The following is a 144,179-nucleotide window of genomic DNA, read 5'->3' as shown; positions in this document are numbered from 1 at the left end:
GTGAATTCCGAGCGTATATAGTCTTTAAAGACGGCCAACTAAGCTTGTTCATTTGTACAACATGAATGTTAGTGTCATAAGGATTAAGGGTTAACATAGAATTTAAATTTTTGTCTTTAAAGCATTTTAAAATATTTAACTTTTGTTTTTCAACACAGATTTTCTTTTGTAGTTTTTTTGCAATATCAATAAACACTCTTTCTTTTCCTATTGTATAGGTTCCAGAAATAACTAAAGTATCTGGATATTTTTGTAGGCACTCCATAACTTTTGAAGTTGTGAACTCAATAACCTTATCCTGGGGTGGAAAAGAATATTTAGAATCCAAATAAGTTGTATCTAAATATATAATGTTGAAGTAGTATCCTCCTCTAGTAAGATCATTGACCATTTTTTCATTAGCACGAAAGTCACCTGAATGAAGAATACTAGTTCCATTTTCGAACTCAAAGACAAAAATAACAGCTCCTGGGCAGTGATTAGCTTCTAACAGTGTAACTTTGAATTTGTCTATGGTAATTTGTTCGTTTAAAGGTAAAGCTACTACTAAATAAGAAATGTTTTTAAATCTCATTTTTACAAGCTCTGCAGTTATTTCACTACAATAAATTTTGTTTTTCCATTTATTTGTTAAGCCAATGAAATGATCATAGTGGAAATGAGATAAAAAGTAATATTCAATATCTGGAATAACACCATAATTGAAAGCATCAACAGCTATTTTAGAATACTCTATTTTTTTATAAAATGGACATTTTTTAATTCTTATTTCATTGGATTTTTTATATTTCTGACTTTTTAAGTTTGTTGAAGTAGAACTAAAACTTTTTTTCTCTTTGCTTGAATTTTTAACTTTTGATTCTATTTTAAAACCAAAAAATTTTGCAATGTTACCATTTTTCATACCGTTTTTAAAAGTACTACAACCTGGAAAATTTGTAGCAGTTTTAGAAAAATTGTTTGACGATGTTGAATTTATACTCTCTATCTTTATTTTTTTTACACTTGTGTCTAATGTATGGTCTTTTTTTCTTCTGCAGGTGTGATTAATACTAGGTTGTTCAACTGTTGAAGAATTATTTAAACTGCTTTTTTGAAACATACTAATAGTTTCATTATTTTCTATAGCATTAAAGTATTTATCAAATTTTTCTGTTTTAACGTTTGATAAGTTACATTCTTCATTTAAAATCAGGTTAATTGGTATTTTACCAGTCACAGTTTTGGTACTTGACACATCTAGCTTATTCAAAGGTTTTTTATTTAATTTTTTGTCTAAAGAAGGAGTTTCTTTTATCATCCCATAAGCTGAAGAACTTTTGTTAGATTTTACTGGTTTATCAGGTTTCAAACTTTGATTAGTAAGAATACATGCTGTATTACTATGGTCTTCTATACCAGGAATACTTGTTTTATTTGGATCACTTGTTGCTTTCAAATATTCTGATATTAGTTGTGATTTCTTAAAGATACTTCCAAAGTTTTCATTTGTACTCTTTGTTTCTTCATCAGTACAACAATCTTCACTACTAACAGATATAGGAGAATAGCTTTGTAGTTTTGTAGAACGCATTAGAGCTAGTTCTGTGTGTGAGTATTTTTGGAAATGACATAACATGTTAGAATTGCACTTGAGCCCTTTTGTACACTCTTCTTTTGGTTTTTTAGATCTAAAACAAGTCTCTAGGTGCATATTTTTGCTTCTTATATTTATTAACGACATTGGAGCTTGACAAAATGGACAAAACATGGTTTCATTTTTTATTTCTGTCATTTTTTGGCCTGTACAAATTTTAGAGTAATTAGTTTAATTCCTTTAATATCTTAAAAGCTGAAAAGTATTTTATGAAAGCTATGTAGTATTCAAAAGCAAGGCAATTTCTTGTGATAAAGAGTTTTAAATATTATTTAAAAGTTGTAAATAACCATAAAGCATGTACTTATTAACTCAAGAACATTGCTACTGGCCACATTTAAAACTTTGTTTCTATTATTTCATTTTTAAATATTTAAAATTTGTTTTTGCTTTTATTAAATTTTTTTAAACAGTTCAGGGTTGCCACAGGTTTTTAAGAAATTTCTTGCAGGTTTTCTGAATTTCTTCCAGGTTTTCAAAAGTACGCATTTTTGGGTCTTTTTTTAGTTTAAAGTTAAGTTTAAGATTAAAAATAGTTTTAAGTAGTATAATAAAATTGTAAAGGTACTTTAAACGAATTTTTGAATAAATAAAAATGTTGATGATGACAAAATTGTTTTATCTCTATAACAGATTTTTGTGTCAAATCAAAATTGTACTAATTAAAGGCATAGGAGGGTCCGCCTTGATTTTAAAAGTTTATATTACTTTATATAGTTTTATCTGTGGTATCAGAAATTTTTAACAACTCTAAAAATTCAAAGTATTTTCTTAGATATAAGCGATCAAAGTAAGTGACCTCAATAGGTTCCTAATTAAAGGCGCAAACCAAAAACGTGAAAAAAGGCTACTTCATTAAAAATTTATCTTCTCCTTCATTAATTAACCAATCTTCTCAAATTTTCACAGAAAGTATATTGTTAAATTTAAAAGTGGTTGAATGTAGGAATTTTTTGAATTAAAAAAAAAAAAAAAATTTAAACAACCTATTTTTGTTTTTTTTTACCTATAATTATTGTTTTTCAATATTTTTAAAATTGTATCATTCAAAGTCTTTTAAATTATAAAAGGAACATTTCCTAAAAGTTTGAGGTCTCTAGCTAAAGTAAAAAATAAAGGAGAAGATAGATTTTTGTGATTTTTTTAATTACCAAGAAAATCAACCCTAAAAAACTTGTGGTCTATACATTTGTATGGAAAATTTTTACAAAAATTACAATGTCTCAAATTTTAAGTAGGATTTTTAAATTCTATAAAAACTTGCTTGTAGTTTGTACTTAAAGCTTTCATATAAAATCCAATATTATTTTTAGTAAAAAAATGTACATATTTTAACATACAACTTATTTGATTTTTTTTCTGTATAATATAGATTCAATATAAAAAAAAATATTTTAATAGTATAATGCTACTAGAAGGCAGCTGTAAAGAATTTTGTTATAAACAAACAAATGATAATATACAAATGTTTTATTGTATATCTAAATGTAATCAATATTTAAACCTCATTATTGCATATTTATAAGTTTTAATTTTACAAACAAACAAAAAAAAACAAGTTTTTTTAAGTTTTTATTAATCTGTTTGTTCAAAATTCTAGGTTTTTTCAAAAAGTATCAAATTCAAAGTTTTTTTAGCCTAAATATTAAAATTCCACGTTTATCCTGGTTTCTAGAAAAAATATCTACACAGATAAGCTTATATGCAACTCTCTTGTTGTATTTTATTTGAGGCCATAAGGGGATCAAGGCATTTTTTATAAACTAAACTGACTCGTGTATGAATTGAAGTCTTACAAAAATGAACTAGAACATAAAAGTTTAAATTAAATTTTGAGATATTGTTGTTTTAGAAAACTTTTAGAAACTAAAATATGGACCACATTTTTTCATTGTTATTTGGCACATAAGTATATGGTAGTAAACAAAAAATGAACATTAAAACTAAATCAAAGATTCTAAATAAAAAACGAGCAGATTCTTGATGACCACTTTTTTATTGATGAAAATACATCAGTATATAAGAGTCAATACTATAAAAGCTTAATAACACTTTTTATTTAACTTGATTGGTCATATTAATAAACCTATCTATATACGAGTTTATTATGAGTTTGATTAAGAAAATTGAATAGTTAGCAATGTTACTTATCACATTTACTTTAAAAACTATGTTAACTGTTTTGAAGATTAGATAATTTCAAAATAGTCAAAATCTTTTTTATAAAACATTGTAAATCTAGAATTCTGAATACAGGGTTGGCCAATTAAAATCCAAAAATCTAGCCTGAATGACCAAAAACTAGCCCGAGTTACATCAAATTAGTCTCAGTCAGCTTAAATTCATGAAATAATTTTTAAAAAAGTATAAGGCAAAAGCTGAAAAATGTTAAACAAGTCTAATACCTAAAATTACCAGACATTAACAAAAGGAATTACTAACAAAACTTTCAAGAAAAAAAAGTCAAAAAAAAACCAGCCTAATTTCAGAATTGCCAATATTTTAAACAAAAAACTGACTTAATTGACTGTTTGTAGTCACCCTGTGATATTCTAAATCCTTTAAAAAAATTAACTTTTCAAAGTTAGTAATTACCAAGTTCTTTAACATAATTAGTTATAAAAGAACAAAATATTAAAACTAAATCAACTTAATCTAATTAAAATCCAGAAAAAATATGTCTTGACATTCTCCAAATATTAAGACTATTCTTAGTTTTTAAAAATAACCAAAATATCTTGAAAGTGAAGCAACCCTGTAATTAGTTTTTTAATGAATTTGCTTACAAGTTAAAAAAACTGTGAATGATTCTGAAGTTTATTTCAAAATAATTCACTAAAATATTGTTTCTTCATAGTTTTTGATAAATGAACATTTTAAAGTATACTTTTACATTCTTTTAGAAGTATACTTATTAGCGATTGAAAAAACACTTTATAAACACATTAAGAAGAGACATTAATAAGGTAAGCACCCATGTAAGGAACAGACAAACAAATCTTGAAAATGGTATAAAAAAAAACCAAGAAAAAATAAATGAGCTTAAAAAATTAATTAGATTTTATAACAGTATTAAATTAAAAATTAACTTAATTAAAGTAAAAGTTAATTAGATATTAAAAACTGTAGCTGAAGCTGAAAAAATATATAGTAATTCTAAAACAAACTGTATAGGTTGTATTTTTATTAAATTAAGTAGATTCAAGCTATTATTTGGTAAAATTTGTCTCAAAACTTTAAGGTACTAAAATCAAAAAAGGTATTACTTTTTCGAAAGTTCGATGTGCGTACCTTGTTGATGTCCCTGCTGCATCTAAATTTTGTTTAACCTTTATATAAAAATTTAAAAGTTTTAATCTTGTGATACAATCTCAAATATAGATTTGAAAGCATTCAAGTTGTAGTATCTTATTATAAAATTACCCATAACCAAAACAAGTTGATAACAATAGCTAACTTTTAAGTAAACTGAGTCAAAATATTTTATTTTATCGATTATTCTAATAACTTAAAATAAATTTTACAATGTTAAAAAAAAAAAAAGTTGTTTAAAGACTAAAAACTTATCAAAATAAAAAAAAATCATGTAAAAGAACAATAGCCTTATAATATAAATATTTTCATTTCAATTAAAAAAAATTGCTTATTTTTCAAAAATTTTTAATAAAGATTCGTCAAAAGATAACGTAAAGTTAAGCCAAAAAAATCAAAGTTCAGTATCTAACTATAAAAGTTATGTTAGTTATCATTATATATTAAATGAAAACCATATGAAATCATATATTGAATTAAAAGCATAACTAAAGTTAAATAGCTACATTAGATCTGTTAAAGCATAAAATTTTATAATTTATCTTACAAAACAGGGATAGCAACTATATAAAATTAAATTGCTTTAAAAAATTATTCGTTTTTCGAGTTTGTTAAAAGAAATTTTGGCAGACTGCTGTCGGGAAATAAAATAATACTTTAAAAAAATAAATTACAAGTACAGCTGTAGTAAAATAATAGCTTACAAATAAAACTACTTCACATTGAAGTACACGCAAACAACTGTCATTTAACAAGTTACGTAAATTGTAACTTTTTCTTTAAAGTAGAGAACTTTTTATGACGCTTCTTTAAATGTGGCAATTCTAAAAATTTATTTTTACAACCAAGACTAGCAGTATACTATACAAGTATGTGTAAAAATAAAAGTGTACAAACTACAAATCCTTTTCACAGTACTTAGCAAAAAGACAAATATACGTATTTAATTGTATTTCGCCACTGTTTAATACTGTTAGTTTAAGTACACGTTTGTAAAAATTGATAATAAATATTATTTTTGTCTTTTTTGCAAAAAAAAAAAAAGAAAAACGATTGGCTGTGGGTAGGTTTTTACTCAAGAGATCGGATCCGTCTATTAATTTTTATAAAAAGCAATACTAGTAAACTTAGAAAAATACTTCTAAATATAATTTTTGTATTATTTAAATTTATTAGACTTATTTATTAATTTTTTATTTGTTTAATCAAAACAACTTTAAATTCAAGAAACCCAGCAGAAAATAAAATAAATTTTGTTTGAAACTTCCGATTTTTTTAAACAAGTAATATCTTTCGGGAACATTTGTTTTAATACAATTACTTTTAAAACTAAACTGTATACTCAGTAACTTGGTACTTGAAAGTTTTTTGATTTTGAAAATGAAAGTTTAGATTTTTAGAAACTATTTACTAGCTGTATGAAGTTGAATTTTTTGGTCGAAATGTTCAAAAAACAGGGAAAATTTTAGAGAAAGTTTTTATAGTAATTTAAAATGAAAAAAATGTTTAACATCATTTAAACAACAAGGGATTTTTGATATGTACCTGCATTATATATATAAACAAAAACTTGATGAGCTGTTTTCAAATGAGTTTTATTAACCATACCTTCATGTAGAATTTACTGATATCCAACAAAGTTTTCATTTTATTGGTAGTTTTCATAGATATTTGTGCAAATAGTAAGTGTGGCCTGATGGCATAGGTGTGCATTAACAACAACACATATACAGAATAAAAACATATAAACATATATTATATTTATAAATTCTTATATTGAATAGTTAAAGTTTTGAAACTATTTTTATTTTTATTAAAATTTAATAAGTTATAAATAATTAATTTTTCAGTTTACTAACCACATGAAATATTGTCTACCCTGTTGAACTATTGTGTTCAATAAACACAAATTTGATCAAAAACTACTTTTCCAAATAAACTGCTTAGATAAAAAGTTAATACAGAGTTGTTTCCCATTTACTCAGTTGCCAAATAACCTTCCATCTTGGAATTTTAACCAATTTTTACATTTTAATTGTTTAAATTTTAATTTAAGACAAAACATCTATCATAAAAGATAGTTTTTTGTCATCATATTTTTTTATCTATTTAAAAACCTATTTAAAGTAGCTTTACAGTATCTTTTTAATGTTGTTATACTATTTAAGACAGTTAAACTAAAAATAGACCCAAAAATGAGAACTTTAAAAGCTTTGAAGAAATTACTAAAAAACATTTAGCAACCCTGCATTTAATTTTTAAAAGTTTATTCATACTTTGATAATAAAACTATGTTGCATACAATAATAGTTAAAGAATTTACTATAAAAACAAAGTTGCTATTTAATGTTTTTTTTTTGAATACTTGTTGACTGCTGGGTTTTGATTTTGTAATTTTTAACTCATATGGAGTTTTTCAAAGCCATCATTAGTACCCCTACACCATTAGTTCAGAATCTGATTAATGTTTTTAAATTAAAACACTCCTATTTTATTTAGTTTAGAAATTGACAGGTCAAAAAAGGAAAAATAATAATGTACTTATAAAATATTTTTTGAAAACAAAGTTATATTAAGTTTAGTTGAAACAAAGTTTTGAAACCCGCAGGCGGCAGTTTGTCTTTAGTTTAGTATTTGTTGTATTTTTCTATGCAACTCTGGACAAGTTAATGCAGTTATATATATTTATTATTAGTTTGTTAACTTTTTTTACCATTAAATTTATGTTTATATAATTTCTGTAATTTACCTCATCTTGGCTAACTCTGCTTCAATGTACATTTCTAAATTTTAAATTAAACAGTTCAGACTAAAAAGTTAAAGCTAGTTTTGTTATTTTATCATATTGTGTGCTATTATAAATATTTCCTTTTAGTTATTTATTTTCTCAAGTTTAACTATATAATCTTATAAATACTTACTTATATATTTCTTCAATCAATGATTATAGTTTTTAAATTAACATTTTAAAAGCTTAGTACTGTTTCATTAAGATAAAAAATTGAATATGCTAATCCCTATTTATGTAAAAAGACTTAAAATTTTCAACATTTTAAACTTGTGAACAGGAAATAAAATCATCTACTTTTTTTTTTGTTTTTCAACATTGTATTTAAATCTTCAATGAAACCCTTCTAATCAGTCTGGCTCAAAAAACAGTTTTACTAAATAATTCTAGCCAAAAAAATATTTTTTTAAGCAAATTTGTTGAAGACTTTACTATCCCCTGCTAGCACATAAACTGATTTTTGAAATCTTGTTTGGTTTATATTATAATTTAGATAAAAAAGAAAACCTGTAGTATATATATTTTAATTTCTTTCTGACACTCATTTAATTTCTCGCTCATTGTAACTTGCTTAACTTAATTCAATTAAAGATTTATTGCTGATACAAACTGAATGAAACTACAAGAAAATTAAAATATTTAAAACTTAGACTAACTTGGTCTGGTAAAAAATTTAAGAATTATGCTTAAAGTTTTAACTTTAATAAAGTAAACAGAAAAAAAAAAGTGTTAAGTGTAAATTCTTTTGAAAGAAAAATTAATTAGTCAAGCAATTTAGGGTTGTTGTACTGCACTTTCTAGCTAGCTTAATTTTTAGAAGTACTCGGGCCAACTCTATCTAGATGGTAATTTTTGAGGTTATATGAAACACTAAGGCTGCCTCAAGATTTTTTTTTTGCAAAAATCTGGCTGAATTTGATTCTTTCTTTAAACTCAGAGAAGTTCTTATGACTCGAAAAACAATTATTTTTCCAAATAGTTTATATTTTTTGTCTAAGTAATTGAGTTGTTTTGTTACTATTCTGATTTTCTTAAGTATTCTAGTTTTTTTGATGACTTTTTTAATTTTTTATATTTTTTATTTCTTTCAATTTTATTTTAAACTTAAGCTGAGTTAAAGCTAGTTATTTTTTGTTCACTGAGGCTTGCATTTTTGCTTTGAAATGTACAAAACTTGTCGAGACAAAAAAATTTAATATTACACAGTTCCAATAACACTTAATAAAGTTTTTAAAAAGTCATAAAACATACACTTAATTAGTTTTTTGGTTATTGGTCAAAAATTTTTGATGATATTACAATAAATAGTTTACATAATGGTAAAAAATTGTGCATTATGTGGTAAAATATACTTGAATTATCATTCTTGTTATACCATTTATGCAATATTGTTCGAGTTCTCAAATTATTAAGTTCGATAATCTTATGTACTAGAGTTATTTACTAGAAAAAAGGAGTTAATTTTATATAAATAAATTTTAAGTCTTTGGTAAAAGTGAAGTTGTCATAGGTGGACCAAATAAACAACTTCAAATAATGTAATGTTTAATATATAAGAATTTAGTTAATGTTAAAGTTTGGGTTTTAGTAATAATGATATTCGAATTAGTTTTTATTGCTCTGCACACCTATGGCTTATCTCTAGTTGATACTAATGTTTTTTTCTTATCATTTAATTTAAACTTACCTTTTTTTAATAGTGAACTGAACAGCTATTAAGGTTTATTGAAAGTGAATAATCTAACCATAATTTAAGATAGTGGTTCTAAATCTTTAAAAAGTTTTCACAAAAGATAACAAGTATTTTTTTTTGCCTTTTTTTCTTTTTTGCAATTATAGTTTACTCAGGGCAGCTAAAAATATTGTATGATTTTTTTAATATTTCACAAAGTTTTTTTATTTATAATTTTGACTTGAAGATTTATGTACTAAAATTAACCAATTGTAAAACATATAATCTGTAACTCGAAGTTGACACTCTTAAAAAAATTTAAAGTTAACAAAAGTTTTTTCAGACATCTAACTGAAACAAAAGTTGTTAAATATTAATCACAAATGTTATTTACCTCTATGTAGATATTAAACACTGTGTCTTAAACAAAAAGTAGTACAAAAATATCATTATGTTATATCAATTTATATCCATCTTTGCACAATAAACTTCAATAATAATAATTATTAAAAGTTTATTTTACTAACACAAACATAATTGCTACATACTCATAGTAATGATTTTTTTAATTTAAGCTAATTTAAGACAGTTGATTTGTTTTTGAAAAACTCAGGCTGGTTTTTATATTAAAAAATCTCAAGCTAGTTTTTTATTAATTTTAAATGATTTTGAATGGATTGAATTTAAAATATTTTTATAATTTATAGTTAACTTGTTTTTTTACTGCGTTGATTTAATTATTGTGTAAAATTTTTCATTGTTTGGCTAGCTGTACATGAATATAACAAAGACCTTTTTCATAGACTTATGTAAACATATAGTGTATAAGTGTTTGTTTACAATCCTGGTTTTAGTAATTTATAAATACATTAAAAGTGCAAAGTATCTAAATAACTGTGCATAATGAATATTGATTTTGCACAGTTGATAAATTTGTTTCAACTTTATAACAATGAAAAATATTTTTTAAAGTTTGTTTGTCCCTATTGTCACATGAAATTGTAAAACTTGTTATTATAGCTATGAAAAATAGGTGAAAAAAGGAGACTGATTACACATATATTTAAAGTAATCGTTCACTTCAGTTTCGTTTTTCTAGGGTACACTAATTAAAATATAAATGTCACAATTACAATGCTTTTTTTTACTCTTTTAGAGTTGTGATGTTGTAAATAAAGTATGCATATACAGAGCCTTAAATTTAACCAGAGGTGCAAATAAATCTGATATAGTTTTATGTAATCTCAGGCTGACTATCTGCTCGGGCCAGTTTTTAATCACTTAAGCTAGTTTTTCTTAAAGAGTAGCAACCCTTATTGTTGCACAAATACCAAAAAAAAATCCAATAAAAACAAGTTTTATTCATATTAAGTTTAAATTGTATTAATAAAAACAAAAACTGTATTTGAAAATAGTACCGTGTATGATTACTTCATTTACCATTAATTTTTTTACAAATCAGATATTTAGATAACAAGTGTTTTTACCATGACAAGATTTGACAAATACGAAAGCTGTTTGTACTGCAACAGACCAAAGGAAAACGAAAATACTTCAGTTATGTGGTATTGTAATGTTTGCAAAGGTTTTGTTCATCATCATTGCTTGAAAACAAAGTTAGCTGAGATGCCAACTAAAGTTCAACATGACAACTACTTTGATTTCAAATGTGTTCAATGTTCATTTTCAAATTCTGAAGAATTTGAAAGAAAAAATTTGGATATTTTGTTAATAGTTTATATAACTACTTACAATTTAGGATTATCAGCAGAACCAGAAAATGGTCATTATGTTCATCAAGATAGCATTTGTGAATATATATTTGAAAACTGGAAATATTTTAAAGTTAAACCTAAAAAAGTTATTGAGCCATGGCCAGATAAACATAAGCTGAGAGAAAAAATAAGAGAAACATTGGTCAAAGAAAAGTCATTTTTTATTAATGGGAGAGGTTTGTTAAATAAGCAAGGGTTTTGGGGGGTTGTAGATCAAACTAAATCTCCTTGTTATAATCCATTTCAAACACCTTTTATATTTTCTTCCCGAAGAAGAAAAGCTGATGAAGTAAATGACCCAAACAAAAAGAAAAAAATTAAAAATCAATATCAAAATGTTTGGTCCAAAGCAAAAAACTCAGAGTTTTCTAGTAAAAAAAGTATGAATTACAAAATACCAAAAACTGCAATGGAATCAGTTCATAAATCTAAAATAACAAATTATTTTAAACCAATTCTTCCAACCAGTTATCAAATTACAGCTAAAGAAAGTTTGGTAATAAATCAAACAAGCAGTAAAGCTGTGTCGGAAAGTTGTGACATAGAGAGCAAAAAACTAATTTGGATTTCTATAATATCCGAAAAAAACATGCCTGTTTGGTTAAAACTACATAAGGAAATAAAGCAGAAGAAAAATGGTTTAAAAAAGCATTTAGTAGAAACAAATTTTGACAAAAAGGATTTTATCAAGTTCATGAGAATTAGTTCAAAACATATAGAAAGTCTGAAGATATTATGTGATAGGTATTTTTGGTGTGGAATAAATATACCTGAAGACAATAAGTACAGTGTAGTTGCCATGTACAACAATATTATAGTTGGATTTGGTTTTTTAAACACTTCTGAAACTACTAGTTACCTTCCATTTCTTTTTGTAAGACCTTATTGGAGGCGGACTGGGATTGCTAAGCAAATGCTTTATCATTTAATAAAGTCCAACCCTTCAAACAAAATTGGTTTGCACGTTTCAATTTATAATAATCCAGCTTTAAGACTGTATGAATCATTTAATTTTGTAAAAATACGTTTGGATCTAAATTATTATTCTAAAGACTGTTCATTCAAAACAAATGATGCAGTTTATATGGAATTGAATATGTAGATTAAGTTTATTATATTTGCTGAGTTATCTTGTAAATATTAGCAAGTGCCAAACAATATTTTTAACTTGTGCTACTCTTTTCATTAAATAATGTGTTTTACTCTAGTATTTTAAACATTTTGATTAAAAGAGATTTCATTCCTTTTCTTCTTATTAGACAAAATTCTTTTCTATTTTTATAAAAAATGTTTTAAAAAGATGCTACCTCCTTAAAAAGTCTTGTTTATACTATTAAGTACACGTAAAACATACAGTTTAGTAATCAGTTTAGTTTCTGAAATAATGTAATTAATAAAATGATGTTATTTGTTTTTTATTTTATTATTGCATATTTTTAAATTAATAAGTTGTTGTATTGTTTTCTTTATTATGCACTTTTAAGTAGTAAGATTTTATGTTTTGTTTTAAATATTTGATCTACTTTATTTTTGAATCATAAATTTTTAAGCTAAGGGATTTGGCATGTAATTTTGCGTTTTGTGGTAAAACATCTTATATTATGGTTATTGTAATAAAGTGTAACTTTTATGTTTTGTAATGACTTAATTTTTTTTATTAAGTTCTTGAGGTTTAAACTTTATTTTAAAAGGATGTTTTGTTTTGGTTGTTTCATTTAAAATATTTTAGTTGAAAAGATAAAATAAGTTAAATTGCTGATCATAGTTTGTAAGTTGTAAAAATATTTAAGATTACCTTTATAAGATGTATATATAAGACATTCCTACAATAAAACCTTACTCCCTACTAAAACTTATGTTATTATATACAATGGAGACTTGAAAGTAACAAAGTAATTTTAGGTATGATGATTTATTGTTACAGTTGCGTAATCATTTTAAATATTTGATAGGTTGAAAATAAAATAATATTATAATTGTATTAAAAATTGTTTATTGACAAGACTAACTGAAGAACATTTTTTAGCGTGCTGTTATGTTTCTTCAATATAAAAAATGCGTTAAAAACAAATATAGAATTAGATACGTAGTAACGTTATTCTGATTTTTAAACTGTTTTTAAAAATATAGATTATAATTGCAATAACAAAATGATTGTGCATAAATTAGCACAAATTAATTATAGTATTTGATAAATATAATCACAAGTTTTATAATATAGCATATTTTGATAAAATATTATTCTTAAAATTTTCTAAATTAAACAAATACCGCTTTTTAGGTATGCCTGCAAAAGCTGATATTTCCTTTAAGAATTATTAAAGTTTAACTTATTTAGTGAAGACACTATTTAACTAAAATTTTAGCAGCTAATATTTACAAGAACATCTGAAAAGGTTTTAATTTCATTCCACCACCAATTCTTATCCGACTATTTACTCGTTAAATTTCTATCCAAGTCGAACTATTTTAAATTTAGAAATTGTTAGATCTAAAATGTCAATTTTTTTATTCACCTAAAACACTTTAAAATCAAATATTCACGAAAGCCTTCACATTTAAATAAAATAATAGTTGATACTTTCTTAAATAAAATCTCTTAAAAATTCTCCTGATAGTTACTCGATTACATTGACATTTGAATTTTATTGCCTTTTAAATGATCATAAAGTCTAATTTGAAACTCTCAAAGCAAAGTTTTACATATCATAGTTCACAGAAAATACTTTTTCAAATAAACTGTAATAATGTAAAATTTTGCCAGCATAAATCTGTCTAATAGAATGCTTCTCATTCATTTTAAAAAGAGTTATCAACTATATAAAAGTAACATAAAAAGTCCGTGGTTGGTTCCAAATAAAAGTTTAAATTCAGCTAATAGTTATTAGATGTCTACAGAGAAAGTCACATTTTTTTAAAGTCTGTAAAAATTAACGTTTCATATATATTCATCAAATAACTTTTTATTTCAGACAAAATTTGCTGATTTTCTAAGATAGATATCACTATAAGCTACTTAAATTTTTATAGTGCGCTACTTTTATCAATAAATTTACAAAACAGTTATCACAGAAACTTATTACAATCTTCACAACACTTTTAATATCGAAATATTAAAACTAAGATCTCCTGTAAATAGCTTGATTTTTATTTTTCGAGACGTATACTTTTGTTCGTTTTTAAGATAAGGTATTTAACCATACCAATGGATTTGTATATTAAGACGTTAAAATTACTTTTTAATTATTTTTTACTAAATAGGTAGTAAAATAAAACTTAATTATTATGTGAAAGCTTGTGTTTATTTCTACTACAAACAACCTAAAACCTTTAGAATCTGACCGGATTGTAATTTAAAAACTACCTATTGAGATCTGGATACTAACTTGAAAAATCTCTTAATTTTATGGATCCGGTAGATCACTAATTTAAAAAATCATAAGCTACTATCTAGGTAGAATGAAAAAAAAAAGTTAAAACTTTGAAAGTTTGCAGTTATAGACCTTATTGCTGGTAGAGTTTATAAATACGTAAATAAAATAGGTTTTAATGGTTAGGTAAAAAGTAGTGATCTACCAAATCCAAAATTCGGATCCGGCCGAATCCAAAATTTCAGATCCAGTACTTGTTTGCTCGTGATCTTATTTCTGTTCAAATAACATTTGGCTTTTCTCATTAAAACAAATATACTTGTTGGTGATTTAATTTATTTCATTTTAGTAAGGTTTTCCTCAGATCACCTCAGTTCAGTAGAATCTTATCTGCAAAGCTCAGGCCTTACCAGAACTTATTTTCCAAACATCTCTATTAAGATTTTTTCGAAAACTTATGACATTTATTTTATGGATAAATTTATAGAGTTTTTAGTAGGGATGTCTAGTTTACAAAGACCATGTAATTGTTTAAAGTATTTGTTTTGTATTTAAAAAATTTAAAGTGATTGATATGGTTTTCAGTCTCCATTTAGATGCTATTGATTATCTATTTAATGGTGTCATAAATGACTTGTGACAAGGATTGTAGGACTTGTATATTGTTTTTTTAGTTTTTTATTAATTTTTGAAAAGTTTATCATGTTATTGTGTCTTTTTTGGAGAGCCTGTAAGTCAAAATAAAAATCTCAGTTACAATAAGGTTGTTTTATTTTTGAGAATTTTCATATAAAGGTCAATTATCTATACAAAGAAAATAAATCAAACTTAAATATGTAACATTAAATCAGATGCTTGCATACTTTTAGCTATAAACTTTTAGGTTAATTTTTTTTTATATGTTTAACTAATAATTTTAATTTATGACATGTATGTTATAACTTCAAAGATTTTAATATTTTATTTTCATAACTATTTTCTAAAGAAAAAAAATCTGTTAATAATAAAATCTTAAACAATTTTTAATAATTTTCCATTTTATTAGATATTCTCTTTTTTTTTGAGTTTAAGATTGTTATGAAAACATAATTTTAAAATGATTGAAGTTATATCATTTTCCTAAGCAATAAGTGGAGACATTTAATTGTTATTTATCTCTTAATCATATATTTCTTTGACTGCGCATCGGTTGAATGAAAATTTTTAGTGCAAACATTGTGTTTTGAATTGCCGGGAAATGGAGGGTGAGCACACTGGCCAAAAACTTCTAATTATAATCAAGATGTGTTTAGTAATTAAAATATTACCTGGGGGGATCATGTTCACGTTTTTTTGCGAGACAATGCAAAAAACATTAAAAAGCACAAACAAAAAGCCTTGCTTCTTGTTCAAGATGTGGATACAAGGTGGAACTGAACATATCTAATGCTAAAGAGACTAAAAAAGCTAAAATCAGGTGTCCGGTTCAGATCAAGATTCGATTATTACAGCTAAAGAATAGCAACTGGTTGATCACATATTCTACTGCTCGGTTACATGACTATTCAAATTCTGACAATTCAAATTCCGACAATTCAAATTCCGACAATTCAAATTCCGATAACTCAAATTCCGACAATTCAAATTCCGACAACTCAAAATCCGACAATTCAAACTACGACAATTTAAACTCGGACAATTTAAATTCGTACATTTTAAATTCAAACAATTCAAATTCCGATAACTCAAGTTCGGACAATTCAAATTCCGATAACTCAAACTTGGACATTTCAAACTACGACAACTCAAACTCGGACAATTTAAACTACGACAATTCAAATTCGGACAACTTAAATTCCAACAATTTGAATTCTTACCATCCAAACTCTAACATTTCAAATTTTTAAACTCAATTGTGGCAATTTATATTTCGATAATTTAAATTCGGACAATTAAAATGCCGACAACTAAAGCTCCGATAAACAAAACCAACATTATAAAATAAAGTTTCAAGATTTATTTATTTTTATAGCAATTAACCTCGTGTAAGTTTTTGCTATAAAAGCTTTGACAGCATTGATTGTTTAATTTATTATTATTTTAAATAATAAATTTTAGTTTTAAAATAAATAAAAAGATAATCAAAGTAAAATTATATTTTGTAAAAAGTTTAACAATAAGAATTTATTTTTAGTTCAACTTTTGGTTTTATACCTCCATACTTGTCGTTTTTAAGCGATGTGTTTTGAAATTTGTTATTTTTGTTTTTTAGTCTTCAAGATGTTATGTTGGCTATTAATCTCCTTTTGTTATAGAGTAAGGTTTGGCAACGTATGGCCCGCGGGCCGGATCCGGCCCTCAGAGTAAAAATGACCGGGCCACTAAAGTCAACATTACAAAATTTTTGATAAACTTTGTATCGTAGTTTTACACAAAAGAAAAACTGTATAAATTTGACTTGAAAGAAACATATTTTGAAAATTAAATTTTATTTTATGTATAGTGATAAAAACACCATTTGTGTCGTAATATTTTGTTTAAATCAAAATCAGAGGTAATATCTTTCCTTATATTAAACCAATCTAAGAGACGTGCTTGGTTATGTATAAGCGGTCCTGGCGGTTACTGACTATAACGCGCTAATAAAATGATATCCTTAGGTAGTTCTACGATACTTTTTAGATTAATCTCGTTAATTAATAAAGTAGGTATATAAAATATTAATTGGACTAATACTATTAATCTAATAGGTTATAAGTGTTGATTAAACCTAAGCTTCTGTTTATTGCAATAGTTTTACAAAGCAGTTAGATAACTTAAACTACAATTTATTGAAGTAGGTTTATAAGATTGTTAGAAAGCTTAAACTACTTGTAAAATGAAATCGATTCTATAAGTTTAGACTGTATTTACAATGAATAAATGTGCGATAAACTACAACAAATTGTACTAACAAAATAGTTCGACAAGAAACACTTCGGCTTAACAGCCGAAGCGTAGAAAAAAAAGAAATATTATGGATTAATATAGTGTCGTAAGACATTTTAGAAATTTAAAATTTTTATGAAATAAAGTATTACACTAAAATCAATAATATTTCGTAGTATTTAAAAATGATAATGTTTTTATAATTTAAAATTACCTATTCTATTATTCAGAGATACTTACAACGACTAAATTTAATATCCCTTAATTTGTTTAATAAAAAAGTAATAAGTTATCAATTAAGTGTGGTTTTTTTAATACAAACAATAATTGTTCGACTTATACTGATTTAAATAATTGTTTTATAACGAAACAATACCTTTTAATTACATAACTAAATTAAATTGATATCACCATAAGCATAACCACTATAAAAAAATACTAAAAACGTACTCCTAAAAGTTTATAAACATTAAATTTTGAAATAAATAATTATGAAATATAATGCTTACTTTAAGAAAAGTTTGACTATAAAGTTGTATATCATTAAAGAATACAAACATTTTCAGTTTAGAATGTTGATGAAAATACTTATTTAAATTTTATTATCTAATTATGTTAGCATAAGAAAATAAGATAATAATGATATGGTAAAAAGTTTTATCAATTTCAGCTATAAGACATCAAAACACTGTATTGTAATACTCGTTTTAATTTTTGCAATCAGAACTCGGGTCTTGATCTTGTCACCGTGACTCGGTTCTCAACTTCTTATTATTGGCTACAATGGATAAGTCTAGTTAGATTATCGAATAATTATTTGTAATCAGTTTGTTTCTTATTTATATTTTATATTTATTTGAAAAGAGGTTAAGCAGTTTCTTGTTAAGTAATGTTTTAATGATGTTTAATATAATTTTAAAATTTTATCTTATTATAAAAAAGTGATAACCAATTATTTTTTTAATGATATCTAATCTTATAAATTAATTTATAGAATTACGCTTTACAAATAGTACATTTACTTTATATTACCACACAAAAACTTAATATTGTTTTTTAAATCTGTTTATGCTAATGTTGTTAGTATTATTGTTGTTAGTATTAATACTGTTTTTATTTGTTTATTACTTTTGCTTATCAAAAGCTAAAATTTTACAGTACTTTTCTTTATATTTTTATTTATAAAAGTTAAGTTCAGTTATGGTAGAATTTACTTCTTTAAAATTGTTATAGAACTATACAACAGTTTATTTATTTATTCAAATGTAAAGATTTTTTTACTGTTCAGGTAAAATTGTTAAATAAAATAAAAATTACACTTTTAGCACAAAATACTGAATAAATTAAACGTTGAAGTGTTTCAGCGTTTTACATTTTTACTTTTTACTATAAAGGTTGTTATTTATCATTCAAATAAGCACATGCTTGCTATTAGTATTGTTGGTCTCCTTTTATAAATTAATTTAAAGTTATATAAGCTTATTAGTTCTTATGTAACTAACTAAACAAGTCTTTAAGTACATTTTTAAACAAAAAATTCAGTTAATATTCTTTTAGCTTGCTTTTCTTTCATTTCGTTTAATTAATTGTTTTATTACTTAAGATTTAGATATTTAAATAATAAAAAAATTATGTGTAATAGGTTGTAAAAAACTCTATAAGTGTATAGTGTACAACTCGATAACCAAAAAATTCCTTTGTACCCCAGGTCTTTAGACCAAACTTTTTGAGCGCTTTTTTTATCGTTCAATAAACAATATTAACAATGATAATTTATTTACTTACAAAAAAAATGATACATATTTTTCAAAATAACTTAATTTTTATGTCTAAAATTATTCAAAAATTTTTAAGTAATATCTATATAGTCATTTATTTATATTACATAATATTATTTCTAATTGTTTGTTTATTATTTTTTTTAGAAAAACTTTAATATTTTTTTTAAGTGAAAAAATAATTCTATAAAAACTTTAAAATCTCAAATCTAAAAAGCAACGTTTGATAAAATAATTTTCATTACATAATTAATTGTAATATGTGTGTACATTTTAGTCGTCTTATTTAAATAGTTCAATTGTCGTAGTTTAAATTATCCGAATTTGAGTTGTCGTAGTTTAGATTGTCCAAACTTGAGTTGTCGGAATTTAAATTGTCTGAATTTGAATTATCCAAATTTGAGTTTTCGGAATTTGAATTGTCCGAATTTGAGTTGTCGGAATTCGAATTGTCTGAATTTGAGTTGTCGGAATTTGAATTGTCCAAATTTGAGTTGTCTGAATTTGAATTGTCTGAATTTGAGTTGTCGGAATTTGAGTTGTCGGAATTTGAGTTGTCGGAATTTGAAGTGCCAAGTTTGAGTTGTCGGAATTTGAATTGTCGGAATTTGAATTGTCCGAATTTGAGTTGTCAGAATTTGAATAGTCGTGCACCCCTACTGCTCGAACTTTTTTTTTATAACAAAGGAGTGTAGTAAAAAAATACAAAAAAAAAGTAAGACAAAGGAGTGTACATTGCTCTCAAGCGTGATCCCGCATGACGAAGTTTGTTAACACTAATAAAAATTCAGAAGAACTTTCAAATGTTTGTAAAACTATAGCGAAAAATATAGGAGAGGCTTGCAAAGGAATGATCTATACTAGGGGTGGACAACATTTTTAATCAAGCCTGATCCGGAAAATGTTTGTCTTTGACAGACCGGAGTATTTCAAATTAGTGATTTACCATATCTAGTATCCGGATAATGCCTTTTTAAATCCGGATCCGGCCGGATCCTAATTTGAAATTAGTATCCGGATCTGATTGGATACTAATTTCTAATCGTGATCCGGATCCGGTCGGATTCTAATCGAATAAAAGTTTCGGATTTGGCCGGAATCTAATTTTATATGTACGGTTGATCACTTTTCTGAATCCTTCTAATTCTTAAAAATTTCTCAAACGTGACACCTTAAGATGTAGATTGAGACATGCCAGATGTTTATGTAATGTCTACAAATAGAATTGACATGGTAATTGACAAAGGTTGGTGGTATGTAAAACATCAGATTTTAACAAACAATTTACTTTGGATAATTTGACAAAAAGATATTCCAACTATTATTATTATTATCAACAAAAGAACAACACAAAATATTAGGACAAAATGGTACTTTTTCAGTAGACATTGATTTGAAAAGCCATTTTTAAACAATTTTTATGTCAAAATCTTACAGTTTGGTATTGTAAATATATGATACAAAATTTTATAAAAATTTTGTAACTTTGCGGGCTAGTCATTTCATCTGCGGGCCGGATTCCATTGTAATTCTAAAGTTGATCGAGGGCCGGTCATTTTAACTCTGCGGGCTGTACATTTCCCACCCCTAACCCATACCAATAACAACAACTTAAGCATAAATGACAACAAATTACTACTATTCACAACAGCTGTTGATACACGATATCGACTTTTCGCTTTCCCTTCTTACCTCAAAAATAATGTTAAAGAACAGCTAGAATTTAATGCTAAAAAGCATATTTCTTTTGAGGCTGATCAAAAAGGTGATTCTTCTATACTGCCACCAGAGAAACCGAAACCACAAACCTCTGTAAATTTTGATCCAACGAAGTTTTCAAAATATTGTTCTTTTTATTATTCTTACGAGCAACAGGATTCTATAGATGAAGAAATTGAAGCAGAAATAAAGGGCTTTTTTGCTACAGAAAATTTGAATGCAGAAACTGAAGAGGATAAAGTCTTAAACTGATGGAACTTGAACAACAGAAAATATCCACATCTTGCCAGCTTTGCAAGGAAATGTCTTGCTGCACTATCATCTTCTGTGTATTCTGAAAGATTATTTTCTGAAGATAGTAATTTTTACGAGGAAAAGCGTAATTGATTGCTTCCAAAGACCGGCAATTTTTTTTATTTTTCCACCACAACTTGAAAAAACAAGAATAGTCTTTTGTTGTATAAAAAAGATATCTTTTGCAATTGTAGTTCGTTTTATGTTTTTAAACAGTTGCTAAGGTTAGTTTGTATCTCTTTTTTGTAATGGTAAAAGTGTAATCCTAAGTGGAATTTAAAAGCTTTTTATTACAATTGTAATTCTTTTCTTTTTTAGGCATTTACTATAGTTGGCATTATATTTCAGTTTATTACGGCTCCATGTTATTTTCAATTTCACTTTGTTTTATAGTTATAAACATTTACAAAAGTTTATATTCCAATTCGTTTATGGTGACAATAAAAACTAGCTCTTAAGTTAAACATAAAATGTTTAAACTTTGTGTGTGATTTGTTTTCTGCTTTAAGCATTTATTAAAGTCGATGATTTTTTTTTATTTTGCATAACAAAAATACAAGTTAAGTGTTGCTTTCATGTATATCAAAATATTGCAACTAAGTTTTTATGTATGTAGCTTGTTTTGTTTTTCAGCAAGACATTCTTTTTTTGTTCGCTTTTAAATTGAATTATTCTTAAATAAAAACGTACTTATTTATTAACACGTTGAAAATACTGTTCAAAATTAATTTACTAAATAAGTAAAGAAATAATAAGTATTTATCATTTATAAACTTGTATTGTATTTACATTAAAAGCAGCTTAAATATTTAGGATTCCAATTATTAAAATATTCGGATTCGGACTCGGATTCGGCCGAATCCTAATTTGATAATAAAACTCGGTTCGGATCCGGCCGAATCCAACATTTTTAGATTTGGTAGGTCACTAGTAAAAAGTATTCGATAAAAACGTTTTAATGTATACCTTATTTCATTATAGCATTAAATTTTTTTATGTTACATTGTAGTCGACATTGATAAAATTGATTACTAAATATTTAAATTGATAAAATTTTTTAAATACTACAGCATTGTCGGAGTTTAAATTTATTTCTACCGGCGCTACTAACTTAAGAAAATCAAATAAACAATATTTTTTTCTGATTTTGTGTTAAAAAAAACTTAAATATTATAAATGTTTGCAAATGACTTCAACCACAACAACTTTTTCTTCCTTAGTCAATCAACCATGAAATAAGCTTTTACATTTTAAGTAGGAAAAAAACTAAAAACCAACTTTAAGACTACGTACGTTTACATTACATCAATTCAAACCACCTTCGATTAGCAGCATGTTTAAATGTATTTATAAAATTAATGACGGTTATTTCTAAATATACCGTTTGTTTAGCAATTAAGACAGAATATATAATATCATTTACCAAAAGCATTGTTTTGTACATTGTCACTTAAGTTATTAACAACAGAAAGCTTTAAAATTATAAAAGGATACTACTTTAATGCTCTAAAAAACATTTATACATAATTAAATTAATTGATACAGAAAATATGTTAGGGTCTTTAAAACCTACACTTAATTGTAAAACACGAAAAAGTTATATAATTATTTAAAACCAAAAAAAAGCAGAAATATTAATAGCTTCTAACAGAAAAGTTATGATCAAAAGAAATGTTGAAAATAGAAAAAAGGTGATTAAGCAAATCTTAGGAAAATTTAGATACTACGATCAAAAGCTTAAAATCATGCAACAAAAGAAAAAAACTGGCAGAAGTAAAAACTTTAATGGTTTTGGTGATGATATTGATATGGCTTATACCAATGAAGATTTCACGCTTTTTGGTAAAGAACTTCTTCATCATGCAAAAAAGTTCAAAAAGACTTATAGTTGGAAATTTACTTGGACACGTGATGGAAAGATACATCTCAGGAAAAATAAGAAAAGTGAGGTTGCAGTTCACACCACTTATTATTGAAGTAAAAAAGTAAAGAAGAAATAGTCAGTGATAAAACCTAAAATAAACTGTTTTTCTTCTTAATTTTTATTTCCTATTTTATTGTTTATAAAAAATTTGAATTATGCTTCCTAATAATATAGTCTTAAATATATTAAATTTTTGTTTCTGTATCTAGTGTTATAAAGATACTTTACCATTTTTGATATTGATACACAAAATTTTCTATGGTAAAATATAGTGCTTTATATGATTATTCTAAAATTTATTTTAATAAAATAGTATTTCTTTTAGAATAGGTACATTTACAAAATTTCTGATACAATTGCTTGTAAATGTTTTAATAGTTCGCATTTTTACTTTTTGTTTGTTCTATTACACAAAAAAAAAAGATCTTTTCTTAGACAAGACATTAAAAGGTATCTAAGTGGTGTGCGATTCGATAACCAAAAAGTTTTCCGTGCACCAAATCCTAGAACCAAGTATTTTGAGCGTATTTTTTGTCGTTCAATAAACTATAACACTATTTCGGCTATCCTCTGTAAAGTTTAGGTGTTTTCGATATCATTCTATAAGCATTATAAAAGCAGGTATGTTTTTGCTATTGTTAGGTTTAATCGGCTTCAAAAGCATATAAAGTTTTTTGTAGTTATTAATTAAAACTAAAAAAAATTGGAATAAAACTAAATACTACATTAAAAATGAAACTAATTTTAATTGTTATACTTTTGTATCTTATCATATCTACTAAATTTTTGGAAAATGTAAAACACTAAGATTTTATTTTAATCTTACTTTTACTTAATTTCAAAGTCTTAATTGTAATTTTACTTTGTGTTAGTGTCTTCATTGGGTTTCGATCTTAAAACGTTCATCTTGGTAAGTATATATTAAAAGATCAACTAATTAAATAGAGTTTACATAAAATGAACACGAACTTTTTTATTTATTTGTAAACAGTAGATTAGTACTTATTTTTCATCCGAGTAGGTATTTATATTTTTGGGTTTCAATAGCATTAGTCCAGTCTAGTTTGTAGAAAGTTGTAATATTTTTTTGTTTGTAGTTTATTAGTGTATTATAAACAATTTAATTTAATAGTCTCCATTTTATCTGTATAAATAAAATTATTAATCTCTAAATATATTTTTGCCAGAAAACAATTAAAGTTTAATATCAAAATCATTAGCTAAAATCACTGATAAAACTTAAAACTAGTAACATTAACTTATTTTATAATTATTATTGTTTTTTATCTTTTTTTTTTTTCAAATAAAAAACTAATTTACTATTTTAAGTGTTTTTTTTTCTGTTTTTTTTACATTGTTATTTTGGTTTAGTCAAACTCCTGACTTAGAAATTTATTCAAGTTTGTAAAAACTGATAATTTTAATTAAAAGGATATATTTATCTTATACTTTTTATTCAGTTTTAGAATTTTTTTTGTTGGATGCAGCTTTATTTTAGTATTTTATTTGGATATTGCAGCTTTATTTTACATATATTTTTTTTTTGTTATAACTTTATTTTATTACTACTCATTTTTAAATAAGTTTAAATAAGTTGAAAGTATAATCTAAACTTTAAACATACTTTTTTAAAAAGTTTCAAATATATTTGTTAAATTTTTTTTTTTTAAATCATTTAAAAGGTTAAACTTAAAGTTCAATATATACTTTAGTGTGTATAATGTTAGACCCTATTAAATAAAAATTATTTTTGTTCTTTGGAAATTTTTTTTAGAAAAATATTTAATTTTGTTAAGTTTAATAGTCTTATTTTTCATAGAGTTTTTCGTTTTAGAACTAAATTTTTGACTTTTAATTTTTTTTTTCTTTCTTTTTAATTTTTAGCTAATTATAATTTTGATTAAGTTGGATATGCAGACTCGATGACTGAGAGGTCTCTTTATGTATCCAGGTCCTTGAATCAAAAAATATTGAGAATTTTTCTGTTTTTGTTCAATAAACCACTTACTATAAAGCCGTGATACAGACTTTTGTAAAGAGCTTGTTTTATTTAACGCTCAATCAATTGTTAGAATTACAAAAGAATACGATTTTTAACGAAGCTTTATTGATAGCGAATTGACCAAGTAAATCAAAATTTAATTATAAATGCATTAATATGTACATTTTAAATCATTTACAGCACTTACTATTAAAAGATTCTAACTAAGCGAAACACCTCAGTAGTAAAATTTTAAAAATAACAAAACATGTTATTACTTATTTATTTATGAACACTTGACATGTATTTTGAAAAATAAAAGTTTAACTAGACCTGATAATATAATTAATTATTTAAAATCTGTTTTACTTAGAAACTCACTATGCACAATTTTATTAAAAAATATTTTAATAATGGTAAACAAAAGCTATTTTGATTTAAAAATATCATTAATATCTTGTGATACTAACTCTAACATGAGACCAAAAGCCTTCGGTAGACTGAGACCAGCTGTTGGTTAGTAGAAAAGTTGCACAGCAAAAGACAATATTGATATCACTGACCAATACCAGCAAACGGCTGCTTCATGATAAAACATTATAAACTGTTGTTAGATTGCTATTTGCAAGTTACGGCTTACTTGGCGAGTTTCAATAAGAACAAAAATCGTGTTTAAATCCACCGAAGGCTTAAGGGTTTCATGACAACTCAAATTTTAAAAAAAATGTATAAAAGACTACATCTCAATAAGTAATATAAATTTGAAAAAAAAAAAAATGCATATGTAGATCTTATTAATATTTACAAGCCACTTTTTCTCTATTACAAAATTTTAAAATTACTAAAAATAATTATGTTTTTTACTTTAAATAAGCCATATCTCAAACAAAACTTAATTTTTTGTAAAAATTTCAAAAAAAGCTTGTAGATATTAACAGGACTTACATATGTATTTTTTATATTTGACAAATACACATTACTTTTTTAGTTAAGGCCTTTTCAACTTTTTTTCAAGAATTCGAATAGTCGAGCACCCGAAGGCTTGTTTGCTGATGATCAAACCAAATGTTAACGATGAGCTCATGAATGATGTCTCACGGCATATGAAAGTCAAGGCTTAGGCACTGTAGACCTTCGCTGATGATTTCTTTAATCATTTAACTTCATTTTTAACATTATTTTATTAAACAGAATAGGAAGACTGTTTGATAAAAGTAAAAATATTATTTTAATTAGTCTTCACGATTTAAGTTGTGAAGAAGTAATGAGTGTAAACTCAAATATAACAAAAATATTTATTACAACATTAATATTTTTATATCACTGAGCGTTCAATAATCTATTTTATTTTTGTTTCTGCAAGCTCAAGTACAATTAATAAAACTCTATTGACTAGCAACTTTAAATGGAACAATCAAAATATTCTTCAAAAAGATTTACTACCAAGACTTTAAAATAATTAAACAACTAGTTATTTGAAGGTTCAACTTGGTTAGATCATGAAAGAAATAAAAAAGCAGATATCATTGAGTTAAAGTTTTTTTTTATTAGTTAAAATATTAAAGTTTGTTGGTTTCTTTTATTAATACTTTTTTAATTAATTAGATCTGCTGAGTATTTAAAACTTCGTACATACTAAGAAAATTTCTATACAGGGTTGCTACTCGTTTTTTTCAAGGTTTTCAAAGTTTCTCTAGATTTTTAAAAGTACTTATTTTTGTGTCTACTTTAGTTAAAAGTAAAGGTAAAAAATTGTTAAATAGTTTAAAAACATTTAAAATATACTGTAAAGATCTTTCAAAAGTGTTTTTTAATAAAAAAATTTATGGTAATGACAAAATTTTTCTACTTAACATGTAAAAATAGTTTAAAATTCCAGGTTTTTTAGTGATATTTGTTCAAAATTACAGGTTTTTTGCCTGAATTGTCAAACTCTAGGTCTCCAAGTAAAGTGGCAATCCTGTTCTATAGCAAACAAGTTGCAAAAAATATTCATTATCATGCATTTTATAGAACTTGTACTTACAAGTGAATTTATTTGTTTTTTATCTAGAATTAAATAATAACATTTTTTTGATATTATATGGAGATGAATTATTTATAAATCGACTTTAGTTTAATTTGTACTAGTAAAAAACTTAACTTAAATTATGGATAAAAAAATTTATTTAACTAACACAGGTTTAAAATTAAGTTTTAGGAATATAATGTGAACATTAAAAACGATACAATTTTAATTTTTAAATAATAATTCTGTCATTCAATGTTATAACAAGGGTAAAAAATATCAACAAAACTAGCTGAAGATATCTAAGCATACCTTCCTTGGTAGTAATAAAAGCGTAAATTAAAATTTTCTTTTGTTTCATTCAAAACACATTATCTCTTATCACATTAATTCTAAAAATTGTTCTTTTAACATGTTTTAATATCAAAATAAGCTTTAACCAAAATAAAAATATTTGATTTTTTTCAAATAAAGGACTAATAAAATGTTTAAGTTATTACTAAAAATAATATAAACTTGAAATACATTTTATTAATTTTACTCTAGTAATTTAAATCACCAAACAACGTGGAAATTTGTGTTTATTTAAAAAATTAGTTTAAAAAGAATGACTTTAAAAAACACGATAATAACCTTTTTATTTAAATTTTAGTTCCATAACGAAATATAAAGAATATTTACTAGAACATTTCAATTTTAAACATTATAAAAACTCGTAGTTATATTTATAAAAAAACAAAGGAATTCTTGATAAATCATTTTAACGCGTACAAACATAACTATTACAAATATATTTTCAAAACAAAATAAAATTTATCCAGTGGACCTGAAATGATCATCATTAATCGTTGAATATATATGACCTTCGTTACTCAAAAACTCAATGGCTTTTCTGAAAATTTTTATTTCGCTTTATGTGATAACGCGTTAAAAGTTTCATTAATTCTTTATATACACAATATATTAAAAAATTAACTTAAAAGCTTGTTTAAAACACGACCTATAGCCATTATACCAGAAGAAATGAGTTACTTAAAGTTTAATATGAAAGAATTTTTTTTAACACTTCATAAAAATATAAAAAGTTTCAAAGCATACCTTTCCTCGAAATATTCAAAAGAATTTATCAACTGGAACATAATAATAAAGGATAAATTTTATATTAAACTATATCATATGCCAATTTGAAATAATATCGTATAGTTATATCTAAGTTAATTTAACCAGCTAGTATAGTATATTTCGTTTAGTTTGATCATGAATAAATAAAGAACAATTTTTCAACATATTATCAAACGTTTAAAGTCCTTATTGACAATCAGAAAGCATAAACTCACCTAATTTGAGCTTCACTGAGGCCACTGAGCGACTGTTTTATCGCTTGAACACTGATTCCCTCGGCTGCTTGCGTGTTGTGAACCAAACTCCAAACTTGAGACTGAATGTTGTCGAAACCGTTGGGGTTGTCATTGAAGTTGTTTCCTGGCTTCACATTGCCGTATGACTGGACGCTTCCGGTACTTTGCCCCTGTTAATTAGTATTTTTTTTGTATTAATTGTATATTTTGATTAATTTTTTGGGGATGTGTCAGAATATGAGTCAATGTCATCTTTGTTTTTTGTCAGACTGAGTAAAAGTTAGTTATTTTTACTTTACACTGTTGCAATAAGAACATGTTAATTTTCAACATGACTACATCAGTATTTTGAACGAAATTTAATCAGTAATTTTATAACTGTGATAATTAATACTTTATTTTAATTTTCTAAATTCATATAATTATTACTTCTTTTTTTTTGACATTATTTTGACCAAAACTGACAACTATAAATATCTTCCGATTGTGAATACGAAATTTTAGATTGTCAAATTTTGGGCTTGAAGTGCACTTTTTTAGTACTTTGTTGAGTACGTTTATTATATTAATCACCGGCATTAAAGCTAAACACTAGTTCTTTTAATAGAACAGTTAATCTAAAAATCTAACTTAATTTATTTTATAAAAATATAGTTATAACATTATCAAAACATACTTGATCCATTGCTTGACATTTTTTCTTGTACAACAGACACTCAAGCATGTGGGTTGTTATTTCATTCATATCTTCAATAGCTCGCATGTTTAACACGTTGAGGGTTACAGTTTTCTAGAATTACAATGATAAAAGATAATATTGAATAGTTCTAGCTAAATAAAACTTAAAGTAAAAAATAAAACTAAACAAACCATAATTAAAAACAATGCTTAGTTTTTTAACGTTAGGTACAAATAATTACGAATACCGTTATGAGCTTTAAATTTGTATGTATAATATCTTGCTTAAAAATAGGTTTGCAACTCTTTTTGTGAAAAAACTGCCCTGAGTGACCATATCATCCTGAGTTTTTTTCAAATCCTAAAAAAAAAATTGTCTCTGGCACAAACTACTTATACCTCAATGTTCATTTTTATTCTATTTAAAAGAAAGGTTGTATGTGTATGTTTCTGCATTAGATATTCTTTAAACTTATGATAATTACTGTTTTCGAAAATTCAACATTAACAGTTTAATTCAACTGAGGTTGAAAAAGTAGATTTTGTTGATAATTTTATGATACTATGCTTGTTAGTTGACTTTATTTATAACAGAAAAAGCTTTTTTTTTACATTTTAATTTACCAACTTTAATCCTTACTCTATCAAGTACTCACTTGCATGAACAAACTCAAATCATGATAAATACTAATTTCAGAATAAAAATAAAATACAATGTTGTTTCTAAAGTTAATGAAGAACTAGCCGTGAGGCTAAAACTAAAAAAAAAACATTTCAAAATCAATAAAAATCATGTTATGTTCTTTAACAAAATAGGTTGTATAAATTAAAAAAAAAAATGAAACTGGATTAACTAAATTTAATTCTAAATCTATAAAAAATCTGCCCTGCTGTTTTTTTTATAAATCTTAACTGCCTGGAGTCATCCTGATATTTAAAAAACAATAATCTTGAATTATCCTGAGTTTCAAAACAGCCTGAGTACTCTGAGTGTGTGGCAGCCCTGAAAATAGTTATAATTATTTTTTAGTACAGTAGTTAGTAGTATGATTTCTTTTAAACGCTGTTTTCCGTAGAAATGTTCGAAAAATGTGTCGGTTCGTGCTTCATGAACTTCTAACACCTACTTGAAAAAATTATCTAAAACTTAATATATAAATTTTAGGGATTATAATTACGGTAAAGTAAAGGGTTACCACTGGTTTTTGGGAAATTTCTTCCAGGTTTTTCAAAGTACACTTTTTGGGTCTATTTTTAGTTTTAAGTTAAGTTTAAAAACTGTGTTAAATAGTATAACAAAATTGAAAAGATATTGAAAAGCTACTTTAAATGTGTTTTTTAATAAAAAAAAATTTGATGATGACAAATTTTTTTCATCTTTATGATAGATTTTTCGTGTTAAATCAACAGTTTACTACTAAACATGTAAAAATCGTTTAAATTTCCAGATTTTGTGGCAACTCTGAATCTAAATAATTGACTGAAAACATGAAAATTTAAAAGTTATGCAAGAAACAAAAAGAAGAACATTAAAATTTAGAAAAGTAAAACTTATGAATATGATATTATAAATCTAGGATGCTGACTAATTACTCAAGTAATGACATTTAAAAATATTCATCATTAAAAACTCAGTTTTATGCTTAAACAAATCCCATTTGTTATACATAAACTAAACATTGAAAGTTAGATTTAGATTTAATTAAATATTTCATTTTATTTGTATTTGTAAGCATTTGTTACTTAAAATAAAGTTTAGCTTTCATTTTTATTTACTTTATTTATAATGTAAATATTTTAAGGTTTTATTGAAAAGTAATTTTTTCATTAGGTAATTTAAGGGCTACGGGGGATCCGACATTTTTTTTACTAAAAATAACATTGGATCTTATATGAAAGCTTGAAGTACAAACTAAAAGCCAGTTTTTATAGAATTAAAAAACCTCATTTAACTTTTGAAATATTGTAATTTTTATAAAAATTTTCCAATACAAACGTAAGGGCCGCAAATTTTACTGTACTCAGTTTAATGTTTAGAATGGTACAAAAAATTTGTGTAAATTAGCAATATGTACTTTATGATTGCATAAAACTGAACCTTCAAAAACTTGAAGAAAACTTCAGTAGCAGTATATATTGTCTTACGAGGTATTTATAACTATTAGTTAAATTTAAGTCTTAATTAGTTCATTTTGAATATAATATTCTAACTACTCGTTTAATATTTATATAATATAATCTTTTCTATTTACTAAGGACCGTTTTAATTTAAAAGAATAATTCCAAAATGCTATAAACTTAAATTGTTGTATGTTATTAGTTGTTGTTAACTAATTTTTATATAAGAATAAATTTTATTTTTTAACTGACTTTGTTTTGATTAAGTCTAATAAGCATAAATATTACAATACCTATAGACTAGGAAAAATTAATCTAAAACACTTCAAAAATGTAAAACACTTGTCTATTTGCAATTTTTTTATATCCTATTTGCATTTTTTTATTTCATTATATTACCATACAAACCAAAAATAGAACAAATTTAAATTACATAAAAGATTTTTAAAACCTTTATTCATCTTAAAAATTTTTTTATCCAGTCCATTTAAACTCAAAATACTTTTGTTTCAGTTATACTCCTTAATGAAATGATACTTATTGCTGTCAAATGTTTTTCAAACAACTTTCCTCATCTTCAGTCTTCAAAATAGAAATATCAAACCTGGAAACTTCTGAGCTGGGCAAAGACGCGCACGTAAGTTCCAACTTCGAACACTTGGTCCTCGTTCTGAGCGCTTTCGTCATTTTCGTCCCCGTCCCCTGTGATCCTGCAAATATTTTTTATTCGAAGTTTAAATCGTTTCAAGTATCATCTCAATGTAGTTTAAGATATACTTATTACAGTCAACAAATGGAAATCCAAAGAATTATTTGAATAATTTAGCTATTAGTATAACTTAAATTCTAATGAGTAGAGAAAATATTGTTAAAATTATAATTATGTTATTCATTCTGTCTTTAAATTCTGAACAAAACACACATTTGTTAAAGTACTTTCGTTTATTTACAAAACATTAGCAAGTAAAAATGGCTTTTCTTCAAATAGAATGAAATTAAATCATAATGAAATTACAATAAATAAAAAACACTATTTTAACTAATAAATAAAAAAACCTATACAACTCTACTATTTTTTTTCTAACATTTTTACAAACATCATAAATTACTATTTTTCAGGGTTTTGCGGTAGAATAATAAGTTCAGTTATAATTTTAGTTTTATGGTTGAATATTATGCAAATTCTATATTCAATTGTTAAAAGTTCACATAAAACAGTTATTATTTTATGATATTAAAATATACTCATGTAAAGGGTTGCAAAAATAGTTTTGAATATTTTTGCAGGTTTTATAAATTTCTTCCAAGTTTTTGTTTATTTTTACTATAGAATTAAGTTTAAGCTAAAAAACTGTCTTAAATAGTATAAAATATTTAGAAAATACTTTAACTCTATTTTAAATGTGTTTTATAATAAATAGAATTCTAAATGGTACAAAAGATATTGTGTATTAAATTATTATTGTAATAAATCAAAATCTTATAATTTTGCATTAAAAAATTGCTTAAAATTCCAAGTTCTTTAGTGATTTTTGTACGAAATACAGGTTTTTAAAGTTTCTCAAATTCCAGGTTTTTTTTTTTTTGCTTAAATTGACACATTTTAAATTATTTGGCACTCCTGTTCGTAGGTCTAATAATAAAGATTATTATAGTAAAAAAGGATTAAAATTTTTTTTTTTGATTATCTTTTTCTGGTTAAAAAAACAAGTTTTTTGGTTAATTTTTAGTATAAAATTAATTTTAAGGAAAAATTTTCTTTAGATAGTACAACAATATTGAAAAGATGCTGTAATGCTACTTTAAATGTGTTTGTCATAGAATAGTTGATGATACATTTTTTTATTTTTATGGTGGACTTTTAGTTGTATTATATTAAGAATTTGAATTGATCATACTCCTTATCATTAAATCAAGATCTATAAAGTAAAAATTAAACAATAGATTTTTTGTATCTAATCCAAATTTCTGTACTTTACATGCAATAATAGTTTGAAACTTTAGATTTTATAAAGATTTTTGTTCGAAATTCCAGGTTTTCCAGGATTTTGGCAAACCTGTTTTTTATAAAAAGAAAAAATCATAATTATTAAGATCCATATTTTTTAGTAATTTAAAATACTTATTTTAGCTATATCTCAAAAATGGTCTAAATTAAAAACAAATTAAAATTATAATGCAATGAAATGTTTTGAAGATAATTCACAAATACTCAAAATTATTAGAATTTGGATTGTCCTGCAGCCTTATCAGATGCATATGCTTTGCTTGGGTGCATACATATTAATGACCCTAAAATATATTGAGTAATAACTCTGGGTTAATTAAATGTGGCAGTTTTTTTTGATTAAAAAAAAAATACAATTAAGAAAAAAAATTAAACAGTTTCTCAAATTTTACATAACATCAAGAGTCACTATTCTTATTTAATAACAACTACAAATAATATATAACTATTTGAACTTTCTTCATAACAGTATTTTTCTAAAACTTAAGTAGGTTATTTTACTACTTGAATATATTTATGTACAAAAACTTTTCGCCGGTAACATTATGTTTTGTTAGTCTAACTTTACTTGTTTTGCACATACTATTTTTCATCTACTAAAGTTAGCAGGTAAGATTTTGTCAACCAACCTTAAGTTGCCTACTCCTATGATATATTCAATATAATACAACCAATTTAAAACTATAAATTTAACTTACCAGTTTTTGACAGAAACCACTCCATAAGTATCATCCAGTTGATAAGTGTTACACATTTGACTTTGTTCATGATGAACGATTGAGCCAACAATTGTTACTTGGTTTACATCTTTACCATTCAATTTAAATCCACTATCATCAGGGTTCATTTCTCTGATACTTTTAGTTGTTAATGGGACTATGTTTAGTACTCTTGGTTTCTGAAAGTAATACATAAATGAAAAAAATTTCTTAGTATATATTCTAAAACGATTTTTTCATACATTTATAATGTTAGTTGTTCAAACATTTGTTTTAGACAGAGTAACATTTTACTTTTGATTAGATGTAACAAGGTATATTAATATAGTTTTTTAATCGTAGTTTTCAATACAAACCAAATAACTTATTACTGAAATAGAGTAGAGAATAAAGAAAATTAAATGAATTATTAGTTTTAAAACTTGACAAAAACTAATACTGTCTGTATAAATTTAATTCATTAACATTTTTGTGCTAAAATTAACAAACTTTATCTAAAGAATGCATTAAAAATATATACATATATGTATATGATACATTCTATTGTAAATATAAATAAACAAAAAGGTTAGCAATGTTTTACATAGGTCTTTGATTAATTTAATTTTTTCAACTAAAAATAAAAAGTTTACTAAATCAATATCTTTTGTCAAGTTCAACTAGAAAATTTAAGTTACAACAAGATAGTATTAATTGTAAAACTTATCTGCTTTGAATAATATATATATAAATATACTTCTATAATTATGTAAATGCTGCAATAGAGAGGCTCTCTACAACTGTAAATTGTAGGTGCCAGTATTTATTGAAAAAACAGTAAAGTATCGGTAAAAACTTTGTGTTTAATCAACATATTTTTGTATAAACAGGGTTAGCTAAACCTGTTTGAAAAGTTTCTTCCAGGATTTCATAAGTACAAATTTTTTGATCTTTTTAAAGTATATATTAAGTTTAAGATTTAAAAATTGTCTTAAATACTACAACAACATTAAAAAAATTGTAAAGCTACTTTGATTTTTTTTAAATTCTAATCATAAAAAAAATTGTCTATGTTACATATTTTTGTATCAAAATAAAATTTTATTATTTTACATTTAAAATTGCTTAAAAATTCTGTTTTTTTTTTTTTGTAATTCACAAATTCCAATTACAAATATTTGAGTTAAAAAAGAAAAGTACGTATGTTTAATAAAAATAATAAAATTGTTTTTAATCCTTAGCTGTAGTTCAAATTGAATTGCACTTTGCTAAATTTAAATTGCACTGTTTAGTTTTATTTTTTAGAGCACTGGCAGTAGTATAATTGAAAATATACTTTTTTAATAGAATTAAAACATTTTATATACAAAATATAAAAACAAGCTACATTTTAAAGAACTTGTTTACAAAAGTTACAACAATAATACCATCAACAATTGATGATTGTTTACAGATAGGGTAGAACAGAGTTTTATAAAGTATTTCAGAACTTTTGTTTGCAAACATAAAAACCAGTAAGATTAGTTTATTAGCTGTCAAGACTTTTTTTTTTAACTAGTTTCAATTAAATTTTAAATTTTTATTCTTAAATATTTCAACAATATTCAAACCTAAAAAACATTTTAAAAGTTTAATTTTTTGTTAATTAGTTTTTAAAAATTAGTTTTTAATATATTTTTTTATTTAAAGAATGGTAAATAATGTTTCACTTACTCTTGGTCGATCACCAGCACCAGCATTTTGATTTCCAAACCCACCAAAACCAGCACCATTTCCAAAACCTGATTTTTATAACATCAACAAATATATACATTAAAATGTAACATTAAACAGAAAAATCAAATTAATTCCTCATATAAATTACAAAACTATAAGTTTAATTTATAGAAACTTTTTAGAGTGCTTATTAACACTTAAGGTTTCATATAATGGCCAATGTTAATTTTAGTAAAAATGTTGGACCCTTAATAGCCTTAAGCAGACTATTAAGGGTATAAGGCAGATTAAGGATATTTTTATATAATTTAACACTGGCTCCAATTATAATTTATAAGCCAGCTTTCTTAGAATATAAATACTTTTTACAGTTTTTGAGATATAATTTAGTAAAAAAAATCTAATATAAAACACAATTTATTTTTGTCAAATAAACAGAAATTAAAAAATATAACTTCTCTAAATATTTATCTTCTTCATTTTATGAAATACTCATCAAATTTTTAAGAAACGTTCCTATATATTTCAAAGTATTTTGAATGTTAGAATTAAAGTTTTAGATTAAAATATAATATTTTTTATATAAAAGCCAAAAAACAGTTTAGTAAAAAATAGATTACAAAAACTTACTAAAAAATTGAACAATCTAAGTTAAAAAACAGAGAAGTAGGTACATATATTAATGAAGAATTTTTTTATTTGCATTTTAGGTAAGTGCTTACTTATCTGAAAGAAATGACTGACTTTGATTATTTATATCTCAAAAAATATTTCAAGATTTGTTAAGCCAAAATAAGTTACCGGAGGATTCCACGTTTTGTGGCAACTATGATATAAAAATAATAACTTGAAACATTTAAAAACAAATAAAAACTTTCGTGATATAACATTGTGTGGAAAGTTTATTTTATTATTTGTTCTGATTGTGTAGGGGTCCTAGTATTGGCTTAGTAAACTTTCATATTTGAACGTTGCAAGAAAGAAACCCAGTGGTCGACACATCCAAAAAAAAAGTATTCAATAGTGCCTTTTTTTTTAAGTAACTTGATAAATTTTTCAAGTAGATTTACTTAGCTGAGTATTTGACCTGGCATTGCTTTTTTTTTGTATATTTGTCAGCCATTGGATTCAATCTTGAAACGATCAACTCTGAGAGTTTTCAAACCCCTCATTAGACTCCTACACCTTTAGGCTACACTTACAATTGACAAAAAAGTGGTCAAAATGTTTGGTCCTAGGACCTGGAGGAAAAAACCGTTCGGTTATTGATACACCTGAACAGTTAATCCCCTCACCATCATGTCCAGGACCAGGACTTGAAAAATACTTTACCATCCATACATTACAAAACAGAACCAGAGTTCAAATACTTGACCTAAGTAAAAAAATTAAAAACATTAATAACTTACCAGCTTGACCATTATTTCCAAACATTTTTATTGGTCTATATTTATTACAACCTGCAATGAGACAATAGTCAATTAAGTGAATAGAAAAAACAGAAATAACATTGGATACTTAAAGAATCTTAAAGTTATAAATTGAAAAAAATAAGATTTATATGTATGTTAAATAAAATTCTTATAAAAAAGGGTTCACAAATAACAATATAGTTAGTTTAGTTATCTTTATATTTTTTCATTTTAATTACTTGCGTCCCGCGAAATGAAACCACTTTTATGGTTTTTTTGAATTTGTTTTCAATCAAATGCAAATAAAATTGTACTTTATCTTTTATATGTACTACAACACATTTTGTTGAACCTTTTTTTATTTTTCTTTATTTACCCGAACCACATTTATAATTGTTTTCAGTATAAAAATATTTAATTAGCAAAATTAAAATACATTTTATAAAAATGTTTAGTAATGAACCTTTACTAGCTTAAATCATCGTTTTCAAATAATGCAAAGATAAATAAGTTTTAAATACTTAGTATTTTGTAAGTTAGTATTTTTTAATTTAAATTTTTAAATATACTTTGTGATAGATGACAGATATAGTTAAATATAAATCTAAAAGTTTAAAACATAATTACAAACCTATCTAAAAAATACATTTAATTATTTTCGGTACATAGTAAAATTAGGTGTGCACATATGCTTATTTTTCTACAAACAGTGTTGTAAAATGATTTTTATAATTTCAAACTATATAACTTATAAAAATGTAGGTAAGTTTACATTAGGAGAAATATTTGAGTGTTGTTTTTTCATCAAAAAAATTATTTAAAACGTCTTTTTACAGTTGTTTAATCGATATATTTAGAATAGTAGATATCTAAAAAAAAATTACATTTAAAATTTAAGGACTTTAAAACACTTAGTAAAGTTAGACGATTTGATTTTGAGCTTTAGAATATATAGTTTTTAAGAAATTTTACAAGTGTTTGTTAAAAACGTAAGACATGATATCTTTCTTAATTTATATACTTTAAAATAGTTACATTAGATCGTTTAATTTAGTAAATTAACTATTTTTATTTTTGTTTAGATGCTTAAAAAATTTTTTTTGGTAAAACTATGTTTAGATAATTGATTAATTAGTTTTATATGTATTTGCTAAATTAATATAAATCAATACTTAAAACTTTGTTACACATTTAAAAGTCTGTAAAATATTATTTTCAAGGTTTTTTGTAATAAACTCACAAACTAATATTATTTAATTGGTAAGTTACACTTATAAATGTTGTTGAATGACCTCTAAACACAGTGAAAATAAGTTTTTTTTTAATTAAATTAATATTTTTTACTAAGTCTACTTATCAATCGTTTTAACAACTAATTTACTATTTAATTTATTTATTAATAAACTTTGAGCCTTTAGATTAAAAAATTTAAAGCGTTTGTTCACTAAATAAATTATTATTATTTGTTCACTAAGTTATTATTTAAAATGTTTACAAACAGTTAGTCATTTTTAACATTTGTTTTAAAAAGATAAAATTTTAAAATCATCCTGATAATTACTAAAAATAATTTTATCATAAACTATTCTAAAATTTTTTACAAATTTTTATACAAAATAACTTATTGAATGCTTAAAAACAATTGATTTTATTAATATCATAAATTTCGGCTTTACTAAGGAAACTACTATAATTTACCTTGTATTTAACCTATTTTTTATCTGTTTATTTTATTAACATTTAGTAAAATTTGTTAAACTAAGTAGCATAAGAAGAACTTATAACAAAATATTTTTTAACAAATAACAACTGTAAAGTTTCTTACTGTTTGTTTGCTATTCAACTTTTATTTAAATTATAATTTGAATTCAATTTTTTACTAGATATTTATTGGCCATTCCAATCTATACAGTTTTAATTAGTTTAAGTTCAATTATATATAGCTTAAAAACAGATTCTCCAAAATATTAGCTCTTACGATTCAAAAAAAAATTGCAGCTTAAACATTTAAAAATGTTTTTATGAGTAGTTAAAAGGCTTATACAAAACCAGTTGACTTACTTAAAAAAAAACTATAGTATGATTTAATACTTTTTAGGTCACAGAAAAAACAACTTAACAATAATAAGTCAAAAAGTATATAAATTATACTATTTTGTAGTACTTATATCGAATTTTTGTGCATTATTTAAAAACTTCTGACTTAATTAAAAAAATTTTTTTTTTGATTTTAAACAAACTGCACCAACAAATAAAACTTTTGAAAATATCTAGTTAAAGCTACATTAAATAGAAATCGATCATAGTTATACTTTAATCAGGTAAAAATATACCACAAAACTTAAGAAACTTGTTTAATTTTTTTATAAACAAGTTTGACTTGGACTTTATTTTATTCGTTATTGTAAACTATTAAATACTAAAGCTTAATTAAACATTTCTTTTAATTTGTTTATCTCTATAAACTGCGGTTATATATGTAACAGATTTTTTTTTCTATTAGCAGCACATTGTATTTTTTTTATAAAATGCATTATAACTATTGATATTATTTTACTCTGTGCCATATCTAAACCTCATAATATATGAATTAGTAACAGTCTATTCAATGAGTTTTTATTATACATTAAAGTGTTCTATTACTTTTTACAATATTTGTAATAATAAATGTAAAGGTGATAAAGTTGTATTTTCACGTTATACTATAAAATTATTCATTTTAATAAGCTTTTAAAAGAGAACAATAGTTCTGTTTTATTATACTAAATAACTACAAGTAAATAGTTCAAATAATTATAAGAATACTTTATTCAATGATAACAACGGAACTAACTTGTCTGTTTATACGTGTATTATATATTGAATAATATAACTTTATTTATTTTATCAAAAGTTAATTTATGTTGTAATGATTCTTTTTGAAAAAAAAATTCTATTTTAAGCACTGACGAGTCTTTTCAGCAAATCTTAGTTTGCCAAAAAATACATTTTATACAATAAAAATTTATTAGTTGCCTCTTATAAAAAACACCTCTAATTGTCAATCATCATACTTTTAGTATATATTTAAACCAGGAAATTGCAGTTTGTTTAAGTTTTGATTTATCAAGTACTTTAATGCATAACAACAAAATAGTTTGATATTCTTTTAACTTACACTTTATGTGGAACATAAAAATTTTTAAATCTAAAACTAAAAAGTATCTAGAATAATAATGTTATTGGTAAAGTTACAATATACTCAAACATACAGTTTTTAAAAATATGAAAATAACCTTAAATTGTACAAAAGCATTCTTAAAAATTTAAAATATTTTGCCGGTTTTATATATTAGGTTTATTCAAAATTCAAAAAATACATAAAAGTTTTATTTAAACTTAATTAATTGACTTTAAATTACTATCATTAATAAATTTTCGTTTATTGCGAATAAAATACAGCGGCGTAGCGTAGTACTTTGGTCAGGGGTGAATTTTTTTTTTCCAAAAAATCCCCTAACTTGAGACTTTTGTAATTAGCTATAAAGAAAATGTTTTTTTAAGTAATATAATTAAAATAGTTTTATTAAATAAAGGAAAATTCGAAGTTATTGTTCAAAAAAATACATATATATTTTAAATTAAACCATTTAAAGAAAATTAAAACTTCATTAGAACTACTTATACTTGCACAAATATTTATATAACATTACTAAATGAAAAATGTTTTTTTACTAATTAGAGCAAACTTTATCTTTATAGTAACTAATATGTTTAATAAAACGAAAGCATCTGTTTTATTAACGAAAAAATATCAATCTTTTTAATATACAATACAAACGTGATAACAGCACCTCATTGCACATTATATATATTACTCAAACTGCCTGAAAAAAAGAAAGTGAAACTTTATTATTTGAGTAGATTGCTTGCTTATTTAATGTAGGTTAGGTATAGATGTTAGAAAATTAAATCTAAAATATAACAAAGTTGAAGCAAAATGAACTTAGCTTATTGCATATTTTTAAATTTTGATCAAATACAAAGCAAAAGTTGTCAAAAAACAATACCAAAGTTATTAATTAATACTTGAAAGTGATATTTTTTGTATTAAACTCATAATAAGTCATACTTTTAGATAACGCAGTTTTCAATATACTATCTTAATCTTTATTGTTAACTAAAAAAAAATAATAAAATCTTTATTATTAAAATTGAAAGTTTAAAATTGTTTTTTAAAGAAATCTGAAAAATTAGTTTTTTTTTTCTCTTAATTTATATGATTTTAGCTACATTAAATTATAAAACTGTAAAAATAAATCTTAACAAATGAAGAAAATCTTAAATATAAATAATGCTAAAAATAAAAATTTTATACCAATTGAACTGCAATCTTGAGTAATATTAGTATCTGGTGTTGATCTGTTATTTTTCAATTTGAGTTTTTCAACCTCAGATAATTTCCAATCTAACATTGAAGTTAATAACATTAAAGTTCAGAACAGATAATTCGATGACCGAGAGGTCTTTTGCTATCCAGGTCATTGAACCAAACATTTTTGAGCATTTTTTTTTTCTTCGTTTTTGTTCAATAAACTATAACTATAACATTTTTTTAGATTTCCAACGTTCCATACAATATTACTTTTGGTACTTTGTATATTTGTTTTTGTAACAATCTAAAAGTTAATCAAAACAAATTATTACTTTTTTTTCTTAATATTATAATACACATTTTATAAAATAAAAAAAATGATTAAGTTTGAAGATATCAGGATTTCCTTGCCACTCTTTGAGTCAAAAAGCTGTCCTGAATTAGTAAAAAAATATCCTGAGTCATTATGAGCTATTTAAAATCCTTTAAAGATTTTTTTTTTTTAACTATTAAAAACTGAGTTCTTTAACAAAATTGGTTATAAAAAATATACAATGCAACTAAATTAACTAGGTATCATTCATAATCTATAAAAGAAAAACTTTCCTGAAAGCTTTTGAAAACATTAAAACTACCCTGATTTTTTATATAAAAAACAAAGCTATCCCAAGTCAGCTTGAGTTAAAACTAAATTAAAATATTCTGAGTTATCCTGAGTCATACTAAAGTTTTCAAAAATTTCTTAAAATCCTGAGTGTTTGCAAAAAATTACCAAAAGTTTCTGATGCAAAACAATATGTTTAAAAGATAAGTTTTTAAAGGTCAAGTTTTTATAATTTACAAAATATATAAGTTTTTCTTTATCTTAAAATAAGTTAATCTAAGATCTTTAAAAGATGGAAATTTTTAAATTTTACAAGCAGTTTGTAAAAAATCAGATTAAAAAAAAAAAATTTTAATGTAATTTAAAATGAAGTATATTTGAAATTAATTAACTTCGTCTTTTAGATTAACAATTATTTTAAAAAGATCTATTTCTACAAGTTGCTTAAAATTTATTCATAATCTAACTGAACAAATTTTAAAATGATTTGCTACAAAAATAGATGAGTTTTTAAACTTTATGGTTGATAGATCTAAAATAGAAAGTTTTTGATTTGTTCATTATCTAAGAAAAAAAAAAACTACTTTTACTAAAAGTTTTAAGTTTACTGAAATTCAAATAAAACTTTTTGTAAAGTGAGGTTGATACTGTAATCACAGTATGAACTATGTATCTATTATTTGTTCTAATTTTATTTATTTTCTTAAATATTTTTTGTTTTTTATTATTAAATACTTTATATAATTATGTTATTTTTAATTTATTTTTACTTTACTAGTAATTATTAATTGCTATTTTATTGCAATCTGTTTATTCTTGAATCATTATCACCACAGTTTTAGTTTGATGGTTTGTTTACAAAATGTTAGCATTTTTCCTCGTAGAAACAACTATACTACTTCGGTGCACGCTTTCGGAATCTAAATAGAGTTTATAAATTAAAAAAAATTTCTTTATGGAGTTTTTCATCAAAGCCGGTACACAATCGTCTCTACGCACCGGAACCCGGCTATGCATATTTGGTATTCGAAAATTCGTTTGAATTTTCAAATACTACATAAACATAATTGAAAGAACACAAGTTAAGCAGAGAAATAAAATTATTAAAGGATAAAGTAAAATATTAGTTTTTTTTTTCTTTTAGATGGCACGCATGCGCCAGTGTCCCTCCTCACGCTACGCCCCTTGTGCCACTCTAGTGGTAATTGTCTCTTTTTTACTTTCTTTTTTTATCTCAAGCAATATAAAGTCGATAGTCTCGATTAATAGACAGTTCAGTACGGTGCAGTTTTTCTAGTAGCTACTTCATTGAATGGTCTGAACTCAGTGCAGCTTTTTGCTGCACTTAAGTTTTAATGGTTTCAATCTTGTTGAAGTGATTTCGATTTTAGAATGTTTTTAGTTTGGTTTAAACATGTAGTGTTTAGTTTCTGTTATTCTAGTGTAATGTTGTGCAGTTTTTCATCATCTTTTCGTCTCGCAGCTTCATTGTAAATAAAATCATTATCACAAATTCGAACCCAGTTAAATTAAGTAACTGATTTATTAAACATTTAGTAAATAGTAAGTAGTTCATATTAGTTTATTTAAGCAATTATAATTTAAGCGTTATCTTGGGGACTTCTACTTTGTATAAGTTAGAGCGCACGTTGCGTATTAAACCAGGCCAAAAAATAGTATATAAGTAGAATCTATCCCGAGATAGCGTCATGATGACCCGGACGTCCAGTTATTTATAGCTGGAATCGAACACAGATACCTTCATTAAAATTTTTACATTTGTTAGATGGTGACTTGAAAACAGAGTAAAATAAACTTTATTAATAATATTATAAATTCGATAAATTAAAGGGCATTTATTTAACCCAGTCATCTGGTCTGTAAAGTTTTAAAAATGAGTTTAAAATTTCTAGTTGGAAAAACAACTAAGTAGTTCGAGTTTGTGAGAGATTTGTGTTGTTTTTTGCAAAAAGTAATTAGCTTTATTATGTTGAATTTTATGTTAAAGTGGTTTGGGAAAAGCTAATAGACATGTGTTAGAACTAAAATGTATTTGTTGTGTAGATATTATTGCAATTTATGTTGAAGCGTTTTTTTCAAAATGAGTTTTAAACTAGTACGAGCAAGTTTAAACAAAAGTTTGTCTTGTTTTCAAGTTGTTCCGCGTTTTGTCAAATTAATTAAATATCGCTCAATCGTTTTAAACATTTTATTAAAAATTAAAATGTAACTAAAGGCTTCAAATAATAAAACTTTCTTATAACAAAAAGAGTTTTAAACGTCTATAAAAGTTAGCAACTGTAAAGTTTAATTGTTTTGTTTTTAAACAATCGGTTAATTTGAACTATAATGGATAATAAACTTTTTAAACTGCAAGTAAAAACATTGTTGTTTTTTCGTTCGTCCTTGTAAAAATATTTGTATGAGGTTATTAAAACTTGTTTTCGAGTGCATAATCGGTTATTGAAGTGAAATTTCTTAAGTTTATTAAACTTAATTTAGTTTTATATTTAGCAACAATGTTATGTTCAAACTTTAAACTATAATATTTAAAGTTTTTTTTTTACAATGACCTTGTTAAATGCTTGTAACAAACTTTATTGGCATGTTTTTTGTTGTTATACACTTCAGCTAACTTATAAAAACACAATTTTAATAAGGTCATTTGAGCTATTAATATCTTATTCAACATTTAAACGCTAACAACAACTTTGTTTTTAACTTTCTTAGAATGTTAAAGTTTTATAAATTAGTATAAAGTTCAAGAGCTATATATTTTTACGAAACAAATTTAAGCTTTTGAAATGAATATAATTGTTTGTTTTGTCAACTAACTCATGTTGAATGTGAAATGTTTTTTATTTTAAAGCTTGTAGAGAATTACTGTATACTGATTGGAGCAAAAAATGTTTTTTCAATTAACTTAAAACATACAAGACTTTTAAGATAAAAATAAATAGACTAATCGACTAATGAAATGTTATTGCTAACTAAAAACATGTAACTTGTTACTTTTTTTATGTTTTAACTTGTTTTTAAAATTGATATAAAGTAGTGTTACGTATTTCTATTTGGACTTTCGCACGAACGGCCCGAGAAACGAATCGGCGAGGAGCGGTACGAGGAGACCGAGCTTCATGTACGAGGAGAGGAACGAGGAGATGTACGGAGAGACGGATCAGAGGATTCCGTAGCGCCAAGAGACCGCTGGTTGAGGCAAGGAGACGGTTCCGTAGGGCCAAGAGACCGCGAGTTGAGGCAAGGAGACGGTTCCGTAGGGCCAAGAGACCGCGGGTTGAGGCAAGAGGACGGTTCCGTAGGGCCAAGAGACCGCGGGTTGAGGCAAAGAGACGGTTCCGTAGGGCCAAGAGACCGCTGGTTGAGGCAAGGAGACGGTTCCGTAGGGCCAAGAGACCGCTGGTTGAGGCAAGGAGACGGATTCCGTGGCGCCAAGAGACCGTTGGGTGAGGCGAGGGGACGTATCAGCATAAACCGGTCAAACGACGTGGAGATGTACAAGGGCGGAGCGAGTTTCAGCAGCAAAGAACTTTTAAAAAAAAAAACATTTGTCTGTCATTTAGAAAACTGTATTATACTTTTATTAACTTTGTGTATTTTAAATTAATGCTTTTTAAACTAAGGAGATATAAGTCGGCGGTCGTTTTTTCGTTAATTTTTCTATATAGGGTGTTTTAAGCATTCTTACAAGTGTTAATGAATAAAAACTAATGTTTCTTTTTCGGAAAACCAAGAAAAATTTTTTAAAGTACGAGGGTAAGAGGAGAAAATGTGCCACTCTAGTGGTAATTGTCTCTTTTTTACTTTCTTTTTTTATCTCAAGCAATATAAAGTCGATAGTCTCGATTAATAGACAGTTCAGTACGGTGCAGTTTTTCTAGTAGCTACTTCATTGAATGGTCTGAACTCAGTGCAGCTTTTTGCTGCACTTAAGTTTTAATGGTTTCAATCTTGTTGAAGTGATTTCGATTTTAGAATGTTTTTAGTTTGGTTTAAACATGTAGTGTTTAGTTTCTGTTATTCTAGTGTAATGTTGTGCAGTTTTTCATCATCTTTTCGTCTCGCAGCTTCATTGTAAATAAAATCATTATCACAAATTCGAACCCAGTTAAATTAAGTAACTGATTTATTAAACATTTAGTAAATAGTAAGTAGTTCATATTAGTTTATTTAAGCAATTATAATTTAAGCGTTATCTTGGGGACTTCTACTTTGTATAAGTTAGAGCGCACGTTGCGTATTAAACCAGGCCAAAAAATAGTATATAAGTAGAATCTTTCCCGAGATAGCGTCACCCTGTTACCAAGTGCCAATTTATGAAAACATCTTCAAAGGTTGATAAAATATTTAATTAGAAAGTACGAACTCAAGTCCATTATTTATATTTATCAAATTTAGCAAAATCACAAAATAGTTGTTATGTTAGAAATAACTACAAACTACAACTAAATATCCTAATTTACCTTAACAATATTAATAAAAGTATCCACTAATAACTGTTTAACTATAATATTGGTAGTTTTTAAAACAAAATCAAAGTCGACACATAACAGTTTATTAAATACGAAAAGTGATAGAAATATTGAATGTCAATTTACTTGAAAGTTCACAGAAGTTTAGTACATTAATTGAACGGTTTACAACATTAAACGTACAATTGTACCAAGATTACACAAAAACAACTGAAAATGAAAAAAACTGTTGAAGAAAGGATATCAAAACTGGTTTGTTTACTTTTGATTAAAATCGACAAAAACATAATTATACAAAACCTTATTTGAAACGAAGAAAAACTAGTAAAAATTCGTATATCCAGCGCAATTTCGAGTAAAATAAATTAATGATTGAACTAATTTTTAACAAAATCATGTATTTGATGTGTAGTAAAATAAAAAAGTAGAAAAGTGTTCGCGATAACTTCAGAAATATTTTTTACAGAAAAAAAAACAGTGTTACGATGTAAACTATCATCTACAAAAGACCGAAGACTGTATCTACAAGACTAAAATTGATTCACCATCACTGCAATACAATATTAACAAGCAGTGACCTTCCTCTGAGTTGCTCAACTTTTTTAATCTAAAAGTTCCATCTTGTGTGTTCAAACTTCAATGTAGCGGTGAGTGACGGCCGCATTGAACGGAGTGTTCCACATTTGCTTCAAATCCCCCTTCAATCGAAACAATTGGTTGAAAATGGGAAATTGTACACAGATGTTTAAAAAAAGATAAGAAAGTTGTAAAAAATAGTAAACGTATAAATAAATAACCTATAAATAAAAAACTTTGAGATTAATATGATGACATTTAAGCACCGTAATATACTTAGAATAACAATTAAAAAAAATGCTGTCAAAATCTTGGTATGGTATTAAAAGGAGGATTATAAAGCATTAAAACGCGTTTCATTCAAAGAGGAAACAATTATTAATCTTATAAATTTATGTCTTAACCGTTTAAATTTTTTTTAATATGTATTTGAACTTAATATAATAAGATTGATATTGTTATAAACACACTTACTGTCAAAAAAAAAAACTACTTCATAAAACTGTTACGTTCTAGCAAACTGAGAATAAAACAAACTTTAATGTACGCCATGGTAATGAGAGGTAACAAAGTGAATGGAACCAAATACAGGAGAGCAGGCTGGGCGTTTCTGTTGATTTCACTCGCAACAGTCGCAGTTACTAAACCTTTGAAAATAATTAAATAGAAATTAAATTTATTCTAAGTTCTAAACTAATTTTTTACTCATAAAAACTACTTAAAATATTGTACATATTAACTTTTCTTTAATTATTCAACTATCTTTACAATCGGTTGAACTTATCTAGTTACGTCGGAAAAACTATTTATTATCAGTAAACCAATTGAAACTTAACTATAAACAAATCTCTTATTTTAAATACAATGAAAACATCCGTCACAAACCGACGAAATAACCGATGAGGGTGCAGTGAAAGTAGCGCATCCTGTATATGAGGTTGCCCGGGTGCGAGGGCAGCGGGCTGTCCTTCTGCTGCGACTTGCGCTTCTTGTAATTGTCGTATCTGAGCACGAAGCAGAGCAGCAGGCCAGGCATGACGATGTCGCCCAGCCCAAGCATGCTGAACCTCTCCCCCGCCTCCCCTTTACCGTGCCCGTCGAAACTGTGGGAAATTTTAACCGTCGTTGCGGACTTTGACACGTGTTTAACTTTGATACAGCTTTTTTGGCAGATACTTGAATATTGCCGGAAATTATTCACGAACGTTGGGGAAGTATTTGAAAAGATCGTAAGTTAAAATATACATTACTGTAAATGTAATAATGAAAAATCAAAAATTTTGAAGAAGTTGATGGTTTTCTAATAGTAAAAGTACAACAGAGGAAATTAGCATTAAAAAATTATCGTAAATAGTCAATAACAGCTATTAAAACTAACAATTTCAAAAAATAATTAAAAAACATATAAGGAAAACAGACCTGGGAAACACAAGTTTTCCAGGTAATGACAACTGAGGGGCATCTTTTCCACTTGCCATGTTAATTTTCCTTGCAAGTAAACCAACCTGCACAAACAACATTTACAAATTTTTCTTTTTATGTTAAAATAGTACAATTTTTACGAGATTTAATGATTGATGCTAGACAACTAATAAAATGAAAAGTAAAACCTGTCAAATGTTTTTTTAATCAAACTTATACTATTCAATTACATGGTAAAAACAAAATTTATATGAGGTTACAAAAATGCAACTACCTATGCCAACTTAAAAATCAACTGATTGTTTTAGACTTTTTTTTTGGATTTCAGGATAAAAACAATTCAAGGATAGATCTTATAAGAAACATAATAGTTTCTAAACTTTATATGTAAAAAAAACATTTCAATCTAAACTTACAGGGTTGTCAGCTTGAGCAGTAGCAACTTGCACCATGACGTTTGCGTTGAACAAGTACGAAGAAAAAAACACCCAGAAAACGTCGTATATGAGAAGGCCGGAGAGAAGCAGACAGGAAACTTTGAGGCTGGGAAGCCGCAGCAATGCAATCATGGAAACGCACAATCCCATGCTCAGTGCTGCAACACAATACACTAGTTTACTAGAACCCGCTCGTTTTGTTTATACTACATTTTATCGAGCCTTGTATGAGTAATCAGTAGTTCTAAACGCGCGATTGAAATTACGCTTTATAGGTGGTTTTCTCTTATGTGATGCTACAAACATATCACGGTTAGTAAAACAACAAAATGCGCTTTACACGTATATTTGAGATTTGTAACACAACTTATCAGTTGTCTGAACGTAAAACTGGTTTTACTATGAACTTGAGCATAACGCGGTTACTAATCGATTAGAACAATTAATATAATCTAAACATTCAAAGTTTGTGTTTAATGCTTAAAAATATATTTCTATAAGTATTTTATTTAGATTGTTTAAATATTGTAATTCAAAAAACACTTTACATTGAATTGTAAAAAAAAAGGCTGTAAGAATATTTTGAATTGAACAAAAATTGTTTATTACAAGAAAATTGTCAAGTATAGTAGCTATTGATAAAACTTTAATACTTGCATGGATTAAAGCTAAATTCTAGCTAATCTTTTTAAGTTGTAAACAAACCACAATATACAATATTATTAATTATCAACGGTTTGCTCTTTTTTAACTGCTTTTGATCAACTTTGCTTGTATGTACTACCAGTTAAAAAATAATTTCGAAAACTTTCTAAATCCAGTACAAGCATTTAAATATAAAATCAATATCTTGAGAAAAGTTAAACTTTCTTGTTTAAATTTGTTTAATTTTAAAGGACTTAAACTAACTTAGTATTGAATTATTAAGCTTATTGAAAGATTTAGAAAACAGTTACTTATACACAGTTACAAATAAGGTTCACAAAAAATATTATTATTACTGGAACAAAGATAAACTATAAATTAAACATCAAATAATTTATGGTAATTACAAGCGTATCAAAATTAAAGATAACAACTTTTAATTTAGAATAATTTAGCATAGAATATTACAATCTTCTAACTTTTTAATATAGATATATAAAAACTTTTAAAACTTTGCGTCAGTTGAAGTTAAGTGCTATTAAGGTATATTAAGTTTTTAAACTTAACTAACTTTAAAACCACAAGTATAAGCAAGCTAACAAAATTGCTATGAAACTAACTATACCACACAACCACGGTTTATTTGAATAAATCAACACAAAAAACAAAACAAACCGTCCATGAGAAGCCAATGGCCCGTGCAAACCCAAACTGTGACGAACAAGGTGGATAGGAAGAGGGAGAGAAGCTCGGCGGGAGTGAATCTTCCGCAACAGCCGAACGACAACCTGTCGTGTTGAAGGCGATTAGCATTATTATGATGCAAAAAAAATATCGAAGCACATCCTTACATAATTAATAATAAAAAAACTATGTAGAAAAATTAAAAATAAATCCATCCGGTATTTTCATAAAAAAACACAGGAAATGTTTACTATAATAAAAAGTTTAAATTATGCAAATTCGTGATTAAGTTATAAGTTCGCTTCTTAGTTAAACGTTTTAGAAATAAGTTTTTACTTATTTGTTGCATAAATGTTGTTTTTAAATTCACTTCTTGTTTCGAAGTTTAGTTTAATTATTTTCAACAGCACATTTTAGGATTAATTAAACTTGTTGGAAACAACTAGCGTAAAAATTAACACTCATCAGATTTAAAATAAATAAAGTCCAACAATATGTTGTTAGTAATTACAATATATATACGTAAATTTAAAAAATTAATTTCAAAAAAAAATAAATATATTTAAAACTAAACTCAAAACTTCAACATTAATTTTTTAATTTACAAAAAATAAACAGTAACACATTTCTTGTAGAAAATGGTCATACGTAAAATAAAAAATATTAAATTAAAACAAAAAACAATTTATACTCAAAATTAAAGATATAAATAAAAGACAAAATTAGATGAAAACTACAATCCTTAAACATATTTTCAGTTCATTTAATTTTGTTTGAGAGATGAAACAAAAACCTTTAATAAAACCGTTATTTAAAAGGGTTGACACTTGATCACAAGAGCCGCTGTTATCCTAGGCAACAAAGTATTGTTAAATGTGAAACAACGCGACTATTGTACGATACTAAACGAAACTGCAAACAATACTTATTCGACTGAACAACTGAAAACAGGAGACCAACATTGTCAAAAAGATATATAAAAGATATACAACACTGATACTCCAAAACTCTATTAAAACTGATTAAAAAGAATACAAAACATCACTAAAAATACTGTTTACAAAACTTGTAAACAAGAAGTGAATTTAAAAACAACAGTTATAGTCATATAAAATTTTAACTACAAAAGCATACTACAAACACTGATAATATAATATATCACAGTTTATTATAAATCTGTGCAATGTCAGCAAAGCAAGAAAAATAGAACGATGTTTTGTGTAAAAAAGTCTTAAAACTTGTTGCATTTTAAATATTTATAAGCTTCGATGCATTTTCAGCATTACCGGAAAAATGTTATTGAATAAAGTTTACTTAAAACCCAACGCGATTTAAAAGTAATCAAAATATTTTTAGAAAATTTCAATAGACACCAACATTAATTATGAAATTATTAACTACATACGTTAATTTATATTTTACTAGTATAAATCATAATACTTAAATAATTACTAAGTAACTGTTAAGAAATTTCAAGAAAAACTTTTATGATACAAACAAAAAATATAGTTTTAGCATTAAAACTCAAAAAGTATTAAAATTGTATTTTAGTACAAGGTAATTAAATTCTTTAGTTAGAAATTTTCTAAAACTATTTCATATCAGTAAAAAAAAACATATTGTTTAAAATGAATTATTATCAGCTAAAAAAATGTGTATCATATATTCCTAAACACGTCTTATACTTTCTTCGATTTTAAAAAGATATATTTAAAGATCTTAATATACATAAGCTTTTGTGTAGAAATGTTTAATATTAAGTAAGATTTTAAAATTTACATGTTTACTTTGTATTTACAAGTATCAATACAATTTTATCGATTTCTATAGTCAATACGCATCAAAAATTCGTTTTTAGCTTTTATACTAGAAATGTAGTTAAGAAAACTCCACATGTTTTTAAAGAAAATTTAACAAAGGCTCATAAGTTAAATTTTTTTAAATAAATTTCTTCACGTTATACTAATTCTGAATAATTTTTCATTTCTTAATTTATTCTCAAACTATAATCGTTCATTGAACGATTGACTTTTGCTGTCTAATTTTTTTTTATTTAACATTGATAGTATATCCAAATGTATAGGTTTTGCAAAAGCAAAACAAAACTTTGTAATTAAAATTCCACAAAAATTTTAAGGAAAAAAGTTGCAGATAGAAATGTAAATAGAAAACATAAAAAATGTACATTAAAAACTTTTATTATTTTAGTTTTATATTAGCAATAAATATTTATCTGCACTTTTCAAACTACCATATGTAATCAAGTGAAAACTAATTTCTTCTTAACACCATAAGTAGTAAAATTTAATCTTCAAATATTACCAAAAATATAGTTAAAACATGATTAATAAAATATATCTAAGCTAGGAATGGTAGACTAGCTTAAACTTTAAGTCAATTTAGTTTAATTGTGGAAGCTGCAATCACCATTTGCAAATATAAATTCAAAAATATTTTTTTACAAGAAAAACTGTTTATCTCCATAAGTTGTTATAAAGATAAACTATTATTCAACAGTAGTATTAACTAATTTACATATAAATTATTTTTTATCTATTATATAAAGAAATAAAGAGATAATTTTCCAAGAAAACTACTATTAGTATGTGTAAATGCTTCGCTATTGTTGTTTTAACGTAGGTAAAAGTTTAACATGTTTTTTTATTTTCATAATACAATGTCTTTATAGATATGTTTATACTTAGATCTAAATTTAGTAACAGGCGATATACTTTTATTTACAAATATAATTTTCTATAAATATTACAATATAAAGAAATACTTTATGTATTATAATTTTGTTCATAATAAGTAAAAACTTTTCTACTACCACCTTTTACACAGAAAAAAAAACTTTGCAAAAGTAAATCTTTGTGATTATTCAGCTGATTATTATACTTTCCTCTTTAGACATTAACTCTTTTGTTGATTTATTACCTTGGTTTTTAAGTAATCATTGAGTTATATGTTTTAGTTTTGCACAACAGATTTTTTCAATAGGTTAAAAATGTAAAAACAGTTTTACTAAAGTATTTAAAGTTACAATACGAACTCCTAATTAATATATAGATATAAATCATTGGTATACAATGTAAAAACAAAATAGTATAACACATAAAGTAAAAATAAAACTTAAAATCTGTATATAAAATTGTTTTAAGATAGACAAAAAAAAAACTAAAGAGAATGTTTTATATAAAAAACTTTTACAGTCAAAACTTAATATTTACTTTAAAACGCAAGCTAAGTGAATTATTACTATAAGAATCATCAAATTGAAAATATAATAAACTGAATAAAAACCAATGCAGTAATTATTATTTTTAACATCGTACAAATTTTTAAATAGTGTAGATCAAAGCGAGTTTTCAATTGTTCATAAAATTATTGTTCTAAAATTTGTACAAGCAGGAAGCAAAACTAACTTGTTAGGGGTTGCACAAGGTCTCATTATATACTGACAAAGAGGAAGCATAAGAAATGCAAAGGCTGAGGCCGCCAAAACTGTAATCAATTGTTTTTTTTAACACTTTAAAAATCTAATGGTTTGCTTAACTTTGTTTGTATTAATATGTGTTACTAAACTCTAATGGAACTCATAAAAATGTTAAACACCATTTGAAAATATAATCCAAAACGAATTTGTTTATACCGTTTTTCTTTCAACTTATTGTGCATATATGGTATTAATAAAATTCATTGAAAGTACTAAAAACTTATTATGTTACATTTGTGTTAATAAATATTTGTAAACTTTAAAATTTAGTTATGTACTTGTATAAATTCTTAAAACTTACCAGCTGTGCAAACTGCAAATACAACTTGCATGGAATCGAAAAAGAAAAACATGAACAGTAAAGATAATGATGCACCAACTGGAAGACAGACTGCTTGTGATGTGTTGATGGTTTGAAATGTAGCTAAAATTTATTCACTTTTAAATTGGAAGGAAACAAGGTAGTATTTTTGGTAGCTCCTAATTTTATATTTAACATGTTTATGCTATTAAGCATATTTTTTATTGTACCATACAAACACGAAATTTTATTTGTCTTTTATTTAGATTATTTTTACTCCCTTGAACAAGAAATTAATTAAAGTAGATTTGAAAAAATTCAATTGCAAGACTTTATAAAGATTGATATAAAAATAAATATGTTAAAGATTATTTTTATTCAATATTTACTAGTGCTGTTTTTCTTTTGTTAACTTAATCCAAGTACCATAAGACAGTTAAATTAAAATTAACTACACTTAACTAAATTAAATGTTACTAGGAGTAGGTAAAAACTATCAGTTTATTTATAAAATAGGTATACATAATAACTAAGATTTCAGTTATTATCAATTGTTTTTAAAAAGTATTTGGTGTAAGTTAAGGGCATAGGGGGGGGGGGGGTAAACACCCTTTTTTGGTTTTTTTTCTTATTTTATATAATTTTTGCTAAGCTACCAAATGCTTTTTACAGATTTAAATAATTCAAAATAATTTTTGAGATATAGCTGGTCAAAGTAGGAGGCAACATTAGGTTCCTTATGGGAGGCGCAAACTAAAACGGCAAAAATAAACTATTTCACTAAAAATCTATCTTCTCCTACGTTTTTTGAGATAACTACTTCAAATTTTTAGAAAATGTTCCTTAATATATTTAGAAAATTCTGTCGGAAGGAATTTTAAAAAAATTAAAAAATAAAAATTTTATATAATAAATAAACAAAAAAAACAGTTTTTTTTTAGTTTTTTTGTTATAAAATTTTTATTTTTTAATTTTTTTAAATTCTGTTCCGACAGAATTTTTTAAATATTGCAAGGAACATTTCCTAAAAATTTGAGGTAGTTATCTCAAAAAACGTAGAAGGAGATAGATTTTTAGTGATTTCTAGTTATTTGCGGTTTTAGTTTGCGCCTCCCATTAGGTTCCTATTGTTGCCTCCAACTTCGACCGGCTATATCTCAAAAGTTATTTTGAATTTTTTAAATCTGTAAAAAGCATCTTGTAGCTTAGTAAAAACTATATAAAATAAGATAAAAAACCAAAAAAGGGTGTTTACCCCCCCCTATGCCCTTAACAATACATTATGCTTTATAACAATTTTATATAGTCTTATAACTCACTAAAAATACTATCTCCTTAATTAAGAGTTTCCATTAAAACTTCAAAATAATCCAGTGTTGAAAACAAGGCAAAGTGTAAATTTTTTGGAATAAATTTTATCTACTACAAAGCCCAGTTTTTTATGAAGTTTTTTTAGTTGGAATTATCTAAATTATTTTTCTTGTTAACTAAAAATGAATATTAAACTTGGTATACTAAATGTTATTAATAATATTTTTATAGGAATTCTATTTACTTGACAATCTGGTGTGCACAGGACGTTTTTTTAATTTACTGTGCACAAATTTTTGTGAAAATTTTTTTAGTTTACAGTATCTATGATAGAGTTAGGCAACCTACTGCTTGCCAAGCAGAAATCTTTAGCCTTTGAGGTATTTTTTAGCTTAAATACAACTTGTGAAACCCAAATAAAATTTACAAAAAAAAAAAAATGTGCTCTTAAATTTGCTTTAAATACACAGTTGCACTTCTTCAATGATCACTTTATTAAAATGTAGCTTTAAAACTTGTTATAGATTTTTAAGTGAAACTTTTTTATAACAAGCTTGGCCCTAATTTTTTTTTTCTAGTAAATCTTAGCCATCAGCTAGATAAATTTTATACAACTAAATTAAAAAAAAAACTAAGGAAAGGAATTTGCTAAGAACAGTGTTCAACAAAGTTCTTACTTTAAGCTTATTTTGAGTATAAATTTTTATAAAAGATGACTCTGTTTAGTGAAACTTGGTGGTTTATTGAAATCCAAAAAAAACAACCTTAAGTACTTTTTCTTAAAATTTATTCTAAATAAAAAATATAATTTTTTTGCTTTAAACTTTAAGGCTTAATGTTAGTATACTTTATTACACAACAACAAATTTTAAGGGCTTAGGGGGGAGTCCAACATTTTTTTTTACTAAAAATAACATTGTATCTTAAATAAAAGCTTTAAGTACAACTACAAGCCAGTTTTAATAGAATTAAAAAATATTATTTAACTTTTGAGATATTGTAATTTTCATAAAAAGTTTCCAATACAAACGTATGGACCGCAAATTTTTTGGGGTCAATTTTCTCAGAAGTTTAAAAAATCACTAAAAACCTATATCCTCTTTCATTTTTTGAGCTAGAGACCTCAAACTTTCAGGAAATGTTCCTTTTGTAATTTAGAAGATATTGAATGTTGGAATTTTGAAAATGTTAAAAATTTTACATAAAAAAACAAAAAATAGGTGGTTTTTTTTAAATAAAAATTTTATTTTTCAAATTTAAAAAATTCCTGCATTCAATCTCTTTAAAATTAAGTAATACACTTTCTATGAAAATTTGAAGAAGATTGCTTAAAAATGAAGGAGAAGATAGATTTTTAGTGAAATGGTCTTTTTTCGCATTTTTAGTTTGCGCCTTCCATTAGGAACCTATTGAGGTCACCAACTTTGATCACTCATATCTTAAAAAATAATTTGAATTTTTTTTAAGCGGTTAAAAATGGTTGATAGCTTATATAAAACTCTATAAATTAAAATCTACTTGTAAAAATCAAGGTGGACCCCCCCCTATACCCTAAATAATTTTATATATGAGTGTTTCTCCAACCTACTGTGCAAACTTTGAGAAAAAAAGGTATTAAATTGAAAGTTGGTCTAGCATCAGAGAAAAGAATTAATATCAAGTTTTTCAATGACGTTTTATTTTATACAGAGAACCCTAGTACTTTCTCTTTTGTAAAATAGCAATTATCTAGATAAATTTGGTGTATTGGGAGCCCCTAACAGTTTTTTACAATAGAACTTTTTTTAAAATATTTTAATAAAAAAAGTTATATTTTTTTTAATAGAGAATTAGTATATATGTTTTTTACAAATAAACATAGTTGCAACTTAGTACAGCTTCCCACGAAATTTTTTTTTTCAAGTTAAAACAAATTCATTGGGTCATTTCTGACTTTTTGTATTTAGTGACATAAATAGTTATATTACATAATTGCTATTTAGTTAGGAAAACTAATTTCTTAATGGTCAGAAAAACAACACTGACTAAATGGTTTCTCACTTAAATTTAAAATAAAAAGCCTATCTTGAAAAACAAAACAATGTGCAACTTTTGAGAAATAAATGTTTAATGTATCTACTAAAATGTTGATCAGTGTTGTGAAAGTTGAGACAGATTCTAACTTTAGTTAGATTTTAGATTGAGTTAGATTTTTTGCTATAGTCAACAACATTTTCTATATATTAAAAAAAGATAACTCATTACAATTAAAATAAGACCAAGATCTTTTATTTATTACCTTATTTGTAAAATTTAATTATACAGTATTTTTGATTTTACTATTTCAAATATAACTATTAAAATTTTTTTGGAAAACTCAGTAAGCTAAGATTAGATACAGAAGTCTGACCATGATAAAATCTAAAATATTAATAGTTTTGTTTGAAACTTTGCAAATTATTTGTTAAACAAAGGATTTAGGTTCTAATTTGTTATTTATAACTGTCTAATTTAAGTTTTTATTTGTTGGAAAAACAATGATGACTCAAATCTCTTACTAAGAGTTAGAATTTGTCTTGTATAAAATTATAAATTGGTAACTTTACATATTCCATCAGAGAAATAAATGGTCCAAAACCAGAACTATTTTGATTTTTTTAAAAGATAAACTTCAGAAAAAACTCCTTACCCTTTCTATAGCTTATTTTAATTCTTAAAAAAATAAATTTTAATAAGAAATTAAGTTAGATAATATTAAACCAAAGAGAAAAAGGAATAAAACTGATGAATAGGCAAAAATAATCCTGAGTGACCAAAAGCTAGTCTCAATAGGCCAAAATTTATAAGTAACTTGAAAAGCAGAACTAATATGAGCCAACTATTGATAATAATTACTTTTAAAACCAAGCTTAATTACCTAAAAATACCTATGATAAAATTAAAGAACTTAACAAAAAATAATTTTTAAGAAAAAATAAATGAGGTTATAAAAACTAGTCTGAAATTTAGGAAAAATATCCAATCTAGCTGATTTTTGCAAAGAAAATTCAAACCAAAGTCTGAGCGCTTTGCAACTCTTAAAACTATTTTGTTGGACTTAATAACTTAATAGACAAACTTAATTTATAGGTTATTAGACAAACATTACAGCTTAGGGTACTTATAAAGCTGTAAAATTACTCACAAGATTCTGTGTTTATTTCTTTCTGATTTTCATTATTAGAATTCTCATGATCCATATTCAGGGACCTACAAATGTTAAATATTTACACTAATTGAAAAACAACTAGTATTACACAAACTATCTTTAAATAAAGATAACTCACCTAAAGCTTCCATAAACAATTAACAATATTGCAATAGCAAATGTAGAAATTCTTGAAGAGTCCATAATAGAAAATGCCCTAAAAATATTTATGTTAAATGTACTAAACTCATCTAATTTCAGAATAAAAAAACAGTAATCTAAAATATGAGCTTATAATTAGTGATCTACTAGGTCCAGTTGCTTTTTACCAAGATTGAGGTTCAGCTGGATCCTAAAGTTAAAAACAGATCCCAATCCTACCTTATCTTGAATTAAAAAATAGATCTGGATTTAACGAACTAAAAGAGCAATATTTTATATAGAAACAAACCAATGTATTAAAAAATGATAGAATTAAACTTAATTTATATCAAAAATTCTTTGAACTAATACAATTGATGTATACTGAATACTGAAGTAAACAAATGTTTATAAATTGTGTAAATATAAGGCCCACTATACCACAAAATTTTGAAAATTATACTTGATTTTCTAGGGTTAACAATGTTCCGTAAAATAGGTCTTCAATATAATTGGCAGGAGTTTTGAAAAATTTGCTATATATACTAGGTTTGGGATTTGAAACTTACACTAGACATCATGGGGTTTGTAATGAAGAGTAAAAAAGAGCATGTTGTAACAAAACAAAAACAACTGAAATATTTTAATTTTTGAAATTTAGACAACTACCAAATTCCAGACAACATCTGTAATTAAAAAATAAAAACAGTTTAAACAAACTTGGATCTGAAACCAGCTAGATTTAAATTTGAAATACAGATCCATATCATGGTTACCTAATTTTTAACTATTTAAATCACTACTAAAAACCTGTAAAAGTGCATTCTTCTGTTTTAAATTGGTTAATTTAAATCTGGTTATAGTCAAAGCAAGGTTATAAGGATGTTAATATTTTTCTAATTAACATTGTACCATTGTTTACTACAAGATAACTTACACATAATTTTGTTTTTTGAAATTTAGTCAGTCTTGTAAAATTTTTTGGATATAGTAAGTAAAAAAGTAAGTAAAACAACAGATTATTGAACGAAAATAAAAGAATCCAAAAACATGTGGTCCTTAGAAATTATATATGTAAAAATGAAGGCAAAAAACTTTTGATGACACATAATATGAGAATTTAAAAGAATTGTGAAAATCTATATCATCCTGAATTTTTATACTAATTACCTTACATTTTTTAACAAGTTTATTTTATCAAAAAACAAAAAAATAAAAAAATATATAATTTGATATTTTAATGTAAGGACAATGTTAATTTAAAAAAAAAGATCTTAAATCCATTCTCTACTTAAAATTTTTATTTTGTGACCTACATAGGGAACCTCATCAGCTTTGATTAATTATATAAAAGTAAGTATCTGAGTTACAAATACAAATAATATAACTAATTGGTAAGTTATAATTTCAAAATAAAACGGATAAAAGTTTTAAAAATCAAGTGAAATACTTCCAAACCGCCTTAATTTAAACTTTACTTAATTTACATTTAATTATATTATTGTTTAAAAAGCTTTGTACTGTAATTATTCAATTAAATACAATTTGATAGTTAGTGGCTATAAGTTTATTAAAAGTGTATAATTTCATCAGTAACTAATTTAAGAAAACTGTGACTATATATAAACTATTAAACTGCTAACCATTGGTATGTTCCTTTGGGAAAAGTTACAGAAATTGGTATATTCTTCAGATCATTGTTTACCAACTCTTTATTTACTTGTAGTTTTACTACATTGTTATCATCTATTGCATACACTGAAGATATCTTGATCACTGTCACACATAAAAAGTAAGGCAAGATTTTTTTAGCAAAAGTTTGCATAATGTGATTTTTAAATCAACATATCATAGAAAAAAGTTCTACTTTTTTAGATGTCTGAAAAAACAGTAAAATATTGTAATACATATTGACAGTGCTACACTTATTTTTGAATAACCAATGTAAAATATTACTTTAACAATATATATAAAATGGAAACTAGAATATAAATAATCAACTTTTCATTTTAAACTTAGAGAATAATAAGTGAAATAAATACTAGTAAAACATTGGTTAGCAAAGATAGAGTATAAACAAAGCTGGTAAACTTTCTCCTAACTAAGAAAAATTTAAAAACATAAAAAACTCATGTAACAGTGGATTTAGAATAAACTTAATATGTAAATAACTACTTCAAATGCATATAACTTACTAAATTGTTAGTCAACATTTTTTTTATAGTTTAAGCAGGAGTTATTATTTGTTAATACTTAGTATGTATACTACCAGTTCTGAAATACTTCTAAAGTCTTTGGCAAAACTTCATAAACTTTAATATTTTTTTAGTGTTAATGTTTTTATACTATATAAAAAAAATGTATTTGTAATTATTCACAAATATTTTTTTTACTTAAAGCTTTTGTACTTAGTTTTACAAGTAGCGATTTATATGGATCAAAGCATACACATCCGTGTAGCATTTTTCTGCAGTGCAGCAAGAGTACTTACTTAAAAAAAAATGCAAATCAAACTCAGCAAGATACAGCTCTTTATAATACATTAAACACATATATAGTTTGTTTGTTATAATTTTAAATTGCGCAATTTTGATTTAAATTTATTAAAAAAAATGGCATTTTGTTGCTTATTAAATGTGCTAAAATTTTTATAATTTCAAATAATCAGAATTTTTCGAAAACAATTCTAAACTTATTTAAAAAACGATGCTTATTCAAAAAAAAAAATTACTCTGACAGACTTTTTTCAATTAATATCAAGATATAAGTAAACATCACTGTTTGTTGAACAAGTAAACTATAATATTATTTGTGCATATATACTTTTTTTATAAAACAAATAGTATACTTGAGATTTTAGAAATTTTTTTGTTTCTTTATTTGTATTTTATTTAATCTTATAAAGTTGCATTTAAACTCAATTTGTAGTTAGATGGTAAAAAGAAATGTCGCTATCACCAAGGGATTCTACTTATACACTTACGGGCCTGATTTAACGCAACGTGCGCTCTAACTTGTAAAGTAGATGCCCCCAAGATAACGCTTAAATTATAGTTGACTTAAATAACTAATATGACTCACTTTTACAATGAATTTGCGAAACGAAAAGATGATAAAATACTGCACAACATTACACTATTAAACCAAATTATCAATTCTTTTAAAAGACGACAATACTCGAATAAAAAAAACTAAAAACTAAATGTTTAAACCAAACTCAAAAAGTATTCTAAAATCGAAATCAACTCGACAACAAGATTTAAACCATTAAAACTTAAGTGCAGCGAAAAGCTGCACTGAGTTCAGTCCGCTGCAATGCAGTAGAAACTAAAAGAACTCTAAATTACTCGAGATTGTTGAATTTATACTCGCTTGAGAAAAAAGAAGAAAGTAAAAAAGAGACAATTACCGCGTAAGCGGCACATTTTCTCCTCTTACCTTCGTACTTTAAGAATTTATTCTTGGTTTTCCGAAAAAAAACATTAATTTTTATTCATTAACACTTGTAAGAATGCTTAAAACTCCCTATATAGAAAAATGAACAAAAAACGACCGCCGACTTTTATTTTCTTAGTTTAAAAGCATTACTTTACTTGAAAAGTTCTATATATTAATCTAAAATACACAAAATTAATAAAAGTAGGATACAGTTTTCAAAATGACAGACAAATGTAGAAAGTTTTAAAATTTTTTTCGCTGCTGGAACTCGCTCCGCCCTTGTACATCTCCACGTAGTTTGACCGGTTCATGCTGATCCGTCTCCTGGCCTCACCTAACGGTCTGTTGGCGCTACGGATTCCGTCTTCTCGCCTCACCTTAGCGGTCTGTTGGCGCTACGGATTCCGTCTCCTGGCCTCACCTAACGGTCTGTTGGCGCTACGGATTCCGTCTCCTCACCTCATCTTAGCGGTATGTTGGCGCTACGGATTCCGTCTCCTGGCCTCACCTAACGGTCTGTTGGCGCTACGGAATCCGTCTCCTGGCCTCACCTAACGGTCTGTTGGCGCTACGGAATCCGTCTCCTGGCCTCACCTTAGCGGTCTGTTGGCGCTACGGAATCCGTCTCCTGGCCTCACCTAACGGTCTATTGGCGCTACGGAATCCTCTGATCCGTCTCTCCATACATCTCCTCTTTCATCTCCTCGTTCCTCACCTCGTACATAAGTCTCCTCGTACCGCTCCTCGCCGATTCGTTTCTCGAGCTGTTCGTGCGAAAATGCAATTAGAATGTACGTCACTACTTGATATCAATTTTAAAAACAAGTTAAAACAATAAAAAATAAAATAATTCAATTTACAAACTTATATGCTACTAGTTAGCAACAACATTACATTAATCAATTAGTCTATTTATATTTTAACTTTAAAGTTTGTTAAGTTTCAAAGTAATTGAGAAACATTTTTGGCTCCAATCAATATACAGTAATTCTCTACAAGCTTTAAAATAAAAAACATTTCACATTTTACACGAATTAGTTGACAAAACAAGCGTTCACATGCGTCTCAAAAGTTTAAACTTCTTTTCGTAAAACTATAGCCAGTGAACTTGTACTGATTTTGAAAACTTTAATATTCTAACAAATTTTAAACAAAATTGTTTTTTATTTCCAGATTTTAAATACCGGGTAAGACATTTCATAGCTCGAATGACCTCATTAAAAATCATTTTTTGTAAGTACGGTTAGATTTAAAACAACAAAAAACATGCCAATAAAGTTTGTTACAAGCAATTAACAAGGTCATTGTAAAAAACTGTAAATATTATAATTTGAAATTTGAACATAACATTGTTGCTAAATATAAAACTAAATTAAGCTTAATAAATTTAAGACATTTCACTTTAATAACCGATTATGCACTCGAAAACAAGTTTTAATAACCTCATGCAAATATATTTACAAGGACGAACGAAAAACAACAATGTTTTTACATACAGTTTAAAAAGTTTTTTATCCGTTATAATTCAAAATAAAACGATTGTTTGAAAACAAAACAATTAAACTTTACAGTTGCTAACTTTTCTAGACGTTTAAAACTCTTTTTGTTATAAGAAAGTTTTATTATTAGAAGCCTTTAATTTCATTTTAATTTTTAGTGAATATTTCTTTTTTGATAAAATGTTTATAACGATTGAACAATATTTAATTAATTTGACGAAACGGCGGAACAACTTGAAAACAAGACTAACTTTTGTTTAAACTTGCTCGTACAAGATTTAAAATACACTTTAAAAAACGCTTCAACAATGAATTGCGATAATATCATACACAACAAATACATTTTAGTTCTAACACATGTCGATTAGCTTTTCCAAAACCACTTTAACATAAAAATCAACACAATAAAGCTAATTAATTTTTGCAAAAAACAACACAAATCTCTCACAAACTCGAACTACTTAGTTGTTTTTCCAACTAGAAATTTTAAACTCATTTTTATAAATTTTACAGACCTGATGACTAGGTTAAATAAATGCCATAAAGTTTATCGAATTTATACTATTATTAAATCAGGTTTATTTTACTCTGTTTTTAAGTCACCATCTACAAAACGTATATATTTTTAATGAAGGTATCTGTGTTCAATTCCAGCTATAACTAACTGGCCGTCCGGGTCATCATGTCGCTATCACCAAGGGATTCTACTTATACACTTATGGGCCTGATTTAACGCAACGTGCGCTCTAACTTGTAAAGTAGATGCCCCCAAGATAACGCTTTAATTATAGTTGACTTAAATAACTAATATGACTTACTTACTATTTACTAAAGGTTTAATAAATCAGTTACTTATACTAATTTACTAAATATTATTATTGTTTATTGTAACTTACTTAATTGTAACTTACTTTTATTGTAGATTCTACACAAAGTGGTACTTATATTATATGAATCAATTAAGGCAAAAATACTATGAAAAATTCTGTTAAAAAATTTGAAATTTGAAACTTTTTTTCAATGAGGTTGCACATTTTTTTTTTTAATAATAGAGTATTTTGTGTAGTAGCTTTCTATAAAAATCTTTAGAAAATTAAATAACTGTCTAAAGTTTTTAGGTACGTAAATTATTGTTTATTAAATGTCAAAAAAAAAGCTTACAATAATTGGTCCTTAGACCTGGTGTAAGAAAAAACCTTTCGGTTGGCTAGTTGAACACCATTCGGATACATTTTGGAACACCACTCGGATAAAAATGTTAAACTTTAAACAAATTGAAAAAGTTACTAATGCAAAATATTAATAAGTATCTAGTTCGTTAGTTTTTTAAAAACAATTAAATATAAACCTAAATCCTGTTACTATTAACAATGTGAAAGTTTTGCCTAAATTGTGAAGTTAACATCGAAAACAAAACATTTTATATATAAGAAACTAAAAAAGAAGTACTAGTCAAAATTTTTAATTAAAGTGTCTAAACATTAGAAAAACATATTCAATGGTATGTAAACAAATCACCTAGTCAAACAGTTCCAGTTAAAACAATTTTGCTAAGAATTTATTTTAAATTAAAAACAAAATATTCCAAAAAAAAATTATAGTAGACGTGAATTATTATGTTACAATTCGATAAAAAAGATAGATTGTGAAACAACGTTTTTATATCTTTGCGAAAAATAAACAACATTTGATTTGGTCAAAAGTTTCCGAAGTAAAAAATAGAACCCTTTACCCTACTACGAGTTGTAAAATCACTCAAAAATTGTTTTTTAAAACAGTTTTGATTAGCTAATTTTGAATGAAAAGTTTTATTTTTTAAGTGTGCAAATTTCATAATATACAATTTTTGTAGTTTATATTTTTTTTTTACAAAAAAACCTACAAAACAACATCATTTTTGACGAAAATTTTAAATAACTATGTAAAAAACTATATATGATATCAAACATTTAACATATAGACATGAGTTTTAAATAAAATATTTTAAATGAAATTATATTCAATGAATTTTTTATTATGTTTGTTTTTTTTTTCAGATGTTGAAAAGGAAAAAGGAAACGCTCCTGGACCCAAGTCAGTATTAAATTTATTAAGTTGTAGTTATAAAGGCACAATATTTTTCAATAAGTGCTATAAATACTCAAACATAGGTCGTATGGATATTTTCTAAAAACAAAAATTGTAAAAAATGGTGTAAAAATATTGAACATGATCAATTTTAATAAGTGTAAGTTTTAAACTTACTTAAAATAGTTTCTTACTTTTTATTGTTCTTAAAAATATCTTTGAAACACTAAATTAAGTGTCTAAACATTTTTCTTCTTGTAAACTTAGTACTAATATAGATATCTAAAAAATCACAACTAAATGTTTTTAGTAACGTAAAGCTACAGATAGATATGTGCATAAATATTAAGTTATATTACGTGTTTAAAAAAAAAAACTTTAAGATTTAAAACAAATATATAAGAAAAAATTTGAAAACTTCTGAAAAACAAGTAGAAAAACAGTCAAAAGCTAAAACATAAAGCAAAGTACTGCTTAACAAATTTTTGTTTTTATTTTAGAAACTATTAAAAAAATAAAAACTGGTTGGGTGTCACTTTTGCACAAAGCATCCCTTTTGCACAAAGATGCTTTTGCACGGCGTCTGTTATGCACGAGTCGTCATTTTATCTCAGTGTCACTTTTGCACGAATTCATTTTAATCCTGAACTTAATCCCAACTCTCAATCTAACTATAATTCTAACCCTAACCTTGACCCTAAACCTGATTCTAACCTTAGCCTAACATTGACCTTAACTTCGTGCAAAAAGAATGCTTGTGCAAAAGTGATGACTCGCGCAAAAGTGACGCTCTGTGCGAAAATTACGACTCGTGCAAAATAGACGCCGTGCAAAAGTCATTTTTTTTCAAAAGTGACTTTGTGCAAAGTAGAGCCGTCTCTATAAATACTATAACATGCACTATCTCTTTTTGTACTATTGTACAGTTTTTTTCACAAAAAATTGAGAAAACTAAATTTTATCTGCAAAAAAAATTTAAATGGTATGGCACAATATTTTTTAAACTTTAAAACAAAATTTGTTTTTGATACATTTTATATATTAACTTAAAATAATTTTGATCATAAAAAGACTAAACATATTAGTCTAAAAATTGTTTTTCATTCAAAGCAGTCAGCTATATATTAACTTAGTTTATTTAAATTCAAAAAACTGTACACTTAAAAATACTTCAACTAATTTTATAAACTTTTAGAAACAATTATTTATTTTAATTTACTTTATATTTCTAAACACTGAGTTATAAATATAATAAACACTAAATAGTACACAATGTATACACTAAATTAAAAAAAAATTTTTATTAAAATTCTTATTCACTTTTATTAACATGTTTATAACAAGTCAAAAAAATAAGTTTTTGTTCGAAAAAAAAAACTTGTTGTTGATTATAAATATTTTTTAATTTATCTAATATGTGTTTTTTCTTGATAAAAGAATGAAAAAAAACTTTATAAAAGACTATGATGTAATAAAAAATCTAAATGAGAATAGTTACAACATTAATTTGGATTTTCCGCAATTTTTTGGATACCATACAACCACAAACATCTAAGTTTGAAGCTAAAGTGTGTTAAGTTTTAAATAGTGTAAAACTTTTTGTATTTAATATAATAATAAAGCTATATGCTATAAGTTCCCATAGACGAAACCTAGTGCTTAGTCAATGGTTATTTTTTACTTAGTGCTTAGTTAAACTAAGATAACTTTAGAAACCTAGTGCTTATCTATATTAAGATATAAATAACAACGTATAATTTATAAATCTCACATACCTATATTAAAATAAAGTTATCCGTTTATGTTTAACATTGTTTCACTATGCGTTTTACAAGTTGTCTTATTTCAGTTTAAATTATCAGTTGTCTTTGAATAAATACTATAGAAAATTAAGTTCTTTTACTAGTTGTATAAACTTTCAAAAATTATCACATAACTCACACCTAAAGTAAAATTTTAAGCTCAAATTAATAAATTTAAAAGCTTGATATAAATTCAAAGAGTTTAGTAAGTTATCTAAGTTTGAAGGTACCCAAAACGTAAAAAGAATGATTGAAAAGAAAACTATGCAGAGTTAAGTTTATTAATTTTTAAAGGTAAATAAGAATCCATAAATATTTATATTCAAAAAATTACTTTAAAAAAAATTTAATGACTACTTTTAAATATCTGAATTTCTTAAAATTTCCGTGAGAATTGAACAAATGTTATTTAAACAATGGTCAGTGTGTTTTTATCAAGTCATATTTGTATTACAAAAATGACCAGTAAAACCTTGGGAAAATCCTAATATGCTTTTGTTAATGTATATAAGTGCTAAAAAAAGTTTTAAAATAGTTTGATAATAGCTATGTATATATGTTTTTAAGACAGTAATTTCTCTGAGATCAAACTGTTATAAATTAAATTAACTTAAGAAAACAATTTTATTTTTTTGAGATGCTTTATTGTAAGTATATTTTAATTAATTTTTGAAATAGTCAGTTTTAAATCACTTAAAATCTGATACATAAGTTATTTTGCTGTTTAAAAAAACAAAAGTTTATTGAAACAAAAAACTTTATGTGAATACTGTAGTTTTTTAATGATTTTATATTTGCTAAATTAAACTACTTTGTAGTATAATTTACTTTAAACAGCTGTATAATTAAAAAAATATATATAGCAGCTATTTGAAACTTAAAACTTAGAAAAAACATATGAAGATATTAAAAGTAAAAAAAAAAAAGATTACCGATTTACAAAAATATTGATCGGGTTAAACTTAGCAAATATAACTAGTTATTTTTTTAAAGACTATGCTAATTAGTTTTAAAATGCATTAAAGTTTAAATAGTTAAAATTATAATAAAATTAAAAACTATAGTAATAAAAAATAATAACTACTCTACTAAGTAAACATATTGAGGGCATATTCAGTTATTTAGAATTTTTTTGTACATAATCTTGTATTGCTCACATATAGTGTTTTATAATATAAACTAAAAAATTAAAGTTTTTATCAAAAACCGTTATAAAACTAAACGACAATTGATTTCATTTCAAAATACTAATAAATTAATAATTTTTTGGAAAAAAAAAAAATTAACGATGCTCGTGTGTACGTGTATTTCCTTATCCAATATTTATACTTTTTGTTTTTAGTTCAATATAATTTTTTGATAAAAAGTATATTAAAAATATTTGTATATATAATATTGGATTTCTTATACTACTTTTTTGTTCAGAAAGGATGGATTTTACATGTGGTAGCTTTTTCATGAATATTTTTTAAAGTACTGGAAGTCCAAACTGTAGACGTTTGGCTGTTAATTCTTATTCTAAGTTGTCATAAACTTGAGAATGGAAATATTTTTGTGTTTATGAATAGTATCTGTTAAATTTATCTAACTTTTTGTTTTCAATGTTCGCTTTTATTCACTTAAATTTACCTTTTAGTATTTCTAATAAATTCGAATAAAATGAAAGCTGCATCCTATATCTTAATACTTTTTTGTTTTTACACGACGGCGTTCTGTTCACTTCATTCAAGACCTCCTCCAAAAGAAAAGGCGGTCATGGCGAGATACCTAGTTCATACAAGCGACTGGTGTGTCATAGGAACTATATCCACGATGAAGGGACAAGAAGGAGCTCCGTTCACCAACATTGTCTCAATGAGCGACGGTCCTGTTGACAATTCCACAGGCGTGCCTTACTTTTACGTTACCGACCTCGATCAGAGCTCTGTTGACATAAAAAGCAACAACACGGTTTCAATTTCGATGAGCGATTCCGAAACAGGGTATTGCGAAAAGCTTCACCTCGATCCGGAAAGTCCGGTTTGCACGAGACTTACGATGACTGGAAAGTTTGTTAAAGTCACGGATGCCGAAGAAATCAAGTTTGCCGAGCACGCACTGTTTTCAAGACACCCTGTGATGAAGTCGTGGAGCACCGCGCATTCGTTCTATCCCGCCAAACTTCAGCTGGATTTGATATGGTTGATAGACTTTTATGGCGGAGCCGCTATTATTGATCCGAAAGAATATTATAAAATAAAACTTTAGAAATTATTTGTACATATGTATATGTCTATAAATAAGCTACAAATGATTTTTTTTACATTTTATCAAATAATAATGTTTTAATATAAAAGAATAAACTTCTAATAACTATTCGATTATTTCTATAAAATTATTTTAGGTTTATTTAAAAACTTAAATCATTAGTAAAAGTTCTAATTGAAGTTTGTTTATATTTTAGAAATTTTTTGTTCGATAGGTAAGTTATAGACGAGTAATACCATTTAAAATTTAGAGTAAAGTTTTAGCATATTAAAGCAACATATTAACGATTGTTTTTAAACTAAAATTTCAACAAACCTAACTTAAGTTTAAATTCTAAGTACAAAACAAAATATAAGCTGCTTTACTTGGTTCACTTTATTTTTACAAGCACAAATTCTTATTCCGGAAGGAATTCTTATACACTAGATGCTAATGGATGGAATATTAAAAGCAAAGATATGGTTATAAAAATTAGATAAGATAAAAACTATACATCCATAAAAAACTACTAATACTACAAAAAGAATAAAAATAAAACAATAGAAATTGTACAACTTCATCATCTAACCAGCTTTACTTATAAGTTTAAAATTACCAGTAACATATACAAAACTTCAACAACTATAAATGCAAATAAATTTGTAACTGTTAGTTAAAAAAGTAAAACATAATTTTGACATAAAAAGAATAAAAAAATAGTTTTGAAACATTAAGTAATAACTTGTATTCATTTTAAGTATGTGTATATAATAAAAAACGTACTGAAAGGTAAAAAATAGTATAGTTAACTTCTCGATAACTTTATGAAACTTTTTTAGTTTTTGAAACTACTTAATAAAATGAAACGAAAATAAAAAATAAAGTTAAGACTTTAGGTATATTTTATTAAGAGTATAAAGTTAAAATCAGTGTACTTATACTCTTGTAATATGTTTTAAATCAATCAAGGATCTGTAGTTGACAACGAACAAAATTTTATAAAATTAAGTATTGAATTAAACTTAAAAAAAACTTTAAAACTAAAAACTTGCATATAGGATAGTTTTTTAGTTACAGATTAATCTTTTAAATTTTTTTACTTTAATACAGCTAATTTTATAGCTGTTTAAATTATTAAATTAACTATGTAATAAGATCAAACTTTATTGTAATTGATATTTATTACACAGCAAGATATGATTGCACAGCAAGACTTTAAGGTATAGAAAAGTTAAAACATAAATAACGAACACTTGCTGTTAAAGTTTTAAGTTTTAAGAGTTTACTTAATTTACTATTTTGTTATTAGTGTAGCATAGTTTGCGATACTGTACAGTGTAATTGCCATATTTTAAGCAGTTAAAAACCTAACGTATTTAACACTCATGCTTTACACTTTTACAGTTTATGTATAACATGCTTGAAATAAACATATAAAGAAAACAAAGTAAAACACGCTTGAATAAATAGCTAAGATTAGTGAAGTTCTGTTTCTCACAAATATGGTACGTATGTTGTACTGCACGGTAAATACTACAACAAAAACAAAGATATCAGAGTTTAAAGACTGAAACTTTTAACAGTCAGAGAAAAACACCTCTACAACTAGTTTCAGTTAATTTAATGCTACTTAACCTCAGACACGTAGAAAAACAAAGCAGCGATTAAAGTATTGAAACTAAGCCGATATTAAATAAGTTAGGCTGTGTTATTACTTTTTATTGAACTAAAAAAAAAACGTTCAAAATAATTGTTTCTAGGACCTGGTGTACGAAAATACTTTCGGTTCGGTTATCGAATCGTACACAACTTGAAAACCTTTTAATGTCTTGTCCAAGACTGTAACATTTTTAAATGTAGTTTTAGGTCTTTTTTAAAATAAGATTTAAAAAAATAAAAAAAGATTTTTGTGAATGTGATTTTAAATTTTGCATATTTTAATAGTAATATTTTAAGAGACGTAAATTTTTAAAGTTTCACAAAAATATTCAAATATGTGTGAATTTTAATGTTTGACACAATGTTTTATTAGGGGGTGTCCCTGTTAGGCTGTTCATTGAAACTAGAATACATCATATTTATTATGTTTCATAATTATCACATTTTAAATTCATGTAAAAATAGCAAAAAAAATTTTTTTTTAAAGTAAGGAAAACATCAGAAGAAACTCACTCTCCCCTCTGCAACAATAAAAGTTATTAAACGATATTATTTATAGATTTAACTAATATTGAGATAATGTAGTTATTTTTTAACAAAGAAAATTTAAAATCTTTTGTAACTATAAATCTGTCTTTAAAAGTTGTTTATTGAACAAAAAAAAGTGCTCAAAAAGTTTGGTCTGTACTCCAGATGTACAAAAAAAAAACCTTGTGGTTATCAAGTTTAACACCATAAATAAACTTTAATACTTTGTCCAAAACTATCTCCTAAATTCTAAAACTTATAAGCAGTATTCTAAAAACTATTTTATAATTTACTTATACAATTTCTTATTAATATCTGGTTTGCCACACACTCAGGATTATCAGGACACTCATGATTTTTAAATCTTAGGATGACTCAGGAAGTATTAGGACACTATAACTAATTAAATATGTTTAATCTAAAAAGATACTTTGTTTTAAATAAACTACATAGTAAGAAATAAATTTATTTATGATAAAATATAATATTTAGTCAACTTTATTTTACAATATCGTAATCAATATAAATTGTTGTATTGATATAATCGACTTATATTTACAAATAAAAGCGATTAAATTTTTAAGTTTTATTAGTTTATGATAAATAAGTTTAATTTTATTTATGTGTTTATAAAAAACAATCTTTTAGTCAAAAAATTTAGTTAAAAATGACATCAAATATAATATATTTTCAGTTTGATATTGGTGCGACATCATCCTAGTTAATTACTAAATATAGAGTTATTTTATAACTTTTTTTTGTTGAGAACCTAATTTTTATTTGTTTTAAAAAATAAAAAATACTTTTCAAAAACTTGAAATAAACTTAGAATGACTTAGGACAGTTTAAGGTTACTAAGGATAGTTAGTTATACTCAAAGAGCGGACATAGATGTAATACCCTATGTTAACTGATGACAAAAATGTATTTCTCCACACTAGTTTATAACCATAGTTGTGAGCATTTAATGTTTCCTTTCTTTACATTTTGTTCTTAAATAACTATTTTTTAACTTACTAGCAAAGTTTTGTTCAGCAAAAAAAATAACACTTTAAACCATAATTAAAAAAAATACCACAACAATGAAGCTTACAATTAGAAACTATTAATAAAGGTTTAATGAAAGGGCAGTTAAAGAATAGTTAAAATGGTTTTTTGATAAAAATAATATTTTTGGCAAAGTTACTGAACAAATAATAATAAATTGTGTAGGTATGATTGAACACTCTTCCTAGTTTTAAATACAGTAGTCAAAAATCTCAAGTCCATACAGTAGTCAAAAGATCATAAGTTCTTTATTGGTGGACAGTTTATGGAATTACTTAATCAGAAAATCAATTGATTAATAAACTTACATTTAGCAAAATTATTGCAAATATAGTAATTGAAAACTTGTATAAATACTATTTAAGATCATGATATCATACTGATTAAGCTTCAAGTCAATTTAAAAACTGATCCAGATCTGGAATTGGTCTTATATAAAACCTTTACAATCTGTAAAATATTTTTTGAAAAATTCAATAGTCATTTTTTCTTAGTAAAAGTTTATGTTTAAGAAACAATCATACTAATTTTATAACAAAATATTCCCTGAAAAATCACAAGTAAGCTAAAAAGCATAAACAAGTTTACAGTATCACTATTTTTATAAATTGTAATTGATATTTGTTCAAATGTATTGTATAGGTATACAAATACTTTGAAGTCTTCTCTCCTTATTTAAAAAAAATCTGTAGAAAATATCAGCAAAGGTAATTTTTTTACTTGCTATTTATTGGCATATGTTCATTTAATTATGTTAATGTTGATTGATTCACAGTGATTTTGCTTCCTTGTTTTTATGTCAAACTAATACTTCTAAAAAAATTTAAATTCCTAATTGAATCAGTCTTAGCACATTATTTAATATAATTATTTACTTCTTTAGTTGGTTGGCCAGATAAAGCAGAGTTTTGTACATAACAGGCTGAATTTCTTCAACATAAGTTTTTAGGAGATGCCTTACTTTTGGTAATCAATGTACTTTTATTAAATAGTACTTTTGCTTTTTTTTATAGCTCAAAAAAAACTACCGTTGTGCTTTTATATAGTAGACGTGTTAAAGCTCTTTAAATGTGCTTTCATTTTTATTTTCATGGATTTGAAAACTTTTATTTTAATACTTACATTTTTGTGTTCAATTAAAAACTTTAAAACAACTTAGCGATTTTGCAAACTTACGCAGATATATTTTCCAATGTGTTGTTAAGCCTTGCCTATTGACTAAAAAATTTATCACTCCCATTTTAGGTAATAAACAGATGAAAAAATAACTGCTAAGTTTAGTTTGACATAAAAGATTTGAAAATTTTCAGTTAATTTACCATTTATAAGGTAGAATCTTAATTGCTCCATAAAAATTTATTTTTTTAAATCTGAGTTTTTGGAATTTTGAGTTTTTGATATTTTGCTCAAAATGAAACTAAAACTTAGCAAGATGTTTTAAAAAGGTTTTCAATAGTACATAATTAAGTTTAAATAATTATTTTTGTGTTTACGTTGCCAATAGTAAGGTTCTTGTTTTGATCCTGAACTTTATTCTCAAAAAATTCTGTAAACTGAAAATCTGAAATAGTTTCTACATACTAAAGCTTGATAAGCAAAGTAAAAAATATTCCTAAAATAAAAAGTATATTAAGAGCATATGGGGGTCCTAGTTATTTTGATAAGTTGATCTTATTTTGTCAAGTTTTATGTAGACTATCAGAAATTTATAACTGCTTAATAAAATTCAAAATAACTTTTAAGATATAAGTGATTAAATTTGGTGTGCTCAATAGGTTCCTAATAAAGGGCACGAATCAAAAACTTGAAAAAAGACAGTATATATTCTCCTTCATTTTTAACCAATCTTCAAATTTTCATAGTAAGTCCATTACTAGTATTTAAGTTTTATTCTATGCATTTTTTTTCTTGTATCAAAGTCTTTTAAACTATATAAGAAATGTTTCCTGAAATTTAATTAAGGTCTATAGCCCAAAGAATGAAGCAATGTTAATTATGTATTCAAAAAAATATCCTACCTATGCCCTTCAACTAAAATAGTTATTTCTGATTATAACCTTCTGAACATATGAACTAGACTATTTAGAAACATATGCTTTATCTTTGAGTAAAAATTGCTTTTGTATTACTTGAAATAATAACAAAGTATAAAAATTCTGTAAGTATTAAAAAATAAAATTATTACTGGTGTTGTCAAAATAAAACTCAACACCACACTATAATGATACTTTATCAATTTTATCCTTAAACTTTTAAAAATAAATGTTAATTGTGTTTTTTACTTACTGTTTAGATCAGTAGTCGTCAAGCTAATCAAATTCTGTGTACACCAAGCTGCAAAAAATAAAATTGGTGCACCCAAAATCTAATTTTAATAAGGGCCGCTAGTGGTTGGACTACGTAAACACTTTTATTAGTGCATATCTCCTTAAAAGTCATAACTCATGTTATATTTACATGTAAGCCATTTAAACAACTAAAGCTGAAACGTTTTATTTGATCCTCTTTTTAATTGACCTCTTTATTTGTTTTACCTTACTTTCACAATGATGGCTTTGTCTTACATACTTATTAATTGAACACTTCTCCGCAATTACTACAATCAAAATCCCCAGTTCAGTGTTAGTTAAATACTTTATTAAATATTAACTACATACTTAATCTAACTTTATGTATTTTTTTGTAATCTCAAAATTTCGTACAACCTTAAATGAGTTTTGTGTACCCTAAACATTTTGTGCACCCCAAAAAAATTTTTGTGTGCACCAGTGTACACCTTGACAAGCACTGGTTTAGATGATAGTTTTAAATGTAGTTCTAGAGCTGGATAAAAATATATAAAAGTCGTTTGCTAAGTTAATATATATTTTTGTACGAACTAAATTAAATCCTAAACTTTAAGTTAAACACAATTTACAGGTATCCTTTATTTATGATGTAGTGAAATTTTTAATTTTAAATTCTTAATACAAATCTTTTTTTGAAATTGTATAGGTCGAATTATAACTAAATAACTAAGCAATAGATTTATTTTATTTAAAAGTTTAAATAATATTTAAATTAATTTTAAATAGCTTTAAAATAGATTTTAAGTATTATAAGCTTTATTTTTTTCAATATGTTATGAACAACAATAGATCAGTTGTACTAAAAATTAATTTCAAACTATATATAACTTGAGCTAAAAAAATCAGAAACAAACTATTAAAACTTAGAATTTCGATTAGTACTACTATTTTTTACTTTTATGCATAAAAAAAAAGAAGTTTAAAATTATTTCTTTTTATATTGCTTTTCGAGATCAACTTTTTATGCTAACATCAGGGCTGCCAAACATACTCAAATAATTCATGCAACTCAGGCTTGTTTGAATTTTTACAAAAATATTAAGCTTATTTGAAGTTTTTTTTTAAAAACCAAGGATAGTTTTTATGACTTTGTTTTCTTTAGATTTCTAGTCCCTATGTTATTTTTACGATATTTTATGTATTCAAGTTTGAAATAAAGTTATCTTTTCAGTTTTTTTTTCTTACTGATTTTTTAGATATGTAATTAATTCTCTCTAGTGTGATGTAACTTTGCAGGTCTTTTTGCTTAAAAACATGACAACTCTGATATGAGTTTTAAATCTCAAGTTGCTTAGTTACTAGGTTATTTTTGTTTTGAAGTTAAACTTCAATTTTAGCCTTGAATTTAGTTATTTTTTAAAAGCTTCAAACTAGAAATTGTGTATAGGCATAATAGTTATTTTTTGATAATTTTATAACATGCTGTACTATTCTACAAGTAAACTATACAATAGTTTATGTGTATAAATTTTTGATTTTTGAAAGTTACAGATTAAAATGATTTAAACAAACTAATAAACACTGTTATTTGTTTTTTATAATTTTTCTAGCTTTCCAAACCAATATATTTTATTAGGCATTACACTAACACTATCCCACTAATATTCAACTATTATTTTGCAGTTAATATACAGTTTTAACTAACTTATTTTGAAAATGAATTAAATAATGAACATACTAAAACTAGAATCATATCTTTCACCAATCCTACTTAGTTACCTTTCAAAATATATTGAAGATATTGAAGCAAAAAATTTAAACTTATCAGTCTGGGGAGGAGATGCTGTCTTGAATAATTTAAAATTTAAGCTTGATGTTTTAGATAACGAGTTAGGAAGCATACCTTTTAGTTTTGTTAGTTGCCAAGCTCAAGAACTCACAATTCACGTACCATGGAATAAGCTTACCTCGGAATCTGTTGTTGTCACACTAAATACTGTTGAATGCGTTCTTAAACTTAATTGTGAAAAGACTGTTGTAAAAACGGTTAAAAGTGAACAAAAAGTGTCAGAAACAGCCCAACAACGCTCTTACATTGAAAATTTAATTAGAAAAATCAAACGTAATGTGATATTCAATGTAAATAACTTAATAATAAAGTATGTAGAGGATGATATTGTGTATTCAATTAACATTAACACATTAACTTATAAACCCTGTAATAAAAGTTGGTCTAACGATTTTATTGATTTAACTGAAAATGAACCATTTTTGCATTACCTTTGTAAAATAGAAGATCTTACAATTTGTTTAGACAGGCTTGGAAAAACTGGAAATATTGATAATTTTGAAGAACCTATGCTATTTAGATGTTGCATAAATATAAGACAGCATTTTAAATTTGATTCTTTTATGTCTAAAAAGCCAAGTGTTAATAAGATTGATTTTAAGATAGATCAATGCCATTTAAATATAAGTAAAAAGCAGCTTCCTACCGTATTACATTTGCTAAAGCTCTGTATATACTTGTATTATAAGAAATTGAAGACTAATCATTCAATAATTATTAAAGAAGATGATACAAAGGATGAAGAGGATAAAGCAGATGGGTGGGCATCCTGGGCATGGTCAATGGTTCCTCCAATTATGAGTTATGAAGAATCTATAGATAATGTTAACCCTTTAGCTTTATCAATTAATTTATATATTAAAAATTTTTCATTGACACTTAAAGACTCTGGTAGTATAAAAAACAAACATTTTTTTCATAAAAACAAGTTCAGACCAGGTTGTTTATGTCAAATTCAAATGGAAGGTATATCAGTAGAATTGTTTGCTAGGGGTGTTGAACTTTTTACTTGCAACTTTTGTGTATCATTAGCTAAGCTTGTTTGTGGAACAACAACTACTGATTTAAATACAGATAGAAATAATAGTTCAACTGAAAGCTTTGTTATTGCTTCTGCTGGTAGTTCTACCTACAAGTTTGCTGATACTTCTTTATTTGATCCTAGATCACCTGAAAACAACAAAGAGTCTACAATATATAAAACAAGTAAGGAAGAGTTTATGAGTTTTTCTTCTAGCGAAATAAGTAGTGCTTTTGCTTCAAAATATTTTTATTGTACAAATGATGGAAGAAGTGAAGAAGACAAAGAGGAAACTAAATTCAACAACTATCTTGGAAATTTATGTCTGACTGATTTCAAACAGTGGCATTGCTCTCAAGAACGTTCTTACAAGCATTTAAATTTGGGAGGAGAAAATTTTAAGTTTTATTTAAGCTCCCATACAATCAACTTTTTTAACAGGCTTATTTCATGGAGTAAAAGTGAACTTATCAAGGAGTACAACTTGAAACCATTGGAAAATGTTGAAGTTGTTAAAGATGCACTTCAAATTAAACCAAAGTTTATTCCAACTCGTTCAACTTTAATTGATTTAGGCAGGCTTGAATTATTAATATTTTCATCACATTTAATTTCTTTAAACACACCTAAGTCATTTTTAAAAGTTTCTAATGGTATTTCACATTCATCAACTCATGAAAATATGAATGAGGCAGTTATACCTTGTTTTGTTGTTGTTTTCAACTCTATGAGGTTTAAAATTTCCCAGCCAATGTATGGAACACACCTTTCAGCTTTAATCTCTGGGTTTTTAGCTCCATCTAAGGAAAGTATAAAAACTTGTTATACCACCTATGATTTAGATATTGCAAGTGTAAACTGCTATTTAAGTTCTTCTAAACTTGAAAGATCTTGTAATTTTTCTTTTGAAAATTCAGAATGTTTTTTGAATATTTCTGGAATATCAGTTCAGCATGACAAACTAGAAGGTGAATTACTGTGGAACAAAAATATATCTATGATATCAAACCAAAGTAAATTATTTGTAAAGCAGATTAGTACAAAAACATGTTTATTAGATCTTGAATTTTTTTTACACCTTGTAGATTCTTGGTTATTCCTTTTTAAACCTGAAATTGAGGCTAGTAAACTAATAGATATGAATTGTTTATTACAACAATATAACAAAAGTAGTGATATTATTCTTTTCAGTGAGTTTGAAAATATTGTTGTGGAGTCAGCCACAACATTTTCCTACAAAATTCTCGGTGGGGCATTACAGTCTTTAAAATTATTTTGGGACTTAAATAACATTAAGTATCCTTTTTTACAAAGTAGCTGTCTGATGAAACAGAAAACTACTTTAAATGATTTTAAATTTTACAAGCCAAATAATACTAACATATCTTTTTCAACCAATTATAATGAAGATTTATGGAGTAACAAAACACACTGTATGTCTTTTGTTTATAAGGTATCAAATGAAGAAAACTTAAAAACATTTTTTTTATTGAATACACACTGTATAACAATTTATTTTGATTTAACAGTTTTGTCTTCTTTGTTGACATGTTATCATATGTACCCATCATACATAATGCCTGCAGTTTTTGATTATTTAGAAAGAACAGATGAAGCTAAAATTTTACCAAAGAACAATAACAACTCAATCAAACTACCAATAGATCTTTCAAAAACAGTTTTTCAAATTGAAACTGAAGGAATACAAATTTTTGTTTTGAAGACTAACTTGAAGTTCAGTCCTCAATACAAGCCTAAAGTATCATTTAGTTTTTTATTAGCTGAAGAACTTATTTACAAAGACTGTAAAGACTTTAAAATTTGGTCTGTCAACTCTCCTGCTGTTGTTGCTTTAACTGCCGGATATAAAAAGGTAGATTTAGAATCTAGTTTGATTAAAACAGGTTTGAAAAATAACTTAAGTAATGACATTCAAACTTTAAACATAGGTTTTGAAACATGTGAAGCTTTTTCAATTTGTTGTGATAATTCTCATAAGGACTCAGATGTGTTTTATGATCAAGTATTAGAACCTTTTCAGGCAACTTGCACAATTGCTTGTACTAAACAGGTTAATGAAGCAGTAAATACATGTCTACAAATTCACTTAGATGTTGATCCTGTTGTAGTTAGTGTTAATTGTAAAAATCTTCTGTTACAAGCAAGTCTTATAAAATACGCATTAAATTTTTTCAAAGAAGTTTATCATAAGTACAGTAAAAAGGCTAATGTAGGGTTCCAAGATCTAGAAAAAACCGTTAGTATGACAACAACTACTGCTTCAGAAGGTAGAGTGAAGTCTAAATTAAAAACTAATATAGTTGATGATAAAAGTACAAAACCTAGTTGTCTTAAATCATTATGGCTTCAATGTACAATATCACGTATAGATTTCAACTTGCTTGATGATGCTTCTAATTTTTATAAAACTACTTGTTCTCTAGAGGACATTAGTTTTTCATTAGATAAAAAGCCAGTATTTTTAAAACTAATTTGTTCGTTTAATTCATGCAAGTTGAACCAGTATGCTAAATTTAAGGAAAAAGAGTCTTCCTGTCTAGATGGAATAAGCTTACAACCTATATATTCAGAAATACCTAGTTTTGTTAAAGCAGATGGCTTTGATTCAAGTTTTTTTAGGTTAAAGTCTCTTGTAAATTCTAATCAAAATAAACTAAATGATGAAAAAAGACATGGAAAGTTTGTTGAGTTTACTTATACAAAGTGCGATGTCAATGACTGGCACAAAAAAATGTATGCTGAAAAATCAAAAGAAAACACATTAACAATTACAGAAGACTTAAATAAACATGGTTTTCATTTCGAAAATTGTTTACATGAAGTTATTTTTAATGTACAGCCCTTTGATTTTATTGGTAATCCAAGTGCTGTTGAAGATTTGATTTCAAGAATGTTTACTGAAGTTTTTGATTTGTTTAAAAGTAATAACAGTGAAGGCTATGATAAATCTATTAACACAAAATCTTTTAAGTTGCCACGCATTCATGCAAATATTAATGGGTTTCGTCTGTTTGTGCCACTTGTTAAAAAGAACATCGATTGTAAAGATTTTATTGATAACAATGTTCTTATTTTATGTGTGAGTAGTATAAAAGTAGACCCAAATCCAGAAAATCCTTTGACAAGACTTGTTGTTTCTAGCAAAGTGTTTGAAACAGCTCACTCACTTGATCTGTTTAATTTAGCTGGATGCTGTGTAGAAAATTTACAATTTCAATGTTTGATGGAGGACATATGTGTAGGTTTTTCAAAGTCATCAGCTATTGTTAAATCCATTGAGTTATCAAAACCTTGTGATAACCCTGCATTACATTGGAATAAAATAGGTAATGTTGAGTTAGGAGCTTTATACTATCCTCTGCTTGACCATTTTGATCTGATTGCTATTTACGCACCACCAATTAAGTTTTTAAAACATAGTTCAAATAAACAAGTTTATGTTTGTGCCAAATCTTTAGAAATAAATGTTTTGACTGATTTAGTGCTTTATTGTTCTAAAATTCAACTATTGTTTCTTGAAAACGCTAGTTCTGTATTAAACAAGTTTAGTTTAAAAAAAAGAGAATCAAATATCAAGTTTGAAAACCTAAACGATACAAATACAAGCAATTTTGAAGACTCCAGTTCAAAAGCAAATAGCTGTTTGCATGTTAAACCTGCAAAGAAAAGTTTAATGGGAGAATATTTTGTAAGTGGAAAGAATGTAATTTTAAATTTTTACAATACTTTAGAAGAATCATTACAGTATAAATTTAAACCTTTGTTTCTAATAAGCTTAATTGAACCTAGTTTTTGTTTAAAAATATCAAAACAAGAAGAACAAATTTTGTTTCATTTACACGACTGTTTTGTTAGTACAAATAAATCTTCAGAAGGTGTGAGTAGTAATTTAGAGACTATATTTGAGTCTACTGCAACAGGTTTTAAGTCCCGTAATGGTGTACCACCTTCATTTTTCGAAGCACTTATTACTAATTGTTTAACAAAAAAAGCAGAAGTTAAACTAAAGATAAAAAAAGATCTGAAACTATTGATAAGTAATTTACTAATTAAGAATACTATAACTTTTCTTGACAATATCATAACTGTATTAAACACTGCAAAAAATAGTTTTGTACCAACTCCTGAAAAACAAAGGCAATCAAGTTCTTTAAACTTTCAAAGATTTTGTTTTGAGGCACAAAATTTTTCTCTTACGTTGGTCAATCAATCTGCAAGCTTTAAGGTATACCTTTGTAAACCTTACATCAATCAAACTTACTGTGATAGTAAAATAATAAAAGAACTTGTAATAAAGTCATTAAATTTTAGTTTAACAGATTTAAAACCTTATAAAACAGTTCAAATGATTTCTCCATTTAAAGTTTGCATGGAGTATTCTGAAGAGCTGTTTTGTTTAGTATCTGATAGAGTTAGAAATTTAAAGCTTAAGTTACTACCTCTAAACATAGATGTTAGTCCTAATACTTTTAAGCTTGTTAAAGGCTTAGTACATACTTGTAAGGATTGGAAAAAAGATATTCTTAAAACTTTTATAAAACTAAATAGTCTTAATGAAACAGTTATAAGTTCTTCTACTTCATTTGAATCCCTAGATGAACTACGTTTAGGTTCATATGAGTATGTTTGTGCAGAAAATGAAAATGAGATGCCTTTGTCTAATCAAATTATGTTTTTTCAAAGTTCTGATTGTGGAGTCATGTCTTGGTCTTTCAAACAACCAGCAAAAATAACAAACATTAAAATTGTCCCATTAATGTTCAATGATGTTTCAAACAACCAAAATACCTCTGTAAGCTGTGAACTTCAAAGGTACAACGAATTTTTAGAAACATTCGAAATTATACAAAGCTTTTGTCTTTATGAGTCACGAAAAGTTAATTTGATGTTGTCAAACAATAATGAAGGAACAAGCTGGCGTATTGTTGTCAACAAAACGGTTCTTCCCATAAAAATGCTTGCTGCTAACACAGTTGTAGATTGTACATTTGATAGTAAAGATATGCCATCACTTTTAATACACTTACAGGCACCTAACTTATGCATTAAGTTATCAGAGAACTCAAACAACTATGAGTGCTCGGAAATGAAGATAAATAACTTTGATGTCAGTTTGAGAAATAGTAAAAATAGTTTAACAGCTGTTGTAAAACCTACCTTAGATATCTCTATATTTTTGATGGATTATGAATATTTGACTTGGATGCCTTTATTAAAACCATTTAAACTTGGATGTAACATTTCTTACAACCTTAAATCATTTACAATATTTGCAAATATCCTTGAAACTGTTGAGGTTAGAACCAGTCAAAAATTGTTAAAGTCTGCTAAAACCCTAGCAAATGTATGGAAATGCAGTGAAAATAACTTTGAAAATATTTCAATAAAGCTACAAAATACAACTGATCAATTGTTTTATTTTGGCCAACATATGAGAAATGAATGTATTGAACTAAAGCCTTTTGAAGAAATTTTTTATACATGGAAGAGCAAGATCTTCGATCCTAAGTTACATTTGTTGTATAACAATATATGGTCTGAACCATTTTCTGTAACTAATGATAAAAGTGAAATTGTACGTTACTTTACTGAAAATGAGTTTGTTCTCATAACTATATCAACAACAAAAACATTGCAAAAAATTATTAGTGTTTCTAGTTGCTTATCTTTTACTAACAAACTTCCCTTTGATTTAAGTTTGAAAGTTACTAGTGTTAAGTCTACTTTTAAATCACGTTTAAAAAGTGAACAAACTAAAGAGTGTTTAATTTTTGCTGATTTAGTCCAGAAATGTTGCATCAATGAAAAACAAGTAGCAAACTATAATCACTTTAATAAAAGAACACGTAATTTTATTGAAATTTTTAATAATGAGTCTAAATGTTTTGTACAAATGGTTTTTGAGAAAGAGGCTGTAACAGGTAAAGTTAAAGTACTTTTTATACCAGTGTTTCTTCTAAGATCCCATTTACCTTCAAAGTGCACAGTACATATAGAAAATAGAGTAAGTTCAATAAAACATAAAGTTGAGATGAAAGGTTGTGGAAGTAAAAGTTTTCTTACTAATTTAGACACTGCATTAACTTATCATTTGAGTGTACAACTTTCTGACGAAAACCCTTTTGATGCTGCTATTCCAATTAATGGAAGTTTATTGGAAACTTTATCAAGCATTGACTATGCCAGTTCCTTTGACTATGAGAAAAATTATCCCTATAGTGATAGCATTGATTATAAAATAACAGATGAGAGCTGGGAATGTAAAGAAGGCTCAATAAAAGTTAGGCTCTCGCTTTCTGATCATTCTTTATTAGTTGAAATTACTCCTTGGCTTTTAATTAACAACAAGACAGACTTAGATTTAAAGTTATGTTATAAATTAAGTGAAGGCATAAATGAGACTACTTTGTACTCTCATCAAACTGTTGTGCCTCAACATTTTACTAGTTCCTTTGCTATACAAGCTTTTAAAAGTATGAAAAGTAAGTGGTTTGATATTAGCAAAGACATTTCTCATCCTTCTAGATCAGACTCTAAGCAACATATTACGAAAGTTTGGCATGAATCTACTAACGTAATACATTTAAGAAAAGAAAGTTGTGTTATTGACTTATTAATGTCATGTTCTATAAGATTTGGTATTTTTATAGTAGACATTACACCCTTGTGGTTTGTTTTGAATACCTCTACTAAGCTTTCAAGCATAATGTTATATCCATTGATTGGCGAATTTTTTGAAACTGATAACTGTAACCTTGAAATTTCAAATGAAAATTTAACACCCATTTTGCATTGGAACATAATTCAAGGAAGAGTTATTAACAGTGAAAGTATTGAAAATCTTAAAAAAGTTGATCCAAGTATAACTAGCTTAGATAAAAAATCAAAAACTGTTCTATACTATGATGAAACTTCAGATAGGTGTTCTAGAGTGTATAGTTTGGAAGATAGAACTTTAGCTTTTTTTTTCAAAGAAAGTAGCTTTATTTCTGAACTGAAAAATGAATTTGTAAGAAACGTTTATCATTTTGAAACTGCTGACAACGACTTTGTTCAAGTTTTACTTACAAGAGAACTATATAATAACAAAATATATTTAGTTTTTTCTGATGTTATAAAACACAATCTTACTTTTTCAAACTATACAAATTTCGAAATTTGCATAAAAGAAGATGAAAGTATTCAATACACTACTCCAGAGCTTATTTTACCTGCTAAAGCCACACAAGTTAAATATGAGAGTGTCAAGATATCGCAAATATTTCCTTATTTAAAAGCAAAAGCTCCTGTATTAAATTTTACTATAAGATTACAGAATGAGAAAGTGTCTACTGTATTTTCGCTAAGCCTTAATCCTGGTAAATATGAAGTTGTTTTTGATGATGGCTTAGTTTTATGGTGTTTAGTACATGAGTTTAGTCCAGTTTTGATAGAATTTTATGAAGATGAAAGTTGTTCTAGTAAACACATCCCAATCAATGCTATTACTAAACAGTCGATATGTATTAAAATGAAAATGAATAATTTTAGAATAGCTTGTTTTGACGATATCAGTTATCCTTTGTACAGCTTAGATGTTTTACAAATTAGTATACAAAATATTCTGCTAGAGCTAAATAATAATCAAACTAAGAGGTCTTCCAGCTTATGCTTTATTTTCGATGATATTCAGTTTGATACCCATGTTAGTACTCGATATCCTGTTCTACTAACTTCTAAAGTATTAAATTCTGATTTTAAAGAAAAATCATTTGCATTTATTTTGAATTTTAAAAACCTAACAGAATTAACCTCTATTGACATTAAGGTGAAGCCAATTGAAGTAATGGGTGAACAGAACTTTTTTAAAATAATTGCAAACTTGTTTGATAGCTATTCTAAAGTTTTTTTACATGAATTTTCATTGGATAATGAAATAAAATTTGTAGATTTTATCAAAAGAAGTTCTAAAACCGTGTGTCAATCTTTGCAACTTACCAGGGTTTCAATCAATGCCTTTGAAATTTTGCTAACTATAAATGCTTCTTTTAAACTAAATGTAACTCTGCACAAAGGATCAATTTCATTTACTAAGTTTAAGTGTGTAAAGTTAAACTGCAGATGGTCAGATCTAGTAGAAGAAGGCGTTAAACATTATATTGCTGATGCAGTTTTAGGTGCAGGTTGGGTTTTTGGTTCTGCAGATATAATTGGTAACCCGTTGACTACTGTTAAAAATGTTCATAAAGGTATAAAGGATTTTGTGCTAATGCCATATAAGAACATTGGTAGAGGACCCTCAGCATTTGTTTTAGGTTTGTCAAGTGGAATTTCTTCTCTTTTAAAAAATATTTCGTATGGTTTACTTCAGTCAGTAACAGGTGTTGCAACTGCTGTTTCTAGGAACATTGAAGTATTAAATGATACAGATGATGAAAAAAATATTTTCTTTGCTGAAGTTCCAGGTATAGAAGACAAAATTTATTTACCTCACAAATACCATGAAAGCCAAAGAAAAAGTGTTAGTTACATGCGAAAAATAACCAAGTCAGTTACCAAAGTTGTGACTAAGCCTCTTGGTAGTGCATCATCAATAGTTTCTAAAGTTGGAGGTAAAATAATTACAGGCTCTGGGTTAAGTTTAGAAAGCAAAAATTTGCATTTTAACTTGTCTCACAAAGTTAGTTCTTATGAAACCTCAAAAAAAAAGTTTCAGGAAAGAGCTGCTCAATTTTTAGAAGTTTCTGAATGCTCCCTGACATGCTTGTATGTACTTAAGTGTTATTTAAAAAACACAAGTTCAACAGAAAGAGATCAAAGTACCCGGTTTTGGCTTGTCAGCAACAAGGGTTTGTTTATATTTCAACCAGATGATACTGTAGAATTTTTAGAAAACATTGATCATTTGGTAGTAGTTCCGAATAGAAAAGGTAATATAAGCTTCATCAAATACACTGAAGACTTCATAGAGGAAGACAGTTCTGTTAATGACAAGGTTGTTAGTTATTTAGAAGAGCAACATAGTACATCCAGTGAGCTGAGTTCTGTAGAAGTAGTGAATATTGAAGACACAGTAGTATCAGAGTACTGTGTTGTACCATTTGAAACCAGCCAAGCAGAAATATTTCAAGCAATATTGAATTCTTTCATAAACAAGAAGTGAATTTGAAAAACAGTTGCAAGTCAAAAACAGCTTGATAGTATACTTTTAAGTTTTTAACAAAAAGTTACAAACGTTTTAAAAATATTTATACTACTAATAGTTAAGTTTAAGTTAAGCTTTTATCGTTTTTTTTTATAACTAAGTAAAAACGCATTTTTAAACAATTTTTGTTTAAATTTGAGCATATAATTTCTAATTAATTTATTCGTTTAAAGTTTTAAACATTTTTTATATAATTTTTTAATTACATTTTTGTTTGTTACATAAAAAGTATTTAACAAAACATTTTAATTTATATCATCATTGCCATAAGTTTTAGCTATCTTAATCAGTATATTTATAAAGTGTTCTTTAATTCCTTACAAATTACTAGTTTACAATCCATGAATAACACCTTAAATTTTTTTTAACTATTTTGCTACATTGTTTTTTCTAATGTTCTTTAATAAATTTTTATTTTATTAATTTTCTATATTTAGTGTACTAATATTTTTTAATGCTATCGAAAAGCTTGACTTTTATATGGTTAAAAAAAAATAATATTTTCCAATAAGTTTTCAAATTTTCTTTAGATGTAACTATGTAAAAGCCTTTTTCTTAAGTCAAAAAGTATTTTATTAACACATAAACTCACAAAATTTTTGTAGCACAGTTTTTACGTTTACACATTTTATTTTGTTCTAATTGCAGTTAGCTTTTTGTTCTTATATACTGCTTTTTATTACATATGCATTCTGTACTTTTAACTTGTTTTATAGATTTTAAATTAAAGTAAAATGTTTGAAAGTTTTGATATTGTTACTGGCGCTTATGCAGCAACCATTGGCGTTGGAGGTATAACAACATTTATTAAGTCAGGTATGAGTGTGTTATTTTAATAAAGTAATCAGTTTAATTTCTGAACTTTATATACATTAGAGTAAAATAAATTCATTCGTTGTTTTGTGTTTTATTGCACTTTAAATAAAAAAGTAAAAAACTTTTCTTAAGTTACTTTATTATAATGTAACTTGTTTTAAATCAAACAATTTAAAGTTCTCGACTTAAATGTCTTTAAGGAGATTTATATCCAATATTTATTTCAACAGTTTATTACAAACAAAACAATGTTTCACTCCTATACTTGCATATAGGAGATCCTCAGTTGTTGTAAATAGGTCTGAAATTTCAGACCTATTTACAGAAGGAGTGAAACATTGTTTTGTTTGTAATAAACTGTTGAAATAAATATTGGTTACTTTATTATGGTAAACTGTTACTGTCAAATTTATATAAACTTAAAAGCGTGCTAACAATTAAAATATTTTTTTTTTGTGTCTAAAGTTTCTTTTTTAATGAATGAGTTCATTGATGAAAAAATTATAAATTGAAAATAGTTGTTTTTTTATTAAGTACGATTTTTTACTGTTTTGAATTTTACTTGTATTAAATCATTGAGGAGATTACTTGCATAGTTGCACTAATTACAAAAAAATAGGGACTAGGATTACTAAGATCAGCTGGCAACTTTTGCTGTCAAACACTTAAAACTGTTAAAACATTTATCAAAAGTATTTGCTAAGGTTTTTGCTTAGAAAAAAAAATCTTTACAAACAGTTTTACAAACGAATTATTATTTCAATATATTAGGTTGTCCAGTTGCTTTAACATTAGGAGTTCTCAGTGGAGGATTGGCTACTTACAGCGCTACGCAACCTAGTAATGACCCAAAGAATACTAAATTAATTCAAGGTAAACTGTTAAGATAGTTTGATTTGAATTAGATTAAAAACTATTAGTAAATAAACTTTTTAAACTTAGCAAATAGTTTATACAAAAAATTAAAATAAATAGCTTAAATTGTTTTATTCTAAAAATTTTTCAAACATAAAATGTTGTTTAATGTTAGAATACTTAGTTAATCAAAAATACAAAATAGAAATGGTATCTTAAAAACTTTTAAAAGCCTTATTTTTTGTGCTATAATGACCTTTAAAATTTTCAAGTTCGAAAACATAATAACTCCTTTTTTTGCAATTTTTACACCTCCTTCAATTAATTCTAGTTAATTAACAAACTACTTTTATTTTGTCTAATAAATATAACTCGACTTACATCAATCATTTAACATACTTAGGTCATATTTAAAGTATGAGCTTAGACAACCTTAGAGTGTTGTGGAAAAAAAAATTACTGATTAAATCAATTTAAATATTTAAAATCAAAAGTAATTTTTACCTCAAGTTTTGTACGTTTAATTTTATTTTTTAAACCTTTTTCAGAAAGTTGAATAAATATTTAATTTTTGTTATCTAAATTTTGCTAATGAAAGTATGCATGTGTTTGTGAATTAGTCAAACTATGCGGTGCTTTCATTTTGTAAATTGAATCTGAATCTCTAAATAAACTGATTATAAAACTAAAATAAAAAAGTTGTAAGTAAAGTCATTTAAAAAAAGTTATAAAACTTCTTAAAGTAGTAAAATTTGTACACTCAATTTTAGAACCAAGACAGTATTGAAGTACCTATATAAAAGAGCCACAGAGTTAATAAGTTAAATATTGTCTTACTTACAATATAAATAAATTTAGGAGCCAATCCATGGTTAAAAAGCAAAAATATATTCAACATTCTTTACTTCATAAGAAACACAATGATTGAATAATATTATTTCTAATCCGAATAAAATTCCATTAACCAAGTTTTTTATTTTGCTAGCAATCATTTTAAATCAGGATCATTTTTTATCCAATCGATTTTAATCCACAATAGTTTATAATCAAAACAAATCTCATCCAAATTATTCTCTATTTAATCAGTTCCCATCCAAGTTATTTTCATCTGGTCAATTCCCATCTGAATTATTTCCAATCCAAAAAATTACATTTCAAATGTAAAATGATATTAAATCTAATATATAACCTATAATGTTTTTAGACATAAGAATAGTTTTTCGTTTTGTGTATCATAGTTTCAAGGCGAGAACGATTAAGAAGGTGCATAAGTTAAAAAAATTCTATCGGGTTCAGGGTCGAACTTTCTTTAATTTCTAGTAGTTGGATTTTTAACAAGTCTTAGTTTATTTAAAAATAGCCAGAACAAAATTTTTGGACTTTTAGAAGTTACTTCTCAGTATTTATTTACCTTTTACTGGTACGAAACAAACTACAAAAAATCAAATACCTGCATTTTAAGTACATACTTTAAACTGAATGATTTAGTTTAAATTTTATAATCATTCATATAATGACATTTTGGGGGAATAGGGTCCAACATTTTCTTTATACTAAAAATAACATAGGCTCTTATACAAAAGCTTAAAGTACAAACTTCTACCAAGTTTTTTATAGAATTAGAAAATATTATTTAACTTTTGAGATATTGTACTTTTTGTAGAAAGTTTCCAATACAAACGTATTGACGGCAAATTTTTTGGGATCAATTTTCTTGGAAGTTTAAAAAATCACTAATTCTAACTTATCCTTCATTTTTTGAGCTATAGACCTCTAACTTTTAGGAACTGTTCCTTTTATAGTTTAAAAGACTTGGAATGTTGCAATTTAAAAAATATTTAAAAAAAATCTTTATATAAAAAATACAAAAATAATGTGTTTTTTTTTACAAAAATTTTATTTTTAATTTAAAAGAAAATCCTGCATTCAATCTATTTAGTAGTGAACTTTCTGTAAAAATTTGAAGAAGATTGGTTAAAAAATGAAGGAGAAGATAGGTTTTTATAGAAATAGTCTTTTTTCGCGTTTTTGGTTCGCGCCTTCCATTAGGAACCTATTGAGGTCACCGACTTTAATCGCTTATATCTCAAAATTTACTTTGAATTTTTTAAAGCGCTTAAAAATGTCTGATAGCTCAGATAAAATTCTATAAAATAAGATCAACTTTTAAAAATCAAGATGGACCCCCCTATTCTCTTAATTTAGATTAGTGTTTTATAAGTTAAATTTTAATTTTTAATTTACTGTATCGTTAAACACGTTTTTAAGGTGTATAAATTAAGTTTAAAATTGGTTTTACTCACAACGCTTTAACTTTAATGGTTTTTTTTCAACTTAGTAGCATTTTAAGTTACTTTGTTTTATGTCATAATAACTTTTAAAAGTGAACAAAACAAAACTTTATATAGTTAACAAGTTTATTTGTAACATTTTTATTTGGTTACATTTCACCGTTCTAAAATTAAAATAAATGTTCTTGAAGTTATAAAAATCTATCTTCCTAACGCTCATCAAATAAAGGTGTAGTTCTAATAACTACTTTTGCTTTTAAAAAATGTTTTCAAACACAAAATCTTCAGCATAGTTAATGTCAAAATATAAATTAAGAATTACACTCAAACTATATATTTTTTTAAAGTTGGTTAGTTTTTTAAAACATTTATATAAGTTTAGGTAGTTTCAATTGTGAGGTAAATATAAGTCTTACAAATATAAGTGACTAGCATATTAATAAAAATAAATAGCCGTATTTTCAAAAAAAGAAGAAGCTATTTTTAAGTACAGATTTAGTTTCCAAAAAAAGCTGTTATATGTTTCTAAATGTAATTTATCCACAAGTTTTTTTGTTTTTTTCTCCTCAAAACATTCAAAATTGAATTTATGTCTAAAAAAAATAGAAGTAGTTTGATGGCATATTTTGAAGTTTACAAACTAAGTACAACTTTAAACATTATTTTGCCAATAACTCAAAAAAATGCTACTTATTTGTTTCAACAAAGTTTTTTTTACAGCTGTCTCCTTAATACATGGTTCAATATACTTACAAAGGTACTACAAAACTAGAGTGGTCTGGCCAGCAGGAGTTTTTGCTTTATTAAGGTTTATAAATACTTTTTTTTATGCTAATTAAAAACATCTAACATATAATTTTTTGTAGCTCATGTATTTTGATTCGTTCAACATATAGAAGCTTCAAAGACTATGATGGACAGTTGAAAAAAGAATGACAGCACACTTTCCGGAAATAAATTATGACTAATGAACATTTTTGATTTTTTTTTGTGAAATTAGTATTTGTTGTATTATTGAATATATTTAGATAAATTTTTTGAACTGAATGTTATTATCCGATAGTTTTTATGTTTAAATAAGCATGTTTACAAAATATAAAATTTAAGGTTTTGTACAATTTCTCAAAGTTATTCATTGACCGACAACTGGATATTTCAAACATTGTTTTATTTGTTTTTGAAATCGTTTTCAGACAACAAGTTTTTATTAATTAAAAATGGGAAATCCTGATTGGCTAGCTTATGGGTACAGCGCGGCTGTCACGTCTGGTGGCTTGATGGGATACATGAAAGCTGGTGAGACTTTTCAATTTTGTGTTAACAAATTTTAAACAATTAATAATTTAGTTAAAAAAAACTTAATTTTTACTATGATGAACGTTATAGTTTAAAAATTTATTATTTTATTGTTGTTGATATATGTTTGTCATTGCTGTTTTAATAAAACTATTGCTTTTAAGACTCATACTATTTTATATTTCACCTAAGTGACATTAAGTCAATCTTTTTTAAAAATTTTGTTGCGTATTTTCAAAAGTTAAAAAAAGACTAATTAGCTTTTGTTCGTTTAAAAAAAGTTGAGCAAATTTATCATTTAAATAATCAATACAGCGTTTATCAGTTTTAAGTTGTATGAAACATTTGTAACCATGTTTGGTATTTTTATTTCTATAAAAGCTAGAAAACAAATATAATAAAATAATATTTTTGTGTCCCATATAAATATTTTCACAGGTAGCACAATTTCTTTAGCAGCGGGCCTGTTGTTTGGCGGTATTGCTGGATTTGGAGCTTATCGAATGAGTAATGACCCCAAAGATGTCTGGGTATCACTAGGTAGTAAATACTCTTTCCATGTATATTTTCGACATATAAACTGTACAATGTTTTATAAATTTATTTATTTGTTTATTTTTAACATATTGTTAAAGTCATTCGATAGACCTAGGGATGCTTAAAATTTGGCGATGCTACTGTTTTTAGAAATCAAGATTTTCTCCAGTCCATACTTATTAAAGTACACTTTTCATTGTAATTTAACTTTGTACTACAATTTATATAAAATCTAACCAAATAATTATTTAAAACGAATTTATTGCAAAAAAATAAACACAAGTTTGCTTTAAGTAATTAAAACAAGAAGATTGAACAGTAATTTTAGCCCTAATACTCAAATTGAATGAACGATTTAATCACATAGTTTACGCTTTTATACAAAGGGCTTTGAAAATTAAAAAAAAAACTCTCCTAGTATAAGTCAGAACTGAGTACTAAGTAATTAAATTGAGAAATTTAATTGTTTCATTGAATACTTAAAGTATACAATTATATATTATTAAATGTTTGTGTTCCAGTTATTATTTTTGTAGTTAAGACTTTTAATAATTTGTGTCTTAAATTATAAATTAAGTTTGAATATATTTTAAAAGTTTTTTTTTAGATCCAAGACTTATCAAAATTAAGAAACTTTTTGTGGTGATCTTGAGCTTATAGTCGTAGGGTCACTGTAACTGAACTTAAATTATTAATGATTATTGTGCCTTTTTCATAGAAATTTTCTCGGAAAAAAATTAACAAATGTTAATTTATTAATATTAGTTTTTCTATTTACAGTCACACAGGTTTTGATCATTTCTGTAAAATTCATTCACTAAAGAGCTTAAAATGATTTACATTTTAACATTATACTTTTACTCAAATGTAATTGTTTTTTTACTACAGTCATTGTTATGACAAAAAAATTCTTTCTTCTTAGTTACTACAGCTAAGTTAAGGAACTTACGTAAATGTACTATCCAAAATTCATTAGGTCTATCTTACGTTATTCCAAATGAGAAATCACAAAATTTATTTTTCAAAGAGTTAAAACTTATTTTTATTAATTTTGTTTTCTGATGGTGTATAATTAGTATATACCTAAAAAATAAATTTCTTATTTTGTACATATATTATTCTGTTTTAAGTTGAAGATAGATTTACGAGGTTTATCTAACTGTATAAAATTTCGAGTTCAAAGATATTTAACTATACTGTAAAAACTGTTATAAAAGCTAAAATTTTTAAATAACCGTACTGCATGTTCTTAAAATAATTTTTCAGATAAACGCAATTTAAACTATAATACAATTTAAATCTATATGCCTCTTGAGTTTTAAATCGTAAACATGTTTCTTATAATTTGCTATAAACAAATTTCAAAAATGTTTTAAACTGCATAATTCGAACAAAAGATATTTTCAAAATTTCAAAATATACTTATATTTTATGTTTAGGTGTTTCTTCGATGCTTGGTGTAATGATGGGACAAAGATTTGTCAAAAGTGGAAAGTTTATGCCTGCAGGATTAACATGTGTACTCAGGTAAGTTTTTTTGCTATTATATCGAGTAAAGTTTAAAATTTTTACAAAGCGTTACATACCAAACTAGTAAAACAAGAAATTTGACTTTACTGTTTTTTTTATAATGTTTAATTTGAGTTCCGCTAAGTAGACATTAGTACAATTTTTACATTATTTTTATAGAATGTAATTAGTTTAACAAAAGTATTTTTACGATATATTTTTGGGTTATATAATCTAAAAAGCCTTTTTTCTTACAACCTTAAATTTGTGATATCTTAAAAAACTTTTTATTTCAAAATTGTTAGTAGTATCAATTTTTACTTTTAGAGATAAATTATAAGTTTTAATTATATACTTTTAATATATAGTTTTTAATTATTTTGTGATAGCTGTGGAATGGCTGCCAAGTGCCTGTATGATATGAAGAAAGCTCCAGAAATAAAAAATGATTGAAAAAAATATTTATTTCATCTTGTTAAAACTTACACTGAGACATAAAAACATTTTAGTAAAATTTTCAAGTCTATATACTTTTTGTTTAGAGATGCATATATTTTATGTCATTGTACATACATTAAAAAATATTTCATAACTGTAAACTTAAGAAATATGAAAAAGTTATTATTGTTAATTTCAATAAAACAAGTTTTCTTTTAGCAGTAAAAATACTTAAATAAGCACAAAAAATTGTGATTCGCTCTTTAAATAAATTAATTAAAACTAAGCATCAAAAAGTGTTTTGTTTTTATATTTAGATGTCTAAAATAACTATTAAATTTTCCATCAAAAAATTAAATAGATTTTCTAAACAGTTGTTATTGTATAATTTTAAACTTATAATTGACACATATTTTATGCTTAACTTTTAAAAATAACTAGTCTTAAAATAAGGTACAAGTAAGGCCAGCGGGCTGAATTCGGCCCATCATCAAAAATATCTGGTCCTCAATTTACTTATAGCTTAAAAACAACTTTAGCAAGTTAAATAAAAATTAGATTTTTAATAACTAATGTTTTAAGTTCTGCTCTTAATTTGGTTTTTAAACACGATAGTGCTTATTCGATGTTTAATTTATTGTAGTTTTAAAGTTTATATTATACAATTTTTCTAAATTACGCGGCCCGACAACAAATTTTTAACAAAAATAAAAGATCAAGTAACCAAAATTAAATTTTAAAAATGATTTATGGTATATAAATTTTTGAAATTATTCAAGATAAAACGTGTAAATTTTTGTTTAAAAAAGTATTACTTTCATTAATAAAGTTAATTTTAAGCTAATATCTTGTACTCAGTTAGCTCGTCTTAAATAAGAGTAGCAAGAAACTAAAGAGTTCATTTTAACTTATTAGTTTAGTTCAGGGACGTAGCTAGCTCAAAAAAGTTACGAATCTGAAAAAATTAAAACATCTGAAATAACTCGTGATAACGTCCTAGCGGGAACACATCAGTTTAAACTACCCTTAATGTTATTGAATTTAATCTGAAAAAATGCAGTTATGTTAATACATCAAAAATGGAATGTTGAGGTACGAGTGATAACTGCATACAAGGTTATTTAATTAGCTCCACACCCCCTATGACTCTTTATGTCTTGCCACTTGTGTAAACCAAGAAAACATTCATTAAACGGTAGGAATTTTTATAGGTAGTTTTAAATATTGAGTACTTTCAATTACAGCTAATTTGCAAAAATAAAAGTACCAAATATTTTGATGACGTCAAGAACTTTACTTTGGGTAGTTTTAAAGCTTAAACTTGTAAAAAAAAACAAAATTGCTGTCTAAGACTATGACAAATTCACTTTTATAATTTTCTAAAATATGAAAATAATCATATCTGAAATAAAACAGTAGAATAATACTAAACATTTCCCTATGTTAACACAATTATAGAAATATTTTTTGTTGATATAAAGTTACAATTTTAAATTCAACCACAACTTTAAAAAATTGATTTTGAAAGTTTTTCTTATATAGTTTATAGATGAATTTAGTTCATAAAAAATATTGAACTAATTATACATGAGTTATGTACTTCAATAAAAGCTACCTTTTTATAGTTTGAAATAAAGTTAACAGGGTGGCCATCAAACCTAAATGCTTATGGGAATCTTGGAATGTTATATAAATCCTAGAATGACTTGAAATTCTGATCACTTATTTTGTCTAGAAAAGTAAATAAGAATTGAATTTAAAAAAATATATTTCATTTTGAAAAATTGAAAGAAGTTTCAAAAAAACTTTAGGAGCCACCTTGGGTACAGGGAGGGTGTAGATCACTTTTATTACAAGTTGATGTCACTTTATGAAATTTAATCTAAACTAAAAGTATCTTTATACAGATTTTTTATACCAAAACAAATTTTTGATATAAAACATTAAAATAGGAGAGTACAGTAGGTTTTAATTGTCATCTTTTATTATTTTTTAAATATTGAAAGGAATACTTCCTTAAAATTTGAGCAGGGTTGCCAAAACACCTGGAATCCAGGAACTTGATAGTTTAAACAAAAACTGGAAAAACCTTGAACTTTTGAAAGTAAAAAAATTGAAAAAATATAGTGTTTAAAAAAAAATCATCAAAAAATCTGTAATTTTTAAACTACTTCTACATGTAAAATAATGAAATTTTTATAAAATATGATAACTTAAAGTCATCAATAATCTATAAAAGAAAAATTTTCAAAGTCAATAGCTTAATTTGTGGTTGAATTTAAAATTGTAACTTACACAAAAAATATCAAGGTTGAAAATTATATTTCCTTAATTTTGTTAACATAATGAAATGTAAAGTATTGTTTTATTTCAGATACAATTATTTTTATATTTAGAAAAATAAACAAAGTGGATATATCATAGGCCTAGACAGCAAATTAATTTTTTTTACAAAGTTTAACCTTAATAACTACCAAAAGTAAAGTTAATGACATCATCAAAATATTGGGTACTTTTTTTTTTGCAAAATTGAGGCAATTGAAAGTATCCAATACTTAAAACTACTCATAAAAAGTTAAAAAGTCCTACTCTTCATTAAAATAAGTATAAAAAATCACAATATAACTCAAAAACACTTATACTGTTTTGAAAATCAAACATTTAACGTAGTCAATAGTAACAACAAGTTATGCAAACTTTTGTAACATAAAATTGTATGATTTTGACTTTTGAAGCTACAGCTTCCTTTAGAATCCATTTTGCATTGCAGCTTTTTGACAAAATAAAGCTTTAACGCCCTAAATGTTACAATTTGGATTTACTTAATTCGTTCAATTTTTTTACGACACTCAAAATGCTAAAGAGTACATATATGTTAAAATTATCTCTCAGGAGTGCAAAATTAAGCATAAATGAATACTAAATGCTAAGACAGCAGATTCTTTTCAAGCTGAAATAAAAGCAAGTTTTTTCGCACATAAGTATACGTTTCTGTAGATTTGCAGAAACCTACCAAGCTACGTCCCTGGTTTAGTTTGTTACAGACTTAATCAATACTCATTAAAATCTTTAAGTTGTTAAGAAAAAAAAATATAAACATCTAACTACATACAATAAAATATATCTTTATATAAAATAGACTTTTATTGTCTTAAAAATTCTACTAAAAACTACTTGCATAAATTTAACTTCAATGAATCAACCATTGGACAAATTATAGTGTCCCTTATATACTATTATAACAGTTTTTAAAATAAAAAACTTTATGTAAGACAGATCTACCAAATGTTTTTTTATTTCAATATATAGTTTTGGTAATATTAAAAATAGTTATTCGAAAAAATTATAGAGGCAACACTAAAAAGTAGATCATTAAGTTGCTGCGTTTATTTCTAAATAAAAATGTCAGTTTCTTGTCAATTTAAATGTTTACAAATTCAAAATATCTTCTTTTTTATGAATAAACTAAAACATTTTGTAAATTTCTTTTTTAACACCCATTTGTTTTTAGTAGGCATAAAGTTGCCAAAAAACCTGGAATTTGACAATTTAGGCTAAAAAAAAACTGGAATTTTTAACAATTTTCACATGCAAAGTAGTTAAATTTCGATTTGACACAAAAATCTATCGTATACATATTTTTTTTTTCATCATCAAAAACTTTTTATTAAAAAACACATTTAAAGAAGCTGTAAGATCTCTTTTTAATGGATTTATATTTTTTAAGACAGTTTTTTATCTTGAACTTAGCTTTAAACTAAAAATACAACCTAAAACGTGTAATTTTTACAACCTCGAAGAAATTTGAAAAACCTGGAGAATATTTGCTAAAAACATTTGGCAACCCTGTAGGCAGTATGTCAAGTATAAATGTTTGAAAAATTCTGAACTTCTTAAAGATGTTTGAGAAACTTTTGCTTTTAGTATATATTATTAACTTTACTCGTATTGTACATTTTAATTAATGACTTCAATAACTATTTGCAAAGAGGTAAGTATATTTATAATGAGAAAGGAGTATCATAAAGTGAGTGTATCAGTGTTAATACAGTTAAAAAAACAAGTGAACTACAACACTGAAAATAAAAAGTTAAATATGTCTGTAGCAGTTGCATAACAATAAAATTCAATCAACTATTTTTTTTTTGGTATTTTCCAAGGGCCTATCTAAATAAGTGGTTTGAAAATTTAAAAAATACAAAACATACTTAAAAAATTCTTTTTTTAGTAGGACACGCAGTTACAACTTATATAGTAGGTTACGTTTTTTTTATCTGGTTATCAGCTGAACTGGGCACCGACCAACAGAGGTAAAAAAAAATGTCAGTCCAAAACTGCAAAAATTAGTGTACGAACCCTAAACTTAACTGCAAATAAACCACTTTTTTCATATATTACATTTATTGAGCAGTGGTTTCAAAATTAAAAAAACTAGTAAACATTGGCCCAAAAATTAAGAGTAAACTACAAAATAACTGTCAACAAGTTACGAATAAAAAAGTACTAGTTAGAACTATAGTCTGTTATTTAGAAATATAAAGTGTAAACCATGGTCCTTCATCAGAACCAAATCGGCATTTAAGATATATTTTTAATCACTATTGCTTCATTTTCTAATAAGATATTTGCAATTTGTACACAATTTTATCACTTTAAAACAATTTAAAATGTTAACACAACTTTTACAAAAATTATGTCTTTTAGTTTGAGAAAATGTTGTACTACATGCTAGCATAATATAATCTAATGTAATAATATATCTTAAAACTTATCGTAATATACTAATATAATGATCTAACATAATACTATATTTTATCGTAATATACATCTTATACTTTACCAAACAACTGTCGCTCTATTTTTTAAAAATATATTGGATATCCAAATAACTTAGTCAAACAGGTTTATATACAATGCAACTGTTGAAGTGTTTGATAATATAATTCTTTAATGAGAATTACTTTCGAACTCTTTGAAAACGATTTTTTTATTATTTTTTTTTTAAGTACACAACTTATCGAATTTTTATAAAATTTTATCTTATTTGTTACACTATTTCTTTATTTGCTAACAACTAGTGATGTAACGGACCCACAATTTTGGGTCTGGCCGGACCCGGATCCGTACTTTTTTTCCAAATTAGGATCCGGCTAGACCCGGATTCGGATTTTTTTTTCAAATTAGAATCCGGCCGGAAGCGGATCCGGAATTTTTTTTTCAAATTAAGATCCGGCCAGAACCGGACCCGGATATTTTTTCAAATTAAAATCCGGCTGGATCCGGAACCGGATTCTTAATACTCTAAGTTATTTGTAATGTAAGTAGAATGAAAACTACTATGTACGATAATGCAATTTTATATAACGAACTACTAACTAAGTATAATTATGTGAAGTTTATCTTTTATGTGTTATATCTAACTACATACTTTTGAATTTTGGAAAATTAAAGTCTAAAAAAAATTTAGATTAAAAAATATTAATGTGCTGCTAAAATAATTAAATAATAAGAAAGTTTATGATATGTTATTAAGGTCTAGTTAACATTAACAGTTAAAAAAAGTAGCTGGTATGTTTGCTAATTTTTTGAACAATATTTACATTTAAATTTTATTAAAATTTAAAGAACGAAAGAAAAACTTGAAATAGAAAGAGCAGTAAAAAAAAACTTTAAATTAACGACAAAAAGCACTGAAATATCTATTTTGCTAAACTTATTAACTTTCGATGATTTTTGGCTACCAGAATATCACCTAAATTTAGCTAATATCAGGGTTGCCACTCTTTGATTCAAAAAAACTAACCTGAGTGATTATAAACTTTCCTGAGTCAGAATGAGGTTTTGGAAAACCAAAAAAAAAAAATTACTTTGACCTAATAATCAGTAGAACAGCTAGCCACAAGGCTGAACATTTTAAGTAGTGTTTACAATTAAGGTTATAGGGGGGATAAACACTTTTTTTACAAGTTGATCTTATTTAATAGAATACTATCTTAGCTACCAGATGCTTTTTATAGCTTAACAAAATTCAAAGCAGTTTTTGAGATATAAGCAATCAAAGCCGGAGAGTTCCATAGGGACCTAATTGAAGGCGCAAGCTAAAAGCGCGGAAATATCTATTTCACTAAAAATCTATTTCCTCCTAGGTTTTTTAAGCGAGGTACCTCAAATTTTCAAAAAAATATTCTTTACGCAGTTTAAAAGCTTTTGAGTGTTGGAATTTCAAATATTTAAAATATACAAATATAAGGTCAAAAATTCAAAAAAAAACATCTTTTTTTTTTTAAAAAGGGGACTTTTTCTCAAAATAAAAAAATTTCACACACTCAAATGATTTAAAATTTAGAAAGATTAAACTGTAAAAACTTGAATAAGATTGCTTAAAAACTGTAGGAGGAGATCGATTTTTAATGAAATTGTTTTTTTTGCCTTTTTAGTTTGCACCTTCTATAAGGAAGCCATTGAGCTGGCCGGCTTTGACCCCTTGTATCTCGAAAACTACTTTGAATTTTGTTAAGCTGTAAAAAGTATCTGGTAGCTAAGATTAAAATCTATCAAATAAGATCAACTTGTAAAAATCAAGGTGGACCTCCCTATAGCCTTACCAATCTAAAATCAATCAAAATCAAGCTCTTGAACAAAACTAAGTAGAAAATCACAAAATATTGAAAACTGGATCATCTCCAACTCATTCAAAATCTAAAAGAAAACTAGCCTGAGTTTTTCAAAAAATCTTAAAACTAGTTTGAGTTTTTATACAAAACTAAACTAGCCTGAGGCAGCCTTAGATTTTTAAAAATTCCCAAAAATTTTCAAACTAGCAGGGTTGCCACTGTTTAAGTCAAATAAAAAACTAGCTAGAATGAGTTTAAACTAGCCTGAGTCTAAAATTACTTTAATCTAATAATCAGTAGAACAGCTAGCCATAAGGTTGAAAATTTTGTCGTAAAGATTTTAATTTTACAACATAGGTAACGAGTTGCATTTCTGAAATGTTTGTTTCATAGTTTAAACGTAAACAAATGTAAATTAGTCACGTGTACAAAATGAGCCAATCACGGTAGGTGTTTAATTTTCGAACGTATTTTCTGACGAAAATGACTCTTTTTAATTTACACAAGGGTTATTTTCGAAAAAATACTTTTCTGTATGCTCTTTTTTACTAACTAGATGCGAATCGGCCGGATCTCTGTTAGGATCCGGCCGGACCCGGATCCGGACTTTTTTTTTCAAATTAGGATCCGGCCGGACCCGGATCCGGACTTTTGTTTCAAATTAGAATCCGGTCGGACCCGGATCTGGATTTTTTTTTCATATCAAGATCCGGCCGGATTCGGATATCAGACAAAAATGGCAATATCCGGCCGGATCCGGACCCGGATAGTGAGTCCGGTACATCACTACTAACAACTTAGTTCTTTTTGTAAAAATAGATCCCAAATTAAAAATTTTATACGACAGATTATGGTTTTCAGAATTGTTAAAGTAAAAAAAAATCAGAAAAACAAACTAACAATTTTTAAGAAATAAAATTATAAGCTTGGTATGGAATTATAAAAAAAAAGACAATGCAATGTTGAATATTAATCTGTTAAAAAAAGCTTACTTGGAAGAAATTAAAAGCAAAAACTATAATTAGAAGTTTTTGAAGAAATATTTAGTTTAAAATATCTGCTCGCTAATTAAAAAAAAAACTAAAAAAAAGTGGAAAAAATAAAAATCTGACTCAGAAAGTTTAAAAATGTTCTTTTAAAGAGTTGATAAAAGTTAATTGATAACTTTAATTCAAAAAACTAGATAAACTCCTATGTTGTGCTTGAATTCACTAACTTTTGTTTTAAGAGAGAACAAAAGTTCAGAAAAGATTAAATGGTACAGGAAAAAAGAATTTATTAGAATAGCATTCAGTTTTTTGCAGTCTAAAACTTATCTCGATAATAAATGATAACTGCAAACACAAATTAACTTATTACTTAGCAAAAAGTATAAAATAGTTTTTTGTCATAAAAGGTTGTCTTAAATTGATCGTCACAGAAAAAAAAAGTTAACTAAATTTTAATTTTCCAGCAACAAATTAATTAAAAAATATTTTAATTAAATCTATAGAAAAATCTAAACGTTTACTCGATAACCAAAAGGTTTTTTTTCGTGCACCAGGTCCTTGGACCAAACTTTTTGAGTGTTTTTTGGCGTTCAATAAACATGATATACTTAAAAGAAAAGCAAATAAATAGGTTTTTAAGTAAAATAAAATGTAAAAAACGTTGAGTACAAAATAAAAACTAATTAAAACTGGGTAAGTGTCAAGTGTGCATGAAAGAAATATTTGTACGAAGACACTTTCGCGGGACGTCAACTTTGACCCAAGGGTCACTTTTGCACGAAGAAACTTTTGCATTGGTTGATTTTATTTATTTTTCTTACTTTTATTTATTATTGTTTTTTAATTATCACTGTTATTCCTAAACCTAACTCTCGGTCGGTATTTTTTTCCTTATTTATTTAAAATTTTGTATTTCATGCTTAGTTTTTTTTTTCTTTTTTTTTACTATCACTGTTACACCTAACCCTTATTTCTTTGGTTGGTAAATTATCTTACCCATTTTTTTTCAATTTTTTAGTTTTAACCGTCTCCTTTTTTTAAATCTCATGCAAAAATGACCATTCGTGCAAAATTATTTTAATGCAAAAGTTTCTTCGTGCAAACGTGCCTTCGTGCATATTTTACCCGTCCCCATTAAAACTATAGTTTTGTTAATAAAATTGTTTAGAAATTATGAAAGCCTTGTTTTGTACAAGTATATGTGATAGTAGTTACGTACAACTTGTTTATCTGCTAAAAAATAAAACAAAAAAGTATAAGTGTTTTTCACTCTAAATTGATTCACGTTAGAAATGCACGGCGTTACTTTTGCATAGGTGTTACTTATGTATATGTTTTTAGTTTTAGCTCGTAAAAATTTTCATCAGCTCCTCACTTTTGTACGAGTTGTCATTTTTGTACGGTTAAACTTTTTGTTTAGATATAACGAGTGCACGGATTTTAGGCTTTTGGTTTTTGAATAGTTATAGTGTATATCAAGGTTAAAAGAAATTAATTTTGATTATTTGTTTTGATGTTAAATTAAAATATTTATTTATAGATACAAACATTTTATTAAAGCAAGAGTGACAACCGTAGAAAAGCAGAATATATTCAAATATGTCACAGACCCCTAAGAACTTTATTTATTTAAAGTAAAGAGTTCAGATATACTTATTAACCCTTTTATACTGGGTTGCCACCCACTCAGGCTACTCAAAACAACTCTAGCTAGTCTTAAACTTATGAAAAACTCTGGTTGACTCAGACTTGTGTGATTTATTTTCAAAATTCAGGAAAATTTCTTAAAGTTTAGGCTAAATTTTATGGCTTTAATATTTTTATTAAAAATTCTGCTTTTATTAATTACTTTTGTTATTTTCAGGTATTTAAGCTTGATTATTAGTATTTTGTCAGTTCTCTTGTAAACTAAGGCTAAATCAATCTAGCTTAATGTGTTTGCTCTTAGACTAATTTTATTCACTCAGATTGGCCTTTATGTCTTAAACTGACGATCATCTACTAGAATTTGTGTCAACGATAAATAAAATGATTAAAATAAGACATCTGTAAACGAGACTAAGTGCTTAATGATATGTTACGATTTTTTCTTTGTCTAAATGTGCACAGCATAGTTGCTAGAATGAGTGAGAGTAATGTCAAACAACTACTCGATCATTTTTAGCTTTTGCACTTGTTTTGGTTTTTATCTATGTGAGAATACTTAAACTTTGGCCACCCTGGTTCATAGTATTTGAAAAATGCAAGAACACTTGCTGTAGCTAACGTTTATTGTTTTTCACTGATAACTGAAAAAAAAATATGTCTAAACTTTATATACTGTTAGTAAACTAATATTTCTTTTTTGTATGTTCAGCTGTTATTGGCAATACTAATTTAGCTGAAAATTGTTTATAAAAATACTACTCTTAACATTTCAAACGTAAATAGAAATTATTTTAAATTGATATTTTGATTAATAGGTTTTATAATGCTACAGTACAATAAACAAGTGAAAACATTTATGTAATTATTAGGTAGTAAACGAAATCTATATATAAAAGAATCAAAGCACATAAATAACAAAACATTAAAATATCTAAGCACTTTTTTTATTTAGTACACAAATGTATTTACTTATTAAAAGACTTCAATTTTGAGCTATTTTTATCTTTATTTAGAATTGTCTAATTATAAGTCAACTATTCAGTTTTTAAGGTGTAGAAATAACACCAAATTAATAGAATAAAGTTTACACAAAACTATTAATCTTGATAATTAAACATTAATGTAAAGAAGGTAGTATTCCTTGTAACTAAAAAAAGTTTTTTTTACAAGAAAAACGTGATGTTAAAATTGTAAGTTGTTATTTAGCTTTAAAGACCTGATCAAATTATAAACTAGTTTTCTACGAAGTAAAAAAAAATAAGTTCGTTTACTCCTTTTACGACAAAAAGTTTACGAATTTTTGAAAATCGTGTTATAAAGTTTGCAGTCTGAATGTGGAATAAGTTACATAACAAGTAGTATTTAAATACAAAAACTAATAGTTGTGTACTATACTGTTTTTAAAGTTTTTCTTTCATTTGTTCATAAAGTTTTGAAATACAGATAGAAATTTAATGATTGTTTTAACTTGTCCAGTGATATCCGTAGCAAAAGAAGAATAGTTCATTATTACGAAACTGTATTACTTTGCTGCCAAACTTTATTATTTTTTTATGAACATTAAGTATGACTGTCATCGACAGAGACTGCAAAAATTACGAAAAAATAGAAGAATGTGATAACATTACGCACATTGAGTCTTGTTTATAAATTGATTCATGACGTGGTCAGTCAATTAACTTTTATTTTCAAACACGACTAAGCTTGATAAAACTGAACTACTATTCTTAAAATATTTGAGTTGTAATAGATTTAAAGTTTATTTTAATTTTTATAATTCTTGTATCTAAGTCAATAAAAGACTTGAAAACATACTTGATTAAATACAAATAAATAAATACTAAAAAAAACTTATATCGTATGCTTGAAGATGTTGTCTTTTTAAACTTTACATTTAAACTATGATGTTTTTTTTAAACAAAAATCTAATGAGGTATAGAATAAAATAAATTTTATACAGAGTGTATTTATAAATTATTTATAACAGTACTTTTAAGTAGTTTAAAGAAAACTTTATGAAATTAAATAACTTTAGTAAATACTAAGACATCTGATCTTTATAGAATATACATTGTTACTTATACTGTAAAGTTAAATTTTGTAACTTCTAGAACTTTACTAAAGATAATGTTTAACTACTAACGTCATAACTTTTGTATTTTTACAAACTTTTAATAATGAAAAAATTGTTACTTTGTTTTAAAATTTAATTCATAAGCTTTTATTTGAATAACCTAAACTGCCAGGGGCAATAGAACATGCTTATTGTTGATAATTCAAATCGTCAAGAAAATAAAACAAGTATACAATTTCTTTATAATAAAATAAACTGTATATATAAAATTCTTAAAGATTAATTTTATTTTTGCAGTATATTATCAATAAAGCTTAAGTTTAATATTTAAAGCAATAATAAGTTTATGATTTTGATCAAACTTTTTTTGAATACAAGATTTTACCAATTTGTCAAAGTTGTTATTTCAATTTAACTTCGATGACTCTATATTTATCATTTTAAGTTTAATTTTAAATTTAGTTATGACTTAAGTGGTTTTCGTACGAAGTAAGTTATAAAAGTTTGTTAAAATAAAAACTTAAAACTTGTTTTTTTTTGTAACAAAGTTATCTGTTATTTTAAATGGTTTGGTTATCTTGTTTAAATGTGCTGCTAAAAGTATATTTCGGACTTTTCTTGAAACAAAAGGAATGTCTGTTAAATTTTCAGAAATTTAAATGTCATGTAAAAGTAATGAAATTTAACGGCCTATAACAGATTTGTCTGATAAAATTGTAATTGATCATGGAGAAGTGTTTTTTCTTCAAAAAAATTTCTCTCGATTTGTTTATAAATTAGACGAAAGCTCGTTTAAAGCTGTAATTCATTAAGTTAAGTTGACCGAAACAGATGTTAGAAATAATGAATAAATCAAGGTTTCAGCAAGCAAAAATTTTGTCTCCGATGATCACAACTTCGCCATCAATTAGAAGAAGCTGTGACAGCCTAATAAACTCCCAATTCAACGTCAAACTATCTTCGAAAAACGATCGGTTTGTCTAAATTATGGGTGTTTGTTTAAACTAAAGGTTTTTTTTTAACTTTTAAACATGAGTCAATATAGGTGTTAAGTATTTTACACAATAGAATGCTATTTCTCGACTGAGTCATTTAAAAACTTGGTAAATTTAAAACTTTAGTACTTAACAAACCTAAAGTTTTAGCTATGAGTTCTAAATACAAATTTTATTCCTCAAAAATAGTTAATTATCTACTATTTACTGTAACTTTATTATTTAAATAATTTAATAAACTTTATAATCAAAATAAATAATTTATAATCAAAACAAACGTGCGCTTGTTTGAATAGATCAAGTCATTTTATTAAAGTAACATATTTTTTGTGCAAGTTTTATAGTGCTCTTAATTATAGAAGTAAAAAACTATTTGTTATCTTAAATATATCCTGTATCACAAACGGTTCAGTACAATACCTTAATATAAGACAATAACTCTCATGGTTGCAACATTATGAGTTTATAAAGCTATTTCTAATCAAAAAAGAAGTACAATGCATAAGTTTGTAATACATTTAAAGGTTGTTTTTAAGTTTAATGTTTGAACTGATTTCTTTGATAGATTAAATTACTGTTTGAGTAGTTTGACTGTTAAAAAAGTATAAATTTTGTTTATCAAGTTTTAAAACACAGTTTTTATCAAAATGTATATTTTTTACATAAAACGTTAACCAATATCAACAGCAAAATATTTAAAGTAAACAATGTTTTATATCGCTAATTTTTTAGTGATAAAGCAAATTTTTCTATATTATGTTTCGACTACAAGTAAACTTTTTTTTTTTTTTTTGCACTTTCTAAAGTTCTAAAATGTACTTACCAAACAAAAGAGTTGTTATTTTTGGATTTAGATAAGAGTCCAAAAAAAAAATAACTATGATTTTAATTGTTTTTTATACAAGTATCGATTACTTATTTTAAAATATCTGATTCTTTTAAGATAATTTTTTATGTTAAAATTAAAACAACAAAAAAACTTAAGTTCTAAGAAATGCTTATGTAATTTTCAAGTTGTAAATCAGTATATAGTTGAAAATGTAAGTGTTCAACTAGTTAAAATTTGTGAAAAGAATAAAAAACAAAATTGAAATAAAAAAATATATATAACTGTACTTATTTAAAAAGTCTACAAAGATGCTACTTGTGCCTTATAACTTTTTATAGGAACATAGACTTAATATACAATTACTTTAAAACTTTAATAACTAAGTGTTCTATAATATTTTAATTATCTATAAGCGAAAAGATATATTTGTGTTATTTTGTTAAAGTTCCGTGAGTAGAAGTATTTATGTAAAAAACAACAAAAAACACAAGTTTTTAAAATATAAATGATTTCTCCAAACAGTTTTTGTCCCTTTAATGGTCATAACATTTGTAAAATATTTAATCTTTTGTTAAATCTTAAACAAAAAAGCACAGACTAAAAAACATTATGAAAAGCTTTCTAGATAAAAAAAAGTTTTTTAAAAAATACTTAATATAAAAGTTTTCTTATTTATGGAAAAAAAAGAGCAATCTTTTTTCCTGAGTAACATTACCATAAAGCTTTTTTTATCTTTTTATCAAAGCTTGTAGTAAATTTATAAGCTCAAGTATTAAAAAATCTACAAATTTGTTTTCTAAAATAAAATTTTAAACTTATACGACCAACTATAATAATAAATTAAGTATTCAAATTTAAATATTAACAAAAAAATTACTAAAATAATATTTGATAACGATCATAGTTTGTTGCAATACAAAGAGTCATAAAACTAAAAGATTACATAAGAACTAACAAAATTATTAGAAACGTTTAACGCTGTAATAACAACTTAAATGTTTTAAAAATAAACAAGCGAATAAGTTTTGGTTGTAAATTTACTTAATTCACAAATATTTTGACAGTTTTGCTAGACGTCACTCTGAAACACTATCAAGAGGACTTATGATTAACAACAAAAGAACCAAATTTTTCAATTTACTTGTACTAGGCGACCGTGGAGTAGGAAAATCTGGTAAGTTTTGTACTAAAAATAAGCATACAAACTTAAACCGTTTACATTTAACATTTTTAAAGCTAAAGTAGTTACGTTTTATTGCCTCTTGTAGCTAATCTTGAAACTGCAGTAAACAAGAATTAGTAAAGCTTTTAGTTTACTGCAATTTACTAGCTGTTATATTTAAAGAAACTTTTTTTTGTTTTAGTGATTTTTGATAAAATACTTGGACTTAATGAAGCTATAAGATAAAATGTTTACATAAACTATTGTTTACAGTTATATTGACTCTAAAAAGAAGTTGTAAAGAGTTTTGTGGTATTAAAATTTCATACAATTTTTTTAATACTATGTATATATGTTATGCATGAATTTTTTATCTAATAAAGTAAACTAACTCTGAAAAAAAAAAAAAATTTAATAAAATGTATTTGCACATTTATTCAAAATTCTTATTGTTAGTACCTACCATTTTATATAATTAGTTACGAAAAAAGTATTTTAAGAGTTTATTGTTATAAATAAGATTTTTTTTTTAGATTTGAACAGATGTTAGTTGCTATAAAAAAGATAAAAACATTATTTTAAACTATATGTCAAAAAAATAAAACGTGCTTTACAGCTTTACATTTTTAAACAGCATACAAATATGGTAAAAATATTTAGATAATTTTCATTAAACCTACACAATTTCTAAAGACTTCCAAATGCAATTTTTTAAAGCTAACATATTAATAAAAATTTCAAAAGTTATCTAAAATACTTTTTTCTATACAAAAGTTTGTTTTTGAAGTTATTTATATCGTGTTAAAATCTAGTTCTTAAATAAATATAATTTTTAAAACTATAACATAATTAAATAAAGGTTAAAATAAACGTTATTATGTTGTATAAGTACAAATAGTACGCTTTGTATAGATAAACGTTAACATGCCATACTGTTGACTACATACACGATAAATTTAAATTAATTTTTTTTTGTTTGGCTGATTTTCTTTTTAAGTTTTTTTATGGGCATAATTACTTTGTATGACTATTTTTAACACTCTAAATACTTTAGGTTATAATAATTGCTTAAAAAAATGTTTCAAGAAAAAGTACTGTTAAACATCCTTTCTTTTGGTATATGCCAATATAAAAAAAATGTTTTTCATAATCATACAAACAGTAAACATTTTGTTGTAAAAATAGCATAGATAAGTAGCTAAAGGCTGTTTTGTTTTTTATTTTATTTGAAAAGCAGATACTATAAAATATACTTCTAAACAAGAATACATGACAACTCTTAGTATAAAATAATACAAACATTTCAAATATAAATTCAATAAAAAAAAATAAAATAAAAATACCAATATATTAAGTACTAACAATATGTGTAATTTTCAAATAACTTGAAACCTTACTTTATTTTTAAGATTGTTTAGCGTAGTAAACATAACAACCAATTTCCCTTTGAGTTTATTTAAAAGTTAAAAATAAATAATACTTTAAAATGAGGAAAAGAATTATGTTTGGAAAAAACGAATTTTAAATATACAACTTATGTTTTTATGAACCCACTTTTTAGGTTATATAGAAATAAATTTTTAACGATTGAGTTACCTTTTATTAAATCAAAACTTACTAAGTTAATTTAACTTCTTTTTATAAATAAAAATGGTTGTTTATGCAACAATTCGGTTCATACAACTCGCTATGTTTATAATTTTTTGATTAATTAAAGTGTTATTTTTAAACTAGTTTGAAAGTGATAATTAAAACTTTTTTTGTTATCAACTTATATATTGTCTAAAAATATTAAGTTCAAAAATATAGTAATCCTACTCGTTATTTATAACGCATTTTACAGACCAAACAGTTGTAATTTGAAATTTTGATAAAAAAAAAAAAGTTTTCGTTTTTATAACTTATAAATCAGTTTTACTATTTCGAAAATATTTAAAATGTCTCTTCTGATTAGATGCGTGCGTATTTGAGTAATTTATTTTTTTATAGTATGACGTTGTAAAATCGACCTCAAGTTTGGTGTTTGTCGTAATGTAACATGCATTCAATCTTAAACTGCATAATCAGTCACATAGTTTTACAAAAAAACTAAAACTGTTTGTGAACAGATATTTAATATAATTTTCATAATTTAAACAGTGCGATAAAAAAATAAAACACAGTACTTTAATTCCGAGAAAATATATAATTGATAATTTATAAATCTTAATTTCGTGATAAAAGTATGTAAATTAGAAACCTTGAAAAAAATATTTTTATACAATTATGGAAATATAATTCTTTTAAAAATAATGAACTTTCAGCACTGACGGTAAGATACCTTACAAATCGGTACATAAGAGATTACATGTCAGGCGAAAACCAGTTTTACAAGCTGGAAGTTGGCGACCCGAGGTTTCCGCCTGGAGTATCATTCAGAATTTTAGATACCAGCTCTTCGGAGGTTAACTAATACTTTGAAGTACTATAAAGCAAAAAGTAAAAAAAATATCTTAAATTGTGTTTCATTTACCTTTAAAACTGTTACAAAGTGCTATTAATTGTTTAATAGTTTACATTAAAATAAAACCTTAATGCATAACAACTTTTTTTATATGAAACTATTAGTACTGCTTTTTGCAACTATATTTATCTTAATTGTACTAATGTATTAACTAAAATAGCATAATAGCAAATAAAATGCCACAAAATATCATTAGATGACTTTACTTAATAAATTTTTATAAAAATTATATAAATGATAAGACGAAAGTAGTTTTCTATTTAAAGAAAGTTTTATAAATAGTCGTGCGCAAACAACGTGCAGTAATGACATTTTTATTTGCTCTAAATAAAAACTAAACTTTATTAAAAATTTAAAATTCTCCAAATCATCATTTGTGTATTTACTGTAGCTGAAATCTTAATAAAATTAGCTACGAAGTAAGTGTATAATCTAGACGATGAATCATTTTAAATGTTCCTCGTTCAAAAAATGTTTCACGCTATTTTGAAATTACTTTTTTTTTATCAAACACAACTGTCAAATAAAAAAAGCAAGATAGAGATAAACAAAAAAACTGTTGTCTGAGTAGACAGAGTTTTAATTTCTAAATAAATAAAAGTTTAGGATATAATACAAACCTGTGTTATTATAATAAAACTTTAGTTATTTTTTTCACAAAAAAGTTTTAAGACAACTCGTTTTATTCCAAAAAAAACTCAAAAACCTAAATTAAGTTAGAAAATGTTTTAACTTTTATTCATTTAAGAGATGAAAAACATAGAAAAATATTTTATTATCAAAAATCGACTTTGTTTGATATCAAAAGTATTTTTATTTGTTGCTGTTATACTTTTTGTAAAGTTTTAAGCAAATATATGCTTGTTTTAGAAAATGTAAGTTGCTGAAATATCTAGTTAAGTGACTAACCAGTTAAAAAACAATTTATATTGATCATGACTTTTATTATGAACTTTTTAATAGATAAATTATTATATGTAATTACAACTGTTTTTCATCTAAGTTAAATTATATAAAGAAGAACTACAGTTTTACATAAAAAGCTGAAAAATATTCGTATTAAAATTTTTGATTTATTTCTAGAAATCAAATTTGAAAAACTATTAACTGACTTAACTTACACATTCAAGCTTCAGAAAAGTATGCAATATTAAATAAGTTCAAGCATTTTTCACACGAAAAGTTATAACATAAGTATTTGATTTATTATATTGTAGTACATTTAAAGTACATACATCAGACATGTTTAGAAAAGTAAAATCTGTAACAAAGATTTTTTGAAGATAGATTGATTTAGACACATGTTACACAGACTGCCTGTTCAAGTGTTCGATTGCAAACATTCAGTTTCAAATGTCAAACAAGGTGTTGATGCATAATAACCGTTCGCGAGTTAGAATTAAACTAACTTCAACTTTTAAAAATATTGCTTAATTTAGTTTTATAAACTTGCTAAAACTTTTTATAAATAATACAAATAAAACAAAAACACTTTTTTTCAACAGTTTTATTATTTTAAATTAGATTTTTAATATACTTAAAGTTTTGATCTACCAATATTTTTATTGTTTCAGTTAGCTTTGGGCCCGAAAACATAAGTATCTGTCCAGGGATGTATTTTTCATCTTTAAGACATTTTATAAAAATTACATAAGTTGTGGTATTAATAAAAAAGGTTCTAAATGTTTCTTATTTTATTTTTAGTACACAGCAGTGTAAATTACTGTTTTTTAATGACTATTTCGTTTTAATTTTACTTTTGAAGAATTTTCACTATATGTTTACAGTACAAAATATTTGTTAATTAATCGGCTCGCCAACACTTTTTTAACAATTTTGGCTAATTAAAGGTTATTTATAGTAAATTTGGCCTATTAAATAAAAAATTTTCCATTCCTAAGTCAGTTTAAGTAACTGAAATACTAACTATTGTCGTGTAGATTTATCTAGTTTTGAAGTTTACGAAATAAAAGCGTAAAACGAAGATTTTGTAATTAAGGAGCAAATACGTTCATAACCTTAAATTGATTTTTTTTCAAGTTATAACAAATAAGAAGTTTGTTGAACACAACTCAGTTTTTTTTCAAAGGACGTGCTGTGTAGAAAGACCTTTTTGTCATCGAGCTACACACCATTTTATTAATCTATTATATATTTACATAGGTTGTTAAATTAACTATATAACTTTTTAAACAGAAACTTTCCCCTTTTAATCTGGTTGAAAACAATATTCAATGGGCAGATGGTATTATAGTTGTTTACGATGTTTGTAATAAAAAAACATTCGACTTTGCACACCAAATAATTGAGCAAATACGAAAGGAAGGTAAAGCCAACAGTAGTAAATCAACATCGCTACTGCGACAGTTTTATAAGAAGAAGAAAAGTCACAAGTACCAGCCGGTCATGCTTATTGGAAACAAATCAGACATCATGCTAAATGTAAGTTTATCTGAGTTGATAAAATCTAGTACTTTGTAAAGGTCAAAACTTACTTGTTATTGAAAAAATACTGTTCTGTTCAATTCAATTATTGTATTTATTTTAAAAAAGTGTTTAATTTTTATTTACTTTTTTAAAGTTTGATGTATGGTAAAAGTTTAAAATGTAATATAAATGTAAGTTAATTAAATTAGTCAGTTGAAGTTTAATGTCGCTTTTGCCCTAAAAATATATATATTTCGTTTAAAGTTTAGACACTGTTAATTAAACACAAAAGTATAAAGAGTACTAATCTAAAAAAAAACTTTTTTAAGTCTAAATGGTTATGTAACTTTTTATTAACGTAATTGGAACTTAATTTACTTGCGATTGATAAAACGTGATTGGAAGTTAAGCTTGTGGAAAATGATTTTTAAGCATAAAATGTGATTTTGTTATCTTAAGTACTTTTATTCATAGTTAAGATATTTAATAGATACTTTCTTTAACCTAAAAGTATTGTGCTAAAATATAGATTTGTTCAATTTCGTTTTCAGACAAGTTTTATACGTCAGAACTAAATGAATTTTTTGATAAATTAAGTTTCTTTGACAAACAAAATTAAAACTTAAAAATAGTTTAAAAATTAAATTTTTAACAAATAAAGAAAATAAAACGAATGCAACTAGTTTCAAAACCGTACACTTCAAGTTCTAAAAATGTAAAAAACTTTTCAAATTTGGTTAAATTTTATTTGTGTTACAAAAACTCGAAGAACTATCAAACATGTGGCATCATTTTTTTTTGTAATACAGCGGAATTTATAATGTGAGCACTTTAAGAGGTCTTCACTAGATCTCAAATTATATGAGAACAAAAACTTTTGCAATTTATTTCTAGATTTTTTAAAATGAACAAAAAGACTATCTCCATTTTAGTAACACAATTATAACACATTTATTTTTGTAAAACCATGGAAAAGTCAATTGACGCTTGTTTTTAGTACAGATAGTTTTTATTGCTTCAAGTTATGAACTTTTTATTGTTAAGATGCTTAAGTTACACACAATCAAGAAAACTAAAAAATATAAGAGCTTTAATTAATCTCTTTCTTTTGAATTAAGTTCCTAAAATAATCTAGAGTCTATCGTACTTTTATTAAAAATGTGTAAATACTAGCTAATATTCTTTGTAAAAGGCTTTGACTTGTCTGAAAATGTACGTATTTCACGTAAAGTACGCACTTTTGTCTAGGTTTAAGGTGCTTACCTTTTGATGTCCTAGTACAGTATTTAAAACCCTTTTTATTTTAATCTCCAAACTTAAATAAATTGCCGAGACAAGTTATAATCTAAGAATAACTTTAAATTCAAAGTAACTAGTCAGTTTTGTATATAACAAAATGAGAAAATTCCATAGCGTGTTTAAGTTTATATTTAGCTAAGTTTTAAGCTTTAGTATAAGTATTTTATGAACTTACATTTCAGGATATAGAAAAAGTTTCAAAGGCAGAAGCTCAAAGCCTAGCGGAAGAAAATTCAGATATAATTGTTAATTTTCAAGAACTATCAGCTGCTGAAGGTTTAGAGGATTTAAGAAGCTGTATAAATACATTTTTAAACAAATCAACAAAACTTTGTTTGAGTAAAAGCAAATTTACTTCAAGTAACGATATCATAAACAGCCCTTTCCCAGAACAAACAGACGAAGTTCAGGCTAAAAGTATTAAGTCAAAAAATCCTTTTGAACATGTCAACTTGTTTAATTACTTGTACAAAAGAGGCAGAAAAAATTCAAGACAACTTTGTATGGAAACAGTTGCTTAAAATTGTAATTAATCTAATATTATTCTAAGTAAACTGTTATCTAGCTTGGCCTAGAGTCGCTTATTTTTTATTAAAATTTTTTGGAACTTATGAAAATTTAAAGGGCTCCTTAACTGCCAAATACTAATCATAAAAGAACTGAAACTGAAACCTTTCTTTTATAAGTTTGACCAACTTTTAAAACTCAATTTATTTTTTTAAATTTTCTATGTTATACTAACAAGACAAGACCAACTTTTTAGCTAGATAAACTTTCAGTTGATATACTTTTAAATTAAGTAACTAAAATTAAACAAATTTATACTTTCTAAAAGTACTTTAATTACACTATTTTACTCTGATACTTTTAGATGATAATGTAAAAGATGCTTTTATTTATTATTTTTTAAACATTCAGGTTTTTTAAATATTTCAATATAAAAATTTAAAACATACTGCTCTTGTGTTGGTACTATCACTTATATATGTCCTAATTTTAATACACTTAATTTGAAATTAAAGTTGTTAGATTATAGTTTTTAACTAAAATAAAAATTTATAAAAAAGTATTGAAATATCACTAAAATAACTAGTGGTCTTTTAACTTTTGTAAAGTGTGCTTAGTTGATTAGTTTGTGAAATATATATTAACTAGTTGTGTATATACAAGCTTATTTTTGTATAATATTGTATTAGAAAACATATTGTTTATTAATTTTTTTTTTGTACTAAAACAAAGTTAAAAAAAACTGTTTAAATTAGTTACGTACTTCTATTTTTATAATTAAATTTAAAGCTAGTAAAAAGTAGTAGAAACAGCTGAAATTTCTGTTAAAATTACAATATATACATAAAATACTTTAGCATTTAAGAATAAAAAAAAGGTAATTAAAATTTATTTCTAAAAAAGATTAGTAGTTTAGTCTACATCTAACAAAGGCGAAGCAAAATGTATACTAATATATCTTAGTAAAGCTTTTGATAGGTTGGATAGAAAAAAATTACTAAAAAAATAGAATATTTATTGTATAAAAGGAACAATACAGCCTTTATCGAAATAATATCTAACTGAAACGAAGGAGTTTGAAGGTTCAATGAAGTCGATGTACTTGTAAATAAATCACTTAGATGTATTCATTATAAAAAATAAAAAATTTAAGATACCTAAAAACAACATAAATAATATTTGGTGAAGAAAAATGTTTGAAATTTGAGCTAGGTGATTCTTACGTATATATAAAGAAACGATTTTTTACTACGTAATTCTAAGTCTTATTCCAAATCGGTAGGAATTTTTATGGGTAGTTTTAAATATTGGGTACTTTTAATTGCAGCAACTTTGCAAAAAAAAGTACCCAATATTTCGATGATGTCATTAGCTGTACTTTGGGTACTTTTGAAGCTTAAAATTTCTAAACAAAACAAAATTGCTGTTTAGGCCTATGATAAATTCACTTTGTTTATTTTTTCTAAATATGAAAATATTTATAACTGAAATAAAACAATAGAATAATACTAAACATTTCCCTATGTTAGCAAAATTATACCAATATAATTTTCAACCTTGATATGTTTTGTGTAAATTTCAATTTTAAATTCAAACACAAATTAAGCTATTGATTTTTAAAATTGTTCTTTTATATTTTATTAATAAATTTAAGTCATAGAAAAATTCAAACTAGGTATACATTATGTACTTAAATAAAAGCTACCTTTTTTAGTTTGAAATAAAGTTAACAGGGAGCCATCAAACCTAGATGCTTATGGGAATCTTGGAATGTTGTATAAAATCCTAGAATGACTTGAAATTCTGATCACTTGTCTTTTCTAGAAAAGTAAATAAGACTTGCAATAAAAAAATATATTAAATTTAGAAAAGTTGAAAAAATTTCTAAAAAACTTTAGGAGCTACCTTGGGTACAGGAAGGGTGTAGATCATTTTTATTACAAGTTAATGTCACTTTATAAATTTTTATCTAAACTACAAGTAGCTTTATACAGATTTTTTACACCAAAACAAATTTTTGATATGTAACATTAAAATAGGAGAGTACAGTAAGTTTTAATTGTCATCTTTTTTATTTTTTCATTTTATTGATAAATATTGAAAGGAATACTTCCTTTAAATTTTAGCAGGGTTGCCAACACACCTGGAATCCAGAAACTTGACAGTTTAAACAAAAACTGGAAAAACCTTGAATTAGGGAAATTAAATTAATTGAAAAAATCACCTAAAAATCTATCTGTAATTTTTAAACTTCTTCTACATGTAAAATAATGAAATTTTGATAAAATATTATAACTTAAAGTCATCATTAAACTATAAAAGAAAAATTTAAAAAGTCGATAGCTTAATTTGTGTTTGAATTTAATTTGTAATTTACACAGAAAATATCAAGGTTGAAAACTATAATTCTATAATTTTTATTATTATAGGGAAATCAATAGTAATATTTTATTGTTTTATTTCAGTTATAAATATTTTCATATTTAGAAAAAATAAACCAAGTTAATTTATCATAGGCCTAGACAGCAATTTTGTTTTGTTTAGAAAGTTTAAGCTTCAAAAGTACCCAAAGTACAGCTAATGACATCATCAAAATATTGGATACTTTTTTTGCAAAATTGCTGCAATTAAAAGTACCCAATATTTAAAACTACCCATAAAAAGTCCTACCCTTCCAAATACTTCGGTGAAGTACGTAACTATTAAACAAGATCTTCTAAAAAGAAATATTTTCAACTAGTATTTAAAAACAAACATAAACAAAATGTCTAGGTCATTAAGTTACTGTGGACTGAAAAATCTAATGACTTAAGTAAAAATCAAGGGTTTTAAGTTAAGCTGAGAAAGTTTTTACTCAACGAAAAACTAAGAAAAAATTTTTTAGATAAGTTGCATAATGTTATTTTTTAATACAATAGTTAGCTTATACTTAAAGACTGTATTTGGGATTTAAAGTTAAGGTTTAGTTAGACTGTAGCAGTTACTTTTATTTTGTATTATATTTTTTATTTATACCATTAGTATAAGTTTTACTTAATGTTTGACACTTTTTTTTGTAAGTAAATATGCCAAGTAAATTATATAGTTATTATCAGAAAAGTTAAACAGCTTAATCTTTAAATTAAAATGAAAAACTGATAGATTCCTAGCAGGTTTTTATATCTATATTTTTTCTTATAAATCTTAAGTTTAAATGTTTTTCATGTTTTTGTCTGTTCAAATGGTTTATGCCATTATGGTAGAATTTTTTGGTATAGAAATAGATAGCTATGTTTAACTACTATTTACAGTTTCAAAAAATTAATAGCAAAAAATAGATAAAAAATAGAATAAACTCTTTATTCTCAAACTACATGGATAAAACTTTTACAATTATATGTTTTATTATATGTTATAAAAAGTTATTACGTATGAAAAAACTACTCTGATATTTTTTTTTACCCTTTAAGAACACTTTTTTTTTATGTTCACTTAATCTAAGTTGAATTCTATACTTTGTTGCTATTGATTGTATTGATTGTATATTTTGTTCTTTTATTCATATGTTTTCAACATTATTAGTTATGTTATGAAGCTCAAAATAGTTAAAGTAAATAAGTAGTCTGTAGCTCTATGAACTTTATCTAACAAATAAGATGTTGTTTAAATGAGTTTGAATGCTTTTATAATTATGAAAAAAGCAAAGAAATTTTTTGTCAAGGTATTTGAAATTTAAAACTTACGGGGAGTTAATTATATTTTTATAACTTAAAGTAATCAAATTTCCAAAAAGCAAATAAAAAATACGCACAATATTCCACATATTCAGAATTAAAAGAAAGTGTATAACTAAAAAATTGTATAACAGATATATAAAACACTCTCCAAAGTTTTTCTTTGATAGTTTATACGTATTATACTACTTTTCGTCAGAACTTCACAGTAGAACAAATTGAAAATTATGAATAGTTTTAAAACGAAAACACAAATAGTTAAAACTAACAAAGTAATAAGCGCAATAAATAACCAGTGTAAAGTAACAAATAATTAAACTCAAATACTACAAACGGAAAAAAAGGATAATTTAACTAAATAAAGACACTCTGTAATCGAATTCCTTTTGTTTGCACAAATCTGGTTTCTCTAAAAATATGGAGATAGCCTCCAACTTCACGAGATCAAATACACTATTGCAATGATGGATTGTTCTAAATCTTGATATGTCATATTTCTATTACTTACTTCTATTACATATCATTATTTCTTTACACTGATTATTTATTGCGCTTATTACTTTGTTAGTTTTAACTTTTCGTGTTTTCGTTTAAAAACTATTTATAATTTTAAATTTTTTCTACTCTTAAGTTCTGACGAAAAGTAATGTAATACGTATAAACTATCACAGAAAAACTTGGGAGAGTGTTTTATATATCTGTTATGCATTTAAATAAACTAGCTAATAATGTTTGAAGTTTTAAAGAAATTGTACTTATAGTGAGTTATCAACTGAGATAGTTGTGGGCAACATAAGGTCTGCGGGCTGGTGTAGAATCTTTAAGCAAAGTTATCCGACCGGTATTTTTTATAGCTGTAGAAATTTGAAGTAAACTATTAATTCGAAATTAAAAAAAAAAACTACTTTAGACTTAAATGTGTGATACAAACTTAGTTGTGGTCAAACTGTTGTGCTTATTTCATGATTAGATTATATTGTTATAAATTGGTGGATAGACAAACAAAGAACTCAATTTATGATTTATGTTTACAAAGTAAAGTGGTCCGTTAAAATCTATGTCTCTATTGAATTCGGCTGTTCTATTTAGTAGCAAACCAAATCTAGCCCAGTGACTAGACTCTAGAGAGTAACCCACTCCTAACCTAAGACCAAAAGCAAATCGCAAAAAAAATATTTGTGGAAAAAGTAATTGATTCTGTGTTGGTCATTCGCTAAAATAAGCTTTTTTTTTATATATAGTGTTTAACAAGCTAGGTCTAATTCAATAATTTAACCTAAGGGACAAAAATAGTAAGCAAGCATACAGAGACAATTATAACAAACTAAATATAACTGACTAAACAAAAAATTACCAAATTCTAAAAAAAAATTCGTTATTTTTAGTCGTAAATTATCGGACTAAATTCTAAAAACAACCTTTAAATTGAGCTAGAAAAAGTAAAAAAATAAAATCCTCTTGTTTTAAAAACGACACTTGGTAAATATAAGATTTCTGTAAATTATCTAAGGTTTTACTAACGATTATAAATATAACATAATTATAAGCTTCAGTTGTATAATGAGTTTACCATTGGTAAACAAAAATAACAATAACTTAGAATCTTATTGAAATTAGTATAAAAGAGTACCTAAACTAAAACTGTAAAGTTCAATTATAAATTTTATTAACAACACAATGTTTCACTCGCTTGAAACTAGTCAAACGAGATCATCAGTTGAATAAAATCTTATTCAATTAGAAATGTGTTTTAAATAATTAAATAACTTCTATTTCAATAAGGTTTTATTCAACTGATGATCTCGTTTGACTAGTTTCAAGCGAGTGAAACATTGTATTGTTAATAAAATTTTAAATTGATCATTCTCCTTATATTTAAGTTGAGAACTTTGATTGTCATCTTTAAAGTAAAAAGTACACCACAAGTATAATTGTTAGAAAATGTATTTGAATTTAGTTTGTCTACCAAAGAGTAGTAAATTTGTCGCACATAGGTATACGTTTCTGCAGATTTGCAGAAACCTTTTTAGCTACGTCCCTAATACAACGTTTGTCGATAAAAATTGTCTACATTTGATTGGTGTTATTTGATGTTTCCAAATTGAGGCATTAAACTTTATTCAAGAAAATAAACTATAACAATTTTGATTTTAAAAACAAGATTTAGATTAGTTGCGAGTAAGGTAGATGTTTTCGTCGCATAATGATTACTTTATTACTCTATAATTAATCATTTTTTTCTTTTCATCTTTTTTACCATAAGTTTGAAAAAAAAGTCGCGAAAGACTTTGTATATTAAGCCCTCCTACTCATCACTTATAAAAGGACGATCTTTGTTAAGTGTATGATAAAAACAAATAAACTTTGATAAATTACAGAAAAATAACTTACTTTAGTTCATACATTAATTCCTAAACATACTTTAACTAAAACTTTATATATTATAGGATCCTTAAACCCTAAAGGTTTAGAAAATAAAATTCTTCCAAAAAATACAAACAGTAAATTTTAGACCTACAGTTTAAGTTTTGTTGAATTCGTATCACTTGTTTTCAAATAATGCAACAACTATATTTCTTTGTATATTTAACTTAAAAATTTATGACCAATAATCAAGTGTAATAAAACAAATTAACAAAAGTACTCAAAATTTTATGCTGCCAAAAGTTTTCAAATACATCTTACAGTTTAACTTCTAAAAAATTTACTATGACATGTTGTATATACAATTAAAATATTATCAATTTTTATATTGCTTTAACAACAAATATAACATAATAAATAGAACTACTTTAGTCAAAGTATAGGAATTAAAAATGTTATGGACAGCTTTTTTAGCATTATTTCGTAATGAAAAAATATTTCTACCTTTAAAATGACTCTAAGACTCATTTAACAATGATTATTGTGTATTTAATAAAGTTAAAAATGTATAAAAACTTAGTTTTCTGTAGAAAACATCCTACTTTTAACAATTATAGTTTGAAAAAAAACTGACCATTGGTTTTACATAATTTTTAATGCCAATTATTTTACACTGTATCCTTTATTTAATTAAGCTAGATGATTGTTTTTCAACAACTTCTGGTCTTTTACAGTGTTGAAGAACAAAATAAAAAAAAGGAGGCTTTGCTCGAGCTAATTTCTTAAAAGGTAAAATGCTTGTATTAAAACCTTTTTACACGTTTGAAACTTAGTTGATGATTAAAAGCAGTTGTGACTCGTGTCGATGTAGTTACGGATGCAGAGCAACATAAACTTGCTCAGACGTTCAAATTTTTAAACTTAAATACAGTTTAAATTAAAACAATATAAACTTAATTTTGAATTGTATTATTCATACTAGAATTAACTATATTGTAATTAGTTTGTGTTGTTTCGAACTGTGTCATTACAAATAAAAGTAAGAGCTTTTAATAAGTCTATGCTTCTTGTCTTTAACTCTAAACCATATTCATAAGCACCTAATTTAATAAACACTATGTATTAAAAACATCACTTAAATAAAGAATTAATCAATGTAACAGCTACTATATATACAAATATTAAACTATTGCAAAAGATAAAAAGCATTGTAGTGGGTAGATTAATCTTTATTAGTTCTACATACTGGGTCGAAGATAAAAGGTTCAGAGTAAGTAATAACGGAATAGGATTAAGTATTAGAGTAATGAAACTTTTTTTATATCAAAGTTTAGTAACACTAAGGTTAGAGTTTATAAGTTCTGATGTTAAGGTATAAATTCATATAGTGAACTATATAGAAAGGATATTAATGTTATGGGTTAATTCAAGCTTTATTTTAGTGTTTAAAACTAAAAAGTTAAAGATTGAAATTTAGTGTTTAAAGAATAGTTATCTGTGCAAATAGATGTCGTGAGAAAATTATACCTAAACAAACCTTTTCACACAAACATTTCACAAGTATTTTGAAAACTTCTTGTGAAATAGATAAAATGAAATGATGACACAAATTCTTTCAATAAAAACAATATATATTACTTTATCAGTTGTTAAACAAAATTTATTGTAATTTCCTGTATTTTTATACCTTTAAAACAGTTGTGCGAACATAATTTAGAATAACAAAAATTTTTGCAAATTAAAACAATCGAAATCTATTTAAAACCATTTAGAAACTTAACAAACATAAAAACAAATTGAAAAAATTTGAGCTAAAACATTTGGTTACATGAAGACTATAACTTTAAAAAACTTTTAAAGTAGCCATATCTCAAAAAAAAAACCTTGACATTGAAAAAAAGATACCAGAAAGTCCAGTTATTGAAGGTTACGAAGATTATGAAAAAAGTAGAAAAAATATAGGTTTAAAAAGTTAAATACAGGAGGGGATGTTGGAGTTTTAAAATATCAATTAAGAGAGATACACATTGTAGATTTATAGTTTATTATAAAAATTTGACAACTTTTCGACTTTTCATTAGTAACTGTAATATTTGTAAAAATAAAAGAACAACTATTTACAACTTTGATATTTTAAAAGAATTTAGAAACAAACTTGAGACCCTGATCAGCGAAGCTATTTTAATTAAACGGTATAATCCATTTTTGAACAAATAAATAACTAAACCGGGTATTACCCACACGGGACACGTTCAAAATCCACCCGATCAAAATCCACAAAGTAAAATTCGAGAACCGCTTACCGATCGAGGGTAAGGGTTAGGGGAAACAGTAATAGTGAAAAATACATAAAAAAAAATTAGAAAAAATAAAAAAAATATACAAAATAAATTTGTAAACAGAGAAAATATAAAAAATCGGGTGGATTTTGATAGTATACCTACCCACACACTAAGATTTTTTGACTAGCTATGTATATTTTCCTTTTAACAATCTAAAAAAAAATATGTAACGTGTAATTTTACTGTAGCTTAAAATTTTGTTATATAACTGATTATATAAATGTTATGAATTTAGTTATCTTGTATATTAGTTGTTTAAGCACTATTTTTTAGTTATTTTACACAGCTTTTTATATGAAAATGATTAATTAAAACTAAAAGTCGAAACATTGTCAAAATTATTTAATAAACTATAAGTCTACAATGTGTATCTGTCTGTTGTAGTAAGTTTGAAATGTTTGCTGATCATTCAAAAACTAAGAAATAACTTTATTAAATAACTTAAATAACTATATTAACTAACTAGAAATAACTTTTTAGTTGTAACTTTAAATTAGACTTTTTAATTGAATTAAAAGTAAATAAAATTTACTTTTCTATAATATATTTTGTTCTAAAAATATTTAGTTAGTTTTATTTTTATCTTATATAATCTTTTACTCGGTTTAGAATTTCTTAAATATTTGAGTACATTTTCAAACATTTGTATAATAAAAAAAGTAAAAATTTTAAATAAGGAAAGTTAAAAACTTTGTTTCGTAGAAATTTGAAATTAAGTATATAAAAAAATTAGATAGTTAATAAAGCTAATAGGTATAACATAACATTATCTACAAACCATATCTAATGTCAAAGTTTAAAAAAACGTTTAAAAACCAATTATTTTTTTACCAACTGTTGTTACAATACAAAAAGTAAAAATTATTTATATAATATAGAATATTTATATTAAAAGAAAAATATCGAAATTCTATAGCTTTTATAAACATAATCAGAAAACTTCAACAGAAATTTTATCACCAGTAGTTTATATCATTTATATTTATTTGGCAATTATTAAAACGAACGTATTCAAATTACAATTAATAAAATAATGATTACTAAGCATTATTTCAAAACAAATAAGTAAATAGTTTTAACAAAAATTTTCACAACAACATATATTTCGATAGTTATTTTGGTTTTGTTATAACATTCAAGTTTTTTTGATAAACTAATTTTTTTGATAGCTTTTTTTTTTTACTAGTTTTATTTTAAGTTAATAATTATGTTTCTTTAGACAGGCATATTTTTTACGTTTTTTTTCAAGTATGAAAATAACTCTTTATTTTATGTTTACATAAATTCACATAAATTAACTATTAATAGTAAAAAGACAACAGCTAATTAATTTTAGACACCAGTTTCACTTCTGTGTTATAAAAGATTCAACGATATTTATATAAAAATGGTGTGTTGATATAAAGTACCATTAGCAGCATAAATTTTTCGTTTCTCTTCTATTTAAAAAGTTATAGTACAATATTTAATAAATCAAGTTTTTTGCTAACTTTTATAAATATTTTTTTTACGACTAAACTTAAATATGATTTAGTTGAATTACATGTTAAAACAAATGCTGAGGATAATACTCAGTAGCAGCAACAAAAACATATTTCTAGCTATCAAGAGAACTCATAAACTGTTTAACTATTAATACTGATCCATCTATTTTTATATCCCCTGAAGCATAAGCGACTAAAGCACTTTTTTCCTTTTTAACAATTGAGTACCAAACTTCAACAGTCATAGACAGATGAGTATCAAAATTTTCAGGTAAGACTTTCGGGTTAGGTGTAAACTGAATAATGCAGTTACGGAGCTCGTATGCATAATGCTTGTTTCTGTTAGTAAAAGAAAAAACAATTTTTATGTTTAATGTTGCATCACACTTTTCTGCATTAAGTTGATAAGGAATCATCGACATAAAAACATCTAGTGGTAGCTTTGTTACTAGCTTAAACTTTTGATCATCTGTGACTTTTAAATGTAAATTATTTTTAACCTCTTTGGCACACGTTAGGTAATAATTACGAGCATTAGCACTTTTCATCGTAGTGGCTATTTTAATCAATACATCGACGTAAGCTGCTTCTGCTTGCACGCAATTTTCACAGCTGTGTTTAGCGTAAGAAATAAGTTCTAGTGCCCATTGTAACTCATCATTGAGTTCGAGCTTGTTTTTTTCAAAGTTAAGGTTAGATTTCTCAATACTTTCATTCGCGTACTTTAGTAGCAGCTCGTATCCTTCAAGTCCACTGTGATCTTTTCTTATTAAAAGTTCAGACAGTCTCTTTGAATAATCTCTTTTATTTGTAGGATACAAGCTGACAGGATCACCGTCAAACCATCCGATGTAAGCATTGTAAACTCCGCGTACCGACCACGCCACTGTTCCATAGAACTCCTGTAGGAAACGGTGTTCCTTCAAGTTTGTGGGAAGGTTAACGGCTTGCACTATGTCGTCTACATCAAGCATTTTGTTCATTTGCCTCACAGTCTGGTCATGGACAAACTGGATTGCATCTCTGTAAGCTGTCAAAACGCTCCTGATATAGTCTTTGCCTGCCAAAGGTCCGGTGTGAGACGGTACCATGTGTTCCGCGTTGAAAGAACGGGTGTGCTGAAGACTGGTGTACCATTGATGTGCATTTCTAGCCGGTGACCCTCGAATAGCGTACAGGTTAGGGAAAGATTCGTAAATGTTGTCACCGGGAAAAATTACTTTTTGTCTCGGAAGCCATATTGTAATTCCATCATCCGTTTCACCTGGAGTATGGTACATCTCGATGGTAAGACCTTGAAATTTCTTTAATTAATTTAGTACAAGTATAAACCTTTGTTGAATCTTTTTAGTTGAATAGATAGGTACGTAATTTTAATAAAATTGATTGAAGTAAAGATTTAGACTATATTAATTTGAATTCTTAGTTGTAAATTTAATCTTAAAAGATGTTTTTTTTCAAATTGAACAGTAAGTGATTTTAAAAATATATGCAACACTTTCAAATTATCATTGGTTTAAAGATTTAAAAAGATAAAAATAATTTTGTTTTTATTTTAGAACTTTTTTTGCTTGAATATAATTTTTTATGTATATAGTAAACGGTTTATATTAAAAAAGCTAAAAATTCATAGTTATCATATTGTTTCCTAATTATTTAACTGGTATAAAACATAAAAAAAGATAAAAGTACTTTTTTAAGTGAAATAAATAAGTACAAGTAATGAGGTTTTTTCAGTTGTAGTTTATCTATATTTTAACCATATTTTAATTAATTATTCAATTTAACAATTTACCTTACATTAGTTTTGAATGTTTTTTATAATTTTTATTTAATGCACTAGAGCAGTGGTCTTCACAGTAATTGAAATCTGTGAAGACTAAACTGTGATAAAAGTTATGTGCATCCAAGCTTCAATACCAAAGACCTTTTTTTTATCATAAAATCCAAAATATCTAATAAAATTCTTAATTAATTTGGTGAACTCTAAAGTTTTCGTTAACCCCAAAAATTTATATTCCAAAGTTCATACTAGTTTGCATGAGTGCACACTGCGAAGACCACTGCATTAGAGAGCTTTTTTAAGGAAAACTAGTTTTCAAAACATTCTTTTTTGATAAAAATATGTAATATAGTTATAACTATTCGAAAAGATAAATTTAAGCGCTTGTTAACAAAGATCCCAGCAAAACAAGTTCACTGGAGTATATAATGATAACAAATTAAACTGTAATCTTTCTTTATTACACTAACACATATTTCTTTGTGTTAACGGGTTAACACACTTCAACAGAGCTATAAAAATCAAGAAATTAGTCTAGTTCTATTAATTTGTTTAAGCACAAATTATTGTATAAAGAAAACTCTGATATAAATTAGTTTATAACTTGTCGCTACTTAACCTTCTTTTAGTTTTTAGTTTTCTATAACTCTTTGCAGTTTTTTCCTCTAAATTAAAATACAAGTTTTATGCTATTTATTATAAATTTAAACTTCAAAAAAAGTCGATGAAAGTTAGATTATTTATATTAAACAATTTTTTGAATATGTAAAACACTTAATTAAACCTTTTTACATATTTAAAAAATGTTTTACTATTGAAAAAGTAAATTATAAAAAATATTTTAAGTATTTTTGTTTTTGATAAACTATTACTAAAACAAACTTTAGTTTTATCAAAAATACTATTTATTATTATGTTTTTTTAAATTAAACTCGTTTTCAAGTTTAAGTGTTGTCAATAAACCTATAAAAAAATTATAGGAAAACAATAGCGCAATATGCTGTTGTGTTTTATTTATGTTGTTCAAATTTAATGTCTTTCAATTTGTACTGTTTTTGAGCTGACAACGTCTAAATCTTACTTTAAACTAACGTTAAAACAAACGAGGTAACTAAATTAAAAACTAGAGTTAATTATATTATAAAAAGTTTTTTTTTTTAATAAGTTTAACTGTTTTTAAATTAGAAAATCGACTAGTTTATACCTGATATTACAACAGATAAGTTTTTATCAAAAGTAATTGTAGGCTCTTGAATACTGTAATCTGGGTGTGTTTTAATTTTCAGAAAAGGACCAATTCCACTGTTCACGCTTTCATGTTTGTACTTTAAAATTCTTCCAAACTGACGAACTGCTCTTGGGAAAGCTAAAGGACCCAAATGACCTAAAAAGAAAGCTATGAAAATTAAATACACAAAAATATATTACGCAAAAAGAAACATAATCAAATCTAGACTAGCAATTGCGTTGTCATTTTTAGTTGTAGATAATCGTTGTAAAACATAACTAGAAAATGTTCTAAGATGTTTGCTTACGTTTTTTGCTCATGATGTGAATTTAACCTTTGTCAAATACATTTACTTAAAAACCTTTAAATTTGTATTTTTAGATTTTTACTTTATCTTTTTTCGTCATACAGTATTTTGACAAAGCAGAGTGTAAGCTATTTAGGTTAAAGTTTAAGTATGTATTGTAAATGTCCGCAAACATTTTTAAAGTTTAATCTGTGTAAAAATGTTTGTTTAGATTTATACAGCGCAACTTTTATTTGAAATATAGTAATTGGAAAACATAACTTACTTTTAAATTCCATTGTAATAACATTAAAAAAAAATTAAATTTTACTGACTATATTGTTGCTAAACTTAATTAAAGTGTTGATACACGTTTTTTAGGTCTAATTTTCGATTAGTTTTTAGGTCATGAAGTTGATAAAATCTATGAATAGATACGGTGGTGATATTACAGATTATTCAAATGATAAAAGTTTATTTTTTAGCTATAAAAATTAAAACATGTAATTAAAAATAACATACAAAGTAAAATTTTTAAGTATAAAGATAAAAAATTTTTACCAAATCTTTTGCTTTCATATGATTGTGTTGAATGAGCGTATATTTCAATTTTCTGATTTGAATGGTGTTCAACCAATGCTTTTGCTCCTTGAATGTGGTCTGTATTGGATTTATATCAATGATAATTATTTTCTAAGCAAAAGACAATAAGTTATAAAGTTTAAACTTTGTATTGAATTAGGTTTAACGATAAAAATAGATCGCTTTTCTTAGAACAGGGTTTCCTAAAATGGTAACTTAGGCTGTCAAGGGCAGTATTAATAAGGCGGCAAAAAAGTAAAGGGGTAATTAAGTAGTAAGGGGTACGACTCATTTTTTTATTTCTCCCAAAGAGGGCAATTTTAGAAATGAGTTTAGGAAATCCTGATTTAGAGTAATAAAAATCGTGTTGGCTGTAAGTTTACAATCTCAAATTTTTTTATAATAAAATCAAAATAATTGCTCGTGGCCTTATATAAAAACAAAAGCACAACAATTAAATTAAAAAAATTTAAACGGTTATGAAAGTCTAAAACTAGTTAAACTATCTAAAGATACAAATACAAAAAATTTTCAACATACTTACCTACATGAAAATGTGTTAATATTATAGCTTTTAAGGGTTTTTGGGACACTTTCTTACGAAAATCTGCTAAAATATTGCGAGCTACCTCACCACTTTCAGTTGTGTCTACAATAATTATGCCATCGTCACCTGTAAAAAGTCTAAATTATTTTTCTTCTTTTTAACAGCTAACTAATTAATTTTCCTTAATATATCTAGGTTTAAAATTAAGTGCTTCGATTATTTACTAAAAGATGATAGAAATGTTTTTTATCTCTGCAACTTGTTATTGAAAATTTCTTTAAGTTTGTTAAACTTATAAAATTTATTTGGTATGCATATTAATATAGCTTTGGTTTTTAAAGTTTACTTAAAGTTATAGGATAAACCTATTTTATCTTTGTTTATTGTTTTCAAAATTTTAATTTAACATTGTCTAAACTATGTTTTTAGTTTGGTTTTTTTATTTATTTATTGTTAAATTTTTTATTGTTTTAGTTTAAAAAAAATTAAACTACACTTTAGTGGCAAAAAACAAACGCTCGTTTTTTCACTCAAAGTTAACAAAAAAAAATCAAACCCTTGTTTTTTTTATTTTCAACAAATATAAATATACAGTAAAAACTATAAGTAGATCGGCAATAAAACTTTACCTTCTAAAAATATCATGTTGGAAAGAGCGTACCCAATAGCAACATAAACGCCATTAGTAACTTTCTCTATTCTTTTTTCAAATATTTTGCTATGTTCCCTTAAAGATGCTTCCGCAGCTCCTGCATCAACTGAAAATGAATCAAAATTTTGTTTCTTTTCGTTTTCAAAATATTTTGTCTTGTACACGACTGTTGCTAGCAAAACTGTAACAACAAAAGCAAGTTTTTTGTTATGAGTTTTTAAAATATGGGAGACATCAAATTTTGTTTTTGGATAACACATGAATAAAGTACTGTTTTGAATAAAATCTTTAGATTTGACCTGAATAAAAATTTGCACTTTTTTAAACGTAGTTGTACAAGTATTTCATATTATTATTTTATTAAATTTTAAACAGTTATATTCTTTAAACATAAAGTATGTACTTATTTTAAAGCCTTTCGTCGTAAAATGTTTTCAATAATTTCAATTAAAAAAGTTATACACTACAAATTAAAAAAAAAGTTTACTTAAAATTTTTCAAAAATGATAACACTAAATATATGCACAGTATAAATAAATTTTCCTTATAATGTTGTTTAACAAACTAAAGTTACTATACATTCCTTTTTTTGATAACGACTGATCAAGTATTTTAGTAAAATAGAAATCTTTTTTTTTTTTTTTAAGGTAAAAATCTTTTTTGATTTTTTTATTATTTATTTTTTGTTATCAAGAAGTGTACTAGTTAAAGTAATAACTATCATCAAAGTAAAAAAAAAGCCTCTTTAAACAAAAGTTATTAGGCTCGTAATTTCTAAAGCACAATACTTGATTGTAAAAAAAACCACTAAGCTTTATACTCAAATTTTTTGATCAGAAAAAGTGTTTTATTTATAACAATAACTACTCATACAATCACTATTTTATTCTAAAAATGAAGTCAAAAGTTAATGAAACTATTTAAAACAAATTTAAATCTCCGTAGATCTGTTGTTAAATTAACGCAAGGAAATACCATATAGATTAACAATATTGTATTCTGTTTAAGTAGTATCACTATACTTAATAAGCTTGTTTGTTTTGGGTCTTTAGTTACGAAAAATCATTATTAACTAACAATTTAAACATAATGCTACAAAAAAATTATTTTTAAACAGAATATTATTCTGTAGTTATACTTTTATAATGATCTTACTTAATTCCATAAACTTAAAATGCTCAGACAAATTAATATATTTTCAAGATTTTTGTGTGATAACCTTATATATAGTCATGTTATTAAAAACTGATTAATTGACTTTTTATGTTTGTTTTTTTAGTTTAATATATGTTTAAGTATTTTACAAGAATTATTCTAACATTAATGTTATAAATTTTAATTAATTTCTTTTTTAATGTACTTTTAAACGAAACAAAACTGTAGTAAACATTAAAAAAAAAGTATTTAGAAGGTTCAACCTTTTCAATTGATAAGGAGTGACTGAAACAAGTTAAAAACAATATCAAAAAATAATTTCTGCTTGTAAAAAAAATTTACTTAATGAAAGAAGTTGTTGTATGACTTTTTAAACAAAGTTAAAGTTATTATGATATAATTTATAATTTATTTTATGTCCAATAAAAAGCATGATAATAATTAGTTCAAAATAGTTTGTTTAAAAAAATGTTAAGTTAATTATCCATTATTAATTAGTATCATAAACTTTTATAAACAATTATAAAAATTTGTATTTTCTAATTTATGTACTTTATAAAGCAGATTAATTATAAAGGTTTGTTTTCATAATCAACGCTAATTAATAATATAAATAAAAGATATCTTTTAAACTATTTTTGAGTAAAAACTTACAAGCTTTAATATTTATAAAGTTTACTTGAGTCATAAAACTATAATTTTTTTCATATTTTATAGTTTTCAAAAAACCTTTTTCTACGTTTTAGAAGTACCTTATTTTAGACTGTACTTATTTTTTTTAATTAGAATAGTAATAGCTCCTAATATAAATTTGTAGACTTAATTGAAAACCTCATAATTACATTAACAACAATTGTATCATTCAAAAGATTAAAAATTATTTAAGGTTAGTAAAAGCAACAAACTTCATTAGGCAAACTCATATAAACAAAATATTTTAGCGTAAATACAAACAAAAGTAACCTATATTTTCTCGGCAATTAAATTATTGCTTTATATTAAATTAGTAAATAAAGCTGTACTTCTAATTATTTCTGCTCATTAATTTGTTTTAAAATAACTTTTTCTTGTACTATTGCTACTAGTTTTGCTCTATTTCTAAAATATAATAAACGATTTGAATCTAAAAAAAGTAGACTTTGTTTTATTTAACAACACTAAATAAATAAGACAAAATTAGTAACAAGCTCAATACTGTGCTTTGCTTACCTGCTATAGATGTAAAAAAATTAATTTAATTATGTTTGTATTTTAGCTTTATGCAATATTCTTTTTTCAAATACCGTCAAAAGTTCTTGAAGAAAATACAAAACTTTATTAACTGTGACTAATTAAAACATGACATATCAAAATAAATTAAACATTTTTATAAAACCATGCTTTTAGACAAAACAAAGCACAATAAACGTGTAGCATACCTTAAAAGAATTTTCTTATAATGAAATTTTTGCAAAACTTTCTCTCAAATATAAGATTTCTCTCATATTATTGGCCTAGTTAAGTTATTTTTTCTTGCATAACTATATTTAAACTAGTTATGTACGTAAACTTTAAAAAACTTTAAAAACCTTTTACAACCAGTTACGAATCAACATAGTTTATTTGTATATGTTTGTATATGTATGATATTCTTTATGTATAATAATTTTTAGTTTAAATTTCTAGTATTTAGAGAAAGTATCGTTTAGTTAGAATTATTAGATCGTTAAATAATTATTAAAGTATACTATAACTGCCGTTTAAGTTAGTTTATAGAAGATGTACAAAAACTATAATTAAAACATTATAGTATTTTTTTTTGTTTTATATTTAAAATAATTTTTAAGCAAAGAGCACGAAATAGTTTCATTAATAAAAGGCTAAAAAAAATTAAACTATACTTTTTGATAACTAAAAATTTAAAAAATTTAACCTTCTACAAATTAAAAAAAAAAATTTAAAGTTATCCAAAAATTAATAGAGTGAAGAAAATTGTTTTTTAAATACTTTTTTAGCATTTAAATATTTTTTAGACTACTGGTGCATATACTGGTAGTCTTATTAAGTGCTAGATACGTTTATTACAAAAATTATATATAAGAACACAGTAATAATATACTAAACAAAGTTATAGAATTCAGTTTTACTACAGTGTCTACTTGAAGATAAAGAATTTCTTTGTATTTTAAATTAAATACTTTTACAGTTTATATTATTATTATGATCATTGTAAGAGATTATGTATGTAAGTTGTGCTACATGTTTTACGTTTGTTCATTAGTATCTGTTCAACAGTTTTACTTTTTAGTTTTGCTGTAACTAAAAGTTATCTAAAATATTAACAATAGTTAAAATCTCGTGATTATTTTAAAAATACGCTTCAAACACTGTTCCGTTTGACTTTTTAATCTTCAAAAATTGATATGAAAAAACTTCAGTTAGTGTAATGTTTAATTAAAGCTAATAGATAGTATAGACTTTTCTAAACTACTTTAGTGATAAAGTAAATAAAGATGAGGCGGAGTAGTTATTTAAATATGCTTAAAATATGTACAATTATACAAATGAACAAAATTTTAATGACGGTTTAAAAATGAATTTAATGCACATAAAAAAAGATACACCCTTGTACTTTTCTTAAAATTTTAGGTTCCCGACTAATCGAGTTCGGACAATTTAAATTCCGAAAGATCAATTAGATCTGCAAAACTATTTTTGTTCTTATAAATTATAAATATATTTTGAAATATGGCTTAAATATGTTTTAAAATAAATTTTGTTTTTGTATTTTTTAAACTTCTCATCATTTTTTTTTCTCTTATAACTTTATTAATTAGACCTATAACCGCCTTTTTTTCAAATCTGTGTAACTTTTTGAGTTGTGGCCCTTTAAACATCTTTATAAAAATTTGAACTGTCATGTAACTAAAGTTTTATATATTTAAATTCTTTATTGTTTAATTTACCAGTTACCGGTTTAACTGCTAGTGAATTGTCAAACAAGAAACCTGCAAATGAAACAAAATAATTGAAGAAAATACAAAAATCTAGTCAATTTAACTACAAACAATATGCCTAATAATACACTTCATAATATTTTTTGCTATAGAAAAATAAACGAAAAAAAATAGTTGATTAGGTAATTTACAAAAAAAAAACTTACGATAAAAAACTAGGCTATTGAATAAATATTAGTCTATTAAAGTAACATTTTAATTTTTTTTATATTAAGTACTAAAATAGTTTGCTATGAAAAGGCTTTTATAAAACATTACTAGACGTTTCAAACTTTGTACATAAATAAGATAAAAATCAAAACCAGTTGTCATGATCGAAAATATATTAAAAAAATTCCACACAACTAGCCTCAAAAAAATAAACAATAAAAACAAAACAAAAATAGACAAGAAAAAGCCAAAAAATTAATATAATATTAGAGGTTAAAACAATAAACATAATAAATAGTTTTAGTGAAAACTTAACTTACCGGATATCGTTCAATTAAATTAAGTAGTTAATTCTATTACCTTTCAAATTCGATAGACAGTTTACTAATTGCGTACAGTTTTTTGGGTTTAATTTTTCATTCCTTGAAAACAAGCTTTATGTTCATAAAGCTTGAAAAAAATCTTTTTCTGTGGACCTCTTAAAAACTGCGATATTTTTGATGTTTAAACTATGACCCGGTAGACCACATTAAAATAAGATATGACGACATTCATTGTTAAACTTGGCAGTTTTTCTTACACTTGCAATTGCATAGGTTTTTATAATTATTTGCTTAAACAGTTCATTGTGTTCGTATATAAAGGGGAAAATGTTTAGAGTACAGCAGTACAGCATTTAAATTCAACTTTTGTTCATGATTATATTTTACATATATTGTCTTTACTAAAATGCTTAACTATTAATTACAGATAACGTTTTCCAAGTTTTTTTGAATTCATTTACAACGGAATGGTTATACATTTTAATTTTCTGTTTGTTTTTGTATTTGTTTTCATCGAATGTTTATCAAGTCATAATGTATATAAAATTGTCATTGTATTTTAGTATAAACTCTTGACGTTATCTAACAATCCTTGCTTTTAACTAGCTTGCACAGTCTATTCTAAATCATTTTATAAAAAACTTCATGTATATTTTTAGGGTGAATTAAACTGTAATTAGTGTAAAAGACTTTAAAGTTTGGCCTCTAATACGAACAGTTGCTTTTAAAGGACATCTTAAGACAAATTAAATTAACAATAGTTATAATTAAGGTTCAAAGCATTTAGAATTGTTATAAGGGCAATTAGAGGCTAGTTCAATTCTAATGTTTAGAAATATATCTTTATTAGATTCATTTATTATCATTCTTTCCAAATTACAAAATAAGCAATTATCAAAAGTAAGTTCATGTAAGTTGTTTTCATAGAATAAAAGTTTTTTAGTAAATTTAGTTTTGTTTATTTTAAGGTTATACAGTACAGCAGTTTTTTTATAAATAAATTCAATATGTTATAAAGCTGTATAAAAAACTTTTTTACAACCAAAAAAAAACCTACCACATAAAAAACATGTTTTAAGTTATAAATGTTTTAGTTTGTAAAGATTGTAAAAATAATATTTTTTTGAATATATTTTTATGTCGTTGACAACTATTGTGCATAAATAACTAATCAATATGCCGCAATAAAAAACTAGACACGTTTATTAGAAAAACAAGTTTTAGATCACCGGAGCAATAAGCTAATGATAAAAATAATATTATAGTGTTTATTAAATGACGATAGAAACCTTCGTATTTTATTTTACTATTATTACTTTTAATATTTCTAGAGATTGTATATGGAAATAGATTAATTTACTTTACGGTACTTCAATAAATCACAGCTTTTATGTTCAATAGTTAAACTTTTTTTGATTTTTTTAAGGAAAAGTTACTGGACTGCTACGGAAGATATTTTTTAGAAATTTACTTGTTTGAAAAGATTTTGGATAAAAGCAAAGTATAAAAATATCAACAACTATGAATAAAGTAAATTAAAGTCTTAAAAGTGCCACGCACACATTCGCGCACCGAAATGAGTTGTTCCGAGACTACTGCTAACCTGGAATCTGATGAGATTGTCGAGCCTGAGACCGAGGGAATTTCGAAGGAAATCAGTGAGGCTCCTAGTCTGGGTAACAATACACACATTGCACTATACAACTTATACAGCATAATTTTTACTTAATCAATGATGTTCCATTCTATTCAGTAGTTGATACTAAAATATTTAAAATTCCATAAGTGAATTTTTTTTGGTGTACCGTTTTTTCATACTTAGGTAAAATGGCTTTAGTTCGTAATATCTTAATTTAAATCACTTTTTGGTTATTCTTAAAAACAAATTGCAGTGTTTTTCATGTAGAAACTTAAGCCTGATAGAGAACGTAAAAGCTTAATATAAGACGCTTGTTGTTATCTAGGCAGTTTTTCTCGAACACTTGTTATCATTATGTTTTTTGTTCAATAACCTGTTGTTGTGTTCATTTAAAAAAGCCATATTTTTGAATTACAGCAATACATGCTTTGAAATTTCTGTTTACGGTTAATATTGTTTTTACTGAAACGCTAACCTAATAGTTGTAAAAAACTGTTTCTTTTTGTAACTGAATAAAAATAGGGTGAGTTGTAAGTAGAATAACTACTTTAATCATATACTTTTTGTACTTGTTTTCAGCAAATAGTTTCTAAGTCAGATTTTAATTAAAAAATTCTCTTTTTGTTTGTAAAAACTTTTGATTGTATTGAATACCTTTTACTTTTAGCTTATTTCACAGTCTATTATATCCTATTTATTTTTAAAAAATTCCCACATATATTTTTTGAGTATTTGAACTGTTACTTATGTGAGTAGTTTTAGAATTGGACTACCGATAAAGACAGTAGCTGTTTTAAGATAAATTCAAAGAGAAATTATTTAAAATTGTATAGTCTTTAAAGTTGTCGATAGTTATATAAAATCCCTTTGTAGATATCATGAATTAGCTTTTTTTTTAGTATTTTCAAGGTTAGAACCAGAAGTTTGTTTCATTATATGTCTACTAATTTTTAATATTTTACAACCGTTATTAAAAAAAAGTAAACCGTTCACTAAGTTTGCTAACTGATAGTTCAAAATATATTTGAGGAAAAGTAATTTGCTCTATTGATATTACTTAAGTAAATATACATATAAATAAATTCATCAACAAATTGCATGTTTATAATAAAAAGCATGGTTGTTTTCACTTAATTAGCTTTGTAAGATGCTACTATCTCTTTCCTTCCTCTACCAAAGTTTAGAGTCTAATTCGCTTACTGTGTCATACTATTATTAAGAACATATAATGTCAAACTATTTATTATTGAAGCTTCGCTAATTCATAAACAAAGTTGTTTTTAGTATTTAGTCTAAGATAAATCTCGGATTGTTAATATACCTAAATTTTTGCAAATAATCTACCGGGAATAAATCGGATTGAAAATTATTACGATGGGAATGGACTCGTATTGGAAATGAACGGTACTTTTTTATGATTTTAAGCTTTTGTTTTCACAAATTACGGTTAAAAATATTCATAAAATGTACACTTTTTCAGTAATTTTCTTTGAAATACTATTTTTAAGTAAGGTATATTAAAACTTACGAATTAAACTTTTCAGTGTTTTAATAACTTGTTTCATATTAAACATTTCATAAACTTAGTAGCACTTTAGGCTATTTATAACTATATACGCAACATTTTGGTCTTGAATATATTAGATGTATAAAGTTTTAATTAGCTCTATAGCCTATTGATGATGTTATATTTTAAAATGTAGAAATATTCTTATTAAATGAAGCTAATAAAAAAATCTTAAGCGCTGCTTGTAAATTTTCATTTAATATTTATTCTCTTAATGGTAATTAAAATGGTAAAGCAAATAACAAGGCAATAAATCCTAAAGGCCTAAAACAAGGAAAATATAAACAAGCTTTTTTTCTACACAAATATGAAACAAGGAAGCGTAGAAAGTGAAAAAAGTATTTGAAAAAACATTGCATTTATTTATAAATTTCGACTTTAAATCATTAAGTGTAACTAGAAGATTTTTTATTACAGTATAAATTTTTAAGTTTTTAACAAAGTACATATCATTGTTAATTTTTTTTTATGCCAGAAATAATTTTTATTATTTACGAAAGCAAGTTATACAAATCGGCCCTAATAATTTTTATTTTATTTGCTCTTCGTTTTAAGCATGGATGTAGTTACATAAACCAAATGCTTTCATACTACAAATGGAAAATTTTAACAAACTTGTACAATTTTTAACTCAACAAATTATTCTAAGTTTTACAGCTGGATGTTTTAAAGCTAATGTGAAACTTTATTTGAAAACATTGCTAGTTTATTTAAATCTTCGCATTTTTGCCAATTATTTTTACTTTACAACAACTCTAAAAACTTTTCAAGTATATATGTTTAATGTTTACACAGCTAATCTACGAAATGAACTATTTCACTTTAAAAATTTTTATTAAATAAATAATTATTTTCAAGAAATACCAATAAGTAATTGAATGAAAGTAGTTAAGCAACATTTTCCTAAATACACTGAATTTAATTAATCAATATAACATTATACTGCTTAGAATTTTTAATAAAATAAAATGTTAGATTTTTCTATTTTATGTATTAAGAGTTTTTTTAATTGAAATTTAAACAATAAATAAAATAACTATTTGAAAATTTCTATGGTACAAAAATATTCGTGTGTATAAAAGTGCATCAAGATAAAAAACTTAATAATGCATACACAAATAATTTAAAACGATATTTAGCTAGATTATTTCTTAGCTTTGCCCTGATTAGCCACTGCTTCCATGGCCTTTTTGACAGTCTCTTCGTCACCGAGAAACTGCATGGTCTTCACTGGCTTGAAGTTCTCGTCAAGTTCGTACACGAAAGGAATTCCAGTTGGCAAGTTCAACTTCATTATCTCATCGTTAGTCATTTCTGTAAATTAAAAAAACAACGTTTGCCTAAAATTTATTTTAAATGTTGCTTATAATTTTTCGAATTATTATTAAATTTAATTATTGTTTCAAGCATAAAATTGTAAAATTGAAGTAACAGAAAAAAAACTAGCACAAATTTCAATAGTATGCTCTGGTATTATGAATGTTCCCCAACTACAGGAACAAAAGTATTCATGGCAAAGTTTTACTATATTAACAATTAACCTAGTTTTAAATCACAACAAGGTATAAAAAGTATGCTCTAATAAAATTAGTACTTAAGAACAAAAACTAAACAATGTAATAACACAAACTATTTAATTAATTTTACCATTATTATTACAAATATAAATCGTTCTCAACTTCTTAATAAATTTATAACCCAAAAATGTGTGAGCTTAAATTTGTATACGATGTAATTAAAGCATGATTCACAGTTGTATAGTACAAAAGAAAACAATTTTTATGTAAAAGTATCCTTAGGTAAAAACTTTTTTTTTAATTAGGTGAAGATTAGGTAAAAATCAACACATTCTAATAACTCTTTAAATAAAAACAGATTTATCAAAAAATAGCATACTTAAGATACAAACCTCGATTAAGTTATAACAAATTCTACATTTTTCAACTAGAGTTATCACTCTGATTCAATAACAATCTAAATACATAAAAAAGGTTGAATATTTCTCAAGGTTTTATTTTAAGTTAACAAAACAAAAACCTTGAGATGTATTAAAAAAAAATCTATTCCGTACATTGGTACAAGCAGCTCATCTATTAAATTTACGAAACGTTATTTACATACCTTCCAAATGCTTCACGATTCCCCTCAAACTGTTTCCATGCGCCGCAATAATGCACGACTTTCCAGCTTTCACCGCTGGCACGATGCTGTTCTCCCAGAACGGCAAAGTTCTCTGTATGGTCAGCTCCAAACTCTCATGGTAGGGGATGTCTGCTTCAGGTACGTCCTTGTACCTGGCATCTCCGTGAATGGAGTTGAAGTATGGGTGGTCTTTCTCCATTTTTGGTGGCGGAACGTTGAAGCTACGGCGCCAAATGTGAACCTTGAAAATAAGTTAGAAAAATTGCTTAAACATATAAAGTCATATAGTTAAAGTCATATTTGCAAAAATATTTCAAACACTATTGCGAAATTTAGTAGTTAATATGTAAACATAATTAGATTACCTTAATCAAGCACGACTGAGTAACTTTTCACATTAAAATAAATAAAAAAGATTTAATAGATTATTGAAAATCAAAAATACTTAAAAATTATATACTTTTTCAAATTATGTATATAAGTCTACTTAATGAAGTTTTTGAATTTTTTAACTAACTTCAATTTATTTGAATCAAAATAATATTGTATTATATTATTATTTTTATTGCAATCATTCTATTCAGTTTTAATTTGGTGAATTAATAATTTGTATATTTTCAAATACACTTTGTATAGTAAGGATGTTATATTATTTATATATTTCAAACCTTTTAAAAAATTATTTTGAAAGTTCAAACTCTATAAAATTATTTTTAAAATATTATAAAATTTTAGGATACATAGGTAATATTATCTTTTTCTTAATAAAGCAATTTTTGGAAAACTACTATTTTTTCATATTTGAAACAAACAAAATACTTGTTCATCTCCAAATTTTTTAGCAGTTTCAGCTTTGTTAAGTCCAGTCAAACTACCATAATGCCTTTCATTCAGCCTCCAAGTTTTCAGAGTTTCAAGTTCACTTTGCCCAATTATTTCTGTGATGTTTCCCAAAGTTATTTGAGCTCTTTGGAGCAAAGATGTGAATGCCAAGTCAAACTTGTAACCAGCTTCTTTCAAAGCCTCGCCAGCCTTTTTCGCTTCACCTACACCTAAAATTTAATTGAAATAAAAGTTACAACAAAATTATTTTATAACCATTTAATTTAAATCCTTGCTTTATATTGATTTCAATGGTACAGAAAACTTCAAAATTGCTTTGATAAAAAAACAGAGTGTTTAAATTATCAATTTTCAAAAACAGATACCACTTATATCTTTTTAAAATTAAAATTTTTTAAATTTAGCATTTTTTATCCAGCTTAAACATAATGAAATACAAAATAAATATTGGTACAGGCTTTTACGGAGTTTAATATAAAATAATTTTATTCTAGAGTTAAATTGGATATTTAAATTCTAAGGATTTTATTGACATAATGATACCTTTTTCACTTAGTTTAGCATCAAACCATCCACAGAACTTGTTTTCTTGGTTCCATTCACTTTCACCATGACGAACCATTACAATTTTGTATTTTGCAGCCTCCATTTTAACCTTTTATACTTTAGACCTATTTAAGGGTATTATAAAATTAATTGACACCGAAAAACTTATAAGTAAATTGTTTATATTATACTTGGTAATTTTATGAATACCCTTTTTTGCATAGAACAAAACTACCTATGTATAGTTAAATTTATAATTAGTAATTATTTGTTACAGAAAAATAATATAAAAACACTACTTGTTACATACACATCATGTTACCAAAAGAAAACTTTGTCATTTATTAGTGCAACCCAAAAAAAATTATAATAAAACATTTGACAAATATTAAGCTATGACTTAATATGCTAAGCTAATATCTACTAGAATTTACAGCTTTTTCTTAAGTAAAACAATTAAACAAAAACTCATTTAAAAAAACAATTTACAGATAAGCTTTAAATTAGGATTGAATGACATTAAGTTTCTATTTGGCAATTATAAAGTGCAGGTTATTAACCTAAAATATGTTAGTCTTGATTTGTTACTTCAATTCTTACTTTCAAATGCGAAATAATTTACAAAATTATAAGTTTTAAAACCAAACTAGATTTAAAAGCTAAAATTTTACATAATTAAAACTTGTCAAGTAATAAGGGAGTATTTAAAATTTCTCTAAATTCTGAAAAAAATATAGCAATTTAAACAAACAGTTTATCAAACAGATGTAAACAACACATTGTCTAGTTTACGATCATGATCAAAAGTAGGTATAGAATCACAAATTTGTTCATTAAAAGCCAACCCAATCAAATATGGCTTGTGTAGTTTTTCAATTTTTGTGATGTAGCTATCATAATAACCTTTACCATGACCAAGGCGATCTCCACAACTAGTGAAGCCAACTCCCGGAACAATAATAAGATCTAAACCACCTGAAGGTATTGCCTCTTCTCTAGTATTATCACTGTCAAGGGGCTGTTTTATATTCCAAGAAGTTTCAGGCAACGACTCGTAATCTTCCATTGAGTCAATTTTCACCATTTCCATATCTGAACCAACATATTTTGGAATGTAAACTGATTTTTTACAAGCTAAGGCATGTTCTAAAATAAGTGGTGTTTGTAATTCATTTTTCATGCTGCAATAAATTGAAATCCTTTTTGAATTAATATAGTTGTCATTTTTGAAAAGTTTTTCTGCAACCATTTTTGATTGGAAGTCTTTTTCAGCAATACTAAGACATTTTAATTTAGCTTTTATTTGTTTTCTGAGTGTATTTTTTACAGCTTGCATTTGTAAAATATCTATTAAAATAAAATATATTGTTAAGTTAATTTTATTTAGTCAACTCTACTTATAGATTCAGTTTAACAAAAGCATTAAAATGTAAATAGTACAAGTATACAATGTATGCTTAAGATATACATTATAATATCACTTAATAAAATCACAACTTTATGTAAAATGATATATAAGCTATCAAAAAAGATTTTAAATTTTATAATATTTCTTCTCAAGTAAAGTAACTAAGAACCTTAAGTAAGTTTTTAACTTTTAATATAACTTATGTTATAAAGTATGTTTAAAAATTATCAAA

The 144,179-nt window shown here is 25.3% G+C and overlaps 11 protein-coding genes across 12 annotated transcripts in view; 5 read left to right on the top strand and 6 right to left on the bottom strand.

Annotated features, from left to right (window-relative positions):
* The window catches only part of LOC145842379 (uncharacterized), a 2,228-nt gene extending 450 nt beyond the window's left edge, over positions 1–1,778 (bottom strand). Inside the window, exon 1 of the mRNA XM_082949844.1 lies at positions 1–1,778. This exon is cut by the window's left edge and continues 450 nt beyond it. Within this exon, the coding sequence (XP_082805970.1) occupies positions 1–1,774 (1,774 nt within the window). The 5' untranslated portion in view covers positions 1,775–1,778.
* A 9,111-nt stretch (positions 1,779–10,889) lies between these two features.
* LOC145843700 (uncharacterized) lies at positions 10,890–12,328 on the top strand. Its single transcript, XM_082950961.1, has one exon. It carries the CDS (start codon positions 10,897–10,899, stop codon positions 12,283–12,285), a length of 1,389 nt encoding a protein of 462 aa, XP_082807087.1. The 5' UTR covers positions 10,890–10,896; the 3' UTR covers positions 12,286–12,328.
* Positions 12,329–27,733: 15,405 nt separating this feature from the next.
* Positions 27,734–37,197, bottom strand: LOC145842917 (replication protein A 32 kDa subunit-B-like). The gene is made up of 7 exons (XM_082950395.1): positions 37,151–37,197; positions 35,739–35,806; positions 34,026–34,225; positions 31,924–32,029; positions 29,200–29,313; positions 28,503–28,693; positions 27,734–28,057 (listed from the first exon to the last, which is right to left on the bottom strand). The coding sequence occupies exons 1-7, from the start codon at positions 37,173–37,175 to the stop codon at positions 27,979–27,981; spliced, it is 783 nt and encodes a 260-aa protein (XP_082806521.1). The 5' UTR covers positions 37,176–37,197; the 3' UTR covers positions 27,734–27,978.
* A 9,518-nt stretch (positions 37,198–46,715) lies between these two features.
* On the bottom strand, positions 46,716–60,655 carry LOC145849193 (signal peptide peptidase-like 3). Its single transcript, XM_082954304.1, has 11 exons — positions 60,424–60,655; positions 58,779–58,856; positions 58,637–58,701; positions 54,163–54,285; positions 53,791–53,869; positions 50,357–50,469; positions 49,016–49,194; positions 48,597–48,682; positions 48,063–48,280; positions 47,715–47,824; positions 46,716–47,299 (listed from the first exon to the last, which is right to left on the bottom strand). The coding sequence occupies exons 1-11, from the start codon at positions 60,603–60,605 to the stop codon at positions 47,231–47,233; spliced, it is 1,302 nt and encodes a 433-aa protein (XP_082810430.1). The 5' UTR covers positions 60,606–60,655; the 3' UTR covers positions 46,716–47,230.
* Positions 60,656–69,245: 8,590 nt separating this feature from the next.
* On the top strand, positions 69,246–69,833 carry LOC145837294 (protein CREG1-like). The gene has a single exon (XM_082945105.1). The coding sequence runs from the start codon at positions 69,246–69,248 to the stop codon at positions 69,831–69,833; it is 588 nt and encodes a 195-aa protein (XP_082801231.1).
* A 7,229-nt stretch (positions 69,834–77,062) lies between these two features.
* Positions 77,063–87,847, top strand: LOC145837285 (intermembrane lipid transfer protein VPS13B-like). Its single transcript, XM_082945093.1, has one exon. It carries the CDS (start codon positions 77,063–77,065, stop codon positions 87,365–87,367), a length of 10,305 nt encoding a protein of 3,434 aa, XP_082801219.1. The 3' UTR covers positions 87,368–87,847.
* A 276-nt stretch (positions 87,848–88,123) lies between these two features.
* LOC145843584 (transmembrane protein 14C-like) lies at positions 88,124–95,464 on the top strand. Of its 2 annotated transcripts, XM_082950953.1 has the most exons (7): positions 88,124–88,225; positions 88,997–89,098; positions 92,092–92,179; positions 92,238–92,667; positions 93,106–93,207; positions 94,644–94,731; positions 95,103–95,464. In XM_082950953.1, the coding sequence occupies exons 4-7, from the start codon at positions 92,589–92,591 to the stop codon at positions 95,164–95,166; spliced, it is 333 nt and encodes a 110-aa protein (XP_082807079.1). In that variant the 5' UTR covers positions 88,124–88,225; positions 88,997–89,098; positions 92,092–92,179; positions 92,238–92,588; the 3' UTR covers positions 95,167–95,464. The 2 variants fall into 2 exon arrangements, with proteins under 2 accessions (XP_082807079.1, XP_082807078.1); XM_082950952.1 differs by lacking the exons at positions 93,106–93,207; positions 94,644–94,731; positions 95,103–95,464 and having other exon boundaries at positions 92,238–92,588.
* Positions 95,465–107,318: 11,854 nt separating this feature from the next.
* Positions 107,319–116,533, top strand: LOC145837277 (uncharacterized). The gene is made up of 5 exons (XM_082945081.1): positions 107,319–107,449; positions 109,364–109,473; positions 111,765–111,904; positions 114,161–114,406; positions 115,873–116,533. Exons 1-5 carry the CDS (start codon positions 107,319–107,321, stop codon positions 116,209–116,211), a joined length of 966 nt encoding a protein of 321 aa, XP_082801207.1. The 3' UTR covers positions 116,212–116,533.
* A 9,426-nt stretch (positions 116,534–125,959) lies between these two features.
* LOC145828657 (linear primary-alkylsulfatase-like) lies at positions 125,960–131,316 on the bottom strand. The gene is made up of 5 exons (XM_082936416.1): positions 131,156–131,316; positions 130,524–130,652; positions 129,959–130,057; positions 129,088–129,267; positions 125,960–127,394 (listed from the first exon to the last, which is right to left on the bottom strand). The coding sequence occupies exons 1-5, from the start codon at positions 131,169–131,171 to the stop codon at positions 126,214–126,216; spliced, it is 1,605 nt and encodes a 534-aa protein (XP_082792542.1). The 5' UTR covers positions 131,172–131,316; the 3' UTR covers positions 125,960–126,213.
* Positions 131,317–139,529: 8,213 nt separating this feature from the next.
* Positions 139,530–142,666, bottom strand: LOC145849151 (phosphoglycerate mutase 1-like). The gene is made up of 4 exons (XM_082954250.1): positions 142,537–142,666; positions 141,970–142,202; positions 141,130–141,391; positions 139,530–140,322 (listed from the first exon to the last, which is right to left on the bottom strand). The coding sequence occupies exons 1-4, from the start codon at positions 142,640–142,642 to the stop codon at positions 140,153–140,155; spliced, it is 771 nt and encodes a 256-aa protein (XP_082810376.1). The 5' UTR covers positions 142,643–142,666; the 3' UTR covers positions 139,530–140,152.
* Positions 142,667–142,754: 88 nt separating this feature from the next.
* LOC145832342 (5-formyltetrahydrofolate cyclo-ligase-like) lies at positions 142,755–143,882 on the bottom strand. Its single transcript, XM_082939663.1, has one exon. It carries the CDS (start codon positions 143,873–143,875, stop codon positions 143,297–143,299), a length of 579 nt encoding a protein of 192 aa, XP_082795789.1. The 5' UTR covers positions 143,876–143,882; the 3' UTR covers positions 142,755–143,296.
* Positions 143,883–144,179: the final 297 nt, after the last annotated feature.

Source organism: Thalia democratica, chromosome 1 (assembly GCF_965202585.1).
Source record: "Thalia democratica chromosome 1, ktThaDemo2.hap1.1, whole genome shotgun sequence".
NCBI lineage: Eukaryota > Metazoa > Chordata > Thaliacea > Salpida > Salpidae > Thalia > Thalia democratica.
Note: the sequence above shows the minus strand (reverse complement) of the source record. Positions and strands in the feature narration are given on the sequence as shown.

Bases quoted from the DNA above. Each gene is read 5' to 3' on its own strand.
- LOC145849193 (XM_082954304.1), bottom strand. From the start codon at position 60,605: ATGCAAACTTTTGCTAAAAAAATCTTGCCTTACTTTTTATGTGTGACA. The intron at 54,286-58,636 runs GTGAGTAATTTT...AATAAATTTTAG, and splicing joins AGAAATAAACACAGAATCTT to CTACATTTCAAACCATCAAC. The intron at 53,870-54,162 runs GTAAGTTTTAAG...AATTGATTACAG, and splicing joins ATTTGCAGTTTGCACAGCTG to TTTTGGCGGCCTCAGCCTTT.
- LOC145843700 (XM_082950961.1), top strand. From the start codon at position 10,897: ATGACAAGATTTGACAAATACGAAAGCTGTTTGTACTGCAACAGACCA.
- LOC145837277 (XM_082945081.1), top strand. From the start codon at position 107,319: ATGAATAAATCAAGGTTTCAGCAAGCAAAAATTTTGTCTCCGATGATC. The intron at 109,474-111,764 runs GTAAGTTTTGTA...ATGAACTTTCAG, and splicing joins CCGTGGAGTAGGAAAATCTG to CACTGACGGTAAGATACCTT. The intron at 114,407-115,872 runs GTAAGTTTATCT...CTTACATTTCAG, and splicing joins AATCAGACATCATGCTAAAT to GATATAGAAAAAGTTTCAAA.
- LOC145842917 (XM_082950395.1), bottom strand. From the start codon at position 37,175: ATGTTTGGAAATAATGGTCAAGCTG. The intron at 35,807-37,150 runs GTAAGTTATTAA...TATAAAAATCAG, and splicing joins TGGAAATAATGGTCAAGCTG to GTTTTGGAAATGGTGCTGGT. The intron at 28,694-29,199 runs GTATGTTTTGAT...ACTAATTAACAG, and splicing joins AATGTCAAGCAATGGATCAA to GGGCAAAGTACCGGAAGCGT.
- LOC145843584 (XM_082950952.1), top strand. From the start codon at position 88,144: ATGTTTGAAAGTTTTGATATTGTTACTGGCGCTTATGCAGCAACCATT. The intron at 89,099-92,091 runs GTAAACTGTTAA...TTTTTTTTACAG, and splicing joins GAATACTAAATTAATTCAAG to CTGTCTCCTTAATACATGGT. The intron at 92,180-92,237 runs GTTTATAAATAC...AATTTTTTGTAG, and splicing joins GGAGTTTTTGCTTTATTAAG to CTCATGTATTTTGATTCGTT.
- LOC145828657 (XM_082936416.1), bottom strand. The intron at 130,058-130,523 runs GTAAGTATGTTG...AATCCAATACAG, and splicing joins ATTAACACATTTTCATGTAG to ACCACATTCAAGGAGCAAAA. The intron at 129,268-129,958 runs GTAAAAATTTTT...CTTTCTTTTTAG, and splicing joins ATATGAAAGCAAAAGATTTG to GTCATTTGGGTCCTTTAGCT.
- LOC145837294 (XM_082945105.1), top strand. From the start codon at position 69,246: ATGAAAGCTGCATCCTATATCTTAATACTTTTTTGTTTTTACACGACG.
- LOC145837285 (XM_082945093.1), top strand. From the start codon at position 77,063: ATGAACATACTAAAACTAGAATCATATCTTTCACCAATCCTACTTAGT.
- LOC145849151 (XM_082954250.1), bottom strand. From the start codon at position 142,642: ATGGAGGCTGCAAAATACAAAATTGTAATGGTTCGTCATGGTGAAAGT. The intron at 142,203-142,536 runs GTATCATTATGT...ATTAAATTTTAG, and splicing joins TGCTAAACTAAGTGAAAAAG to GTGTAGGTGAAGCGAAAAAG. The intron at 141,392-141,969 runs GTATTTTGTTTG...CTTATTTTCAAG, and splicing joins AAAAATTTGGAGATGAACAA to GTTCACATTTGGCGCCGTAG.
- LOC145832342 (XM_082939663.1), bottom strand. From the start codon at position 143,875: ATGCAAGCTGTAAAAAATACACTCAGAAAACAAATAAAAGCTAAATTA.